This window comes from Dromiciops gliroides, chromosome 3 (genome assembly GCF_019393635.1).
Source record: "Dromiciops gliroides isolate mDroGli1 chromosome 3, mDroGli1.pri, whole genome shotgun sequence".
Classification (NCBI taxonomy): domain Eukaryota; kingdom Metazoa; phylum Chordata; class Mammalia; order Microbiotheria; family Microbiotheriidae; genus Dromiciops; species Dromiciops gliroides.
Genome location: NC_057863.1, coordinates 498,193,024 through 498,337,202, shown reverse-complemented (window position 1 = coordinate 498,337,202; position 144,179 = coordinate 498,193,024). Strand labels below are relative to the sequence as shown.

The window sequence follows — 144,179 nt, the reverse complement described above, 5'->3', positions numbered from 1 at the left end:
AGTGACAATGATAAGTCTCACAAGCATTATCTCATTTTATTCTAACAACAATTTTGAGAGGTAGGTGCTATTATTGATGTGGGATGAATTTGGGGTCAAATTGATCATGAGTCATCCCAAAAGAATTACAACACTCCGTGACTCAGTTTCCCAAGTTTTATTGCAATACTGTGAGTGAACACAGGGAGAGAACCAGAAAAGTAGAAAGGTATCTCTCAAATAAGAAAAGAAAATACAGTTATATTTATAGTATGTATAAATTTATTATCAGTCTCATTATAATAATTTCCACCTTAGGGAGGTACAGGGGAGGGCCTATCCTAATTTGGAGTTCCTGGGGTCCTAAGCCAACTCCCAAGGCAGATACCTTTTTCCATGGAGGTGTGTTTTGGGGGTTTACATATAATAAGGTGAATCTGGGGACAAATTTGGCCTTTTCTGTGCATGTCTCTTTTTGATTCCCATGTTCAGTTTCAAAATATCTTCATTTATCAGTTTGAATTTCTATGCCCTGTCAGTGTATCATTGTTATAGTTAAGTTCTCTATGACCTGCCTCTTTATGTTCTTGTTATGGGTACTGATTAATGTGGGACTTGTATTAATGAAGACTCATGTCTTAAGTTATCCATTAACAGGGGTATGAATCTCTCTTAGAGCTCAGATCTAAATTAGAGCTCATATCTTAGGTTTTTCTGTTAACCCCTTTTTTGCCTCCCACATCATTATTATCCTCGTTTTATAGAAGCAGTAACTGAGGCTGACAGAGGTTGTTAAGTGACTATACAGCTAGGAAAGTGTGGGAGGCTGGATTTGAATTCTCCACTTTCTGACTCCAGGTCTGATTCCTATACTTACTCTTCCTAGGATTCACACTTGGAGGGGTGAAGTGGAATAAGAGAAGTAAAGAAGGAAATTCAATAGGGGAAGATCTGCGGGAGGATTGTTCATTGGGATCTGGGCCACCCTTTTGTAAAAGAGCAGAATTCATCATTAAAATCACTCAAAAACCTACACACATTTGCTCCCACTATTTCACCAAAGCATTGAGCCAAGGTGAGGTGCCAGAAAACCTCCCAAGTCAGAGTCTGTGAAGGGGGCAGGGGTGGTTTGGGAGTGTGGGGGGTGTGGGGGTGGAGGGTCCCTGATAAGAGGTGAGTCACTTTACTTCTCTGCCTCAGGGTCCTCATCTGTAGAATGAGGATAATAATAGCATCTATCTCCTAGGGTTGGTATGAAATTAAAATAAGATAATATTTGCAAAGCATTTTACAAACCTTAAATTGCTGTTTATGTGCTAGTTACTAACATTATTGTTATTATTAGGGCAAAGCTTCAAGGAGGAGGATTACATCAGCTAAACCATCATCTCACCAAACACTTCCTGATTTTAATACAAACTCCCTGGTTCCAAACCCCTACTCTAGCTCCTGACCTCCTACTCTCTTTGCAGGCTCTGGGACAAGGTATGGCATGGAAACCATTTGGACCCACCATCTTTATCCAGGAAATGGTTTCTTTTCCCCAGAGGCCAAGTAATGTCACACCAGCTGGTGTAACTCTTTGGGAAGAGTATTCCCCATCCACCCTATCCACCCCCTCCCACACTTGGACACACCCTCAAGCTATTAATCAATCAACAATTTTTTTTTAATTAACAAATTTTTTTAAGCAATCTAGTCCCAAAAAATTCTCACAAAAATCACCAATAACCTAATTGCCAAATCCAATAAACTTTCACAGTTCTCATCTTCCTTAACCTCTGTGTAGCATTTGACATGACTGGTGTCTCCCTCCTTTTTTATATTCTCTCCTTCCTTGGCTTCCTAACATTTTTGATTCTCCTCTTATCTGTCTAATCCTCCTTCTCTGGCTCCTCACCCTTCCGGTTTCCCAGCCCTTACAGCTGACATTCCCCGAGGTTTTGTCTTTGTTCCTTTTCCCTTCCCTCTCCGTACTCTTCTCCTTAATAATCGGATTTAGGAATCTGGATCTGCTGTGGTGCCTGCTCTTCCAAACTCCAGACCCACATATCTCCAGCTGCTAAATGGATATCCCTACTTGGATGTCCACTAGTGCCTCAAATTCTTCAGGTCCCAGACTGAATTTATTATCATTCCTCCAAAACTTGTTTCTTTTTATTTACTTCCTTATTTCAAGTGACTGTGTTTGAAACACTGACGTCATTCATCCAACTTGTATTTATTAAGCCCTTCCCTAGGGCTGAGCCCAATGGGGAAGGAGGCAGGGTTTTCAAAGACTAGGTAAGACAGGATTTCTGACCTCATCACTCTTCCCTCTCCCTCTCCACTCAAAGCATCTGAAAGTAGCAACTGAAAGGCAAATGAATGCTGGTTGGTACTCTGGGTACACTGAGTGGGGACATACGAGGAGTGGCCAGCATGTGAAAGGGCAACAGGAAACATGAAATCTTCAGGGAGGAAAACTTGGTTTCAGTTCACTTTCCAACCCTGTTTATGCAACCAACATTTGCCTAGTACCTCCTGTGAGAAGAGCAGTATGGTAAGCAGTCATGGTGAAATGTACAGAGGGATGGACTTCCAGTCCAAAAGATCTGAGTTCAAATCCAGCCTCAGATATTTGGTAACTATAACCTTGGGCAAGTCACTTAACATCTGTCTCCCACAGCTTCCCTATTTGTAAAAGGGGGATGACAATATTACCTATCTGCTAGGGTTGTTGTGAGGATAAAATGAGATAATTTTGTAAAGTGCTTTCCAAACCTTAATGTGCTATATAAATGCTAGCTGTTATTATTATTAAATTATATATAAAACAAAGTTTCTGAGCCCCTAAGATCTTATAATTTAGTGAAGGGAAGGGGAATAAATAACAATAACATACCACACTGCCTGAAATGTACATTAGAGAAACAAAAATCAAAGTGCTAAGTGAAATCTATGGGGAACTGCCTTACCAAAACAAAGAGGCTTCATGGAAGAGGATGCTCGCCCCCCCCCCAACTCTACAATTTATTAATGTCCTTCTTAAACTAAGGTAGTTAACCTGAAAATTAATGAAACAATCAATATAGGAGAAATAAGGTCTTTAATGGGGCAGAGGAATTATAGCTCAGAGTATCACAAAGCAAGAAGGCTAGGAATACCCAAAGATGGAGACTGAAAACAGGGTTTTTATGGGGTAACAGAACAAAGGGAACTATAAGACTGCCCTTGAGTTAGGTATAGAAGCTTCTTAACTCAAATTAGAAACTACTTAATGTAAATGAATCCTTTTACATAATAACCTAAAGTCCAGAGAGTAAGGTGGGGAATCTTTGGGAAGGGAAAGTTTGTTTGGGGGATATCTGGAAGACAGTCTAGAGTCTTGAATTTACAAAGATTGTTTATCCCCAGGCCAATGATTTGGGGAGTAGGTGGGGATCAGTCAATTCTCAGTAAATTGCAGTTATCAGTACCAAAAAATTAACACAGTACTCCAAATGTGGTTGGACCATGGCAGAGTGCAAAGGCACTATCACCTCCTTATTCCTGAAATCTATACCTCTTGATGCAACCAAGGTTGCAATAGCTTTCTTGACTCCCAAATCACACTGTTGACTCATGTTGAACTTAGAGTTTACTAAGATCCCCAAATCTTTTTCAGACAAACTGATTTCTAAGCAGTGAAAATTTCTGTAGCCAAAATGTAATAATTTCCATTTATTATTATGGAATGTCATCTTAGATTTAGTCTAGTTATTGAGCCTGTCAAAATTTTTTTGGATCCTATCATCTAATTTGTTAGCTTTCCAGTCCTATTTTGTGGTATCTGCAAATCTGATGTGGGTATAATCAATACCTTTATCCAAGTTATTGACAAAAATGTTAAAGGGACCTCAAATCCCTGGGGCACTCTGTTGGAGAACTCCTACTAAATGTATACCAAGTCCTCAGTAGGAACCATTTAAGTTCAGTCATTCAATCAGTTCCAAATCCATCTAATTGTATTATCCTGAAGTCCATTCCTCTTCACCTTTTCCACAAATATAGGATGAGACATTTTGTCAAGTGCTTAGCTAAATAGAGGTAAACACTCTCTACATATTTTAAAATTTGTCAGTTTAGTATTCCCATCAAAAAAGAACCTGAGAGGTGGAGGCTTGGTAGCGCAGTGGATAAAGCACTGGCCCTGGATTCAGGAGTACCTGAGTTCAAATCCGGCCTCAGACACTTGACAGTTACTAGCTGTGTGACCCTGGGCAAGTCACTTAACCCCCATTGCCCTGCAAAAAAAAAAAAAAAAGAACCTGAGAGATTCCATATGGATTATGATCCTATTTGTGGATGACATTGTGCTAATTGGATCATTCTCTGAAGCATAATGGAGCTTTCTAAGTGAGATCTATTATCATTCAAAAGAGTTAGACCTATCTACACAGGAAAAACCAAGAAGATAAGGATTGCCTTTTTTCTAGACACAGTTGGATGGAGAACCTAAATGGTTTTCTTGGTATAAATGTTCCTTCTCCACTTTGGAAAGTAGTATCAAAGGATTCATAATTATGATTATCTTTTTGTTAGCTCTGAGCTCCCAGAGACATGATTTCTTGCAAAACATTTTAGTGTTAGTTCTATCAGTATCTCTTCTCTTGTAATATTTCCCCTTTAGTTGCTTCTTTCCAACTGTATTCCCAATAACTATTCCTAGATTAGCAAATGCCAGTGAAAAACACTATTTATAAAGATGAAGTAAACATTTAAAACAAAGAAAGATAAATAGACTTTCCCTGTGTTCAGAGTTAAAGGCTTTAGTCTACCATGATGGAATTCAAGAAGGGGGAAGAGAAAAGAGAAAAGAACAAGCATTTAATATGTGCCAGACACTGTGCTAATTGCTTTACAAACATTTTCTCACTTGATTTCCAATTCTTTGCCACCACAAAGAGAGCTGCTAGAAATATTTTCATACATGTAGGTCCTTTTCCCTTTTTTATGATCTCTTTGGGATACAGACCTTGTAGTGATACTACTGGGTCAAAGGGTATGCACAGCCCCATAGTCCTTTGGGCATAGTTCCAAATTGCTCTTCAGAATGGTTGGATCAGTTCATAGATCCACCAACAGTGTATTAGTGTTCCAATTTTTCCACAGCTCCTCCAACATTTATTATTTTACTTTTTTGTCATATTAGCCAATCTGATAGGTGTCAGGTGGTACCTCAGAGTTGTTTTAATTCGCATTTCTCTAATCAATAGTGATTTAGAGCATTTTTTTCATATGGGAATAGATAGCTTTGATTTCTTCATCTGAAAACTGACTGTTCATATCCTTTGACCATTTCTCAATTGGGGAATGACTTGCATTCTTATAAATTTGATTTAGTTCCCTATATATTTTAGAAATGAGGCCTTTATCAGAAGTACTGGCCATAAAAATTGTTTCCCAGCTTTCTGCATCCCTTCTAATTTTGGATGCATTACTTCTGTTCGTACAAAAACTTTTTAAATTTAATGTAATCAAAATCATCCATTTTGTATTTCATAATATTCTCTATCTCTTGTTTGGTCATAAATTCCTCTCCTCTGAATGTAATGGAATACTATTATGCTGTAAGAAATGATGAGCAGGCAGATTTCAGAAAAACCTGGAAAGACTTAAATGGACTGATACTGAGTGAAGAGAGCAGAACCAGGAGAACATTGTACACAGTAACAGCAACATTGTGTGATGATCAGCTGTGATAGACTTGGCTCTTCCCAGCAGTGCAATGATTCAAGATAATTCCAAAGAACTCATGATGGAAAATGTTCTCCACATGCAGAAAAAATAACTGTGGAATCTGGATGCAGATTGAACCATACTGTTTCTACTTTTTTTGGTTTTGGTTTTTTCTTTTTTGAGGTTTTTCCCTTTTGTTCTGTTTCTTCTTTCACAACATGACTAATTTAGAAATATGTTTAATATGATTGAAGATATATAACCTATATCAGATTGCTTTCTTTCTTGGGGAGGGGGGAGAGAAGGAAGGAAGGAAGGAAGTAAAATTTGGAATTAAAAATCTTATGAAAACAAATGTTGAAAACTATCTTTACATGTAACTGGAAAACAATAAAATACTTTTATGATTTAAAAGCAAAAACAAATATTTTCTCACTTAATTCTCACAACAACCCTGTGAGGTAGGTGGTCTCCATTTTAGCTGAGGAAACTAAAACAGACAGACATTAACTGACTTGCCCAAGGTGACACAACTAGTAAATGTCTGAGATCAGATTTTAACTCAGATCTTCTTGACTCAGGTCCAGTGCTCTATCCACTCTTATATCTAGCTAAGAAAGGAGCTACAGGATTTCCATCTTGATATCTGTAGTCTGGAGGCTTCAGCAATACAGACCCTATCCCAATATAACTTGTGCCCAGGCAGTTTTGCTTCCAGAGTCCTGACCCCCTCCTCTTTTTTTTAAATAGGCATCTTTTTTTTGTGTGTGTGAGGCAATTGAGGTTAAGTGACTTGCCCGAGGTCACACAGCTAGTAAGTGTTAAGTGTCTGAGGCTGGATTTGAACTCAGGTGCTCCTGACTCCAGGGCCAGTGCTTTATCCACTGTGCCACCTAGCTACTCCCCTGACCCCTTTCTTTATGGTTTTTACCTGCCTGTGCTTACACTCCAAGCTCCACATATCTGCTTATAGCTTCCCTTTCTCCAGTTTCATGATGTCATCCATTCATCCCATCTATACCTTATACTCAGTGATCTGACTTTTAAGGACCTCTGGAGATGTGGTCCACCATTATTCATCCTAGTACTTTGCTTCATTTCTGATCTACTCAAGAGGTTCATTCACACTTTATAAAGAGATCACCTGGGGCAGCTAGGTGGCACAGTGGATAGAGCACCAGCCCTGGAGTCAGGAATACCTGAATTCAAATCCGACCTCAGGCACTTAACACTTACTAGCTGTGTGACCCTGGGCAAATCACTTAACCCCAATTGCCTCACTAAAAAAAAAGAAAGAAAGAAAAAAAGAAATCACCTGACAGCCTTTTTACAGTTAGTTTAATGCTTTGTTACCTCATCCCTTTTCTGTGATTAGAGCTGTGAAAGAAGAACTATCTAACAGATACAGAGAGACAGAAAACTGAAAAGGAGGTGGGCTGGTCATGTAAAAAGGTTGAAGGATAATTGATACAATAAAACTCACTCATCACAGACGCATCAAAATACAAAAATATAGTTCTTTTTTTTTTTAAGTGAGGCAATTGGGGTTAAGTGACTTGCCCAGGGTCACACAGCTAGTAAGTGTTAAGTGTCTGAGGCTGGATTTTGAACTCAGGTACTCCTGAATCCAGGGCCAGTGCTCTATCCACTGCACCACCTAGCTGCCCCAAAAATATAGTTCTAAGACAAATCTGGCAGGGTAGAATGGGAAGGAATTTGAAGAAAATGGAAGCAAGGAGACTAATTTGGTGACAAGGAGTCAAGGACTGAAGTGATAAAGAAATGATGTCCTGTCAGGTCAGGAGCTTGATATAAGGTTAATGATTTGGACAATACAGACCTCTCAAGATTTTTATAAGGCTCAAGTGAGATAATGCATCTATAATTGGAGATTGGCCAATAAGTCTATTCTCTCTCTCTCTCTCTCTCTCTCTCTCTCTCTCTCTCTCTCTCTCTCTCTCTCTGGGCAATGGGGGTTAAGTGACTTGCCTAGGGTCACACAGCTAGTATGTGTCAAATGTCTGAGGCTAGATTTGAACTCAGGTCCTTCCTGACTCCCCTTAATAGGCCTATTCTTTATAAACCTGCATAATGCTTTGCTGTGGTAATCCCCAATAGAATTTTGGAGCATGCATAGACATTCTGTAACTAGTTCTACCTGCTAATCCCTAGGTGTGAAGGAGCCTCTATGATTGGCTGTGTAGCCAATATTGATGTAGAAGTGTTGGGGAGGAGAGGGGGAACAGGCAAAGATTACTACTTGACTAGATCTCTTCTCTTTGTTAGTTTTCTTTGTGCCTAGATGCATTCTGTTAGTTTTTTTGTTTTGTTTTGTTTTGGGGTAAGTGACTTGCCCAGGGTCACACAGCTAGTAAGTGTTAAGTGGCTGAGGCCGGATTTGAACTCAGGTCCTCCTGAATCCAGGGCCGGTGCTCTATCCACTGTGCCACCTAGCTGCCCCAATACACATGCAGGTCTTTTTTTTTTTGCAGGGCAATGAGGGTTAAGTGACTTGCCCAAAGTCACACAGCTAGTTAAGTGTCAAGTGTCTGAGGCTGGATTTGAACTCGGGTCCTCCTGAATCCAAAGCCAGTGCTTTATCCACTGTACCACCTAGCTGCCTCCGCCTAGATGCATTCTGGAGAGAGCAGAAAGATTGTGCTATAAGGGAAGGAACCCTGAGCCCTCCCTATTCAAAGCCAACTTGTGGTCTGTGAGTATATGCCTTGGTTCTTTGCCTTGCTATTTGTTTGTGATAAGATTATGGGATTTGGCAGATGCCCAGGGGTCCCACCTGAGGATTGATTTAGTATTGTTTGAATTGGGTGAGACTAAGAAACTAAGTACCTACTTAAGAGTAATTGGATGGAGACCACACCTGGCTGGCCCTGAGTGACTAGTTCTCAGAGGCAGTGTACTACTGACATCAGCAAGAGACCACTTTCAACCAATCAGCTGGAAGGACCTCCCCTTTTGAGGAGGGAGAGAGGAACTAGGAAGTGGAGGTTAGCATGCTGCCTCAGCCTCTCTTTTTGTGGAGAAACCGGTATGGCGGCAGACAGGAGAAAAAGGAGGGTACCCCTTGTCGTTTGGGACATCGGCTTGGTGGCAGAATTTCACATGGGCTGCTAGGAAAGGAAACATTTCTGTCTCTCTGGCTATACTGAATAGATCCAAGCTAGGATTTTCCATGCTATAAAGAATCTGTTCTCAATCTCTCTCTCTTTTCACTAATTTATAATATATATATATATATATATATATATATATATATATATATATATATATATTTTTTAGGCAATGGGGGTTAAGTGACTTGCCCATGGTCACACAGCCAGTAAGTGTCAAGTGTCTGAGGCCACACTTGAACTCAGGTACTCCTGAATCCAGGGCCGGTGCCTTAACCACTGCGCCATCTAGCTGCCCCCAATTTATAATATATTTTAATAAATCTTTAAAAGCTTAAACTCTTGCTGAATTTATCAGTGATTTTAGCCAGCTTCCCCCCCAAAACTGGGGGGGGGCAGATTAGAACCCACATTTAGATTTTTGTTTTTGTTTTGTTTTGGGGGGGTGTTGCAGGGCAATGAGGGTTAAGTGACTTAGCCCAGGGTCACACAGCTAGTAAATGTTAAGTGTCTGAAGCTGGATTTGAACTCAGGTTCTCCTGAATCCAGGGCTGGTGTTTTATCCACTGCGCCATCTAGCTGCCCCCCATATTTAGATTTTAAACAACACATGTTCTTTCAATTTAGATGGAGAATGGAGATAAAGAATAGAGATTGTGAGTTTCAAGGGGTCTGGAGAGTAAAGTCTAGGAGCAGATTCCATGCTAGATTGTATAGCCAGTATAGGAATGAGGTTAGAAATTTATTCTTGCCTAACTCTCCCAGAGCTATATCTCCATCCCAATTTGAGTTGGGAGTATCTTTTTCTACTGGTATTGGGTGGCACAGTGGATAAAACACTGGCTCTGGATTCAGGAGGACCTAAGTTCAAATGGGGCCTCAGACACTTGACACTTAATAGCTGTGTGACCCTAGGCAAGTCACTTAATCCTCATTGCCCTACAGAAGAAGAAGAAGAAGAAGAAGAAGAAGAAGAAGAAGAAGAAGAAGAAGAAGAAGAAGAAGAAGAAGAAGAAGAAGAAGAAGAAGAAGAAGAAGAAGAAGAAGAAGAAGAAGAAGAAGAAGAAGAAGAAGAAGAAGAAGAAGAAGAAGAAGAAGAAGAAGAAGAAGAAGAAGAAGAAGAAGAAGAAGAAGAAGAAGAAAGGAATAGTCTTTTGGACTATTTGATTAAACTTATCCAGCAACATTGTTGCATTTGGACATGAACTTTGGGAGACTAATGCTATGGAGAAAGTGATTAAATCTGAGCTCACTCTCCAAGGTGATTTGAAGAGAGCATGCCCCTGAGATACTGGGCAGAATATTTATAGTTCTGTACTTGCTATGTCTTCAAAATAAATGTCCATTTGCAAGAGTTCATGGGGCGGCTAGGTGGCGCAGTGGATAGAGCACCGGCCCTGGAGTCAGGAGTACCTGAGTTCAAATCCGGCCTCAGACACTTAACACTTACTAGCTGTGTGACCCTGGGCAAGTCACTTAACCCCAATTGCCTCACTAAAAAAAAAAAAAAAAAGAGTTCATGTTAATAGGTTAAATGGAACTGAGGCACCAGTCACTGGTGGCTAACAGTGAAGGGAACACACCAGTAGAAAAAGATACTCCCAACTCAAATTTGGATGGAGATATAGCTCTAGGAGAGTTAGGCAAGAATAAATTTCTATACATGTAAAGTGCTTTGCAAAATTTAGAAGTGTTACATAAATGCCAGTTTATAAAGTGCTGTAGCAAGCCAGCAAAGTATAAGCAAGAGAGCTAAACTTAGCAGCAAAAAGACCTGAGTTCAAGTTCGGACTCTGACACTATTTATATGACTGTGGTCAAGTCACTTAACTTTCAGTGCCCCAAGTGAATTCTCTAATACCATTACTTAAATCTAATAATAATAACTGCTAACATTTATATAGTGTTTTTACTATATTCCAGGCACGATGCTAAGTGATTTATAATTATTATCTCATTTGATCCTCACAACAATCCCAGGAGGTTTGTACTATTATTATCCCAACGTTACAAATAAGGAAATTGTGGCAAAGAGAGGTTAAGTGACTTGCCCAGGGTCATACAGCTAGTAAGTAAAATATCTTAGGTCAGATTTAAACACAGGTCCTCCTGACTCCAGGCCCAGCACTCTATTCACTGACTTACCTAGCTAAGAATAAAATAATTGAAGATCTGCATCTCTGGACAGAGTTTCCATATAAAGGATTCCCCATAAGGATTCAATCTCAGGTTCAGGAGAAAAAAATAAAATGTCCGTTATTAATACAGTGGCTCCATTAAGTATCAAAGCAAATAATTCCTCAGCCTGGCACTCACAGACCTGAAGCCTCCACTGGTACCTTTGCAACCTCATTTTCTCCTGGCAGTGCTCTGGCCAAGCCAGTCTCCTTGCTCCTCTCTCATCCACTCGCACATGATTCTTTAATCCCTAGCTTTAGTGGGAAAGCAGCTATTTCATAAATCACCACAGGAGAAATGTTTTTTAAAGTAATGAATAGGGGACAGCTAGATGGCGCAGTGGATAGAGCACCGGCCCTGGAGTCAGGAGTACCTGAGTTCAAATCCGGCCTCAGACACTTAACACGTACTAGCTGTGTGATCCTGGGCAAGTCACTTAACCCCAATTGCCTCACTAAAAAACAAAAACAAAAAACAAAATAAAGTAATGAATACATGATGGCCCAGTTATTCAGCAGCTTTGTAGATATATGCACAATGTTTTTATTATGTGTATATGTGTGCATGTATGAGTGTGTTTTTCCGGTCCAGACCTATGATTTCATTGGCATATGAACTCCCACCACTGATGTGGCTTAGTAGCTCCCCTGTAACTCATACAGAGACTTGTCTGGGGACATTGAGAGGTTAGTGACTTGGTAATAGCCACATAACATAGCTAGTATGTGTCAGAGGCAGAGTAGAAGCCAAGTCTTCCTAATTCTAAGACGCTCTATCCAATGTATGCCTCTCAGACACTACATTACAGATATGTTATAATTGAGGGCTTTGATAAATAGTTCCATTATAATGTTGCCTTGTGTGTTTGAAGTGCCATACATATGACATACAATATGATTCTAAAACTTCTCAGTACACCATTAAAGCAACAGATTTATGGGCCGATCCTGAAAATGCCAAATTTAAGTTTCTCTTGGTAGATTTAACTCAACCACATTCCCCAGAATGTCATTGATTAGACTGTTAAATGTTGACCTTCAGTGCTGTTTGTGAAGTGGAGATAACTTTTTATGTCAGTTGGAAATTTTTCTTTCCTTTTTTCTTTCTTTCCTTTGTCAATGCGGACTGAAAAAAAAAATGACTGAAGCTGACCTGGTCCCCATTCCTAGATCCATGAATTGCCTGAGGCTGACCAGATATTATCTATCACTCCCAGCCTCTATTTTGTAAATGTCCTAAACTCTCCCCCAGGGATTCCCAAGCTTTCTCTATGGTCTTGCAGTAGTTACACAAAACTTACCTTGTGAAACCATAGAATACCCCTCTGTCCAAATACCTTATCAGAACCTGTCCAAGCTCCTCTTTGGACTTCCCAGCTCTTGCTGCTGTGTGGAACCCTACTCGCAACTACTTGCCCCAACTAAAAATCTTATTTTTGGCTATATTTGCTGCCTTCTTGTTAATCCAGGTTGACACTTATTTTCTTTTGTTCCCTTTATTTGTTCCCTTCTTTTTTTTTCTCTTCCTCTCTTCTCTCTTCTTCCTTCCTTCCTTTCCTCCCTCCCTCCCACCTGCTTTATTCCTTCCTTCCTTCCATTATTTTTCTCTCTCTGTTTTTTAAGAAGGCAAAAAAGAAGGAAGTTTCCATCTTAGAATCATATATTTAGAACCAGAAGGTGCCCTTGAGGTAAGTCAGTCTAACCTTTTCATTTTACTGACAAGGAGACCAAGACCCAGAGAGATCAAATGTTCATGGTCGCCATAGGTAGCAAGCAACAGAGATATTATGTTTCTTACTATCTCCTGAGTGATGTTGTAAGTTACTGGAGAGCAGGATACTTCTTTTTTTTTTTTTTTTTTTGTGAGGCAGTTGGGGTTAAGTGACTTGCCTAGGGTCACACAGCTAGTAAGTGTTAAGTGTCTAAGGCCGGATTTGAACTCAGGTACTCCTGACTCCAGGGCCGGTGCTCTATCCACCTAGCTGCCCTTGGGATATTTCTTCAAATCCTTCCCAGTTCCTAGCATTGTCTTGTTTATAAGACAATATGAAACAACAATATTAAACAACATGTCTAGCCAACAGAGGACTGGCTTTGAAGCCAGAAAGACCAGGTTTCAAGTCCTGTTCCCCCTTTCCCCTCCCTCCCCAATACTGGTTATGTGACCATAGGTGAGTTCCTTAATCCCTTAGTTACTCCAAGCAACATTCTACTTGCACTCTTTTTTTTTTCTTTTTCTTTTTTTTTGGTGGGTCAATGAGGGTCAAGTGACTTGCCCAGGGTCACACAGCTAGTGTCAAGTGTTTGAGACTGGATTTGAACTCAGGTCCTCCTGAATCCACTGTGCCACCTAGCTGCCCCCCAAGCAATATTCTAAATCAATAAGTTACTGGTGACTAGCCAAATTGCTTCCGGGGAAGAAATTTACACGGATGAAGGTCCTGGACCAGAGCTTCTTAAAACTTTTTACATGCTTGACCCCTTTTTGCCAGAGAAATTTTTACTGAACCCAAGGTATATAAAATAGGTATACATAATCTTTTGCTGTTGTCAAACTTTTCATGACCCCTACATTCAGTTACTCAACCCACAGTTTAAAAAACTAAGATCTAGGCCAGTTCCCAAATGTGTATGAATGTGTAAATGTTGACCTCTCACCATCATGCCTCAGAGTCATGGCCAAAGAACTGGTCTGGATCTCTGACTGAATCAACCTTGTGCTTTTCCCTTTATATTTATTCTGTAATTATATCGTATTACATGTTTTTGATTCCTTGTTGTCTCTCCCTTTAGAATGTAAACTCCTTGTGGGTAGAGATTGTTTCATTCTCTGTGGCACCTAGCCCAGTTAGTAGAAGCTTGATAAATGTTTGATTGACTGGTTGATTGCACATCTTATTAAAGATTTGACTTCTAGCAAGCCATAGTCCTTGCTTGGCCTTTTCAGCTGGACTGTGTTGTTGCCCTAAGTCTTATACAATCAGTTTGCATACCCTACTGCTTGTATATTGAGCAACCGTCCAAAACAAACCAACGGAAACAATGCAAAGGGCTGTTGCCAGGACTTGCTAACCAATGTGCTTTCAGTCACTGACTACTTGCTGACTCAGAATGGAAGGGAGGGACTGAATAAAATTCCCCTCCCTGTTCTGTAGCATTTGCCAACCTAGTTACTACTATCAAAAGTACATGGCAGGATCATAGATGGTAATGGTAATGAATCCTCTGTATTGTCCAGTTTACTCATTTGCTGTGTCATTCCTTAGGCAGAGGTGAGATTAAATTCAAGCCTCAGAGGGAGAAATTAACAATGCAGTCGTGTACAGCATTTCTAGGGCTAGGTGTCTAGGACCTGGGGGGCAAACAGATAAACCGCCTCACCCTGGAATTTGGCTCCAACCTGTCTGATATCCGAGGTTGGTTATATTTATTCATCACCTGGAATTCCAGGGCAATTGCAAATGTAGTCCCTAAGTGAAAATGACAAATATCTGGTTCCCAACCTTAGATAAGAGAAAAGCTGTGGAAACCCCCTCAGGACTATGTCTGGTTAAAAGTCTTTTTCCTGTTGGAGAGAGAAAAGGAAACTGTAATTTAGGGAAAGTTCAGGAAAGTGTAATGGAAAGATCACTAGATTTGGAGTCAGCTTATAGGGCCCAGGGACAAATGCTGCATGTGCCACTTACAACCTCTGTGACATCAAGCAAGTCATTTCACTTCCCGGGGCCTCAATGTCCTTAGCTGAACAATTGGGAGGTTAGAATAAATGATGCCTAAGGTCCTTTCCTGTTCTACATCCTTTCTTCCCTTGATTTCTCTTCAGAGATTTCATTCCTTCTTCTATAACTGGGTTCCAAAGGTGAAAAGTATCCAGGCATCCAAGACAGTCCTTAATGGCATTCTTCACAAGATGGACATGCTTTCTTTTCTCCTATTCTCATGATACCTCTCCTTTTATTCAGCCTTCTCTTCTCCACGGAATTACTTAACCCATTGTTTGACTGCTGGCCTTATGCTGGACTAAAACCTTGTCAGTGGCCTCCCAAAAGCTTTGCAAGGGGCACCTTGTACAAAATGTGTTTAATTGCTGAAAGCTGAGCCAGAACTTCATTCCTATAACAGGAAATAGCTGCTGGGCTGGGTTGGGCTCTGGTCTGCTCCCTGGCTTTAAGGCTTTCCACTTCTCCAGAATGGGTGCTGAACAGCAGGAAGCATTGTCAACAAGAACCAGTCCCCCCCCACCCCCCTTTCATTGTTAAAGCTTCTGGCTTACTGGGCTGCCCTGTACAAAAGATCCGTTGTAGGGAAGTATAAATATTTAATTTAATCCACTTATGTGTCTGTTCAGTGTTTATTTTTCAACTGTGTGGCTGTGTCTACTGGATGCCAAAACCATCTGTTTGTCGATTCAGTCAATTTAGTTTTTTTTTTAAAGTTAAAACTAATTTTTAGTGTTTTGTGGACACCAAATATTTATTTGATTTTCTTTAGTTTTAATGATTACATTTCCTAGTAAGAACTACACACTTGCAAAACCCTTTAATATTTAGGAAATGCAAAAAAAAAATTAGAAAATGCTTTCTTCCCAACAACTGTGAAGTAGGTAATAAAAGTATTATTATTCCCATTTTACGAACGAGGAAATTGAATTTAAGAGAAGTGACACAACTAGCAAATGTTGGAGCACAGATTTAAAGTCTAAATATGACAACAGGTAAGTCTAAATCTGGTACCAAGTTATACTATTTTTTACATCACTGAAGGCTTTCAAGTGAGGTCTTTAGCATGCAGAGACAGTTACTTTCTAAATTGCTAGCTACAGAGCCATATGCACACCAAAATGACCTTTACTGGAATATATCTTATTGTTGTGGGTATACAGTGGGACCCCAAGAAACCTAAAATCCCAACCCCCAAAGCCGAGGGAAAAACAGCTCTCTCTCCTACCTCAGGTATGAAGTGTGGCAGGACATGACCCCAGTATGCTTTAAGCAATATCAAAGGTCTTCAAGATGATATACAAGATATGGATGGGTGCTGCATATCTTATGCCCCTTTATTCCAAAACCCCCTTCTTGCATTTCCCTCCCAGTTTTTTGTAATGCCCTTCCCTCCCCTTTTGTTGTGTAAAGATACAAAAAACCAGGTCTTCTTTTACTCCAGGGGGACAAGTCACCATGGTGATCTGTTCCCCAGCTATATTTCTCTCTCCTAATAAATCTTTTTATTTTACAAGATTCGTGAGGGGCCTCAAATTCTTTGGGTGAGCTAGCCCTGCCACCCCCCATCCAGGTCAGAAGTCCCCTCCAAACATTTCAGAGTATGTCAATCAATTAAGTAACATTTATTAAGCATCTACTATGTAACAGGTACTGTGCTATGCACTGGGGATACCAAAAAATAAAAAGGCAAAAAATAAACTGTCCCTACTTTCAAGGAACTTATAGCTCAGGAAGTTCTAGTTTAGTATTGGTGAGACAACCTGCAAACAACCAAGTATAAACAAGATATGTGTAGGATAAATTAGAGATAGAGGGCGGGCATTAAGATTAAGGATGACTGGAAAAGGTTTCTTGTAGAAGGTGGAACTTTAACTGATACTTATGAGAAGTGAGGGAAGCTAGGACACAAGTAATGAGGGAGAGTTCCAGACATGAAGGACTGCCAGTGAAAAGACTCAGGGTCAGAAGATGGAGTATTTTGTGAGAGGAACAGCAAGGAGACCACAAAGCATAGGTTGAGCCAAGTGCCTTGGGATGACAAAGTAACATCTTTATTATTTATTTATTTATTTATTTATTTATTTATTTATTTATTTATTTATTTATTTATTATTATTTATTGGTCCCAAGAGGGCAGCAAGGGATGGTTGCATCAAGAAGATACCACTGCTGGGGCAGCTAGGTGGCGCAGTGGATAGAGCACCTGCCCTGGATTCAGGAGGACCTGATTTCAAATCCGGCCTCAGACACTTAACACTTACTAGCTGTGTGACCCTGGGCAAGTCACTTAACCCCAATTGCCTCACCAAAAAAAAAAAAAAAAGATACCACTGCAAACACATGGCAGCTAAAGTCCATGTTCTTTCTGGTTTAGGTGAATTTGTGACTATATCTCAAAAGTTCAAGCTGGTTTTTCTGCATTCTATTTCTTTCTGGAGCAAACATATTTGAACAAAGACCCTGAGACAGATGTGTCCAGCCTTGGAGGCAATCTTGCGAATTGCAAAGGCTGGCTGGGAGCTCTTGGGATCTCTGTTATTGTTGGTTGCAATATAGAAAGAAAACCATGACCATGACAGTTCTTGGAGAAGATGACTACTGAGAGAAGGATGGGCCCATTTCTTGGTCTGGCTTGCCAGAAGACATGGATGGACCTTGAAAGAGTTGTTTAGAGAATACAAATACAGCACAAAGATGAAGGTTAAATGCCAATTCAGTAGTCCCACAAAATATTTTGTTTTGATATTTAAGCATCAACTTCTGTGAGAGTTACTTGTCTGGGTCTCTTGTGTGTTAAATATTTCTTTTTTCTTTCTTTCTTTCTTTTTTTTTTTTTTTTGCAGGGCAATGAGGGTTAAGTGACTTGCCTAGGGTCACACAGCTAGTAAGTGTCAAGTGTCTGAGGCCGGATTTGAACTCAGTTCCTCCTGAATCCAGGGCCAGTGCTTTATCCACTGTATCACCTAGCTTCCCCCTAAGCATTTCTTTTATGTGGAAAAAATAAATAGTTGTCCTACAATCCATTATACACTGAGTACCTTTCTATTCCCCCCTTTTAGGGAGACACTATACATGAGTGAGAGAAATGAAATAAAGTCTCCTACCAGAAATATGCTGTTATCTCAGAAAACGAGACAGGGAGGGAGTCTGGGTAAGAAAGGAGGATTGCAAAAAAGCGACCTCAAAGCTAAAAGCCAGTCTTGCAGGTGCCTCAAAGTAGATATAGAAGAGAACTTCAAGGCTGGTAGTCTAGCTAGTCCAAGTGTGCCAAAGGTTAAAGCTAATTTGTACTGCTTGCTTAATTAGTTTATGCATATTAACTACCAACACTCCAAAAGCAGAGATAGCTGCCATTTTCAAACATGTGATGTATATAATGGAATGGGAGACATATTGAGGGGAAATATGTAGAGGCATTCCAGGAAAATTGTATACCTCTTAGTCCTCAACCAATGAGGTGGAGGGTAGGGACCTTTTTGATGGGATTAGGGATAAAAAAGAGAAAGAGAAATTTGCTGTGGCAAAACATGAGACTTTTCTATAGTGTGTGCCCATTCTTGCAAGAATGGGGTGAAACAGGGATGTCCATTATCACCCCTATTATTTAATATTGTACTAGAAATGTTAGCTTTAGCAATCAGAGAAGAAAAAAGAATTAAAGGAATTAGAATAGGCAAGGAGGAAACAAAACTATCACTCTTTGCAGATGATATGATGGTATACTTAAGGAATCCTCGAGAATCACAACTATTTCAGATTTTTTTCCCTCCCTACCTTCCCTCCCCCCTCCCCTAGACAGCAGGTAATCTGATATAGGTTATGGGGATTACTGAGTGATAGTGGTAGGGTGAGAGTCTGTAACTGGCAATGGTGAGTAAGAAGTATTCTGACTCCCCTATCATAATGAGTGAATGGGGGTGGGGGTTTTTAGTGAAAGTGTTACCAGTGTTAGAAGGGGTGGCCATGGTTTCCATGTTAATAGGAGGGAACTAGGTCTCAATGAGTGCCAGAAGATGGAAGGAATGAGAAAGGAAAAAGTTTTAAGATGAAAGCAAATTTGTCACCTGTGAAGTAGACATTCAAGACAGCATAGTGGAAAGGATGGGTAGATGTTGAGTGAGATTTTGCAGGGAAGAGGTAGGATTGAGTGGGGATGGGATCAAGAGAACAGGAGGTAAGAATTGGGGAGGAGGGTTTGTACAATGGCAGCTAGGGGTTCAGAATCACTGGGATGATTGTGCATTTGATAATCACTGAGGAATGAATTCAGGTGGGTCATCATCATGCCCAGAGGGCCAGGAAACCTGTGGAGGTGGAGCATGTTGGAGGTTGAGCCTTGAAGGGACAATGAGATGGTTGAAAAAGATATATATCAGGGGCAGCTAGGTGGCGCAGTAGATAGAGCACCAGCCCTGGAGTCAGGAGTACCTGAGTTCAAATCCGGCCTTAGACACTTAACACTTATTAGCTGTGTGACCCTGGGCAAGTCACTTAACCCCAATTGCCTCACTAAAAAAGAAAAAAGAAAAAGATATGTACCCTCCTCCTGAGGTGAGGTAACAGGTGGAGTTGAAAGAGGCTGGAGTGTATGGATTCATAGGACAAGGAGAGGACAAGTTCCCCATATCTCTTGGGTCCAACAGCAGAGGTTATTTGGATTGTTACAGCTTCTTAATTAGAATCATTGAACAACAGAATGGAAAGGAAACTTCCTCATTATCTAGGTCATCCCTCAGATTTAAAGCTAGAAAATGGAGATGCACACAGATAAAATGTCTGGCCCAGGGTGATGCAGCCAGATAATGGCAGAGTCAGAACTACAACTCAGATCTCCCTATTCCCTGGTGGTCTTGCTCATACATCAGATATATGTTTGTTATGATGATTTGATTAAAATTCAACTAACATTTATGAAGAGCCTACTATGGACAAGGTAAAGAATACAAAGACAAAAACAACACAGTTCATGCCATCAACTGAAAGAGGAAATCGATTCAAGTGGAGGGAGGGGTACAAGGGAAGTATGGACCAGGGAGGGCTTTACTAGGAGGTAGAGAGAACTGAACAGAGCCCTGGAGAAAGATGAGGATTCTGAGAGGCTGAGATACCAATAATTATGATAGCTGACGCTTACACAGTTTTATATAGATTAAGCCATTTCAGCCTCACAATAACCCAGTGACGTATTGCTATCCCCATTTTATGGATGAGAGAGCTGAGTCTTACAAAGTTAAGTGCCTTGCCCGGGGTCACATAAAGTATCAGAAACAGTCTAACACTATCCACTGTACTACCCTGCCTCTGAGGAAATGGGGGAGTCACTTGTGTAAGAGGATGGAGGGAGGAAATGGAATGCTGAGTTTGGGGAATGGTTAAAAGTCTAATATTTGTCCATAACATGGAATAGATAAAAGGAAACAATATTAAATAAGACTGGAAAAATAGGTTAAATACACGCCATAGAGGCCCTTGAATTCCAGGATGACAAGTTTGTATTTTGCCCTATAGAAAAGAGTGAGTCACAGAACAATTTTGAAGCAAAAAAGTTATTTGTTTGACCTATGCCTAAAAAGACTATTTAGACTGCTCTATGGAGAACTGGACCTGCTGGGTGATAGAGGGTTGACTCAAGAGCCAAGAAGACTCATTTCTTTCCTGAGTTCAAATGTGGTCTTAGACACTTACAAGCTGTGTGACTCTAGGCAAGTCACTTAACCCTATTTGCCTCAGTTCCTCAACTGGAAAATGAGCTGCAAAAAGACATGACAAACCACTCGTATCTTTGCCAAGAAAATCCCAAATGGGGTCACAGAGATGGAGGCAAGACTGAAAAATGACTTAACAACAACTAACACAAAGAATTAACTGAAGAAGGGAGAGATTAGAAACAGGATACCAATCTAGCATCTATTCTGATTAGTTTAGGTGAAATGTGATGAAGACATGGACAAAGATGTTGACCATAAGAGTGGAGAAAAAGAGACAGATGGATTTATTTTGTTTTTTTGGTTTTTTTTTTTAGTGAGGCAATTGGGGTTAAGTGACTTGCCTAGGGTCACACAGCTAGTAAGTGTTAAGTGTCTGAGGCCAGATTTGAACTCAGTCCTCCTGAATCCAGGGCCGGTGCTCTATCCACTGTGCCACCTAGCTGCCCTGACAGATGGATTTAAAAGACATTGTAAAGGTATAATCAACAAGCCTTGGCAACTTATTGAGTGGAGGAAGCGGTGAAAGAGAAAAGTCAAGGATGATTTTGAGGTTGAACTAGGTGATCTGAAATATGGTATTGCCTTCAAGAGAAGGAGAAGTTTGGAGAAGAGAAGGAATCTGCGGAAGGGGGGAAGATAGGATTCATTTTGAACATGTTGAGTTTGAGATTTTTTTTTTTTTGGTAAGGCAGTTGGGGTTAAGTGACTTGCCCAGAGTCACACAGCTAGTAAATGTCAAGTGTCTGAGGTTGGATTTGAACTCAGGTCCTCCTGAATCCAAGGCCGGTGCTTTATCCACTGTGCCACCTAGCTGCCCCTGAGTTTGAGATTTTAACAGGAATCCCAGGTGGAGATATCCAGCAAGTATTTGTCAGTGTCAAACTAGAGCTCAGGAAAGAGGTTAGGGCTACATATAGAAAGGTTTGGGATTCATCCATGTAGGGATAATAATTGAACTAATGGCACTTGATAAAATCAAAAAAGTAGAGTATAGAATAAAAAGAGAAGAAGAACCAGGATAGAGTCTTGAGAATTATTTATGATTAGGAGGCAGGAGAGAGAGATTATAAACCAGCACAGGAAAGTAAAAAAGAGCAATCAGTTAGATAGAAGGTAATCCAGAAGATAATATCCAAGTGGTGGTCAGCAGTGCCAAAAACTACAGAAAAGTGAAGGAGTATAAGTCCTGAGAAAGACTACTGGATTTAGCAGTAAAGCAATTATTGGTGACCTTGGAAAAAAATTTTTCCTTGAGCAGTGGGGTTGAAAGCCATCTTGGAAAGGCTTGAAAATAAAAGGAAGTAGAAGTATTTAGAAAAGATAGCTTTTTCTAGGAGTTTGACAATGAATATAAGAGAGAGTAGCAAAGCTCCATGAAATAGCAGGGTAAAAGGTAGTTTTTCTTTTCTTTTCCTGCATATTAGTTATGTTGTAAAAAACAGACCAAAAAAGAAAACTAACACACACACACACACACACACACACACACACACACACAAAAGTGAAAAATAGTATGCTTTGTGTCATTTGAAAATATATGAGGGTGGGGGCAGCTAGGTGGTGCAGTGGATAAAGCACCAGCCCAGGATTCAGGAGGACCTGAGTTCAAATTCAACCTCAGACACTTGACACTTACTAGCTGTGTGACCTTGGGCAAGTCACTTAACCCTCATAGCCCTACCCCCCCAAATATATATATATGGGGGTGCCTATCTCTGTCCTAAGTTTTAGGGAACTTAGCTGGGATTTCTAATATATTGCTACTTATAAATTAGAGGCTACTGCACCAGTTTTGGGCATTAACTATTTTTGTTTTGTTTTTGTTTCTGAGTTTATTTGTTTTTTTTTTTCAGGGCAATGAGGGTTAAGTGATTTGCCCAGGATCACAAAGCTAGTAAGTGTCAAGTGTCTGAGGCCAGATTTGAACTCTGGTTTTCCTGAATCAAGGGCCGGTGCTCTATCCACTGTGCCACCTAGCTGCCCCCTCATTAACCATTTATTAAAGCATATTAAATGTTTGTAAAGAGAGACAGCACATTGCCCAGAATTAGAATTCAGAAGCCCTGCATACCTAGATAGAAAAGAGAAAGTGTGGGCCACATGGCTGCCTCCTCCAGTGTCCCAGGCCCAGCATAAAATCCCAGGATGGGGAGAGGTACAGTGAAAAGAATAGGGGAAAGAAGAGCACAATGCCCCTCTCCCAAGGATTTTTATCCTCTCTCAGGTAGAAGTGAGTCACTGCACATTGATTCAAGCTAATTGGTCAGTCCATTGATTGACATGACTTGGGGGGGGGGTCACCTAGGTGAGTTAATGTCCTTTAGGTAGTCAGGAAGGTCAATCTACATTTCTTTTGCAATTCTACTGACTCTGGGCTGGCCTTAAAAGAGGTCAGGCAAGGCTCCCTTGAGTGGGGGGTGCTCTGGGTCCCCCAGAACCCCATTATTTTCTCACAGCTTCAATCTGCATTTTGACTCCATCAGTTCTTTATTTGGAGGTGGATAACATTTTTCATCATGAGTTCTTTGGAATAGCTGTCATTCTCAGTTGATTATACAATATTGCTATTTCTGTGTACAATGTTTTCCTGGTTCTGTTCACCTTACTTTGTATCAGTTCATGTTGTCTTTCTAGGTTTTTCTGAAATCATCCTGCTTGTCATTTCTTTTCTTTTCTTTTCTTTTTTTTTTTAGTGAGGCAATTGGGGTTAAGTGACTTGCCCAGAGTCATACAGCTCTTAAGTGTTAAGTGTCTGAGGCTGGATTTGAACTCAGGTACTCCTGACTCCAGGGCAGGTGCTGTATCCGCTGTGGCATTTTTTTTTCTTTTTAAAAATTTCTTTTTTTATACAGTACAATTACATTAAACATATTTCCACATTAATCATGTTGTGAGAGAAAAATCAGAACAAAAGGGAAAATCCACAAGAAAGAAGAAATTTAAAAAAAAACACCACCAACAAAAGTGAAAATAGTATGCTTCAATCTCCATTCAGACTCCATAGTTCTTTTTCTGGTTGTGGAGAGCATTTTCCATCTAGAGTCTTTTGGAATTGTATTGAATCATTGTGTTGCTGAGAAGAGCCAAGTCTATCACAGCTGATCATCTCACAATGTTGTTGTTACTGTGTACAATGTTCTCCTGGTTCTGCTCACTTCACTCAGCATCCACTTAAGTCTTTTCAGATTTTTCTGAAATCTGCCTGCTTGTTATTATAGCACCATAGTATTCCATTACATTCATTCATATACCACAACTTGCTTAGCCATTCCCCAATTGATGGGCATCCCCTCAATTTCTAATTCTTTGCTATCACAAAAAGAGCAGCTATAAATATTTTTGTATACATGGGTCCTTTCCCCTTTTTTATGATCTTTTTGGGATAAAGACCTAAGAGTAGTATTGATAGGCCAAAAGGTATGCACAGTTTTATAGTTCTTTGGGCATAGTCCCAAATTGCTCTCCAGAATAGTTGGATCACAGTTCCACCAACACTTCGATAGTGTTCCACTTTATCTTCTCCAACATTTATCATTTTCCTTTTTTGTCAGATTAGCCAAACTGAGAGTGATAAATTCTTCCCCTTCTACCTCTGACAGGTAAACTATTCCTTCCTATTCTTCTTTGCCTATGATATCATTCTTTATGTTTAAATCATATACCCATTTTTACCTTATTTTAGTATACAATGTAAGGTGTTGGTCTTTACCTAGTTTCTGCCATACTATTTTCCAATTCCCAGCAGTTTTTGTCAAATAGAGTTCTTATCCCAAAAACTGAAGTCTTTGGGTTTATCAAATAGTACATTGCTATAGTTATTTGTTTACTACTGTCTTGTGTGCCTAACTTATTCCACTGATCCACCACTCTATTTCTTAGCCAGTACCAAATAGTTTTGATGGTTACCACTTTATAATATAATTTTAGATCTGGTATGGTTAGGCCACTTTCCTTGGCATTTTTTATTAATTTCCTTGATAGTTTTGACCTTTTGTTTTTCCAGATTAATTTTGTTATTATTTTTATAGAGCTAGAAAAAATAATAACAAAATTCATCTGCTTGTCATTTATTATAGCATAATAGCATTCATTATAATCATATACTTGTTCAGCCATTCCCAATTGATGGACACCACCTCAATTTCCAGTTCTTTGCCAGCACAAAAAGAGCTCCTGAATTCCTTGAGAAAGAATGGAGAGTGACTTGGATCCTGCCATTTTAGTGGAAGAGCTCCATTGAATGATGGATATAGAGGAAAGGTTTGGAAGTGGCAGTGAGGAACAAGAAGAAAGGCTCCCAGTCCAATTGAATTAGCAACATGGGTTCTGTAATGACTGAGCACAGCATGACACAGAGGAGGTGGGGGGGGACAGGGCGGGCTGGGATGTAGCTAGTAGGGGAGGGGCTGAAGGGGAGGGGAGGGTAGTAAGTAGCAGGAAAGATAGAAGTGACATGAAGTTCTAGTCAGGTATCTGGGTTAGTAAAGACCTGATGACCAGTGAATACCATTTCCCTGGGCCGGATTGAACTCACAGTCTGTCAGATATAACAGTTCCCTGAAGATGTCCCTAAGATATACTTAAGAGAGACCCTAAAAGTATAGCAAGCATCTGGCTGCAGACCTGAGCCCTTCAAAGTGGAAGCCTTCTAGAACCTTTGTCCTCACCCTTACAGCTCAGCATCTGGTGAAGGATAAGAATTCCTTCGGGCCCAGTTCCTCTTCTGCCTCTGACTCCCTGAGGCTAGGGATGTCTTATGATTTACTCATTATGATGATTAAGATGATCTATTATTGCTTCTGAGCAATTGTTCAAGGAACATTTCCTCTTTCATTTTCTTCTACTTTTCTTTCAAACTGTACACCATTTGGATACAATTAGGATATAATTAAAGCAGTCATTTTGCTACATTTCAGCAGGACAAGAAACAATTTTCTCTATATCGGACTCTATGGAACCATATCCTAAAAGTAACTATCATAGATCCCATCACCACCATTTTCTTAGACTTTCTAAGTTGCCTCATGATTTCATTTCAGTCATGTCCAATTTGGGGTTTTCTTGGCAAAGATATTGGAGTGGTTTGCCATTTCCTTCACCACATTTTACAGATAAGGAAACTGAGGCATACAGCGTTAAGTGACTTGCCAAAGGGTCAAAGCACTAGTAAGTGCCTTAGGTCAGATTTGAACGAAGGTCTTTCTGACTCCAAGCCCAGAGCTCTATCCACTGTACCACCTAGCTTTCCTTTGTGCCCATATGCCAAGCTCTTAAATTTACCTCTATGCTTAGTCCCCTTCATTTCTCTGTAAAACAAACATTCTGAATGATCTAGGAGTGGTATATTCTGGAGGAGGACAGTTATTCAAGAAGTTTTCTCTCTCTCTCTTTTTTTTTTTGCAAGGCAGTGGGGGTTAAGTGACTTGCCTAGGGTCACACAGCTAGTAAGTGTCAAATGTATGAGGCCGGATTTGAACTCAGATACTCCTGAATCCAGGGCTGGTGCTTCATCCACTGCACCACCTAGCTGCCCCAAGAAGTTCTCTCTTAAAATTCTCTTTCCAAACTTTCCCCACTCTCCTATAAACCGGTGGTCCTGATAAACCATTCAAATGTGATCTGTCTTTATTGTGCTTGTACCTTACACTATGATGCAGTGTAGCAGAAAAAGCCTTGAACTTGAAATTTTAAAAAACAACAACAAAACTTATGTTTGAGTCTCGTGACTCTGCTTAGCTTTGTGATTCTGGGCAATACCCTTAACCTCTTTGAAGCTCATTTTCTTCATCCATAAAATGAGGAAAAATAATGCTGGCATTAATTGTTTCTTAAGGTTATTATGAGAAAAGTTGATTTACAAAGTTTTTTTATAAATTTGAGCTCTTATTATGAGTTCTTCGGGCAAGACTCCTTCCAACCCCCTCCTCCCTGAAACATACACAGTAGAAGTGAATTAACCATTTTGAGAAGTCACAATAGGGATAAAGAAAAACAGCACTATGTTGGTTTGTAGAAGATTGAGTTAGGGTTTGAAGCAGATCTAATGCCTTAGTTTAATAGATAATCCACAATTTCATCCTTAAATAAACTTTTGTTTTGTTTTGTTTTGTTTTTGCTGGGCAAAAGTGACTTGCCCAGGGTCACACAGCTAGTAAGTGTTAAGTGTCTGAAGCTGGATTTGAACTCAGGTACTCCTGAATCCAGGGCCAGCGCTTTAACCACTGCGCCATCTAGCTACCCCCTTAAATAAACTTTTAATCAAAGAATCTACCTTACATCACCTCTTGAAAGGCAGATTAATTGCTTGCTAGTATATGCAGAATTTAGAACAGTGGGCGATTGGCCAATAAGTGTTAAGAGGCTGGTGAGGTCTGTGAGGGCTCATAACTCAGAATAATTTTTCCCATGATCCACAGAACATTCATTCTCCTCTGAAATACACAGGACAACAAGTGTATGGGAAAGCTTAGGTCAGCTAAAAAATATGACATCTACTAATGACTGAAGTAGGGGAGAAGTATTAGGAATTAATGAATAATGTTGAGAGAAACAAATGGATGGTTATACTGACAGGCAAGAGTCCATTTATTAAAAATCCCGTTCATAAAAATACTTTGTAAACTTTCTTCTGAACAAACCTAGTGGAAACATTTGTAACAAACAATCTTGGGCACAGGAAAGAGTTGAAGAACTGGACTTTTCTCCCTTTTCTGAAGAAGTTGGTACTGTGGATGTGGAATGTGGTATATGCTGTCAGATGTTGCTGTGTTCATTCATTTTGCTTTAACTGTTTCTCTGCTACAAGAGAAGGCTCACTGGGAGTAGGGATGTGGGGGGGTTATAAATAATAAAAAGGCATTTCTAAAACTTAAGAATAGAAAAAATCAGTTTATGCAAAACATAAAGAGAAAAATCTTGGGGAAAAGAAAATCATCCCAAAGCCCCAAATAAAAAATTTTTGTATTATCTGCAATAATCTTTTCTTCTATTAGAGTGGACTATCAAAGTTTAAATGCATTTATGTATGCCTAAACCTTGTGTCTGAGGCTTTCCCTTAGAAAGACTCATGTATACTTTAAGAATATCTATACTTTTCTAGTTCATTGTCCTCTCCCAGGTATATGCTCATTAATCCAGGTGGTTTCTGTGATTTCTCTAGTTGCCCAAAGGTAGAGGAATGAGGAGTTGTTGTTTGTCCTTCATTCTTTTTTTTTTTTTTTGCAGGGTAACAAGGGTTAAGTGACTTGCCCAGGGTCACACAGCTAGTAAGTGTTAAGTGTCTAAGGTCGGATTTGAACTCAGGTACTCCTGACTCCAGGGCCAGTGCTCTATCCACTTCGCTATCTAGGTGCCTCCCTGTCCTTCATTCTTGAAGAGGCTCATGACATCAGGATGATGTCAAGACTTTCAGCGAATTGGATTTTAAGTGAGGCAGTGCTGTGCAAAATCACCAACCTCACTCTCTCCTCCAGAGCCACCTGGATACAGTGGCAAGATATCTATATATCTATATCTATATCTATATCTATATCTATATCTATATCTATATCTATATCTATATCTATATCTATATCTATATCTATATCTATATCTATATCTATATCTATACACATACATCAAGACAACTGGAGATGGCCCTGAATTTTTTTTAAGGCAATTGGGGTTAAGTGACTTGCCGAAGATCACACAGCTAGTAAGTGTCTGAGATCAGATTTGAACTAAGGTCTTCCCAACTTCAGGCTCTATCCACTGAGCCACCTAGCTACTCAGAATGAGGAGCAGAGCCAGTTTGGAGTGGCAGAGGCCACTGACCTTTTGAAAGACTTGGGCCTGTATCAAGGGAGAAACAGATCCCTCTCTAGATGTATACATCTCTTGTGGAGAGAGCCAGACATTATATAGTCATGATAGATTTTTCCAAGGTTTTTGAATAAGGATAATGAGAAACAAAACTAATCTTCAGATAAAATCTATGCTTTTATAAAATTGGCAATGGTTAGAGACTGCAGTAGCAATAGGTTTAGAAGGTCTCTGGGATCTGACTTATTTTACTTTTATTTTAAAATTTTCTTTGTCTTTAATCTCCCTTATTTCAGTCTGGCTTTTACTGATATATGGCTATTACAAAATGACTCGGTCCACCATTCAAACCTTAAATCACATATTTCATTAAAACACCTATAAAATATTTATTATTTCAATTTATGAAATTATGCCCTTTGTAATAATTGCCTTGGGGTATGAGCATAAAGTTTAAAAATATTCAGCAAGTTATATGAAACTCTAAAAGCCTTTAGCTCTAAGATAAATGTGTGCTTTAAACATTAAACAATTATTTAAATCATTTTTAAAAGCAACTTGGACAAAATATTCTTTCCTAAGGGGAGGCTAGTTTAAATAAATTAATCTCTTACCAAAGTCTGAAAGACTGCAAGCTGATGTTTTACCTGAACCAGGATGGGTAGGGAGTTACATAAACAAAAGCCTTCCATGGTTAGTCCCCCAGAAGCCTCCAGTTCCTAGTAGATGGAATTTGGGAGTTGTAAGTGGGAGTGCCTAGACTGATCTTAATTGCAGCAATGGTGAACAGGGAGAAAGAAAGGCAATCACCAAGGTAACCAAAGCTCAAACCACTTAAGTCTTCCTAGTCAACACTTAGCATTCTTGGAAGGGAATGGGCCAGTTAGTTCAGGTTCTCCAAGAACCAGTTTAGTTGCATACTTTCAAAGTTCAGTGTTTCAGAGGAGAGGGGAAAAAAACAATTTTAAGTTTTAGCTTGATTTTTCAGACCTCCTTCTAAATTTTGTTTCTGTTCTCAGCAAATATTTGCACCGTGTGCTGGTACCACTGACTTCATTGAAACCACCAGAGGCTAATCATCATTTACTGCTCCTGATCTTTGCCACTTTGCTACAGAGATAATGAGCTCAGGAAGCTTTGAGAAGCCTCTTTGGTTTTAATCAGCCACATAGCGTCATGGATATAATAATCGTGCCTTATTGTTCAAGATATTATTTAGGGGATGGAAAAAAACACAGGTGCTTTAGAAGCAGGTAGAAACAGAAAGTAAGTTTTTAGATTTTTAACCAGTATAAAGGTATATCTGAGATTTGAGATCTGAGAAACAACTTTGCAGAAAAGTCATAGAAATAAAGGAATCTTTAAATGGAGAAAGTATACCCCAAATCGGTAGCTGAGTCTCCAGGAATAGCAACTCCACAATTTGAGTATTTTAGTATTTAATAATGACCTCGACCAAGCAGTTTTTCTTTATGTCTAATTTAAAGTTCTCTTGCAAGGGAACACTGTTGATAGCTTCCTTCAACAAATTCTTTATAATTTTCAAAAACAATTTCTAACTCAGTCTTTTCTACAAGTTAGGGCTGTGTCTGTAAATAGTGGGTGAGCTATACTGAAGCCCAGACAATTCACTCATCTTGGTCATCTTTGCAATAAAATCTATTGATCACAGCTGCATTGATGATGTGCATTTTTTCCATAAATTGTGGAGATATCAGACATGACTAGATTAACTAAACTGCATTGATTCCTTTCACATACATAGGGAAAATTCAAATCACCCCACTTTTTGTTTATAGTGTAATTGGGGGCTAATGAATATGAGCATTATGTTAGGCCAATGTAATTCCTCATATGGAAGAGAGCCTACTTCCAGATATGATGGAAGGGCCCTGCTCCCTAGTTTGGAGAAAGCACAGAAATTCTCTAACTTGGTTCTGGTAGGTTAGTTATAGGATTAAGATACAGATTTTTGATTGCCTACATAGCCAAAACTAGGGTACATTCAAAAGACACTAGAGGATTTTTTTTTTTGCAGGCCAATGAGGGTTAAGTGACTTGTCCAGGGTCACACAGCTAGTAAGTGTCAAGTGTCTTAGGTCATATTTGAATTCAGGTCCTCCTGAATCCAGGGCCAGTGCTTTTTCCACTGTGCCACCTAGCTGCCCGAAAGTAGAGGATTTTTAACCAGTATAAAGGTATGTCTGTCATCATTCCTGTCTTGTTGTGGTCAAGTGAGGAGACAAAAGTAACCCCTTGATGGGGAGAAAGATTTCATACCATTATCTTTCCATTAGGTTCCTGAGAGCATTGCCAAACTATTGCTTCTATCTCTTGTGTCTATTCTTCCTAAAAGTATTAAAAAATGGGTAAAACCTTGTAATTTTTGAAATGTCAGAATGGTGAGCCGTCAGAGGGGAGCCTGAGATTTGCTGGAAGCCAGATAGTGAGAAGTGAAGTCTTTTGATCCCTTTAATCCAGCATAAACTGAGACAGTGAGTGATTCATCCATTGGTGATAGTGAATTTGAAAGTGACCATGACTGAGGGGCAAGGGGTAGGAAATGCTTTGTAAAAACAGTGTTAAGTCTGACCTTCAATTTCCCTAGAGACCAACACAGTTTAGAAGAGAGTGTGCTCCAAGTGTTTGGGACCCCTGTCACTGTCCATCTTGAGTGCCCACACAAGATTTATGTACTAGTGAACTAACTCAGTGGGCTGCCCATCCAACTTCATGTTTTAGTCTGAACAATAGGAAAATAGCAGAAGTAATCAATCAACAAGCATTTATCAAGCAAAAACTATATGCCAGGCACTGTGTTAGGCACTAGGGATAAAAATGTGAAAAATAAAACAAACTTTACCCTCAAGAAGCTTATATTTTAATGGAGAATATGAATATATATGAATATATGAAAAATAAATATGAAGTCCATACATATAGATAAATCCCAAACAGTTAAATATAAGGTAGGTTGGGAGGGATGGCACTAGCAGCTGGGGGTTGTGTGGGGATTGGGAAAGCAGAAACATCTGGATAATTTTACCATCTACGTTATATGGGATCTTTCTCATACATGAACCCTTTATAGAATATCCTCCATGATAAGATTTAATACCTTTGATGAGGATGCGTCCCTATTTTATCTTTTTGTGTGTGTATGAGGCAATTGGGGTTAAGTGACTTGCCCAGGGCCACACAGCTAGTAATTGTTAAGTGTCTGAGGTCAGATTTGAATTCAGGTCCTCCTGAATCCAGGGCCAGTGCTCTATCCACTGCGCCACCCAGCTGCCCCTCCCTATTTTATCTTTCACTGGATATTGATAATTAAAGGATCATTGAACAAAGTTGCTTCTATGGTTGTATTTCTTTAGTCTTGTATGACCGTAACACATTCTGGGGCAATACCTTGATGGATTGTGGCCTTTAAAGTATTGTTCTTTTCTACTAAATGAATTGCTTTTTAATTAGTAAGAAATTACAATAATTTTCTACACTTTTTTAGTTGGTTGCATGACTATGAATTTGTGGATTACTGTGGAAATCCATCCATGAAAGTCGGCCTGCTTCCTTTCCCTATTTTCTTTTCATATCTACTCTTGATATGAGTTTTGATCATTGTCATAAAGATTTTATAGATAGGAGAAAGAAGGCATATAGAGCATAGTTACTGATGTCCTTTAATTGCCTTTTGGAAGTGATAATATTGATGTGTATTTTTCCCCTAGGCATTTGATATTTTCTCTTCTTTCAATTATCTTGAAAATCACTCCCTCAATGATTGCATAGTTGTATCACCCCCACCTAGCATGGATTTTTATCTTTGGTCTGGTTCAGACTCATCTTAGGTGTCATTTTTACTTCCTCATATAACACATTGGATACTGAAGTGTTAGAGTCCAAATATGGTGATTCAGCTCTATTGACAATAAGAATAGATTGCTATAGAAATGCTAGCAAATATGTTCCCTTTTTTGTCTGTTGCCTTCCTTCCAATTTAACTTTAAAATGCTATTGGAATAGGGGGCAGCTAGATGGCACAGTGGTTAAAGCACCGGCCATGGATTCAGGAGTACCTGAGTTCAAATCTGGCCTCAGACACTTGACACTTACTAGCTGTGTGACCCTGGGCAAGTCACTTAACCCCCATTGCCTGCAAAAAAAAAAATGCTATTGGAATGAGCTGGCTTTGTTTTATGGCAAACTTCCTTCCTTCCTTCCTTCCTTCCTTCCTTCCTTCCTTCCTTCCTTCCTTCCTTGCCTGCCTGCCTTCGTTCTTTCTTTTTTTAGTTTTGCTGATGTATTTTGCTTTTGTATCACATTCATTTTGAAATATACTTCTCCCTAGTTCCCTCTACATTGAACCATCTCTTGTAACAAAGATTAAAAAAAAAAAAACAGTTCAGCTAAACCAACCAATTCATTGACTGAATATGAGAGCCTGTCCCATACTAAAACCAAAGGTTCCCACTTTTTCAATGAAAGGTAAGAGGTATATTTTTTTTCTCCTCAGGGTTATTATTATTATATATCATTGGTTATAATGGAGTGCAATTATGCTATAAGAAATGATGAGCAGGAGGATTTCAGAAAAAACTGGAAAGATATATGAACTGATGCAAAATGAATCAAAAACCAAAAGAACATTGAATATAATAACAACAATATTGTATAATGACCATTGTGAATGGTTTAGCTATTCTCAGCAATACAATGATCCAAGACAATTTCAAAGAATTCATGATAAAAATTGTTATCCACCTCCGGAGAAAAAACTGAAGGAGTCTGAATGCAGATCAAAGTATACTATTTTTCACCTTTTTTTTTGATGTTTTCTTTCACAACATGACTAACATGGAAACATATTTTGCATGACTGCACATGTATAATCTATATCAAATTGCTCAGGGAGGGAGAGAGTTTGGAACTCAAAATTTTAAAAAATGAATGTTAAATATTGTTTCTATATATAATTGACAAAATGTATATTTTGCCTTTCAAAAATAATTATATAATATTCAGCTTTGTTTTATTGTTCTTTTCATTTACATTGTTATAATCACTGTATATATTATTTTCCTGACTCTGCTTACTTTACTTTGTATCAGTTCATATAAACTTTCACATGCATAATTCTCTAAATTCTTCATAGCCATTACTTCTTTTGTTTGTTTGTTTTTGCAGGGCAATGAGGGTTAAGTGACTTGCCCAGGGTCACACAGCTAGTTAAGTGTTAAGTGTCTGAGGTCGGATTTGAACTCAGATCCTCCTGAATCCAGGGCTGGTGCTTTATCCACTGCATCACCTCGCTACCCCATCACTTCTTTTGATACAGCAATATTCCATGTAGTTCAGTTTGTTTAGTTATTCTTCAGTTTCGGTACCCACCTTGTTTCTAGTTCTTTGCTACCATAAAAAGTGCTGCTAGAACATTTGGGTATACACAAGGACTTTCTGTCTTTGACTTTCTTGGGGCATAGGTCCAACAGTAGTGTCTCTGAGACAAAGGTAAAGGACATTTTAGTTACTTTTTTTTCTAGATACTTTTTGTGTGTGTGTGTGTGGGGGGGCAATGAGGGTTAAGTGACTTGTCCAGGGTCACACAGCCAGTAAGTGTCAAGTGTCTGATACCGGATTTGAACTCAGGTATTCCTGAATCCAGGGTCAGTGCTTTATCCACTTAGATACTTTAAAAACATAATTCTAAGTATTTCCCAGGAAGGTAGGATCAACTTGCTTATTTCTCAATTCATTCATTCATTTAATCATTTATTCAACGTTTATTATCTGACAAGCAGTATGCTGGGTACTGGGAATACCAAGGCAAAAATGAAACAGTCTATTATCAAGGAACTTACTTTCTATTAACATCACAATAGAGTTTTAAACATATATATGCATACACACATATAATAATAACTATGATGCTAATACAATCTACTTATGATCCCAGATCTTTTGCTGTTTTATTTATGTGAGATATAGTTGGCCTGTGAATAGCTCCCTTTTAGAGAAATTAGAGTAGTTATGGATGGAAGCCAGGCTATAATCTTGAAGATCACATATGGTATTTTCCTGGCCCAGCAGGTTGGAGGCTACTGCTTATAGGTTTAATGACTGCCTGAGGATTGTCAGGCTCCCTGAAGTCTACTAAAAGGTGGTGTACACTATGAATTGTGCTTTAAAAAAGGTCACATGTAACAGGAAGGAAAGGAAAATAGGGAGAAAGGAAGGAACGAAGGAAGGAAAGAAAGAAAGAAAACATCCTTCATTATGCACTGATTCTATCAGCTCTCTATCTGAAGTTGGTAGCATGTTTCATTATGAGTCCTTTGGATTTGTGGTTGGTTATTATGTCAATTAGAGTTTCTAAACCTTAAAAAGTTGTTTATCTTACAATATTGTTATCATATAAATAGTTATAATTTTGCTCACTTCATTTAGCATTAGATCATACATTTTTTCTCTGGTCAAAAACAAAAGATTCATATATCTTAAAATAGACATTGATGATGTCAATAATAATCATAATAGCTTGCTTTTCTATAATGCTTCACAGTTTATGAAGTGCTTATAGAACAATGTTCTGTCATAAAATTGGCTGGTTTTGTTTTGATAATAAACTATCTGCACCCATATTATAATGTGACATAAAATGGCTGCGAGAGAGAATAGTAGAGCCACTAGACTGTAAGATGTATTTGGTTTTAAAATAGCAAATTGGTGTCTAGGAACAGCAAAAAGCTGAGCAGCACATGGTTTCAGGGAGCCACGAAGCTGACCATCTGGTCCAAGGAAAGCCATTTCCAGAAAAAGAGCCTGGGTTGAAATCCTGGCTCTCACTTATGCTAGGAAATCAGATGATACTCTACCTGCACATTTATTTACTGAATTCAAATACATGGATCCCAATATCATAGGCTTTTGGCTACTTTTTGACATTTGAAGTCCTCTATAATCTAACCCCCTCCTACCCTTTTACACCTGACTTCCTGACATGCACTCTTCAATCCAGTAATGCTGACCTCCTGAATGATCTACAAACAATAAACTCCATCTTTTGGCTCCTGGCACTTTCTCTGTCCCTATCCAAGGAATGCTCTCTCTTTTTCAACTCCATCTACTGACTTCCTTGGCTTCCTTTAAGTTATAACTAAAATTCCACCTTCTACAGGAATTCCTCTTAATTATAGTGTCTTCTCTCTCTTAATTTATTTCCTATTTATCTTGTATATGGTTTCATTTTTATATATTTATTTGTATGCTGTCTCCCCTATTAGACTATAAGCTCCCTGAGGGCAGGGACTTAAAAATTTTTTTTTGCTTAGAATATAATCTGGAACATTATAGTGCTTACTAAATGCTTATTGTTTGATTGGATTCTAGCTCAAGAAACCCAATCCTGGCATTTACTCACTATGTGACCTTGGGAAAGTCATACCATATGAAAGCCTTCAGTTTCCTCATCTGTAAAATAGTTTCATAGATTACAACATTTTTTGCTTTCAGCTTCTTTATTTTTAAAATAATCTTATAGTATTAAATTACCTAAGATAATTTTCTAGTTTAATCCCCTCATTTTATAATTTAGGGAACTGAAGCCCCAATAGGTCAAGTAACTTGCCCAGGGTCATGTAGCTAGTTATGGGAAGGGTCAAAGTGTGAACACAAGTCTTCTGACACCAGATCCAGGGCTCTTTCCTTTATAACACCCTGTCTTCTGTGGCATGGTAGAACAAGAAGCTTGTCCAATGATGGTGTCACATTTCAGCATTGTTATTTATTTATACTGATGTGAATGAATCCATCAATTTGGCAAGACTCCATATTTGACCTTTGTAGTTCATGTCTGGAAAAGCTCTTGCTTTCTAATCAATTGGCATACTAAAGGAAAGGAAATTAATTTTGCTTATTAGCCTAAGTGAAATAATCAATCAAGAAATATTCATTAAACATAAGGTTCTGAGGATACAAATGAATTTCATGTAAAACCCCTGCCCTCAACCAGCCTATAGTTTAGTGGGAGAGATAAGCCATATTACAGATGTGAAAAGTTAAATAACTGTGTTAGCTAGATGATAATTAGAAAGATAAATAAATAAGGAAAATAAAACGGGAAAAGATTCAGAATATGAAATAATTAAAGATTTTGGTTTAAAAGGCATTTCCAATGGTTTGGGTTGGGGGTGGGGGGAGGGATGAGGCAAGGCAGAGAGAATCTGTATCCCTATATTACCTCAGATAATAGAGAGTTTACTCACTATATTTCTTTTTCCTTTATCCAAGTGGTCAATCAAGTTCAATTCTGTCCAACTGTCTGGGACCTGCCTTGGCACTTTATCAGGGTCAAGAAGGATGGTGTGGAAAGAGAATTAGCAGCTGCTCGAGTTACAGTAGCATATACACACATGTATATGTACCCATGTATATATATATATATACATATGTGTACATATATCATATGTATGTGATATTATTTATTATAAATATGATCATTAAACACAATGATTAGTTTATTTGCTTAGACAATGGTGGTTTCTTGAAAGAAATAATATCATGCCTGTTGATATCTTCAAGCAGGTAAGGGAGACATAGTTAAGGTTCCAGTTGCAGCCTTTTCTTAATAATAAAAATACTGAAGAGATGCTGTTTGATCTCCAGGATCCAGTGAGCTCCAAGGAAAGAAAGAGCTCTTTTTTCCTGAAAGGCTCAAGGATTAGTTGTGGGGTCAAAGAGGAAACATCCTAAGCAATGATAGGTTCTCCAAAAAGTGTAAATTAAAATACTTTACACATCCACTGTAGGGTTAAGACTTTGGATGTAGGGCTGTTCTTCTCCCTCCTTGCTGTTCCTCAAACAAGATACTTCATCTTTTCCACTGGATGTCTCCATCTTGGGAATTCTCTCCCTCCTTATCTCCACCTCCTGGCTTTAAATCCTGGCTAAAATCCTATCTCCTACAAAAAGCCTTTCCCAATTCCCTGAATAACTAGGGGCCTTCCCTCTCTCATAGTCTTCAATTTATCTTGCCTATAACTTGTTTGAACATAGTTGTTTACAAGTTGCTCTATGATAAGACTGTGACCTCTTTGAGAGCTGGCTCTGTTTCTTTCTTTTTCTAATCCCCAGGGTTTAATACAGTGCCTACCACACAGTAGGATGCTTAATAAATGCTTGTTCATATTACTATTGGAAAAAGCAATGGATTTGGAGTCTAAAGTCAAGGCCTGGGCTCCATCACTTATTAGGAATGTGACTTTGGGCAAGTCATTTCACAGCATTCTGATTCTTTTATTCAACTTCAAAAGTAGATACACATAATATTGTACTGCAACAATCTCACAGTGTTGTCTTGAAGAAGTACTCTGTAAACCATTAAGCCCATAGTATAGAAATGTGCCATTATTATTTTAAATATTATTAACCTTTCCAGAAACTCTTGTGTACTCAGAACATATTTTTAAAAAATAAAATTATATATGTATACAGACACAAACATATATGTGTGTATAGAGATATATGCAGCTATATCTATATCTACATATCAGATTTTCTCTCATGCCTAAATCCAACCCTGAAAAAAATCAACTCAATTGCTGAGGTAGCTCATCTGTGAAAAATGTTGCTTTGAAGTCCTTATTAAACCTGCTTGGTTTAATCAATCTTTGTTTAATGCAAACCAGGTTTTTATTTATAGTTTTTAATGTAGCAGGAGCTGAAAGAAAAGGCCTTTTAATTAAAAACAAATTATTTAATTATCTTCCCCATTTCAAGGAAATTATAATCCACATGCTTGACTTTAGGGTTTGCTTCAGTCTGAAAGGTGATGCTCTCTCTTGATTTTGCAACAGAATAGAACAAGGAAGATTCTGATCAAGTGAGAAAGGGTGAGGAACATGTACAACTTTCCAGTTCTTTCACAGCCAGCTCCATATTCTGATAGTAAATTCTGTGATTGCTCAGAACAATAAGCAAGGCCAGTTAAAAATGTCAGCATAAACATTTCAAAGCCAAATATACTAGCCTTTGCCCCACCCCCATTAGATCCTAATGGGATTGTCTAATCCAGGCTCTACCACCTCTCCATTCATGAGAGGATAATTTATGTGTTTACTGAGTAATCTTCCAGAACAGAAGGGAATCATTTAAATACACCCCTTTTAGTAGGTTCTTAGAATGCCAGGAGACTCTTAATTGTAAAGGGAAAACTCTTTCCATAAAGGGGAAGAAAATAACAGATTCCATTTAGTGCTTTTTACTTTTGACATATGCATTTATAAAGCTAAAACATATTATGCTAAATTCATCAGTCATTGACATGAACATATTTGATGATGAGAAATTGATATTTGAGTTTCATAAGATGAGCTATGTTCTAACAGCCTCACTAAATACAAAAAGGGTAACATTTTAAAGTCAAGAACACTGATGAATAGGGTAATAACACATATCTCAATGGTCCCTCAGTGGGCTCAAAGAGGGAATGTACCTCTTTCTCAACCTAACTAAATGGTTCCCTAGATTTTTAGATGAAACGCCCTTAAATCTATTTCTTATGATTTTCTATTCTCCCTGCCCCCCTCCTTGTTTTCCACAATATCAGAGGACAGCTTTGAATGTGCAGCACCATCCAATTCTATTTGAGTATTTTATTTTACTTCTCAGCATTAATGTTGTTAGTTTATGCACACTTGTGCTCAGTTAGTCAATAAACATTTTGAAAAACCCACATGTGCCAGGCACAGGTTAATTGCTAGGGATCAAATCAAAAGAAAAGCAAAAACGTCTCTGCTCTCAAGGAACTCACAGTTTAATGGTGGATAAGGGGGATAGTAAGCAAACAAATATGTCCAAACAGGCTACTTACAGGAAAAACTCACCATATTAAATAGAGGGAAGGCTAATCTATGTATATACATCCATCACTTTGCACTTGTTGATAGGCTATGTTTTATGTCCATGTTCCTAAATGTGATTTCATGTAATAATAATATCCTGGATTAATGTAGTGCTTTATGTTCAACAAATTCAACTCAGCAAAGTACCCACTATTGACAATCCAGTATGTTAGGAGCTGGGGATGCATAGAAGAAAAAAAAAATCCAACCAAAAAGTCCCTGACCCTGGGGAGCTATATTCTTCAAAGAAACAAAGAAAACATGTATCTCAAGGAATACTGCTCTGAGAGACCTGAGTTTAAACCCTGCTAACTATTTTTTATTATTTTCCTTTATTGTAAGGAAGGATTCCATATGAAGGAGGGGGGAGCCGTGACTGCATGGTGTTATGTAACTGCAACAACAAACAACAGCAACAAATAGCATTTACATAGCTCTTGAGTGTTTGCAAAGTGCTTTGCAAAATTGTCACTTGATCCTCACCACAACCCTCCCCATGAGGTAGGTAATATTATTATTAATATTATTATCAAATATAACAGTAAGAAAACTGAGACTAAAAGAAATAGGAGACCCATTGACCGTAATGTGTACAACATGCTGTTCTTGAAACCTTTCTGCTAAGAGGAAGCATATTTCCTTATTTGTTTCCCAGTACCAGTATTGATTTTTCAGTTACTCAGTCATATTCCTTTCTAGTTATCTTATCATTTATACAGGACCTTACATTTCATGGAAGACTGCAATATGTACACAGGCAAATATATACAAAATAATTTTTTAAAAGGAGAGAGCTGGCAGTATCAGAAAAGCTATCATGTGGGAGGTGGCACCTGAACTGTGTGTGTGTGGAAGAAAACTTGGGATTCCAAAAGGGAAAGGTAAGGAGGAAGTACATACCAGAGAGGGACAATCTGCTTTGCAAAGGTATGGAATTTGGAGATGGAATGTCCTATGGTTTTCAAGGTGCTTTCAAACATACACCATGTTTGGCACACATGAAAAGCTCTCTATGTAGAGCACATAGGTACTATGTACCAGGCACAGTGCTAGTTGCTAAGTATACAGTTTCATGCTTTCTCATTGTATCTTTAGGAAAGCTCTGTGACATATAGATAAGAAAGTATCCAAGGTTTAGTACATTAGCACATAGTAGGTGCTTAATAAGTTAATAGACTATTATATTACAGTGTTCTGTACCCAGTGTGTGCCCAAACCAATATTGTTGGCTGAATAACCATCTTGAAAATAGCCTTTGTGATTCCATGCCAATTGGAAAATGATGCAAGAAAACTTTTTCTGTACAACTGGAATGGAAATGTAAGGGGAGGTAACCTGAGCAACAGTCTCACTACTATTCTTGATTTATATAGTAAAACAGACAAAGGTGACCTATCCTTGAAATACAAGAGTATTTGTCCGGGCAATGGGGAGACTTATGCTCCTTACCATTATCTTAAGTGATGCCTGGATTTGGAAGGGTAGGTTTGAGGCTTGAGGAATCTCTCAGTTCTGCCACCAGCCTGAAAAAATGCCTCAGCATAATCCATATTGGGAGATGGATATTCGTTTTTCGAGAAGCCAGGACCAATACTGGAGCAGTGTTCTTTGATTAGGATAGGGAAGGGATGTGTGCATTTAGGAAAAGGGTCCCAGAAGTGGTAGAGACACTCAAGAAAATTCCTACAGTATTGTATTGACCCTAGTCTTAGAAAGAACGTGACAGGGGCAGTTAGGTGGCGCAGTGGATAAAGCACCGACCCTGGATTCAGGAGGACCTGAGTTCAAATGCGGCCTCAGACACTAGTTGTGTGACTCTGGGCAAGTCACTTAACCCTCATTGCCCCGCAAAAAAAAACAAAAAAGAAAAAGAAAAAAAGAACGTGACAGTTGCAACGTTGTGATAGTGGATGTGCAACAACCTTCAGTGTGCAGATAACACAAGTAATGACCATAAAATGCGAGAGGTAATACATGCGAGGATAAGGTTGACCCCAGAGAGAGGGAGACACCTGTCCTACAGCCTGTTGCGGTTTATCCGCGGTTACCGAGTTCATACTTTAAGCCACAGTTTGGAAATTAAGGTACAAGGCACCCCTCCTCCCCCCAGGTCCCCCCAACAGCATCAGTCCCACAACTACATTAGCGTGGGGTCGGGAAGTTGGCTGGACCACCTCTACGTAAGGGAGGGGAGGGGGCGGGAAAAGCTTGTAGTTGAGGAGGAGTAGGTTCAGGCCTCCCAGTCTTCCAGTTCTCTGATTGGCTTTTCAGGGTAGGAGGGGGGCAGTCTTTGGGCTAACTCTCTCTCTCAAGCATTGGGTACCTGGGATGGGGGTGGGCGTGGTTTTGTGAAGTCAGTTCCGGTTGGTGTAAAACCCCCGGGGCGGCGGCGGACTGGGTTCAGTCGCTTGTGAGTCTCTGAAGCTTAAGTTCCTTCGCTGGCTGTCCTTGTGGTGTGTTTGGTTGAGCCTGGGAGCGAGAGAACCTCGGCGAAGGGATGGCGGCGGCAGTGAGGACGCCCGCCACTATGGGCAGACTCCTGGTTCTGGTGCTGCTCGGGCTCATGGCGCCCTCGGCCGCGCTGGCCGGCTACATCGAGGTAGGTCCTTTTCTCTGCCTTCATGCTCTGGGGCACCGACCCTCCCTCCCTCCCTTCTCCCCTGCCTCCTTCCGCCCGAGGGTGTGGAGAGTGTGTTTGCTTGGAGGTGGGGGGAGGGAGTGGGGGGCACTGCGCGCTCGCCCCCGTGGGGGCTGCCCTCCTTTCCACTCCTGAGGGAGACCTGCGTGTGCGTGGGGGCGGGGACGAGCCCACGCCGATCTCCTCCCCACCCCCCCCAGTGATGGATGGAGTCCCCGTGATGGAGGAGAGGGTCGGGTGCTGCAGAGCGGGGCTAGTCCTCCTCCCCCCGCTCGCCTCCCTCCTCCTCCTTCTCCTTGGCGCAGTGCTTGGTGCTGGAGGTCGGTCGGCTCCTCCGCTGCAGAGGCCAAATGAAAGGCATTGGGGGGGGGGTGCAGAGAGGCGAGGGAGGGGGCGCGCGCATGGGGAAGGACCCCCCCCCTCTTGTCGCAGGTGAGAAGGGTGGGGAGCGGGCGCGCGAGCTCCCTTCCTCCTTTCCTGCACCCATCCATAACTCCCCCTTTGCAACACCCCCCCCCTGCAGCTTTGCCTAATCCCCCCGGGATCCCCCGTGGTGCTCCCTCCCTCTTCCCTCCCTCCCGCAGGAGTATGCGTGCCTCTCCCTGGCGAGTATTTTTGCGGCTTAGCCGTCTTGGCTAAGGCGATTGCTGTTCATCTGGGACTGCAGCTCCCAGACCTTTGTGTGACTGCTCTCTCCCGGGAGGGGGAGGTAAAGTGGGGGACCCTAAGTGAGGTGCCCTTGATGGTTTGGTTCTCCCGCCCCCCTCCTCCCCTATCATGTTACAAATAAAATCTTGGGCAAGGATAACGCTGGAAGAGAGGGTAAGCGCCTTCTTTCCAGGATCCTAAAAATTCCTACAGTCTTCTGTGTATGGCCAGGGTGAGGCAAGGGGATTCCCCACTGGAAAAACGAGGCAGTGGATGGAGCCTCCCGCTTGGCTAGGTGGGCTTCTGATCCGGATTTCCTGGTTTATTGTCCTTTTTTTTTTTTTAAGTAACCTTGATGCCGGGGCGTGAAAGAGACTTGGGGCTGGATTGTAGGAAGGCTGGGGCTGCACACCGGGTGTGCGTGTCAATTTCCTTCTGCTTTCCTGCTTCCTATGGATTTCTGCTTAATTGGGGGAGTCTTCCTTTTTTTTTTTTCCTAATGAAAAGTCACCGCTTCTAGTGGCAGACCTTCCGGAGAAATTTTGATATTGACCCGTTTATCTAAATCTGATAAGCAAGAAAACACCTTAGCTAAATGGAATAAACGTATGTGGTTCCTCCCTCGCTTAGGTGTGTTTGGTGTTTAAACACCTACTCGAGGGAGGACACTGCCAACCCACAGACGGTTTGTCCACTTTAGGGAGATGAGGGACCTATATTGAAGTGGCTCAAAGCCTCAGCTTAGTACTTATTTACGTACCAAAAGTCATTCTGAATCTGAGGTGAGCTGTAAAATCTATCCTTTAAGGTTTTGCCCCGTAACTTTAATTTCATGGCTTATTTAGATATGATTCAAACCATTGGAACATGCAGGGCTTTGGGTTCTTTAAAGAATCAGCAATGTGGTCATGAGTTTGCTAGTTTATGTAAACCTTAGGTTGCCAAGTGAGATGTGGGACTTTAAAAATAATCGGGTTCTTGAAATAGTGTTTGAACTGCTGCACTGGAATGTGTTTTCTTGGGTAGTTGTTGACTTCAGGCTTCTATTCACTACTTTAAAAAATTTGTGTTCCTGGGTTGAATATAAGCTCGTTTTGAATAAGCTTAGCCTTAGCTTACATTTTCCTATGAAAAACTCCCAGTTAAAATATCTTTTTCCAAAAGAGAAAATTTACTTATTTTCACAGTTTAAACAAAATATTGAATTCAGTTGTGTTCCATATTAAAAACTTCTATATCTTTAATAAATATTCATATCGGGAAATAATTTTGTTGGTAAACATCTTTAGGGCATCATATTTTCAAGAAACAAAAAGAGAACTTTTGTGATTTCCCTGAATGGTTTAGCTGGAAAACAAATTTGATTAGGGAAATGACTGAGGTGGGGGATGGGACTGGGAGGAAGGGGAAAAGGAATCCAGCTGAAGTTGGTATTTGGTTTTCAGCATGAATTGACTGGTTGGTAGATAAGAAATTAAGTAAAGAGGGTGTGAATAGACATTGTCTTTCAAACTCTAACCTCTACCCACCCCTATCCCTGGAGAGGAAACCTTTAAATTTGATTTTCAAAAACATTTGACCTCAAAGGAATTTTTTCTATGCTTTTTTGAATTTTAGCATAGATTTATTACACTTTAAGCAAAATGTTGAACTGTCATGAATTTTAAAAGAGAACTAAAGAGAACTAGTAGTGAGAATTATTTGCACTCTTACTAAATTCATCAGTCGTCTAATGATATAAAAGGAGTAGAAGTTCCACAGAGAGAAAAAATACATAATTACATGGTACCTTAGAAAATGCTCTCTCAAATTTTCTTTAAAAGAAATTACATTTTTCCTTGTAAGGATGATGGAATTACATCCTTATTTAAAGATTTTGATTCTTTTATCATCCTCCATATAAGAGAATTTCTGCACCTTGGAACTTAAGGTGAAAGAAAGTTTAATTGAGAAAGTCTATGGAAGTTCTGAACTTAGCAAGAGACCTTGTTAAAACTCTGAAGGGATTCTGGCCAAAGCCCCGATCAGGTTGCTTGGCACAGAATTATTGGTTGGAAAACTTTTAGCGTTGCTTGGTGATGCCTGAATTAATCTCTTACACCTGTTGAAAAACTTCTTCTCTCTGTAGGTCACTTCCTCTTTTACATCCGACACTAGGTAGTTTTCATCTTCCTATTTGGCAATCTGGTTACTACTTTGAAACCGTTTGACCTCAGGCAAGGCTCGATGTGGATTCAGAATGCTAGAGGTGGTTTGCTTTCTCACTTTTGAAAGCAGTTGTTTTGATAAACAACTTTCAGGACATTAAAAGTCAAAATATGAAAACAGTCCTGTGGTAGAGGTCAGCCTGGTTTTGGAATGCCAAAAGACAGTATAAGAGAGTGTCTGTTTAATTATGACTTAGAAATCTACATACTACTTGGGGACAGTGTAGTTAATGACATCAAAGTATACATAAAAAAATTTCAGAATGTAGTATCCTAAATTTACAAATACCCTTCAGCAAAGAGTTATTTCTCTCAAAGCTTTAGAACAACGTCACACTTCTCTCTGTCCTTTTTTTTTTTTTAGTGATGGTAGTTTTCATGGTTTGTATACCTTTTGCATTCTTAGGAACCCCCCCCCCAAAAAAATACAACACACGACCCAAGGCCTAATTAGATATCTAAAACGAAGTTGAGCTAGAAGTTTTCTAATTTTCAACTCTTATTTATTGAACTTTTGGACTATTTTGACTTGGCAAATGAGTTTTTAAATTTAAATTTCAATATTAGATAGTATAGTAGTAATAGAGCACCTTGGTAGCATTTTGAGATATCCAACTACCTCTGCACACATTCATGTTTGATTTAAATTTTAAAAAAACTTCATGACTGTTTAACATTTTGCTTAAAATATATTGTCTGTGCTAAAAATAAGTGTAAAGAAGCACTGAATTTTAATTCATCTGAATCTTAATATTTTCAAAGATCAAACTTAAAGGCTTCTGATGGTGAGGGGAAAAGGAAAAGGTTAGAGTATGAAAGACAATGGCTACTCACACCCCTCTCTTTAATTTCTCATGTACCACCAAGCCATTGTAGGGATGTAGGTAAATAGGGATGCTTATTATCCTTATTATCCTTTATAGAGTAAGAAACTCAAGCTGAAAAAGGTTATAGAATTTAGTGACTAAGCTGGGACCAGGATTTATCTATTCAGTGCTCTTTACTTATACTGCCTCATTACGTTTCTGACTTTGTGTTTTGTCTCTAAGAACTCTAGAAATAAAATAAATTTGGTATCCTGAGCTTTCTGTTAAAAACAACCATAAATCATTAAATACAATTCAGTTGCTATAATACAACAATCTTCACTGAATGCAACTCAGTTTGTGTAGAGGTAGATTTTTAGTGAAATGAATTAGATTACCTTGAAGCTTACATGTGTTTAGTACAGTTATTTCTTGGTTTGTGACCTAGATTCAAAATGTACATTCAGATATATTCAAACATATTGCTTTTATCTAACTTTTGAACTCTACTAATTTGTAGCAAGTACTACAAACTTTTTTTTTTTTTGGTGAGGCAGTTGGGGTGTGCCCAGGGTCACACAATTAGTAAGTGTCAAGTGTCTGAGGCCATATTTGAACTCAGGTCCTCCTGAATCCAGGGTCAGTGCTTTATCCACTGCGCCACCTAGCTGCCCCACAAGTACTACAAACTTTTACCAGATCTCATAAATTCAATTAAACGAATGTATATTGAGCACCTATTAATAAGTTGTTTTCTATTATGCTGTGTGATGTAAGATATTTGCTCTGAAAAGGCTTGCAGTCTAATAGGAAATGAACTAACTAGTCAGTTGATGTTCTTTGAAGAGTAGGCCCATACTTAAAGGCTTTTCAGATTATTGTAGGACCTTTCAGAATATGCATTACATTTATCTGTGTCATTTTATAATAGTCAAGGAGACCTCCAAAATATGGGTGGTTTCCTTTCCTTCCTTCCCTTTCCTTTCCCTCCTTTCTTCCTTCCTTCCTTCTTTCCTCTCCCTCCCCCAACCCCCTTTCTCTTTCCAGGGGCAATGAGGGTTCAGTCACTTACCTAGGGTCCCACAGCTGGTATATGTCAAGTGTTTGAGGCCAGATTTGAACTCAGGTGGTCTTGAATCCAGGGCTGGTGCTTTATTTACTGTGCCACCTAGCTGCCCCCGAGAAATAACTTTTAATGAAGAGCTGTTTGTAAGTTTTCCGGTACTGCATTCTGAAATTAGTTTTATGCTTATTGTAATGCTATTAAAATCACTGTCCTAAATTTATGGGTTTTTCTCCAAGCCTATTTTTGGATGATTTTGACATTTTTGGAGGAAGAGGGAGTGTAAAGCAGGCAGTCTTTTAAAAATATATTTTTATTTATTTTGTTAAACATTTCCAAATTACATTCAAAATAATTTGTAACATTCATTTTTCCATAAAAGTATTTTATTATTTTCCAGTTACATGTAGAGATAGTTTTCAATATTTGTTTTCATAAGATTTCTAATTTCAAATTTTTCTCCCTCTCTCCCTTCCCTCCCCATGACAGCAGGCAATCTGATATAGGTTTTATATATATACAACCACATCAAACATATTTGTGCATTAGTCATGCTGTGAAAGAAGAATCAGAACGAAAAGGAAAAACCTCAAAAAAGAAAAACAAAAAAAATTAGAAATAGTATGGTTCAGTTTGCATCTAGATTCCATAGTTCTTTTTTTCTGGAGAGCGTTTTCCATCATGAGTCCTTTGGAACTATTTTGGACCATTGTATTGCTGAGAAGAGTCAAGTCTATCACAGTTGATCAACAACACACAGTGTTGTTGATACTGTGTACAATGCTCTCCTGGTTCTGCTCATCTCATTCAGCATCATAAATCCGCCTGCTCATGGTTTCTTACAGCACAATAGTATTCCATTACATTCATATTCCACAACTTGTTCAGCCATTTCCCAATTGATAGGCAGCTCCTCAATTTCCAATTCCTTGCCACCACAAAAAGAGCAGCTATAAATATTTTTGTACATGTGGGTCCTTTTTCCTTTTTTGTGATCTCTTTGGGAAAAAGACCTAATAGTGGTAATGCTGGGTCAAAGGGTATGCACAGCTTTATAGCCCTTTGGGCATAGTTCCAAATTGCTGTCCAGAATGATTGGATCAGTTCACAGCTCCACCAACAATGCATTGGTGTAACATGTTTTGGGGGGGGGGAGCAGGGCAATGAGAGTTAAGTGACTTGCCCAAGGTCACATTGCTAGTAAATGTCAAGTGTCTGAGGTCGGATTTGAACTCAGGTCTTCCTGACTCTAGGGCAGGTACTTTATCCACAGCGCCACCTAGCTGCCCCATAACAATCATTTAAAAAAATTTTAAGTTCCAAATTCTCTCCCTCCACTCTCCCAACCCTTTAAGGCAATCGATTAGATATGCTATACATGTGAAGTCATGTAAAACATTTCCATATTAGCCATGTTGCAAAATAAAACACAAAACAAGAAAAATAAAGGTAAAAAAGCAGGCCATGTCAAACCAGCACTTCAGGCTCTTTGTGTCTCCTCCTTAGGTATATTATTTGCCCCTTTTTCAGTGTATTAAGAAGAATGTACATTAGAATTAACTAGTGTTTGAGAAAGAGATACTAGTTTTAGTGTAAATAGATTATAAATAAAAGCCAGCAATTTGGTGATTTTTTTTGTTTGTTTTTGACTAAACAACCTCTGGCCTATTTTCTTCCATCCATTAGCATTTGAACACTTTCTTGGTTTAATAATGATTAACCTTTCAAACTTTATGATCCTAGGACCTAAAATGAATGTATATATATGAAGAAACTAAGAAGGTTTAGTGAATTGGCCAGTATGGATCAAAATCAAAATTTGATTTCAGATAAAATCTTTATACCCTACTTATAAATTTACTCAATTGTAATTGTATATACCTATTTTGTGTGACACTTTTAAACTATTTAAAAAGTTTTTTTCCCCATTTAACCTAGATTCTTTCTTGTCATTACAAAGATGAGTTTTGACGTTGAGCCAATCCTTCCTAAGTATTATTATAGTGTAAAAAACTACCACATAAGCTTATGGATAGTGGTACCTGATGTCACCTAGACTGCTCACCTTACTTAGTATTTGTATTTAATTAAAGTTGATATATATTTCTGCCTTTAGATTTTTTTTTCTAGAGAGATGATAGCAATCAATATTTTCGCCAAGGCTTCAGCCTCTATGAATTTGAATTTCATGGTCACATTAATTAGCATTGGGGTGGAAAGAAGGTAGTGACTTCTAAACTGTTAGATACTAGTGAGATACATGGTTCTTTTTAAGGGAATATGGATGGTTTAAGAGATTGGTGAAGCTGCTATTGTTCAGTCATGTCTGACTCCCTGTGACCCCATTTGGGGTTTTCTTGGCAGGGACATTTCCTTCTCCAGTTTATTTTACAGATGAATAAACTGAGATAAACAGTGTTAAGTGACTTACCCAGGATCACACAGCTATTATGTATCTCAGGCTATTTTTGAATTCAAAAAGATGTCAGTCTTCCTTACTTCAGATTGACACTCTGTCCACTATGCCACCTAGCTGTGCCCCCCATCATTCGCTGTAATAATGGTTGAAACACTACAAAGGTTTGTTGAGGCTACACATTAACTAGCCTGGCCTGGGCTAAGTTCAAAATGGATAATTTGAACTAAGGATAAGAAAAGGTTCTCAGAAAATGAAGTTATATGCCTGGATGATTAATTGGGAGGTAGTTTTATGTGGGTGTTGGTGGATATTTATTAAGCTCTGGATGAGTACCTGGCATTGTGCTAGTTAGTCATTGGGAATATATCCCTTCCCTCAAATAGCTTACAATACAGTGGGGGATACAATATGAACACAAATACATACAAGCAAGACTATGGAATGAATTGGAGATGTTCTGAGGGAAGTAAAGAGTGTAAGAAAGTTGGAAAGGTAGGAAAGGGGCAAGGTTTTGAAAGATTTAAAAAGTCAGTAGAGTAAAATATTGAAATACCCAGAGGTTTTGACTAGCTCTTGAAGATGTAATAAACAGTAGCTAAAAGTGAAGACTATTGGCACAGATATAACCACGTTAACCTTCAGTGATTTCTCTTTTAGTTTAATGGATAAAATACCCTCTCACCCTTCCTTTTAAGTACCTTCTCTGATATGTCTCCAATCTGTTTCCACTCTGATACTGCTTAACTCTCCCACTCCCCCCTCATCCCCCCCCCCCAAGACTTAGGTATTATCTTCTCCTTAGAATCTTTATTTCTCCATTCTTTCTCCCTCAAATTACCTAGTATTTAGTTATTTGTTTTATGCCCAGAACATCAAGCTCTTGACTTATATAAATATAAGTATCTGGTTAAATTGCTCTCCCCCCACCCCCCTTTTGCTTCTTTGGAATCTTCAGAGTTAGGCTAGGTGGTTCCCACCCAGAATTCCTCTGGGAGTCTTAGAACAAAGCTTCTATGTAGATCTCCACAGATTCTGATAAAAAGGGCCTCAATTCTTCTGAAGGCTTTCAGTTACACTCAGTAACAATGCCTGTCAGTACTGGACAGCTTTATTTCACCCCACAGAAGCAGTGCCTAAAAACACAAAGGACTCACGGGAGCCTGTAACAATCCAGACAGTCTTTCCCTCCTGGTGTGTCTCAGTTTCACCCTAAAGACCTTACAGGCCTGTAGCCTGATTCTTACACCTTAAGTGTTTGGCCTCCCCTCTCAGGAGATGTATAAATGAGCCAAACTCTCACATTCAAGAGCCCAATTTTTTACCCCAGGCACTTATCTGTAGACCTTCCTTCATCCTTACAGTTCTACCCTCACTACCCTAAGGGACTGGACTCTCCAGGGAAGGGAAACAGACTTGGGGATTGATAGACAACCCCTTCCGGTCGGACCTACATCTGCACAATCACTGGGAGTGAAAGACAAAGTCCATGTTTTGATTGTAGTTCCAAGCTCTGCAGCTCTTGTTGTTTTTCCAGTGTTGGGGCCAATGTTTGATCCTCTGTACAAGAAATCTTATCAGGACTGCCATCTCTTGGGCTTCTGCGCAGCTGAACTTTTGCCACCCATCCACTGCCCCTGCACCTGTTATTTCTCAGTCTGAGAAGCTCTATTCTTGCTTCTCTGGGGATTCTCTGTTGAGCTATGGAGAAAGATAGGTGTTACTCCCCTAGACATCCAGATTTGTGTTCGAATGTCTCCCATCTTTCTCCTCAACTGAAAGCTGGCAGCTCTACTTGTTCCCTTTCATAGACTTACTGTAAAGGTGTGGTTCAAAGCCACAGTGAAACCCCGATGTCTGTCCTCAGTCATCTCTGTGAGCCCTATTTTGTTACTGGTTTACATTGTTACCCTACAAGTGTACCTTCTATAGCTCCAGATAAAGCATAAACTCTTGGACAAGGGCTTTTTCCTTTTTTTGCGTGTGTACATTGTTTTGTATTAAGGGGAATTGAACACTTGTTTCTGACAAAGATGAAATGACTAGGTTTTTTGAGTTCATAGAAAGCTATACCTGCTTTTAATAAACACACAAATAATAATGGCACAATTGAACAAATGTCTGCTTCCATACAAAGAGCTGTGGAAGAACTTTTTGTAAAAGTCCTATTTCTGGGTTCCAGTAGTATAAAGTAAAAGCTGTTGAAAGCAAGAGCAACTTAAAAACATTTTTTCCCCCAAATTTTTAAAAATGAAAAAAAAAATTTTAAGAGCAACTTTTAAGAGAATCTGTGGGGGCAGCTAGGTGGCGCAGTGGATAGAGCACTGGCCCTGGAGTCAAGAGTACCTGAGTTCAAATCCGGCCTCAGACACTTAACTCTTACTAGCTGTGTGACCCTGGGCAAGTCACTTAACCCCAATTGCCTCACTTAAAAAAAAAAAGAGGAGACTCTATGAGTATCGCCTCTCAGCCACCAATTGCTTTCGTCCATGCTGACAGAATTTTTAGTTTATCATCTTTAGGATTGGTGAAAAACATCTTTTTAAAATATACTTGACTCTAGAAGCTGAAGGGACTGTCCATCACTTAAACATTTTTTCCATATAAATATTTTATTATTTTCCAGTAACATTTAGAGATAGTTTTCAACATTTGCTTTTATAAGATTTCTAGTTTCAAATTTTTCTCCCTCCCTCCCCAAGACAGCAAGTAATCTGATATAGGTTATATATGTACAATCACATTAAACATATTTCTGCATCAGATATGTTATGAGAGAAGAATCAGAGCAAAAAGGAAACCCTCAAAAAAGAAAAACAACAAAAAACCCCAATAGAAATAGTATGGTTCAATCTGCATCCAGATTCAACAGTTGTTTTTTTTTTCTGGATTTGGAGAGCATTTTCTATCATGAGTCCTTTGGAACTATCTTGGACCATTGTATTGCTGAGAAGAATCAAGTCTATCACAGTTGATCAACACACAATGTTGTTGATACTGCATCACTTAAACATTTTGTAGATTAACTCAGTCATTTTTCCACCTAACACATAGTTGAGGTGACAACATAAATACTAGGAGATAAAGAAATGTTGATTTTTTTTTTCCCTTACATTCTGCATTCATGATCCTAAATTTACTCCAGGACCCACCTTTGGCACATAGTTACATTCATGGAATTGCATTATTTTAGTGCTCCTTAGGACTCTGGAGATAATTTTGTCAGACTTCCTGGAAACCAAGTTCCAAAGCAGTTGATAATCATCATAAACATTTATTCAATGTTTGCCTGTGTGTCTCTTTGGTGCTTCTAGCTTCAAGATACCTGAATTGGTGAAAACATTATAGGTTTTTTGCATGGTAGACAAGATTAAAAGGTTTTTCATCTAATTTTTCCTTAGATTATTTCATTCTAAATAGTCTTAGTTCTTTTTTTTCCCCACAGATTTTGATTGAATTTACAAGTAACCCTTCTAATTTCAAGTTATGGTATACAAATCAAACTGTAGGCTAGGGAAAATAATGTAATTCAAATAATTTAAAGCCTTAAAGTCAATTTATCATGAGATTTAGTCTTGTTTATAAAGTCTAAATGAAAATAAAATTTTTCTTTGAATTGAAGCTATTTCAGTGTTCTAGTATATTTTTAAATGCTTTAACCTTCCAGGCTGTATAGTCCTATCAGTTTAAATCTGGTCAGTTCTTTTAATAATTATGTTGCATATTCTAAAATGATAGTAATGAGAACTTAAAAGTACCCATCTGTTGGAATACAGATTTTTCACCCATATAAGATTTCTTTTGGACTGCACTCCTCAGAAAGGGCAAGTTTAAAAAAACAAAAACAAAAACAACAAAAAAACCCAAAAACAAACAAACAAAAAAAATGGGGCAGCTAGGTGGCACAGTGGATAGAGCACTGGCCCTGGAGTCAGGAGTACCAGAGTTCAAATTCGGCCTCAGATGCTTAACACTTACTAGCTGTGTGACCCTGGGCAAGTCACTTAACCCCAATTGCCTCACTAAAAAACAAAGAAAAACAAAACAAAAAAAGAAAGGGCAAGTTTACTTTTACCTCCCATTAAGCATATCCATGTAGATTTAGCTTTGTATTTTTGTATGTTGTGTATATTTATTCTGAAAAGGCTGCATTATTTTTTTTTCCTTTTTCTTTTCTTTCTTTTTTTTTTTAGTGAGGCAATTGGGGTTAAATGACTTGCCCAGGGTCACACAGCTAGTAAGTGTCAAGTGTCTGAGGCCGGATTTGAACTCAGGTACTCCTGACTCCAGGGCCGGTGCACTGCGCCATCTAGCTGCCCCGCATTATTTTCATAAACAGCATTTGTGACCTGCAGTCTTTGAAAAATCACAAAGTGTAAAATAGACCTTAAACAAGGTACCATGATTTTAAATTAAAAAAAAAAATTCCCAATCTCATGTAAAACAAATTTCTTTTTTTTGCAGGGCACTGAGGGTTAAGTGACTTGCCCAGGGTCACACAGCTTGTGTCAAGTATCTGAGGTCAGATTTGAACACAGGTCCTCCTGAATCCAGGGCTGGTGCTTTATCCACTGTGCCACCTGGTTGCCCCATGTAAAACAATTTTTAACATTTTGAGTTCCAAGTTTTCTTTCTCCCTCCTCCCAACAGTAAGCAATTATACATGTGCAATCCTGCAAAACATTTCTATATTAGTCATGTTGTGAAAGAAAACACAGACCAAAAAAACCCGACATAAAATTAAATGAAAAATAGTATGCTTCACTCTGCATTCAAACTCCATCAGCTCTCTCTTTGGAGGTGGATAGCATTATTCATCATGGAATTGTCTTGAATCAGATAGCGAAGTCATTTTTCCCATATAGCCCCTTCTCTCTTCTGACACTGCCACCACCCTAGTGAAGGTTCCCATCACCTCACACCTGTATTATTGTAATAGTCTGCTATTAACATCATCAGGGTCTGCCTGCCAGAAGTCTCTTTCTACTCCATTCCATCCCCTATTCAACCACTAAAGTGATTTTTCTGAAGCACAAGTCTGATCCTCCCCCACCCCCCCTTCAGTAAACTCCAGTGACTTCCTTTTGCCTCCAGGAGCAAATGCAAAATACTTGGTTTGGCATTCGGTGCCCTTCATAAGCTAGTACACTCCTATCTTTCCAGTATTCTTACACTCTACTCCCCAACACATACTGTGACTCTGGCTTCCTGGGTGTTCCACTCATCTTTCTGCTGTGGGCATTTTTTCTGGTTGTTGACCCCATGTGGGAACTTCTCTCTTTCCTCCACTGTGACTGTTCACTTCTGGCTTCCTTTAAGTTCCAACTAAAATTCCACCTTCTGCAAGTAAATGAATGTAATATAACATTACTATGCTGCAGAAATATGAGCATGTGAAATACAGGAATCTGTATTTCTGCAGGAATCTTTCCCCAATCCCTCTTAATTCCAGTGCCTTCCCTCTGTTATTTCCTGTTTATCCTGTACATAGCTTGCTCTCTACATTTATTTGTTTGCATGTTGTTTCCCCCATTCGATTCTGTGTTCCCTGAGAGCAGGAACTGTCTTTTGGCTCTTTCTTCATCCCCAGCACTTAGCACAGTGCTTGGTACATAATAGGTGCAGAACGTTTACTGATTGATTTTTCTTTCTCCAAAAAAAAGATATTCAGTTGATTTGATAAGTATGATAAGTTTCATTTGAAATCTTTGTGTTTTTCGCTACCTAAATATGCACCCCCGCCCCCAAAGGCTTTGAGAAGGCAAGATTACAGAGTAGACACTTTCATCTTAATCGTTTTCTCTTGCCTCATGTGGCATTAAATTTTCTAGAAATTGCTATGTGAATTTTTATAAATTGACGATGATGTTAAAAGAATCACAGTTACACCCACCCAATAAAGTTTTTGATTTATTTTGCTATCAGTTCATTTTTCATGGGATTAGTGTTTGTTGGAGGAAAATAAGTAAATTTTTTTGTTTAAAAATTTTTTTAAGCATTACCCACATTTCTCACTTTATCCTTCCATGCACCCTCTTCCAGGCAGCCATCCTTTCTAGTAAAGGAAAAAAAAAAAAAGAAAAAATTTTCTGGAAAATGAAACCACATATTGGAACAATTTGGCATTATGTGCAGTGGTCCCCATCTCTGCAAGGAAGAGGACATACCTCTTTAGTTTGGGGCAAACTTTAGTTGTTAAAATTTTGTTTGCTACGTCTATATTTTTATTAAAGTTTTTGTATTTTCTTTGTTCTGCTTATTTTGCTGCATGTGCATCAATTCCTATGTCTTTACATGCTTCTCTGTATTTCACATACTCATATTTCTGCAGCATAGTAATGTTATATTACATTCATTTACTATAGTTTGTTTAGCCATTTTCTAATTGATGGACTTGTTCTTTGTTTCCAGTTCTTTTCTACCACAAAAAGTGCTGCTTTGTTTTGGAGAATGTGGGACTTTTAAGAAATTTACTTTCTTGGAATATATATCTAGTAGTGGAATGTCTTGGCATTGAGTTGCTGTATTGTTCCAAAATAACAGTTGGTATTTAAACAAATACAGGGTTTAGGAGAATTTGGATAGCTTCCTGTACTGTACCTCTGTTAATATTCTGAATCTTTCCTTTGAATCTTTAAGAATACTAGAAATAATGAAATAATGAAAGATTGCTTCTGAGGAAAGTTCTGTGCTTTAGAAGTAGATGCATCTTTGGAATGAATACCTTATTGCTTAATTATTGATGTTAGAAGCAAGAGCTTGCTTTTTCTATCCCTGTTAGTTTAAAACCATAGACTTCCTTAGTGGAGATCTTTACTTTTTGTATTGCTCACGCACACCACTAGCATGTCAGTAAAAGGCTGTGGCTATAGCTACTGGAAACATAAGCACACATTAACGGGTCGCAAACCAGCCTAAAGACACTTCTTAGTGAAGTTTTTTTTTTCCTCCCATAACTGATAATCCAGGAATTCTCTTGGCCTTTTAATAGGTATAATAGATTTGAAGTGACTTTTTATATTACTGTTGTTTTCAGGCCTCTTCATTTAATGAATCATGATTAAATTCATTCAGATTTTTAAAAGAGCAATAAAATAATTTCTAAAATGTACATTTCCTTCACCATTCTAAAAACATAATCTGGTTTTTATTTTCAAATTATATGTTTTTTTTTAAAAAAAAAAAACAACGATTGGGTTCTGAACTTGACCTTTCTGAGAACTGAACCCAGAGTCTCACAGGATGAGAAGACGTAGGTGGGTTGGGATTGATACGGATGCGGATACTACTCAGATTAAGGTCAGAGATCCACCAAAATATTAAAGTGCTAGACTGGTATGTTAGAAGATACTACAATTGTAATTTGCTCAGCTGTTAGCAAAAATCAAGATGTAGCTATTTTTAAGGACTAGATGGAGAAATGCATATATCTAGATGATAATTCAATCAGGTGAATTTAGAACTGATTGAATGTAGAGACCGCAAGAGTAGTCATTAATACTTTGTTGTCACTGTGGAAGGAGATCATCTACTGGAATATCCCAGGAATCCTTCTGTGTATGGTCTTGTAGCTGTTGATCAGTTTTTTCGGTGACTGGGAAAAAGGCTTAGAAAGCATGCTTATTAGATTTGTTGATGACACAAAGCTAGGAAGGATAGCTAACATTAGGATATCCAAAATGAACTTAAAAGGTTTTAACAGGCTAGCACAGAGTACCAAATCTAATAAAAACAACTTTAATAATGATAAATGTAAAGCTGGTTGTTTATTTTAAACAACAGAAATCTAGGATGTGGCGGGTGGGGACTAACAGGATAATGAATGACTAGAAAGCAGTTTACTTGCAAAGGATCAGGTAGTTTAAGTGAACTGCAAGCTCAGTAACTCAACAGGCTGATAAAACAGCCAAAACTAATACGGTTTTAGTTTACTTTTATATCTTAAGTCTTTAACTTGAGAGATATTCAAACAGTACCAATCCCCTCAACAAAGCTTCATATGTTATTGTGAGAAAATAATGGGATTTGGCAGATGCCATGGGGCCCCACCTGAAGAATGATTTGGAATTGATTGAATTGCATGAGACTGATTGATAGACTGAGAACCTACTTAATGTTGCTTAAATTGAGACCACACCTGGCCAGCCCTGAGTGGGGTGCTGTTCTCAGAGGCTGTGGACTACGACATCAACAGGGACCATCCTCAACCAATCAGTTTGAAGGACAGCCCCTTCTGGGGGAGGGGGACAGGAAGTAGGAGGTGAGGCTGACTCCATGGGTTGGCCCTTTTCGTTCTGGGACTTCGGGTTGGTGGCAGAGAGACGAGATCTATGTTGTAGATGAAACAAATTTTAAGATGTTCAGTAATAGTCTTAATGTATCAGTTGAAAGGAAAGATGTTACTCAGAGTGGTTGAGGAAAAAGTCATATCTGATGACTGAATAAAGGATATCAAGAGAGCATTAATAATATAACTTGTTACATAGTCCTAGTAATCTAGTACTTTTCTCTATATATACAATTTTATGACAGTCTGTATATAGAGTGAGAGCATGTCCTTGATGAAGGTATTATTAGAACCAACTTTACATTTTATTTTCTTTTTTTTTCCGATCTTAAATACCAAATAAAATGGGCATATAGTGTGGAATAGGATAGGATTGTACATAAAACTCCAGATCTCTATTATGTAGAGCTTGCTATTGTTTAAAGTATATTAAAAAATCTAACACAACTTTTAAAGCTGTGCTTGTTTAGGATTGTTTCTGGTCTTCTACTCAGTCCTCATTTTGAAAGTGAGGAAAATGAAGCAAAACGGTCAAGCAAAGGAAATTGTTTTCATTGGCCATATTCAAAAACGTATTTCTCAACTTAACCACTTGTTCATCATTGAGTATTTGTCAAGAAGGTAGCATGCTTCACCATTGTTGTGGTTGATTACTGCACTGAAGTTTAAGTCTTTCAGAGTTGTCTTTACAGTAATGTTATTGTCTAAGTTGTAGTCCTGGTTCTGCTCACTTCACTCTGTATTAGTTCATGCAAGTTTTGCCAAATTTCTTTGAAACCATCTCTTTCACCATTTAAAAAGTTTAATAATATTTAATTATATCCATATACTTTAATTTGTTTAGCCATTCCTCAATTAGTTTTAGTTCTTTGCCACAACAAAAAGTGTTACTATAAAAATGTTTTACACATAAAGAGTCCTTTTCCTCTTTCAGGTATATGCCTAGTAGTAAATTTGAATCAATTCCTTATTTATCTTGGAAGTCAAGCATGAAGGTTATTATCTGCCTTGCCAATCTGTAAACTCCTGGCTGGAGCTTCCAGTCTGTAAGGAGGATTTTAAAAGATTCCCCAGGTTTGTTAAACCCTGTGTGGGCTAATCTGTAAGGGCCTGCCCCCTCCCCAACTGCTTCTCCTAGACTAACAAGAAACAAGATTAAAAAGTCTCCCTTCAAATAAAAGCAAAAAACAGGGTTTATTGATATGGAACAAATTTAGAAATAAGGACAAAGAAAAGCAAGATATATGACCTGTGAACTTGATACACCAGACTCACTTTCTTTCCCTTTTTCTCATCTCCTCCTCTCCTTGGTTGCTGCTTGCCCTGTAGCCGCCGTCTGCACTTCCTCTCCTCTACTGTCCACTGTCTACAGTTCTCGTCTCCACCCGTCTCTTTCTCTGGTTGCCCTGTAGCTCCCCTCTCTATCCTTTACCTCTCCTTTTTTTTTTTTTTTTTTTTGGTGAGGCAATTGGGATTAAGTGACTTGCCCAGAGTCACACAGCTAGTAAGTGTTAAGTGTCTGAGGCTGGATTTGAACTCAGGTCCTCCTGAATCCAGGGCCGGTGCTCTATCCACTACCTCTCCTTTTAAAAAACCCTTCTCTCTCAGAAACCTCAGCTGACTGCCCACACACCCCAAGCTAATTCATTGGCACCTCTAGGGGCTGCACCCAAGGCTGGCTGGGGCAGGGTGCACCCAGAGCTCCTTTTCCATGCATATCCCCACTGGGCGGAGGAAGGGGGAGTTGTGTGTGATTCACCCCAGGCTTGTGTGGGGGGTGGGGGGTGGACGGTGGAGGGAGCTGCAAGGGTTGTACCTGAGGCTTTCTAATTTTAGCCAAAGATAGGGGTCCCCAAATCAATTCTTACAAGCATCAGAGAAACATTTGCTGCAAAGATGTGTGTCCTCTGTCTCCCCCAGTTAATGGTTTCCCTTCTAATTTTAACTATTTGTTTTGTGCAGTTTTAAAAAAATTAATTAAAATTTTTTTCCAATTGTAAAGATATTTTTTTTTGAGCTCCAGATTGTTCTCCCACCCTTCCAAAGCCAGCAAGCAATCTCTGATATAGGTTATACATTACAATCATGTTAAACATATTTCCATATTTTAGTAATGTTGTAAGAGAAGAATCAGAAGAAAGGAAAAAATGCAAGAAAGAATAAACAGCAATAACAAAAGTGAAAATAGTAAGCTTCAATCTGCACTCAGACTCCATAGTTCTTTTTCTTAATGTGGAGAGCATTTTCCACCATAAATCTTTTGACATTGTCTTGGATCATTGTATTGCTGAAAAGAGTTAAGTCTATCAGAGTTGATCATCATACAGTGTTGTTGATACTGCATACAGTGTTCTCTTGGTTCTGCTCATTTCACTCAGCATCAATTCATGTAAGTTTTTCCAGGTGTTTCTGAAATCCATCTGCTTATCATTTCTTACAGCACAATAGTATTCCATTACATTCTTATACCACAACTTGTTTAGCCATTCCCCAGTTGATGGGCATCCCCATAATTTCCAATTCCTTGCCGCAGTTTTTTTTTTTAATAAGTATTTTATTATTTTCCAGTTACATGTAGAGATAGTTTTCAACATTTGTTTTTATAAGATTTCCAATTTCAAATTCTTCTCCCTCCCCTCCCTCTCCCACTCCCCTAGACAGCAGGTAATCTGATATAGGTTTATATATATATATATATATATATATATATATATATGATAACATTAAACATATTTCTGCATTAATCATGTTATAAGAGGAATAAGAGCAAAAAGGAAAAATTTCAAAAAAGAAAAACAACCTCACCCAAAGCAAAAGAAATAGTATGGTTCAATCAGCATCCATATTCCACAGTTCTTTTTCTTTTTTTCTGAATTTTGAGAGCCTTTTCCATTATGAGTCCTTTGGAACTTTCTTGTATCCTTGTATTGGTGAGAAGAATCTAGTCTATCACAGTTGATCAACACATAATGTTGATGATATGCCACAGGTTTAAAAAACATTTTTATTTAAGTTTTCAACATTTGTTTAGATAAGATTTCCAATTTCAAATTTTTCTCCCTCCCCTTCCCTCCCCTCCCCTCGATATGCCACGGTTTTTACTGAAAGACATAAAGGATATGAGATTCCATTGAATTTATGAGTTATTTACTATTTTTAGAAGCGCTGATGCTGCCTTAAAGATTATTCTCCAATAAACTGATTACCACATAAATATAAAAATTTCACAAGATTTCTTGAAACATAAAACATTGAGAACTTTGACCTTCTATTCATTAGTAGCAGGTGAGGTAAGAAAGGAGGTTTATGTTTGTTAAAGGTGTTAGTCATTGTTCTAGAGGAGATCCAGTATAGAGGTTAAGTTGAGGCATTCCTAATTGAAAAATAGAAGCAACACAAATAATGTCATCTAAGAAATGTATATGTAAAAAGGATGAGCAAGTCAATTAATAAATCAGTCAACAAGTATTTATTATCTATTATGTGACAGGTACTGTGCTAAGTAGTTGGGATAAAAAGGAAGGCAGAAGATAGGCCATGCTCTTCAAAGTCCCCCATAGTCTAACTGGAGAGACAAGAAGCTAATAGCTTTGTACAAACGAGATTATACAGTATAAATGGGACATGATCTCAGAAGGAATACATAAGGTTCAGAAAGATTGGGAAAGGCTCCTTTAAGAAGAGGGGTCTTAAAGTGACACTTGAAGCCAGGAGATACATGAGGAGGGAAAACATTCCAGGCCTGGGAGAGAGAGGTGGCGATGTCAGGTGTAAAAAGACTATAAAGGTAGGAAAGGTGCAGGCAGTGAAGGACTCTGAAAGCCAAATGGGATTTTAGATTTTACTGTGGCACTAATAAGGGAACTACTAGAGTTGACCGATCTGGGGGCCCTCAGTTTTCTTAAATGTAAGATGAAGGTGTCAGGCTATAATGTCTATTATCTTTTTCTCTAGGAATAGAAGTCATTTTTTATAATCTCTTCCTGAGAACAAGACTAGGCAATATTGATTGCAAAAGTTTTTGCTTTCAGTTGGTATCTTGTGACTATAAGATTTTTAGCTCTGTTTTGTTGTCAAGGCAGACCTTTTAAATGTTATTTTATTTTTTAGTTATTTTGATGGTTAAATGAAAAAGCAGGGCAAATAGTTAATTGTCAGGTTGGAATAAGCTAATAAAAGATTGTATAAAATAGTTTTTGTGGTTGGCTTATTGCTACAAAGCACACCATATTGAGAATAAAATAAGAAAATTCTCAGAATACCAGCAATATACATGTCTATATTTTTATTCTAATTATTCTAAGTAATTTGGGGGGGGCTGGGCAATGAGGGTCAAGTGATTTGCCTAGGGTCACACAGCTAGTAAGTGTCAAGTGTCTGAGGCCGGATTTGAACTCAGGTCCTCCTGAATTAAGGGCCGGTGCTTTATCCACTGTGCCACCTAGCTGCCCCCTTTTATTCTAATTATTGAAGGTAACTCTTGATAATAATGTAAATAGACAACAATTAATCTTGTTTAAGTTTAAATTAAACCCACACATATTACAAACATCTAATTTAAGCCAAATTTTTACTAGCCAGATATTTTACTAGAATAATTTAGTGACAAATATGATGTTGATTTTTTACTTCCTACTTACCTTTCTGTGCTATTTAATAAGGAAGTAGTCAAAACATAAGTAGAAAAAGAAGAGTTCACCTGATCTGCAAATTGGTTAAGCCCTGTTTCAATGAATGTCTTCATACAAGGCTACAGGGGGCAGCTAGGTGGCACAGTAGATAGAGCGCCGGCCCTGAATTCAGGAGGACCTGAGTTCAAATCCGGCCTCAGACACTTGACATTTATTAGCTGTGTGACCCTGGGCAAGTCACTTGACCCTCCTGCCCCACCCCACCCCCCCAAAAAAACCCCCAAAACATACAAGGCTGTATACTATGTTGTAGCATTTTTGTCAAATGAGATGTCAAATGTATCCAAATGATGGTATTTGTAAAATGCTTTAGTAGAGTGCCTGGCACATAGACACCAAATAAATGTCAGCTTTACTTAAAATTTTAATAAATATTAAACTAGGAATACAAAAGTATAAATGATAATCTTTTCAAGAAGCAAGTAGATAGTGCAGTGGATAGAACACTGGGCCTAGAGTCAGGAAGACTCGTCTTCATTAGTTCAAATCTGCCTTTAGACACTTACTTGTTTTGTTACCCTGGGCAAGTCAGTCACTTAATCCTGTTTGTCTTGGTTTCTTCCTGTAAAAAAGAGCTGTAGAAGGAATTGGAAAGTTACTCCAGTGTCATTGCCAAGAATACCCCAAATGGGGTCACAAACATTTGAACACAACTGAAGCTACTGAACAACAAAAGGTTGTAGAGGAGAGCTTAATATGAAAAAGCATGAGTGATTGAGAGTTTTCACTTAAAGGGTCTTGGAAGAGAAGACACTGTACTGGGTATTAGCAGAAGAGAAGGATTTCAGCAAGTGGAGATGTAGAGGGAACCCATTTTAAATATAGGGAATGAACTTTGCAGTTATGTAGAGTTAGTATAAGGGATGATGAGATTAGGGGACAAATAACCAATCTCTCAGTTTTTGTGTAAAATAAAAGTTTTGTAATAAATTATCCCTTAAGGTTGCTTCTAGTTATAGCATTTGTTGATTCTTTAATTTCATTAGGACAGACAAGGTGAGAGATAAGGTTGCCAAAATATGTTGTTGTGAGATTATGGAAGGCATTTGTATTTTCCTTTGTAGGGGTGCTGGAGAAGTCCTGGAGGTCCCTGATTAGGCTAGTCTTCAAAGTAAGATTACAGGCATAACTCTTTGTGCTTTGCAGATACTGGCCTTTTAGGAATTGAAAGTTTGCAATAACCCTTCCTTGAACAAGTTTGTTAGTTAGCATATGCTTGTAATGTGTCTCTGTCATATTTTGGTAATTCTTGTAATATTCCAAACTTTCATGTTATTATATTTCTTAGGCTGATCTGTGATCTTTGATGTTACTATTTTAGCATATTGTTTGGGGAGTCACAAAAATGAGCCAATATAAGACAGCAAACTTAAACATTGCATGTTGTGTGTGTTCTGACTATTCCACCAATTTGCCGTCTCCAGTTTCTCTCTCTCTTCTCTCTCTCTGGCCTCCTTATTCCTTGAGACACAACAATATTGATGTTAGGCTAGTTAATGACCCTACGATGGTTTCTAAGTGTTCAAGTGAAACATTTTAAGAAATTGCCACAACCACCCCAACCTTCAGCAGTCCCCACCTGATCAAGTCAGCAGCCGTCACCATCAAGGCAAGACCCTCCGCCAGCAAAAAGATTAGGACTCACCGAAAGCTCAGATGAAAGCATTTTTAAGCAATAAAGTATTTTTTTTTGTTTTTTTGGTTTTTTTGGCGGGGCAACGGGGTTTAAGTGACTTGCCCAGGGTCACACAGCTAGTAAGTGGTCAAGTGTCTGAGGTCACATTTGAACTCAGGTCTTCCTGAATCCAGGGCCAGTGTTTTATCCACTGCACCACCTAGCTGCCCCCTAAGCAATAAAGTATTTTTTAATGAAGGTATGTCCATTTTAAAGTGACATACTGATGTACATTTAATAGACTATAGTATACTGTAAACATAAGATTTATATGCACTAGGAAACCAAAATATTGTGGTGGTCTGGAACTGAACCCAAAATATCTCCAATGTATGCCTGTACTTGAGTTTGGGTTTTAAAGATGGTTTAGAGTGTCAAAAGGAGTAGAAGTCAAGGAGATGAGGCAGAAATAGCAGTTTTAGGCTGTTTGATAGGTTGTCCAGGAATGAGAGAGATGAATCCCTTTTTACAATAACCTAAGAAATAGTTATGCAGATTCAATCTAAGCATCTCCATTGACAGGGATTGTTTTACTTCATGAAACAGTCCATTCTATTTTTTTGGAAACCTCTAAAAGTTAAGACTACATTAATATTTTTATTTAGTAGAAAGTCACTCAGTTACTATTGCTTTAAAATTCATCCAGTATTAAACCTCTTTGGACTTACCTATGCCAGTCTTTTAACAATAGAAATCGAGTTATTGGCTCCATGAGCAAAGCCTTTACATGTGTTAAGACCTGCTAGAACTTAGGCTCTTCCTTGCATAGATTTTTAGATACTAGAGTCAGACCTGAGCTGTGATGAGGCATCAGAGTAGAACTTTGTTGTTGTAAAGTGATTCCTAATTGGATTCAGCTGTAATTTGCCTCTCTGTAATATTTGTATATTAGTCCTAAATTCTTATCTTTGTAATTACACAGAAGTCTGATTCTTCATGGGACAGACATTCAGGTACTGCAGTCATGTTCCCTATCAATCTTTTTTGATACTAACTAAAAATGGCCAGTTTCTTTAATAGTTCCTTGTAAATGTGGTTTTCAGACCTCTCAGATCCCCCAGTAGCCTACTTCTGGAGATATTCCAGTGTGCCAGTGTTTTCCTTAAAGCATGTCTAGAAAAGATTTATTTGAACTGTATAGTGAAGTGAACAGAACTAGGAGAACATTGTACACAGTGACAGCAGTATTGTTCAGTGAAGAATTGTGAACGAACTTAAACTATTGTCAGCAATGCAGTTGATCCAAGATAATCCCAAAAGACTAATGATGAAGCATATGATCCACCTCTAAAGTAAGAACTGATATTGATTGAACAGACTGCTATTTTCCGCTTTCTTTCATTTTGTTCTTTTGAGTTTTTGTTTACAAAATGACTAATATAGGTAATGTTTTACACAATTGCACATGTATAACCTATAACTGATTTCTTACCCCCTCAGTGAGGGGGAGGGGAGGAAAGAAGGGAAGAAATGAGGGATACAATCTGGAACTCAAAACTTTAAATAAAAATGTTTATTATCAAAAAAATACACAGAAGAGAGCAAAAGGAAGTTCAAAACAGGGCAGTGTTGATACTACTGTTAAAATGAATGTATGCTTATTTTAAAGTTGTAATAAAGAATCATGATTTCTTTAAAAAATGTCCAGAATATTGAATATAACATCCCAGATGTGGCCTCACTAGTGCAGAGTATGATTAGAATACCTCCTCCTTTGTTCTGGACAATATACTTCTATTAATGTAGTTTAAAATTGCTTTAGCTATTTTTTTTTTTTTGGCAGTTTAAGTCACACTGCTGGCTTATAGTCAATCTGCAGTCAACTATTTTCTTATGTGGATTGTTGTCTAGTCATGTTTCTCCATCCTGTACTTCTGCTGTTGAAGTTTTGAACCTAAGTACAGGACTTTTATATATTATCCCTATTAAATTTCATGAGGTTAAAATTGGCATACTTTTGCCTGAGGAACTTTTAAAACGTTCTGTTATTTTTAGAATATTATTTTTCACTCATTACATCTAAATAGTTACCAAGTCCTGTCTTTGAAATACTTCCAGGTTTAGCCCTTTCAATTTCCATTGTCTCCTGAACCCTCATTACTTGAATTATTGCAAGGGTTTTTTAGATGATTTCCTCACTTCCCAAAGTTATGTACTCATTAGAGCTGAAAGGACCTTAGGGGATCTGTTTTGTCACATTTTAGATTAGCAAATTGGGTCACAGATGGGTGAAGTTTTGTGTCCAAAATCACACAGTTGTAGGGCTGTGATAAGATTAGTTGATTTCCAGTTAAGTTTTTTTTTCTTCATTTTACTATGGTGCCTTACTTTTATGTTGTTTGCTAAATTAATCGTGTCACTTTGCTAGGGATCTTTTGGATCCTAGACCCGATATTAATTACACTTAAGAGATCTAGAAGTGACCTAACTAGAAATGACCTAAAATATGATGCTTGTTGTATGAGAAGAAAACTTGAGACCTAGACAAGTTGTGGCTGTAAGTGGTCATACAGATTAAGGAGCTCAGTTGGTATTTGGACTTATTTTCTCCTGTTTCTAAATCTGTTTTTTCCACTAAAACACAGAAACTCAAGACCAAACCTCTCAATCATTTAGATCTCTAGTTTAAAGATATTTTTCTTTTTCAACCAATATAAACATTTCCTTATACAAAGAACAGGAAAATAATATTTATACAACATTATGAAAATCTATTACATACAGTTTGGTGTATATTTAACTTGATGGTTCCAACACTGCCTTGCTTTTCATTGTCCTGTTCTTAACTTCTGTTCTTTACTGTGTATTTTTTAAATGGTTGATCTTCCTTATTCGTGTTGTATTTTTCTTCCTGTTGGGTTTTGTTGGTAATATACACAGGCTGATTATTTTTATGGGCTCATTTTATATGCTGCTACTTGACTGAATTATTTTATCAGTTAATTTTTCTTTTAAATTTCTTGAGGGGCAATGGGGGTTAAGTGACTTGCCCAGGGTCACACAGCTAGCAAGTCTTAAGTGTCTGCGGTTCAGATTTGAACTCAGGTCTTTCTGAAGACAAGGCTGGTGCTTTATTCACTGCTACCTAGCTGCTCCCTTATCAGTTAATTTTTTTTTTTTTTAGTGAGGCAATTGAGGTTAAGTGACTTGCCCAGGGTCACACAGTTAGTAAGTGTTAAATGTCTGAGGCCGGATTTGAACTCAGGTACTCCTGACTCCAGGGCCGGTGCTCTATCCACACTGCGCCACCTAGCTGCCCCATCAGTTAATTTTTAAAGTAAATTTTTTAGAATTTTCTAGGGTATTTTGTCTATAGGTGGTAGTATTGAGCATGATTCTTTCCCAGAAAAAAGCACCTTTAACCCTTTTTTCCTTTTAACTGATACATTGTACTTTGACATAGCCCACACAAGTCTTCCCACTATAGTTTAGAAGTTGAAACTTCTATTGATGGTAAATGCAACTTTGTACTTGGGTAATTTACCCTTTGTTAAAGGGAAGGAAGGCTATGTATGTCATTCTGTGGTTAGTATTGGAGACTAAATCTCTTTAGTGTAAAAGATAATCTTTGGGCAGCTAGATGGCGCAGTGGATAAAGCACCGGCCCTAGATTCAGGAGTACCCCAGAGTTCAAATCCAGCCTCAGACACTTGACACTTAATTAGCTGTGTGACCCCGGGCAAATCACTTAACCCTCATTGCCTTGCCCCCCCCCCCCCCCAAAGATAATCTTGGAATGATACTTTATAGGCAGGTATTTTAAAAACCACCAGGTAGAATTATAGAAAAGAAATTAGCAAGCACTACCAGAAGTAATCTTGGTTCAATAAATCCAGATGTAAATTCCCTCTTTCCACTCCTCACTCCCTCATTTAAATAAGCAATAAACATTGCCTTGATTAGATGTAGACTTGGGGGATGTTAAATTTAAGGCTTAAAGATACATTTTTAATTTTGTGAAAAATTGTGCAATGAAAGAATGTGGGGGAAATGGAAGGCACTTCAGAGCAATATTGCTTTGTTTTTAAAAAATTGGAAAGGATAAAATAAGCTATTTTGAAATTGTCGACACACTGACAATTGTCATATGTCCCGTCCCCCCACCCCACCTCCATAGAGTTTAATTTCATCTCTGTAGGATATAAGTGGTGCACATTTAAATCCATACATACTCCCCCAAATCTCCCTATAATAAAGTCAGTACTTATTTTGGGAAAAGTTGGTAGATATGTGGTCTCTATGGCACAACTTAGTGGTCTGTAACTTCCAAGTACTGAATTCTTCTCTTCTACCATACTCCCTTATCTGATGTTGAATCTCTTCTTTTAGGATTATATCCCAGTATAGCACAATGTGATACAGTACATCACAAGGGTCTAATAATAGGTGCTTTTCCCACCTGTTCTTTTATCATTGTTTCACTTTTCTGACAGTATCAATTTTTATTTTTACCTTGTTTAAAATTATTATTGCTGCCTCTTTTTGATTCAACTGAAGCATAATAAAATTTCCCTGAGCTTTTTTTTTTTTTAGGTTGGCAACATTTATTTTTGTAAAATGTCGAGTTCTGAATTTTTCTTCCTTCCTCCTTTCGCTCCACAAGACAGAAGGCAATCTGATACAAGTTATATATGTACAATCACATTAAACATATTTCTGCATTAGTCGTGTTGTGAAAGAAGAATCAGAACAAAAGGGAAAAACCTCAAAATGAAAAACAAAAACCCCAAAATAAGTAGAAACAGTATGGTTCAGTTCTGCATTCAGATTCCAGAGTTCTTTTTTTCTGGATGTGGAGAGCATTTTCCATTGTGGTAAAAAGTTTTTTAACAGTCGGTTAGTGAATACTGAAAGACGCCAGTTTTTAAAGGACCACCCTTTCGGGGAGGAGACCGATGGCCATGCACAGGCTAAGCACGTCAGTCCGACTGCTAAGCACTCCACTTCCGGGGTGCGAGCTCAAAAGGCAAGGAGAGAACAGAAGTGGGATCTCTCGCCTGCTCTCCTGGTCTGATGACTGGCGCGACACACAGACAGACGCTGACTGGAATTGGACGCTGCCCGGCTCGCCATTAGCAGCACGTGCTTGACTTGGTCTCTCTCTCTCTCCCCAAAGGTGACCTTGGGTTTTTGGTGAGTTTTATACGGAATATAGACTAAGTTTAGACTTAAGACTATTTGTTTTGTATTTCTACTTTCCTATCCCTCTAATCAACATCACCTGGTAACTACCACACAATAAAAGCTCTAACTAGAGACCAGAAGTTTCTTCCATTTACTAGTCTGGGAGATAAATTAAGGGAAAGGTTAAAGAGTGGAAATTAATGCTCTAGTATCCAATTTTAATTCTCACACCATCATGAATCCTTTGGAATTATCTTGGATCATTGTATTGCTGAGAAGAGCCAAGTCTATCATAGTCGATCATCACAGAATGTTGCTGCTGCTGTGTACAATGTTCTTTTGGTTCTTGAGCTTTTCATTTTTGATTACAAGATTGCTACTCTTTTTCTATTTTGTGGGATAGCCATAAAATCAATCCTGTTTAAGTTAAAAACAAAAACAAAAACAAAATTTCACTGTTACTTGCAGCTTGTTTTGCTTAAAAGTTTAGCCCTGCTGTACATGTACTATCTTTTTTGGGGGGCAATGGGGGTTAAGTGACTTGCCCAGGGTCACACAGGTAGTAAGTGTCAAGGATCTGAGTATGGATTTGAACTCAGGTCCTTCTGAATCCAGGGCTGGTGCTTTATCCACTGTGCCGTCTTGCTGCTCCCTTACATGTATACTATCTTGATTGTAGCAACCTTGTGTACTACAGTAATTATTCCCATTTTGTTTTATATTTATATCTTTTATTTTTACATTATGTTCATTGCTGAATATCTCCAATTGAGTGAATTTAAAACGGGGGAAAAACAGTAGGTTAGCAGAACCAGCCAACACATTTGACTTGTTTGGTAGTATATTCAATATTTAGTGCCAGTCTCTTCTCTGAAGTATGCAAAAGTTAGGGAGGTGCATATTCTCAATTCTAATAGGCTACCCAAAATGGTCACAATTATGAAGTATTCAGTTTGGGTTTATTTTATTGTTTCATTTTCTATGTTATTTGTAGCCCTTGTATAGATGATTTTCCTTGTTCAGCTTAATTTATTGGGCATAATTTTATGTCTTGTGCTTTTGAGTTCTTCATGTTTGTCATTTCTTCTGTCATAGTGATTCATTGCATTCACTTACCACCATTTCTTTAGCCATTCTCCCACTTGATGGGTATCTACTTTGTTTTTAGTTATTGACTATCACAAACGTACTGATATTTTATCTCCATTTTAAGCACCTACTCTATGCAAAGAGTATATCCTTGGAATTGTATATGAGAAAAGAAACCCTGCTCTCTTTGATGAAGAAATCAAAGCTCTTTCTATATTGTCATATAAAAATGCTCCAAATCATTATTGATTAGAGAAATGAAAACTAAAACAACTTTGAAATAACATCTCACTATTAAGACACTAATATACTGTTGGTAGAACTGTGAACTGAGCCAGTAATTTGGAAGAGCACTCTGGAATTCTTCCCAAAAGAGTTCTAAAACTGTGTATACCTGTTTACTCAGCAGTACCACTATTAGCTCTCTTTCCCAAGGTGATCAGGACAGAAAGAAAAGAACCTATTTGTACTAAATTATTTATAGCAGCTCCCTTTCTAGTGGCAATGAACTAGAAATCAAGGGAATGCCCATTAGTTGGGGAATGGCTAAACAAATTGTGATATATGATTGTGATGGAATACTACTGTGCTGTTAGAAATGTTGAGCCTGGTTGCTTTTAGAAAAATATGTAAAGACCGAATGTGAAATAATGAAAATGAAATGAGCAGAACCAAGAGAAGAACATTGCATACAGTGAGAGCAATATCATCTGGAAAATGCTTCAGTTCAGTTACGAAGGACCTATCAAGGAAGATGCTATCCAATTCCAGAGAGAAAACTGATAAATGGAAGTATGCATGGTTTGGTTTTGCACATACACATATACTTGTGTCACGTGGCGGCCTTATAGTGTGGGTTGGGCAGGGAGGGGGGAAGATTCAAATGTAACATTTAAATTCCCCACTAAATGATATTACCTTTAAAAAAGCATTGGTATCTTTTATCACCTACCTTTCCCACTCATCCTTCCTTTCTCCCCATCCCCTTCTTCTTTTTTTTTTAACTGAGGCAATTGGGGTTAAGTGACCTGCCCAGGGTCACACAGCTAGTAAGTGTTAAGTGTCTGAGGTCGGATTTGAACTCAGGTCCTCCTGACTCCAGGGCCTGTGCTCTATCCACTGCGCCACCTAGCTGCCCCACCCCATCCCCTTCTCAGTGCAGTCCATTACAACAAAGAAAAAAGAGTGAAAAGAGCCCATCAAAACGAACCCTATGAGTAACCATAGTATCCCACTTCTACAAAGAAACTGGGAGAGGTCTCTTCTCATTTCTTAGGGCCAAATTTCATCATAGAGACAACCTAGTTGTCTTATTGGATAGAGTGCTAGACCTGGAATCAGGAAGACCTGAGTTCAAATTCTATATCAGACAACAGTTGTGTAATCCAGAGCAAACCACTTAATTTATGCCTTCTTCTGTTTCCATTTCTGTGAAATGAAGATATCACCTACTTTCCAGAGTTGTTAGAACATTTGTTCAAAAAAATAAAGTTCTTTGCAAACCATAAAACACTATGTAAATCTCTTATTAGATTTTCCCAATATTAATTTTGTTTTAAAAAATTTATTTTGTTATTTGTATGTGTTTTTCCTGCTTCTCCTTATTTTATTTTGCCATCATTTATTGTTTCTCAAAGCACATTCATGTGTATATAACCATTCCCCAATTAATGGGTATCTACTTTGTTTCCACTTCTTTGTTAATATAAAAAGTGCTGCTGTGGTTAATATGGGGGGGCCTTTTTTATATTTCTTGAGCTTTATGCCTTGCACTAGAATCTCTGAGTCAAAAGGCATGGATATTTTTAGTCACTTCACATAATTTCAAATTGATTTTCAGAATGGTTGGACTAGTTCACACCTAGTCAACATGCCTGCTATTCTGCAAATCCTCTAGCATTGACTTTCTGTGGGGGAAATTCAGCACGTGTACAGCTAAGTAAACACAAAAGATAAAACATAGTTATAAAAAATAATTTTAAGAGAGAAAAAGACAACAAACTGGAGGGTAATGTGGATCAGGAAAATATGGTGGGAACACTTGTGCTGTTTTTTAAGGAAGTTAGGAATTCTAAAAAGTCAGTGCATTTATATAGGAACATCAATTTAGACTTTGGAAGGACCTTATTGACCATCTAAGGTGTTGGGGGGGTTTTGTTTTTTTGTCTTTGGACTAAGTTTTTATAGATGAAGAATTGAGGCCCAGGGACAATAGATGATTTTTGCAAGGTCACACAGGTAGTAGAGCAGTGCAAGATGGTGAACAGAAGTACTATTATCACACCAAAGAGGCTCCTCTGGCCTCTGGCAGGGAAGTAGTAGATAGAATATGATAAACAGGGAAGAGCAAGCCAATTTGACTGGAACGTAGAGGAAAAAATATGAAATAAGAATACAAGAAAAAAGATGAAATAAGAATAGTAAGAACCTTATTGTAGAAGATTTAAATGCCAGGCCGAGACAATTTGTACCCATTGAATATGATTGGATAGTTAATGGTCAGATTTATGTTTTAGAAATAATAGTCTCATACATTGGGTTGAGGGTGGATTTGAGAGGAGAAATTGACAGTCTACAGAAACCAATTTAGGAAACTATTGAAGTAATTTAGGAGAGAAGTAAGAGGTTCTTAAACTAAGATGGAGGTTGTATGAATAGAGAGGAGATAGAGACAAGAACTTTTATTAAGGTAAGAATAGTAGGACTAGACATGAAGGGTGAGGGAGAGGCAAGATGACTCTCAGGATGGGTGCCTAGAAGAATTGTGGTATCCTTAATAGAACTGGGGGTCTTGGGAGAAAGGATGGGGTTAGAAGAAAATCTGATTAGTTCTCTATTGGAGGGGCAGCGAGGTATCACAGTGGATAAAGCACTGGCGCTGGATTCAGAAGGACCTGAGTTCAAATCCAGCCTCAGATACTTGACACTTAACTAGCTGTGTGACCCTGGGCAAGTCACTTAACCTTCATTGCCCTGCAAAAAGAAAAAAAAGTTCTCTATTGGATAAGTTAAGTTTAAGATGCTTATGGGATAACCAGGTAGAGATATTCAACAGAAAAGGTATCATTGGAATTCAGAAGAAGGATTGGGACTATATATCTATAGATATAGATATAGATACACACATATAGTGCTAATATGTTTGAATTTTTTTTGGGGGGGGTACGAAGGGGAAGATAGGGAATGAGGATGGAAAATTGCCTCTAAGTAACCTCTTATTTGAAAGGAGAGGAGAGGAGCCAAATTGGGGCCAAATTTCATCATAGAGGCAACCTAGTTGTCTTATTGGATAGAGTGCTAGACCTGGAATCAGGAAGACCTGAGTTCAAATTCTATATCCCTTTTCCTTTCCCTCCCTCCTCTCCCCTCCCTTCCCCTTCCCTCCTCCTCACACTAGTAAGTGTCAAGTGTCTGAGGCCGGATTTGAACTCAGGTCCTCCTGAATCCAGGGCCAGTGCTTTATCCGCTGCACCACCTAGCTGCCCCCACAAAGGCATTTTTAAAGTTAAAAAGGGGAGTGGGGGGAGAAAGTGTAACTGATCAACACATGGGAAAAGTCTGAAAATATTTGCAGAATACACCACTTGTGGACCTCTTAACCTTCAGAGGGTTGGAGTGGGAATGTCTTTCATCTTTATGCACTTTATAATTTTGCAACATTTACTTTTTTTTTTTTTTTTGGTGAGGCAGTTGGGGTTAAGTGACTTGCCCAGGGTCATATAGCCAGGAAGTGTCAAGTGTCTGAGGTCAGATTTGAACTCAGGTCCGCCTGAATCCAGGGTTGGTGCTTTATCCACCGCACCATCTAGCTGTGCCCCACCACAACATTTACCTCTGTGGGTTTTTTGGTGGGTTTTACATTATTGTTGCCTTTATGTCTATTGTTTTCTATTGTTTTCTTGGCTTTGCTCATTTTCCTCTGCATCAGTTCATTTAGATTTTTTTGCATACTTCTGTATTCATAATAATCATTTCCTATAGAACAATCATAATCTATTTCATGCTTGTACCATAGTTTGTTCAGCTATTCCACCAGTTGATGGACAACCACTTTGTTTCCAATTCTTGGCTATTTGCAAAAAGTGCTGCTATAAATATCTTGGTATGGGGACTTCGTATCAGTGCCCTCCTTAGGGGTATAAATAAGCCTAGTAGTAATGAAATCTCTGGGTCAAAGGATATGGGCATTGTAGTTACTCTCTTTGCATAATTCCAAATTGCTTACCAAAAAGTTTATACTGATTTACAGCTTTTTCAACTAGGCCTTTGTGTGACTGTTTTTGCATAACCCCATCACAATTTACTATTCCCATCTTTTGTTATCTTTGCCCAATTGCTGGGTTTGAGGTGAGACCTCAGGGTTGTTTTCATTTGCATTTCTCTTTCATAATAATTTGCTGTTTTCCTTTTGAGAATATATTGTTCCTAACATCATTTTAGCCATGTTAGTCTTAACAGTTTTCCTTTCTTCTCTAAATCCCCTGAGTTGAGGGAGTGATTAAATGGCAAAAATTATGAAATTGCCATCTGTGTCCCAAAGGTTTTCTGTTACTTGTCCAAGACCCCATTAATAAGACTCCATCTTAACAGTGCTTTGTAGATTCTTTCTGGCATAATTGTTTGGGCCCACATGAATAATAAGATGTGGTTAGTTATCCTTTAGATTGACAAGTCTTGGGCAGTTTCTTTGTTGCATCTTAGATATCTGTTCCTGGAATACAGGAACTTCTTTTTGATACCTTCTCTACAAATAGCCATCAAGGAGTCACTAACCACCCCACATTATACATTGTAGAATAGAGAATAAACATTCTTAAAGCCCAGTTCAGGGGGCAGCTAGGTGACGCAGTGGATAAAGCACTGATCCTGAATTCAGGAGTACCTGAGTTCAAGGCTGGCCTCAGACACTTGACACTTATTAGCTGTGTGACCCTTGGCAAGTCACTTACCTCCAATTGCCTCACTAAAAAAAAAAAAAAAGCCCAGTTAACCTTTTTTTCTTAGAACCTGCTCTCCAAGAACATACAGTCACTAAGTAACGAAGATACAAACATTGCACAGTACAAATAAATGTAGGGGCAGCTAGATGGCGCAGTGGTTAAAGCACCGGCCCTGGATTCAGGAGTACCTGAGTTCAAATCCGGCCTCAGACACTTAACACTTACTAGCTGTGTGACCCTGGGCAAGTCACTTAACCCCCATTGCCCCGCAAAAAACAAAACAAAACAAAACAAATAAATGTAAAATGAATATGTTCATCCTTACTGTGAGTGAGATCCTTGCCTTTCTTGCTAGTAGGTATTCTGGAAAAATGTTGTTGCAAAATGCTTGAAGGGTGAGGCAGTGTCTACTCTGGAATTGCAGCTTTGCTACTCACATTGTTAACAGCTTGACAAACCAGCTCTTGCATCCTTTTGCTTGTCTTACCAACTTTTCCTTTGCCATACCAACTTTACCTTTTCTTTTTATTTGGGGAAAAAAACCAATAATATAACTTTTACATCCTAATTACACTTCCTTTTGTAACAGAAAATACAGTCGAGCGTAAAAAATGTATTGGCTGTATGCCTCATTGTGTTTCTTGTTTTTCCTTCATTCTTGAAGAGGACCGTGACATCAGGGTGATGTCATGACTTGCACTGAATTGGATTTAAGTGAAGGAGGCTCACTCAGGCTGTACAAGGTCACCAATCTCACTCTCTCCTCCAGGGCTATTTGGATCCAGTGGCAAGATATATGTCAGGATAACTGGAGATGGCCCTGGATGTTTTAAGGCAATTGGGGTCAAGTGACTTGCCTCAGCTAGTATCTGAGGTGAAATTTGAACTCCGGTCCTTCCAACTTTAGAGCCTAGTGCTCTATCCACTGTGGCACCTAGCTGCCCCTGTATAGTAATAATATATATTAATATAGTCTTTTATTTCTCTGATAAGTTGGTAGCATGCTTCATTTTCAGTCCTCAGTCACAATTGTACACTGTACGATTATCCCTTCCACATTGTGACTTTCCACACCATGGTTTTGATATATCAGTATACAACATTAAATGGGAATTTTGGGGGGAGTTTTGGGAAGCTGCAGATGACACACATAAGGTCAGCAGATGATATGCAAAAAGTTTAGAAACTCAGAAATGAATTATATGTATGTTATTGTGTAATAGCAACATATTTTATCCTTTAATACCATAATAATTCAGACTTCTTTCTCTGGTACAAAGGGAGGATAAAAAATTTTGCATGGAGTTTCCAGAGCTGAGGGGGCTGCACCTCTTCTCTCTTCCCACCTCCCCCCCACCCCCAACAATGTGGAAGGGATAATGTATTAATAATCAGTGTTCTGAAGTCATTCAATGTTATTTTGCTTTACTCCTACTTTTCTTCTTCCTAAGGTGATGAAAATGTTTTATTGCTATGTTTGGAGTGATTGTATCAGGAGCTCTGTGTGTTTAATGTCTTTTCTCTGCCATCTTAGGTAATGAAAATGTTGTGAACCCCCCCCCCCAAATATGAGAGTTAAGTGACTTGCCCAGGGTCACACAGCTAGTAAGTGTCAAGGGTCTGAGGCCGGATTTGAACTCAGGTCCTCCTGAATCCAGGGCCAGTGCTTTATCCACTGTGCCATCTAGCTGCCCCCAAGCGTAGTTTTTAACATTTGTTTTATAGGATTTTTAGTTCCAAATTTTTCTCCCACCCTCTCCTCCCTCTCTCCTCCCCAAGATGGAAAGCAATCTAATATAGGTTATATACGTGCAATCATGTTAAACATATTTCTGCATTTGTCATTTTGAAAGAAGAATCGGAGCACATGGGAAAAACCTCAAGAAAGAAGGAAAATAAATGAGCCCAAAAGTAGAAATAGTACAGTTCAATCTGCATTCATAATCCAGAGTTCTTTTTTTATGGAGTTTGAGAATATTTTCTATCATGTGTTCTTTGAAATTTGGATCATTAAGAGCCAAGTCTATCACCATTGTCCATCACACAGTGCTGCTGTGTACAATGTTCTCCTGGTTCTGCTCCTCTCAGGCAGCATCAGTTCATATAGGTCATTCCAGGTTTCTCTGAACTCATCGTTTCTTACAGCACAATAGTATGCCATTACATTCATATACCACAACTTGTTCAGTCATTCCCCGATTCATGGGCATCCCCTCAATTTCCAGTTCTTTGCCACCACAAAAAGAGCAGCTATAAATATTTTTGTACATGTGGGTCCCTTTCCCTTTTCCATGATCTCTTTGGGATACAAACCTACTAGTGCTATTACTGGGTCAGAAGGTACACACAGTTCCCATAGCCCTTTGAGCATAGTTCCAGATTGCTCTCCAGAATGGTTGGTTCAGTTCACAGCTCCACCAACAATACATTAATGTTTTTTTCCACAGCTTCTCCAATATTTATTATTTTCCCTTTTTGTCATATTAGTCAGTCTGATAGGTGTGAGGGGTTACCTCAGATACAAGTATATTTTTTAAGCAAGTTGCTTATTATGATTACATTTCTTTGAACATTTTGAGGATAATTCAAAGCTTTCCAAAAATGAATAAAAACCAGGTTTTATTGTACTTGTAAGTATTATTTATAATCACTTATAAATATTATTTATAAAGTAATTTGTTACTTACAACTGTGGAAATTTATTTTGATTTGGGGACCCTACCTTTAGACTGAGATTAGAAAGCCTTAGGCCCTCAGGGTCTCTCCCCCTCCTCCTCCGCTTCAGCTGAGCGAAAAAGCCCCATGGGCTATACAAGACCCCCAGGTCAGACAGCTGGGGGAAAAAAAGCCCCCCAGCTAGCTGAAGGATCCCGGATGGCCTGTGCTGAGGCATGAGGCTCGAGAGCACCCCACCCCACCAGCTGCAGCTCTGGCTGGCGGATTAGCTTGGTCTGTGGGGGCGAAGGAAGCCCCGAGATTTGAGTGGAGAGAAGAAAAGGTATATATAGACCTGGGAGTGAGACAGGAGCGTGGGACAGACTAGAGGAGCGAGGACGGACTAGATAGACAAGATTGCAGGAGAGGCTGACTAGAGGGGAGCATGGACAAGGACGGAGGAGAGTTCGATTGGAAAAGGAGAGACAGGCCTGTAATAAGGGCTATGGCCCTTATTGTATTCAAGAAGTTCAAATCGCAGCAGGTGGGAAAGAGACCACAGGAAAGCAGTCAGGTTGTACACTTTATTTCCCTGTATTCCTAATTTGAAATAGTATCTCATAAATAAACTCTGCTTTGATTATTTAATTAAGAGGCTTCTTAATCTTTAGATTATCAAGAGCGGAGCAGTGTGGTGGAACTTTATAAACGGCCCACATTAAATTAATGAAGTCAGATAGCCAAATAGTCAAAAGTCCCCAGATTAGTCCTCCAGTCAGATTAGCCCCCCAAATTAGGCTAGTCAATTTAAAAATATTTCTACACAACTAAGCTTTTTTTCAGTGAACAAAAATCTAATTCTCTACCACCCACGCCTTCCATAGGGCCTTGATAATAAGTATGCTTAGTAAAATAAGTTTCCAGATTGGCAGCGTCCAAATAAGATGTCTCATTTTATTTTCTGAGTCTATCACTTCCTTGTCAAAAGGTTGTTGACATGTTTTTTCATTGGTCCTCTGGAATTGTGGTTGGTCACTCTCATTTCTCTTTCCATTTTTTCCTCTACCTCTCCAACTTTTCCCTCTATTTCTCTTAATTTATCTTCAAAGTCCTTTTTGAGCTTCTTCATGGCCTGAGACAAATTCATATTTTTCTTGGAAGCTTTGGATGTAGGAGCTTTGACTTTGTTATCTTCTTCTGAGGGTGTATTTTGATCTACCTTGTCACCAAAGAAACTTTCGATGGTCTGCTGCTTTTTCTGCCTACTCATCTTGCCTGCCTATTTCTTGGCCTTTAACTCCTTAAAGTGGAGCAGGGGACACTGTCCCAAGCTTCAGGGGCTCACAGGAGGCTCATTCTCAGCCCTCCTAGCCTGTAAGTAACCACAGACCCGCTTGCACTTGCTATTTCTGGAGTATTTTTCAAATGGCTCTTGAGACCTTAAATTTCTTCCTTTGAAAACTGCCTGTTCATATCCTTTAACCATTATCTTTTATTTATCTATTTTTTTATACTTTGCGGTGCAGCTCAGTGAGGGTTATGTTAAGGGCTAAAATTCTAGCTTGTCTGTCTAAAATATCTAATGAGTGGTCGCCAATAAATGATAAGCTTTAGCAAGAGTTAGACTTTTAAGCATTTATTAAGGAGAATAAGAATTTGGTAAAGAGAGAGAAAGGCCTAGATTCCTATCTATTAAAGGGAGAGCACATTTCTAGCTCCCTTCTCCACCAGAGTCCAGAGGAAAGAGAGTGAGACTGAGCACCAGTCTCTTTGTTCCTCCTCCCACTACCTGCGTCACTTCCTCACGCCAAAGAAAAGACTCCTGGTCTTACCCTCAAAGACCTTCGCTTCATGGGTGAAACTCTTCTACAGTAAATCTCCAGCAGGTGGCGTTATTCCAATCGTTACAGTTAAGTGACTTGCCCAGGGTCACACAACTAGTAAGTGTCAAGTGTCTGAGGCCAGATTTGAACTCAGGTCCTCCTGAAACCAGGGCCGGTGCTTTATCCACTGCACCACCTAGCTGCCCTTAACCATTATCTTTTAGGGAATGACTTCTTATGCATTGAAAACAATTCCCTACACAATTCTAAATCTGGAAAATGATATATATTAGCCAAATTTGCTGCAATTTTTCTCTCTCAAGTTATCCATTTCCTTCCTAAATTTAGGTACGTTTATTTTGTTTGTTCAGTTTTATCATCTCTGATCTTCTCTTTCCTCTTCTTTGCTCTTACTTGTTCATGATATAGCCTTTTGTATTTAGGTCATTATTTATTTGGAGTTTATTTTGATTTGTTCTTTGTATTATTGCTTTATACCTACTTTCTGCCAGACTGGTTTCTGGTTTGCTTTAGGTTTATCTAACACGAGGTTGCTAGGTATTTGTATATTGTATAGCTAATCTGTTCCAGTGATTTGGCCTCTGTGTTTGTTAAGCAGTACCAAATAATGATTACTGCTTTGTTGTATAGTTTGAGATCTGATACTGGTAGGCCCTTTTTCCCCTCCTTTTTTAATATTACTTCATTTGAGATTCTTTTTTCTTCATATGATTTTCAATTATGTTTTCTAGCTTTCTAATCCTTTTGTAGTTTTGCATGACATTGAATAACTTAACTTAGGCAGGATTGTCATATTTTCATTATATTAGCTCAAACTACCCATGAACAATTAATATTTATCCAATTTTTGATCTCTAATTCCACCAAGTAAGAGAATTCTTTAAAAACAGGAAGGCAGGGCAGCTAGGTGGCGCAGTGGATAAAGCACTGGCCCTGGATTCAGGAGGACCTGAGTTCAAATTCGGCCTCAGACACTTGACACTTACTAGCTGTGTGACCCTTGGCAAGTCACTTAACCCTCATTGCCTCACCAAAAAAACAAATAAACAAAAAAAGGAAGGCAAAAAAAAATTTATCAGAACCAATCAATAAATTGAAAAAAGGTGACATATATAGTCCTATTCACAGATTCCCCAATCCAGAACACAAAACCCTTCAGCAGAGAATTATACGTAGGGTAGAGGTATTTTCATTTTTGATTTGTATTTACATTGTTTTATTTGTTGTGTTTGTTGTTTTACTGACTGCTTAATCTTGTATCATTTCATGTTGTTCCATGCTTCTGTATTTTCATCTTTTACATTGTTTCTTATAGCACAGTGTTATCTATATTATAAATTTGTGTATTTTAATTTATTTAGGTGTTCCTCAGTTATTGAGTTGGTTATATTTTGAATGGCTGGTAAAACCATAATTCCTAAACTACTGGTGATAATAGAACATATGTTGAACCCTTTCTTGCTTGTGACCTAATACTTCTAGAATTACTGGGAAGAATTTTTTCTGCTTGGTAACTTTTCAATCAAGGTTCTAATAAGTAATCATTAGAGTTATTAGTATTCATACTAAATTTCAAAGTATATAATGATTTTTTTTTCTAAATATGCCAAGGAATCTGTGTAAGAATACTTGGAGGTTTTTCTTAGTTTGACTTTAGACCTATTACTGTACTTGGAGAACTGCATTTTTAAAACGTAAGTGGGTCAGAGCTGTTATATTTTATAAATGAGCATAATTTCCCATTTGTGCCTATTATTTCTGAGTGTGGCCTTTTCCTTTTTCTGTTTCTCCCCTACTCTTTTTGCATTTATTTAGTATCATGGTGGCTTGAACCCAACAAGATTAATTAATGGCTGACACAGCAGACAATAAATCTACAGTTGAGCAGCTCATCCCTAGCTTTATTGCTTTATTTTTTAAAATGGCTGATAATTACAATAATGCACATGGGCATGGGTCCAAGACAGGAAGAATTATTGTCTGCAAGTAGATCTGGTGTGAGCTGATAATACTCCCTTGTATTGCTTTTGAATTTTAATCTCACATAAATCAGGGAAAAGCTGAAGTTTCTATATCCTTTGAACTTAGTAGATGTAGCTATTTCTACAGTCAGTATTGACACCAATAGCTTGGCATTTGTGTTATCTCCCCCCCCCCGTGCCCCCCCTGCTTTTTGTATTGGTAAACACCCTCCTAAAGTTTTTTGGTAAGATGGATATTTGGACATTGCAATTTGCAGTCTTGAATACAGAAGTTTGGCAGACATACTGATTGAGATTTGCATTCTTTGTAAAATAAAATGCACAGTTTGATAAATTTTACTTTTCACAGTTTAAAAACAACTTAGTTAATTCTTGTTTTCCATTGTACATGTTATTTGCTTTGGTTTTAGATTTTTTTCAGCATAAGTGAATACTATAGTCCTATACTAACAAACAGTCTGGTGGAAATCAGCTAGTATATATGGGAAAAGTCCAGTTTTAGTCATTTAGAATTGTTTCAGGTTTTGGGGTATTGCTTAAGACAGCCTAAAGTAAATTTAATTTACTTTTAAGCGCATGGCACATTACTAGTTGGAGTAGGTAGTAGTACTTTAAGGTTTATGATGCAGTCTTTACAATAACTGAGTTGGTAGAAACAGGCTTAACATTACTACCTACCTAGTAGACCTATTTATTGTTTAAAAAAATAGGAATGTGATACATGATTATTCATTTTTGATAGTGTTGGCAGTATAGATATTCTAGGATATAACTTTGTATGGATTAACATGGTAATTGTTAGTAAAAGGTACTTCTTATGCATTTAAGATACTTAAGTTTTCCTATTAAGTATATGTAAATTTTGTTTAAGCTATTTACTTAAAATTGAAAAATTATTTCTAAATAAGCAAACTTAATGGGACTTTTGCCAGGATGGCTGTCTGACCACCCAGATCTCAAGTACTTACTCCAGCAAAACCCTGATGATCTGGCCAGTCTGAAAAATGATAAAGAAATTCATTGAGAAATTGTATTAAGTGAAATTTTTCTACACCAGAGTGGCATAAAAAGTCAAGGAGAAGCTCCCAGGCGATATGAAAGTTGGCCCCTCCAGCCCCTGTTCAGTTGGTGAAGACCTGGAAGCAGTAAGAGTGAAAGGCTTACCGGAGAGAGCCCCAGTGTAGCCCAGGACTTAGTGGCCGGATCGTTTCAAAGTACTGACTTGGACACCTCAGATCCAGGAGTTCTTTGTATTGCTTGGCATATAAATGGTGCTTAATAAATACTTATTGACTGACTGAAACTCTGTCCTGAGACTTAAGAGAATACCCTTTACTCTGAACCTGAAAGATGCAGGGCTTACTCCAGAGAAGTAGAGGTCAGTCCAGTAGTAAGCCAGGGGACCCAGGCTAAGGTTATACAGGGCCCACCACCCCACCCAAAAGTGCAGCAAAGGCCAGTGCTTAGTCTTGGCACTGATCTGTATACAGCTGTATGATGATATATAGTGTTAAGGTTGTAATAGAGAGAAAACTTTTAATCAGGAAGTGATGATGGAAAGATGAATGAGTCAAAATTCCTACCAAGATCAAAGATTGTTGCAAATTTAATTCTATGACAACTGTAAGCAGAGACTGCAGGATGGGGAAAAAGGATTTCCCACACAATACTACCTCACAGTGTTGTTAGAGAGAAGTGTTCTGTAAACTTCAGGCACTATGTAAATGTCAGGTTTTTTATGATGATTATTCTATCATTCTGGAAGCAGTTTTATCACACTACAAGGCACCAGAAGTTGGTGTACTCGGACCAAGGAATGCAAAGGCAAACTATACTTTAAATAGTCTAGATAGAAAGACTGGAATTTATTGGTAGTAAGTTTTCAGATAGCTGCCAAATATGTATGGTTGACTGTCTTGCAGTGCAATTCTTAGTTGTTAAGCTTGCCCTCAAAACTACTCATACTAATGTTACTTTATTGGATGAAAGTGAATGAAAAGAATGCCATTGACACTATGCCAATTACATATTTCTTTTCCCTGTGACTCTGAGCCTTATTTATAGGTTGGTTTCAATGGAGTGACCAAAAACCTTGTAATTTATGGACACTTTACTCTCTCAGTTATATAATGTTTTCCTATTGGAATACAGACTCCTAGTTAGTTGTAATAGGTGAATGATAGAACTAATAGCACAAAGAAAAAAAATCAAGGCTTCTGTTTGCAAAAGTTTTTAAAATTTTGTTTATTCCACAAAGAATGATTTTTTAAAAAGGACCTTAAAAATCATTCAGGGGGCGGCTAGATGGCACAGTGGATAAAGCACCGGCCGTGGATTCAGGAGTTCCTGAGTTCAAATCTGGCCTCAGACACTTAACACTTACTAGCTTTGTGACCCTGGGCAAGTCACTTAACCCCAATTTCCTCACTAAAAAAAAAAATCATTCAGTATAAGCTGTGAGGTTCTAAGAGAGCTGGACTTGGAGTCAGAGATTTGGACTAAAATCCCACCTCAGATTCTTTCCACTTGTTATAACTAATGGTATTTTCATTGACTTGCTAAATAGGAAGTCTAGATAACTTAGACTGTGATATCCACACATTTTAAACTTTTTGTCCTATGAGGGAAATGTTCTGGATATGCCCTCCATTGACCATGGCACTTTGGGACACATTGAGAAGAATTATGGTGATTTTCTGATAGTTGATTTCTTCCAAAAATTTGTCCTGGAAGTTGCATGAATATCAAGTTCGGGGCTCCTTAACCAAATCAGATTTGAATAAAATCTCTTTGTAGTTCTCTCTCTCTCTCTCTCTCTCTCTCTCTCTCTCTCTCTCTCTCTCTCTCTCTCTCTCTCTCTCTCTCTCTCTCTCTCTCTCTTTTTTTAGTGAGGCAATTGGGGTTAAGTGACTTGCCCAGGGTCACACAGCTAGTAAGTGTTAAGTGTCTGAGGCCAGATTTGAACTCAGGAACTCCTGAATCCACGGCCGGTGCTTTATCCACTGCGCCACCTAACTGCCCCCTTCTTTGTAGTTCTCTTGTACTATTTTTCAGTGTATGCATTATGTATAAACATAATTCACATTTATTTTTTCAATAAAATATACATACCAGCAAGAGAGCCTATATTTGAACTAATCAGTGTAAGAAAAAGAATTTGAGCAAACGGTCATCAAAGGGACTGAACATTTCGAACAGCTCTAAATCAATGGTCTTCTGAAATGGAAGTTGGAAGCAGTGAGATTTTACTGTACCACCCCTGTCTTTGTCAGTGGAGGCTGCAGCTACAACTCCTTGTTTCCTGGCCAAGTAGAAACGGAGCCACAACTGAGAATGTCAACTAGTAGTTTATCATTTCTTTAGGACTTGGCCTCCTTATTGCTAGGTACCTCATAGTGAATGGTATTAAAACAAAACACTAGAGTTGAATTAATTAAAATTTTTAAAATATCAGTTGAATTACCTTATTTAAATGAAATGAAATTTGGGGAATTAAACTTGAGATGTTATTCAAACAGCATAGATAGAATATTGCTGTAATACTTGACAAAATGTTATGCCTATTTAATTATATTCTAAATTAGGATGTACATGGGGGGAGAAATCTTAAACCATCCTACAGTTTAAGTTCACAGAACCAAAGGATTAGAGAGTAGGAAGGGGACCTCAGCATTCATTTAATTCAATCCGTAGGTAAAATTAATCCCAATCAAAACATACCTCACAACTTTGGTTGTCCAACATTTCCCTCGAGCCCTTAAAGGGGAAAATTGACCACTTTTCAGAGTTGCTCATTTTACTTTCTGACAGCTCTTATTGTTAGGAGGTTTTTCCTGACAGCAAGTGCAAAATTGCTTCCTTGCAACTTGCTCCTGTTTCTAACCTCTGTCTGGCCAAACAGAAAAGTATAATTCCCTTTCACACGAAATTCCTTCAGATACTAGAAGCTAGCTGTTATGTGTCTGCGGGGTGGGGGTGGGGGGGCGCCCTGCCCCCAAGCATAACCTTGTTCCATCACTTCAGTCAATCTTCATTTGACATGGTCCTTCACTGTGCTGATTTCCCTCCTCTGGACAAATCTCAGTTTCTGTAGTCTTTTTTGAACCCCAAGAATCAAGAACAATACTCCGTTCAGGGTCTGATAAGGGCAGAGTACTCAATGGGATCTTAACCTCCTGAAAGTGATACCCCCCTACTTCCCACCCCCATACAATTCAAGATCAAGTTTAGCTTGTTTAGTTCCCACCTGATAGTCCTGATTCATAGTTTGTAGTCCGCTGGAGCAGGGCTTCTTAAACCTTTTCCACTAACGACACCATTTCACCTGAGAAATTTTTGTGGTATATAGGTATACATAACCATTTACTGTTGCCAAATTTTTCACAATCCCATATGGGATCACAACACACAGTTTAAGAAGCTAGGCACTAGAGTAATAGCTTTTCCCCTTTTTCTGGACTTCAAAACCATTTTCTATCTCCTCTTTAGCTCCCTTTTATATGTATGTTTTTCTTCATTATAATGTCTCCTTGAGCCCTGGGGCTATCTTTTTTCTTTTTTTTTCCCTTCCCTTCCCCATCCCTCCCCTCCTTTCCTTCCTGGCATTGAGGATTAAGTGACTTTCCCAGGGTCACACAGCTAGTAAGCGCCCAGTATCTGAGGTTGGATTTGAACCCAGGTCCTCCTGAATCCAGGGCTGGTGCTTTATCCACTGGGCCACCTAACTGCCCCTCTTTTTTCTTATATATTTGTATCCCCAGCACTTAACAACAGTGCCTGACACTTAGCAAGTACTTAATGCTTCCTTCCTTGTTTCCTAAAACTCCCAGATCTTAATTTGAAATGCTGTCTAGCCATGCCTCTTCCTCATTTTGTACTTGCGAAGTTTTTTTGTTTTGTTTTGGTTTTGGTATCCAAATGAAAGACTTTCCATTTATCTTTATTGAATCTAAATTTAGAGATTCAGCCTGTCAAATCTTTTTGGATCCCAAGTCCCCCATCCACTGTGTTTGCTGTCTCTCCCTACCTTGGGCAATAAAAAAAATTGATAAACACACCTTAAATCCCTTTACTGAAGTCAAGGATAAACTGTTTAGCAGCACAAGGCCAAGAACCACTCAGAGAGGGTGCTCTACTTGAGATACCCTGGCATGTCCATATTTAACCATTAACTTACCTGAGGTCTCCTCATTCAACAAATTCTGAATTCATCTGGTTCTATTATCTAATCCTTAACTCCATTTCCTTAGCAGTACTTTTATCAAGAGGTCAGCCAAAATACAATACAATAAACAAAAAATACAATAACTATATAAACTATATTCATAGTATGCTCCTTTCTACTAGTTTAGTAATTTTGTTACTTCCCCCCCCCCAAAAAAAAAGTATATGAACTTTATCTGTCATTCTTGCTCAATCTGTGCTGGCTATTTGCAATCCCCACTTCGCTTTCCAGATGTTTGCTAGCCATTTCTTTAATGATTTGTTCTAGAATTTTCCTGGGAATTAAAGTCCGGTTCATTGGCTTGTAGTTTTCAGACTTTGCCATTTTGGGGGGAAAAATTGGAACAGTTGCTCTTCTCCATGTTTGTTGGTGCATCTCTTATTTTGCATGATCTTAAAAATAGCATTAACAGTGGCTCAGGAATAAGACCTGTCGTTTCTTTCAGTAGCAGCCAAGGATGTAGTGTAACTGGGGCAGGTGACTTGATTTCATCTAGGTGTTCTTTTACAAGCCTATTTATTTTGAGCATCAAACTCTTGTTTGTTTTATCACTTCTGCTGTAAAGGAGATTCTCTGTTAAGTATTCCTCAGTTCAACTAAACAAACTTTTATCTGTCTTCTTTGTGGACTTCCTGCCAAGATGTTGTCTAAACTTGAGGCAGACTGCCCAGCCCCCAAACACACTCCAGCAAATCCTGAGGTTCTCATTAGTTCAAATCATGACAAGGAAATCTGCTGAAAAAACTACAGTAAGTGACATCTTCCACCCTAAAAGTACAGTGAGCCAGAGACCTAGGAACAATCAGAAATGGGCCCCCTCCAGCAAAAGTGAGTGATGGTGTGGCCAGACAACACATTTTTATTCAGTGAAACGATCTTCGGGGAAGCTAGAGTAGAGGGCTTTGCAAACTTTGGAGGTCTTGGGGAGCAGCACTGCACAGGTATAAGCATGGTGTGCCAACCCTTGTGTGCCAGGGTGCTCAGACCTCAACAACTCAGATACATAAGTAAACCCTGAGGTTCTTAACATTGTCCTCAAACTCCAGGATATAGCAGATAAAAGATCCAGGCTTATAAACAACAGTAATTTACCTGTAAAGTTGAGTATAGGGCAGCTAGATGGCGCAGTGGTTAAAGCACCGGCCCTGGATTCAGGAGTACCTGAGTTCAAATCCGGCCTCAGACACTTGACACTTACTAGCTGTGTGACCATGGGCAAGTCACTTAACCCCCATTGCCTAAAAAAAAGTTGAGTATAATACTATAGGGAACAAATAGACCTTGAATGGAATAGAGGCCTTACAAGTATTTAAGTGAGGCAATTGGGGTTAAGTGACTTGCCCAGGGTCACACAGCTAGGAAGTGTTAAGTGTCTGAGGCCGGATTTGAACCCAGGTACTCCTGACTCCAGGGCTGGTGCTCTATCCACTGCGCCACCTAGCTGCCCCAGGAGTAGGAACTTTTAAAGGAGTTGGAGGGAGAGGGAACAAACATTTAAGCACTTATATGTTCCAGATGCTCCACTGAACAGCTTACAAATATTCTCATTTAATCCTCACAACAACCCTGGGTGTTATTATTGTCCCCATTTTACATTTAAGGAAACTAAGGCAGAGGTTGAGTGATTCATCTGTGGTTGCACAAGTATTAAAGGCAAAGTTGAATTTAGATCTTTCTGACTCCAGGCCCAGCACTCCACTGTGCCATTAATATATTGAAACAAAGTGAAGTGATCAGAACCAAGAGGTCAGTTAATACAAAGGCAACAATATCGTAAAGAAAAACAACTTTGTAACACTTAATCACTTTCTGCAGATTGAGTTGTGTGGTTTTTTCTTTTTTTTCTTTTTTTTTTTTAAAGACATGACCCTTATGGAAATTTGTTTTGCTGGGCATTACATGTCTGTAATGGATTTTGTTTTTCTTGCTTCCTCAATGAGATGTGGAGAAGTGAGAGAAAGAATGTTGACCTGAAAATAAAATAAAATTTAATTATAAAAAAAAAGAACAAGGACTTAAGTACTCCCATCACAGCAGTGTTATTCATCTCCTGGCTGCGGTGATGGACATAGAAGCTACAATGACAAGTTTTTATTTTTATTTTTACGCCATGTGGTGTTATGAAGATTTAAAAAAAACTTTCATTTGGTTAATTTGGTGAAGGTAAAGAGGGTGGAGAAAAGAGGGGGCGGCATTGAGACTTTTAAAAAAATGCACATTAGAGAATGGAAAGAAATTGAGAAGGAAATCTAGACAAGCAAGATAGTTCAAAAAGTACCATGTGGAATTTATTGTAGGCTTAAAAAGCATATTATTCAAAATGGATATTCATAATTTTCTTATAAAATTCTTTTTCTGTTGTGCTGTATGTATGGAAATGTGCTCCTTTTTAGCTGTTTAACTTCAGACTTAAAGAAAAGCAATTTTAAAAATTACTAGGCACTGGGCATACAAAAACAAGGAAGACTAGTCTTTGTCTTCACATAATTACTGTTGTTGCATAAGAGAAGGAAGGGGAAGGTACATCACATAGATAAGAAAATGCAAGATAATTTGAGCCTGGAGACAGCAAGGAAGTCTTTTAGGGAAGCTGTACCTACCTTGAAAGGTTTGTGACTATTTAAATAAATATGACTGCAGCAGCTCTTGGAGACTTGCAGTTAAGTTACAGGGATTGGTGTCTGTGTCTTTGGTGGAAGTCTGTATACAGCACACCGATGAAATTACATATCTATCCTTAAAGTATTAAGAGTACTTCAACCATGGAGCATTTTGGAGCTTGAATTATGTTGATAGTCTCAAAAGCTAGTTCGGGAGATCCAGCAATATAGAATACTCTCAGGATAAAGAAAGGATAATGGAGGATATTAAGCCTATTTTCATATTACAAAAATGCGCTATTAAGGTACAATCCTAGGAGAAAGGTTGAAAATTATTTGGCTTTTAAGCTTTGTATAATATTTTTCAACTTGAGCTGACATCTGTCTGTGATCTAAAGCATTAAGAAATAGAATGTCATAGAGGGCAGAATTTTTTTTAGACTTTCTTCTAATAACTTGCTCTTGAAAGAATCATATTTTCAGACCAGACAGTAAAAGGCAATACTCTTTTCAGTCTTGGTTCTTGGATCCTTCCCAGTGTGATCCAGATGGACAAATTACCATGTTCCTATAAAAAGCTTTGGAGCCCTTACCATTTTTGTTCTTGGAAATGATACTTCATTTATACTTAAATATTTAATGCTCTATTAAAAGCAGAGGTTAATTGTGTAAATTTTAGGGCCATAAATGTAACTAGCAGCTGTTAGAATTCATTGCAGGGCAGCTAGGTGGCACAGTGGATAAAGCACCGGCCCTGGTTTCAGGAGGACCTGAGGTCAAATTTGGCCTCAGACACTTGACACTTACTAGCTGTATGACCCTGGGCAAGTCACTTAACCCTCATTGCCCTACACATACAAAAAAAGAAAAAAATCATTGGGCAAGTCATTCAATCAACCTTTTAAAATTGGAGGTTATTTAGAGACATTTGTAATTAGAATTAGGTTAAAATGTAAGAAAGATTTGAGTATTCTCAAGTTGATATGATGCAAAACTATCAGTCTTGCAGGAAAAATTTTTTTATTAAGAATCCAATGTAGTTTGGAATGTTTCAAACTTGTCTTTTAGGCACTAATTTTTTTTTCCTTTCCTTTCTTTTCTTTTCTTTTTCTTTCTTTCTTTCTTTTTTTTTTTTTTTGGTGAGGCAGTTGGGGTTAAGTGACTTGCCCAGGGTCACAGAGCTAGTAAGTGTCAAGTGTCTGAGGTCGGATTTGAACTCAGGTCCTCCTGACTCCAGGGCTGGTGCTCTATCTACTGAGCCACCTAGCTGCCCCTAGGCATTGACTTTTAATCTTTACTTATCATATGTTAGGGATCTGAAGATATAACTTTAGGCCTTGCCTAAGGGTAGCCAGCATTTTTGAAAGTAGCCAGAATATTTCTTACTAAATCTTTTATCAGAGGTAGTATTCTAAATATTTCATAATGGGAAGAATGATTTCATAGAGTTGCATATAGAATTTTAGTTTAATTAGAACTGCCTTTGAGATTATACTAATAAATTTATTAATTACCCTTCCAGCTTTCCCTAAAGTGGACTTTTGCTCTTTCCTAGCTATAGCATTTCTCGGACTTTGACTATGAAGCACTTTTGCATTTGGATCATATTGAGGAAGCTGATAAATGCTGTTTTGGGGGATCTGGGGGCATGGAATTCTTTGTCCACAGGACAGAGGAATGGCGTCAAAGAAAATTAAACCTCTTGTAACATTTTAATACGTGGTTTTATATCTAATATTCTAGAGGCAAAATATTATCAGCATTGGGAATCCTTTTATAGGTCCTTTTCCCATAGCATGAGACAGCAGGGGTATTCCATGTAGCACAATTGAGAAACCCAGGGCTAAATTCTTTAGATTGATGCTGTGCAAGTCAGTCCGGTTTTAAATCCAAGTACGGAATAGGATATTAGGCCTTAATCTGTGATTCTCTTAAATCTCTTCCTAAAGTAAACAAAAGTCACAGATAAGAGATTTAGGTGTTTTAATAGTATGGTTCACTAGGCTCCATTGATTAGTATAACTGGCAAGAGTGAAGCAGTCAGGATTTCTGTTCCTTCTGGTGGATTAATAGTGTAGCCAGTGTCTTTGAGCATATTTTCTGAGAGAAACAGTAGTAATTTATCTACTAATGTAGAGATGATTCCATTTCATGTTTAACAAAATTAAGCAGCATCCTCAGAAAGTTAACAGCCTATCTTGACTGACTAGTTGATATTATCATGTTTTTAGAGTATCTGGGGCACAGTAGATTTCATTCCCTGATCGCTAGATTTGAGTATTTGACTGGACTACTAAAATCGTTTCCAACTAGTTTTCATATTCCAGTTTATCCCCTCTTCAGTATGTTCCATAAAGCTACAAAAACTGTTTTCCCATAAAACAGATTTGATTGTTATGTTACATAATCACATTTTTCTTTTCTTTCTTTGGGGGGGGGGCAGGGCAATGAGGATTAAGTGACTTGCCCAGGGTCACACAGCTAGTCAGTGTCAAGTGCCTGAGGCCAGATTACATAAACACATTTTTAAACCTCTTTTGTCTATGTCAGAGAAGATTGATGTTCATTTTATATCCACTCCCACTGCATGGCTTCAGGTTTTTTTCTCTTCACACATACCCCAATTATGAGCAAGTTCCACTTCCCTCTTCCTTCTTTCTATGTATGTTCTTATCATTCCTTCTCCCTAAAAACCCTCAAAACAGAACCAATCCAACCCCACATTTTCTCTGTCTCAGGAGTTTGAAAACACTTAGGTTCTGAAGAGACCCCCTCTATTTTCTCTCCCTTTTGGAATGTTAACACTCTATATTACAGTTCTTTCTGGTGTTTTTTGTTTTTTTGGGTAGGGCAATGAGGGTTAAGTGACTTGCCCAAGGTCACACAGCTAGTAAGTGTCAAGTGTCTGAGGCCGGATTTGAACTCAGGTCCTCTTGAATCCAGGATCAGTGCTTTATCCACTGCTTCACCTACCTGCCCCCTACAGTTCTTTCTAATTGCTCAAATAAATTTACTTTTCTTGGTATCTTTGAACTGTTGTTTTTGTATTTCAAAGTTTTTACTAAAGGTGTCCATAAATTGGAGAATGATTAAACAAATTGGTACATGAATAATGGAATATTACTGTAGAAATGATGAATGTGATGAAGACAAAGAAGATAGAAAGCTCTATATGAACTGATGCAGTTTGAAGTAAGCAAAGCCAAAACTAGATAACTATATAATATGATAATGGAAATGGAAATAGATGGAAAGACAGAAAAACCACACAGAAAAATCAGAAGTGAGTGTAGCAAAATTATAAAGATCAGGTATGTCTAGAATAAGGAGATATGAGAGGACTTCCCCATCCCACTCCATGGAGTTGTCAAGTCCACAGATGTTGAACATTGCACATGTTTTGGGATTTTTTTTTCCAATGAATTGATCAGTTTTACTCATTTTTTTTCTTTTTCTTTCCTCTCTTCTTCCTGCCTCCCTTTCCTCTCCTTCCCTTCCCTCATATATATAAACAAATTTGGGGGGTGGGGCGGATGACTCTGGGAAAGGTAGGAGAGATATGGGGAAGATTATAATCATGCAAAAAAACCCCTGACATCAATAAAAACTTAATTAAAAATAAAGATTCTACTAAGCTTTTAATCTTTTCCCCAGAAATTCTTGAAGTTCTCTTCCATTAAAAGTTCATTTTTACTTTTAGGATGATTTTTGCAGGGTAAATTATTTTTGATTATAAGTTATCTTTTCCTTGTGGAACATTATATTCACAGATCTCTTAATAAAACTGCCAAGTTTTATATGATTTTGACTGTATGGTTCCTTGGTAATTGAACTGATTCTTTCTGATGCTTGAATTATTTTTTTCTTTGACAGGAAATCTGGACTTTGGTTCTAGTATTCCTTAGACATTGAGATTCCTTTCAGAGGGTGGTTGGTTGATGGATTTTTTCTATTTTAATTTTTTGTATGTCTCTTACCTCCCCCTTTCCTCCCCATAATGGTATTCAAGGAGTGCAGTGATTCTTCACTCCTTGAAGTTAATAACAGAATGTTATTAACCACTTTCTCATTAGTTGTTTTTTAGTTGGTTATCTTATGTTCTAATTCTGTCTTTCCATTTTGTTCTGTAATGTTTTCTAGAATCAGTAATTTCTGTTTTGTTTGGTTTTCAGGGATTCTGTTTCTTGGATAAGGCTTACCAGTTTCTGTTTTAAGTTATTCTAGTTCTTTTCTCTGCACTATTTAATTTTTCTTTTCAAAATTCTCTTTATTTCTTCCAGGTATTCATGTATTGCTTGTAGAACCCCCCCCCCCCCCGAGTCTTTGCTATTATTAATTGTAGAGTTATTTTTTCCCCGATTTGGACAAATCTTTAGTTTGGCAACAATTTTTGATGCTGACTGATGTTTTTTGTGACTTACTCATCTGTCTAGCTTTCGTTCCTGAATTAGGGCTTTGTGCCAAGGCCAGGCAGTGTTCCACACTGCCTTTTGGGTGGGTTGTTTGCTTGCTTTCCATGTAGATCCCCTGGATTCTTGCGTAGGCTCCCATGAGTCTTCAAGATTTTCATAGCCTTCTATGACACCTCAGAGTGCTTAATACCTTTGACCCTCTAGCCTTGGGCTCATGTTCTTGGTGGCTTCCAAGTCTTACACTTTAATGACTTCTGACCTTCCTGGCCCCTTTGCCAAGGGCTCTTTACCATTGCTGTCTCCAGCCCCAGAACCTTGTATATTAAAAACGTTTCTGGTACATCTCTGTCTTACTGGAGAATGCAATCATGTTTGTCAGTGCTGGTGCCAGTTTTGCTACTGGCACTCTTTTTCTATTGCCCATAAGCTTCTACCTAACTCTTCGTGTAGTTCTTTGATGGAAAAATTCCATTGGGATTCTTGATCATTATTTGGTAATTTCAGATTGTTTGACGGAAGCAATATGTGGGATCTGGGATACCATCATTTCTTCTCCCCCCCCCCCTTTGGGACAATGGGGGTTAAGTGACTTGCCCAGGGTCACACAGCTAGTAAATGTCAAAGTGTCTAAGGCCGGATTTGAACTCAGGTCCTCCTGAATCCAGGGCCGGTGCTCTATCCATTGTGCCACCTAGCTGCCCACCATAATTTTCCAATATGCCCTTCCTCTCCTTACTACCTCCTAGGGAGTTCTATTCCATGTAACAAAAATTTTAAAAGAAAAAAGGGGGGAAAAGTAATTCACAGATCCTTTGTAGTTGAGTATTTATAATATTAACAATAAAGTGGTTCTCCCACCCAACTGGTGGAGTAATCTATTTAATCTGGGCAGTAAATGAGCCTAACACTCATCAGAATTGGCTCAAAGACCTCAGTCTCATCAGAATTGGCTCAAGGAGGGAATAACATACACACTCAATTGGGTGGAGTAATCTCTCTAACCCTGCAGAAAAAAGGAGGGGAAGGGGATAAAGAGAGAAGTGCAAAAGAAGGAAGGGCAGATTGGGGGAGGGGACAGACAGAAGCAAATCTCTTTTGAAGAGGGATAGGGTGAAAGAAGATAGATAATAGAGTAAATATCATGGAGAAGGGAATAGTATGGAAGGGAAACAGTTAACAATAGTAATCATGAAAAAGAGAAAAGGGGGAAAATTGTACAAAAAATGTTTATAGCAACTCTTTGTGGTGGCCAAGAATTGAGAATCAAGGGAATGTCCATCAATTGAGGAATGATAGAAGAAGCCGTGGTATATGATTGTAATGGAATGGTATTATGCTATAGGAAATGACAAACAGGATGATCCCAGAAAAACCTGGAAAGACTCATGAACTGATGTATAGTGAAGTGAGCAGAACTGGGAAGACATTGTGCATAGTGACAGCAGTATTGTTCATTGAGCAACTGTGAATGACTTAACTACTCTGTTATACAATGATCCAAGACAATCCCAAGGGGACTAATGAAGAAGCTTACTATCAGAAAGAACTTGTGGATTGTACATATATAACCTGGTTGCTGTCTTGTGGAGGAAATGGAAGGAGGGAGAAAAATTTGGAACTCTAAATCTTATGAAAATGAATGTTGAAAACTACCCTTACATGTAACTGGAAGAAATAAAATAAATGTTTGTTGTTGGAAGTAAAAAAAAAAATAACATGTTTATTCAGAATTATTCCTTAAACATTCTTACTATTACTGTATGTAACGTTCTCTTGGTTCTGCTTGTTTTACATTTCATTATTTAATGCGAGTCTATGTTTTCCTAAAATAAACCAACTCATCGTTTCTTCTCCCCACCATTTAATAGTATTTTATTTTTTCCAGTTACATATAAAGATAGTTTTCAACATTTATTTTTATAAGATTTTTGAGTTCCAGATTTTTCTTCATCCCTTCTCATTAAGACAGAAAGCAGGGGGCAGCTAGGTGGCGCAGTGGATAGAGCACCGGCCCTGGATTCAGGAGTACCTGAGTTCAAATCCGGCCTCAGACACTTAACACTTACTAGCTGTGTGACCCTGGGCAAGTCACTTAACCCCAATTGCCTTACTTAAAAAAAAAAAAAAACAACAAACCAGAAAGCAATCTGATATAGGTTATATGTGTCCAATCATGTTGAACATATTTCCATATTAGTTGTATTCTCAAAGAAGAATCAAAACAAAAGGGAAAAACCATGAGAAAGAAAAAAAAGAGTGAAAATAATATGCTTTCCTAATCCCCCCGGCAATAGTATTTTCTTTTTTGCAAATTACAAGGATAATTTTCAACATTCATTTTGGAAGATTTTCAGTTCCAAATTTTTTCTCTACCCTCCCCCCCTTCCCCCAAGACAGAAGCAATCTTATATAAAAGTTATACAGTACAGTCAGGTTGGACATATTTCCACATTAGTCATGTTGTGATAGAAAAATCAGAACAAAAGGGAAAAGCCACGAGAAAGAAAAAGATGTGACCATTAAAAATATGAGAGATGTAATTTCTGAGTAATTTAATCATTTTATTAATAGGCCAGTGGGATAATAATAAAAGGTCTCTTGGTTGTCTCTCTCAGACCAAAGACCCCTAAGAGTGGTGGGGCCTCAGAAGGTCCATCACATAGCAATAAAATTTAATTGGTTGACGTGATGGGAGGTGAGCTGTATTAAAATGAAGTCTGAAATGATTCAGGTCACTTGACTCTTGACATCAGAGATGGAATGTGGACCCTTCACCCAAAATAGTTTTCCACCCAGGCACAGTGGAATCATCAGTCCTTCTGCTATCTAGACAAAAGGATCTGTCTTTCACTCAAGATGGTTCTTTTGGGTTGATTTGACCCATGTGAACTAACTAGGCCTTGGAATGGGGGAGGAGAAAGGACTATGAAAGGGGGAGGGGGAGATCACTGAGTCCTCCAAGATAGCGATTTTTAATAATTATTTCTCACAAAAAGGGTAAAAATAATATGCTTTGATCTGTATCCAGACTCTCTAGCTCTTTCTCTGGATATAGGTAGCATTTCCTATCCTGAGTCTTTTGGAATTGTCTTGGATCACGGTATTGCCAAAAAGAGTTAAGTTTTATCAGTCACATAATATTCCTGTTACTGTATACAGTGTTCTGGTTCTGCTCACTTCACTCTGCATCAGTTCATGTAAATCTTTCCAGGTTTTCCTGAAATCTGCCTGCTCATCATTTCGTATACCACAATAGTATTCTCTTACATTCATATACTACAACTTGTTTAGCTAATCCTCAATTGATGGGAGACATCCCCATAATTTCCAATTCTTTGCCTCCATGAAGAGCTGCCGTGAATATTTTAGGATGTATAGGTGCTTTTCCTTATCACCTTGGGAAACAGAGCTAATAGTGATATTGCTGAGTCAAAGGGTATACAGTTTTAGAACTTTGGGGGCATAAATCTAGATTGTTCTCCAAAGTGGTTGGATTAGTTCAGTTTGACCAAAAGTGTATTAATGTTCCAATTTTTCTCCCATTGGTTATCTCAATGTAGATGACTCCCAAATCTATATACCCAGATCTAATGTCTCTTCTAAACTCCTGTCTCACACATTACCATCTTCTTGCTAGACATTTTCACCTACATGTATCATGGATATGTTAAGGGCTAAAATTCTAGCTAGTCTGTCTAAAATATCTAATGAGTGGTCGCCAATAAATTATAAGCTTTAGCAAGAGTTAGACTTTTAAGCATTTATTAAGGAGAATAAGAATTTGGTAAAGAGAGAGAAAAAGGCCTAGATTCCTATCTATTAAAGGGAGAGCACATTTCTAGCTCCGCTCTCCACCAGAGTCCAAAGGAAAGAGCCCGAGACCGAGCTGCCAGTCTCTTCCTTCCTCCTCCCACTAGCCCGCGTCACTTCCTGACTCCTGGTCTTGCCCTCAAAGACCTTCGCTTCATGGGCAGAACTCTTCTACAGTTAGTATCCAGCAGGTGGCGTTATTCCAATCATTACAGTCCCCCCTGTTGTTCCTCAAGAAACAAAATGTTTCCTTGACGGAACAGTAAAAAGAGTATAATAACTATTGCTAACTAATAATATGTGAACAACAATATAGAAAAGGAAGAGAGGAAAGTTTTGTCCAGAGGGGCGATTTTTTTTTTTTTGTCCTCATGAACCGACGCTTTGACATTGGTCTTGCAAAGGGAGGGCCTCTGCAGAGAGTACATATTACAGATGGTGTATATTATAACCGAAAAAGAAAAGAGAAAAAACAAAACAAAACTGTTCATTTAAAGTCTCTGAAAGTCTTTTCTCAGATGTCCTCTAGGTGTAGTCGTGGAATGGAAGTCTTTTCAGGGGTTGATGTGTGGATACTGGTAATCAGCCAGGAAATTTCCTACAAAATTGAGCTTAACACAACTTTAAAATAGCTTTGTCAATAATCAAATCAAACAATGAAAGTTCTCAAAAACATGTCTAAGGGAATTCAGAATCTTAGTTGTTACACATGAAACATATAATAAAACAAAAATTGAAACATTCTTTAAAATTATAATATTACTATTATATATTATATAATATTACTATAGTCCCCCCCCTTATGGAGGGTAATTGAGAAGACAATTGCTGTGATATTAATTTTTCAAAATAATTTTTATCTTTGTTTCATCACTTTTTGCATCATCTGCCTAATCATCCTCATGCCATTATGAGAAATTTAAAAAATCTAATATAATTGGTAACAGGTATCAAGGCCAAATTCAACACTGTATTTATCATGACACCTGAGATAATTATGGGGGTTACCATAAAAGAACAGAGAAATGATGGGATATGAGCATTCCCACACTTGAGCAATATGTACTGCCCATACAGTATGCCAGGCTTAAAATAGGTGGATGGAATATATGTCCATGCCACCGAACATATTGGAGGAAACTGAGTCAGACTTAATCAGATGCATGGGATTGAGATGTCCATGGCATCAGGCATATAGGAGGGAGCATAGAAGCCAGGCGTAGAATAAGATGGGTGGGATGAATACTTCCAGCCATCTGTACAATATTGTGGGGAAAAATAAAATAAAATATTAAACCAAGAGAATCCAACCTCAACATTAGTCAAAAGCCGTTCCCTCGGCCATACCTTGACTTCATGCATGTCTCCCCTCATGTGACAATTCAGTGTCTGCTCTTGCATGTATTCCTCTTGTGATTGGATGGCATCTTGGCCAACTGGCATCTGATAACTCAGAATAAAGGCAATTAATGTCTTAAATGATAAGTTCCCATAATCCAAGTCTCATATGGATTTAAAAATTGAGGATAATAAATGATTGCAAAAAATGTGAATACATCTTGACTCAGAACACAATATATAATTATGCAACAATTTCAAATAATACCCCTTTTTTTTACTTAGTATACAATTACTTTTTTGAAAAATCTGAACATATTTAAATAAAAGTTAAAGCACAACACAATCTCAAAGACAACTTTTACAAATGTTCCCCTCTTTTTTTTTTTTTGGAATATGCTTATCAAAAATAATACTTCTAGAATCAATTTACACTTGCCATGGCAAACAATTTGCCAGGGAAATGCTTTAAAGAGTTTGATCAAATAATCAGTTGAGAAAAAAAATAACAAAAACAAACAACTCAGAATATGGGAGCACAATACTCCTAGAATTAACATTGTATTATGAAATCAAAACCATGTTTCAAAATTAGATAGATGAATGAATAGAAGAAAATACACGTGGAATAATAAAAGACAATGAATTCAAACTAGGGAAATCTAAATGAATATGAACTTAATATTAATAAGAGTATTACAAAATATAAACTTGATCGCATGACTATAAAAAGCTTTTACAAATATTCTCCTTGTTTTAGAAACTAAGTATAAGACACAATCTCAAAAGCATTAAAATCTCTATGAAAATAAACCTATACCATTAATTCCAAAATGTATATGTAATAGCATAGAAATCCTATGTAACCTCTGAACTGACATTAATAATCTGAGTGAATTCAGAACACTCTTGATTCCGATATCTAAAATCCCCAATACTCATATCAGTACCTTGCTGCTTACTTCTACATTTCTGTACAATATATACCCTTCCATGGCAAAAGAAGCGGAGTCTTGAACTATGGTGATGATTGTCATTCTTATTCAGCTTAAGTTTTTCTTCTTTAACCACTCTATATTGTCTGTCAGTCTTTTCACCATACAAATGCTTTATAATATTACTAATTAAAGACAAAAGCAGGTTAGCAAAATTACGAACAAAACGGGCATATGTGGAACTTAAAGGGCTTTCTAAGGTTGTCTCAGAAGCACAGCCAGGCTGGGGAAGGGCTGAGCCTGAAGCTGCAAATGTAGTTAGAGAAAGTTGCGCATGAGCATTAGATTTCTGGACTTCCCAGGCCAGGGAAGCAATGGGCTTGGCCATGGGGGGGAGTAGAGGGTGGGGTCTGGAGAGGAGGGGAGGGACCAGCGCAATTTGAATCAGACTTGATTTTGAACTCAGGCCTGGATTCCTCTTCCCCCACTTTGCCTCCAGGTGCTAGGGGATTAAAGCTTCTAGAGGGTGGGTCATTGCCTCCAGGCATGCAAAATTAGAGCAACAATTAGTGTTGGAACTGGGAAAAGCAGCAGGAATCTCTTCAGGTTTCTCTGAAAAAGCATGGTTGGGAGAGGGAGAGATATTTCCTTGTGTGAGTAAGTTACTGGCTCTTTAACAAAAATAAAAAGAAAAATAGAAAATCCACAAAAACAAAGCATTAACATGATCTTATCTCCCATTGTCTGGTTAAACAGACTAAAATCAAAAATAGGGTAATTAGGGAGTTTAAAAGGTCCATTTGAAAAAATTTAAAGGAAAACACAGCCAGTACACCAGTACTTAGCAATTTAAAGGGTAGGGGAAATTTCTTACCCAACCAGAAGATCAGAAGACTGAGGTTTAGCTTTCCTCTTCGTGGTCAGCCATCTGTTAAGGGCTAAAATTCTAGCTAGTCTGTCTAAAATATCTAATGAGTGGTCGCCAATAAATTATAAGCTTAGCAAGAGTTAGACTTTTAAGCATTTATTAAGGAGAATAAGAATTTGGTAAAGAGAGAGAAAAAGGCCTAGATTCCTATCTATTAAAGGGAGAGCACATTTCTAGCTCCCTTCTCCACCAGAGTCCAAAGGAAAGAGCCCGAGACCGAGCTGCCAGTCTCTTCCTTCCTCCTCCCACTAGCCCGCGTCACTTCCTGACTCCTGGTCTTGCCCTCAAAGACCTTCGCTTCATGGGCAGAACTCTTCTACAGTTAGTATCCAGCAGGTGGCGTTATTCCAATCATTACAGATATCAAGTCAGCATAGCACAGTACCTCCTATGTGCCAAACACTGTGCTGAGTACTTATCTAAAACAGTATTTCCACCCAAACTTAATCTTCTAAATTTCCATATATGTTGAGGGTACCACCACTTTTCCTTCAGCTCTCACATAATCAGTCAGTTGCCAAAATTTGTGGATCCTACCACCACAGCATTTTTCACATAATCCCTTTTATACTATTCATGTGACCTCTATCTCTGTCCAGGTTCCATTTATTTGTTTCTCTCCTAGACTTGGGGAGGGGGGGCAATGAGGGTTAAGTGACTTGCCCAGGGTCACACAGCTAGTAAGTGTTAAGTGTCTGAGGCCAGATTTGAATTCAGGTCCTCCTGAATCCAGGGCCGGTGCTCTATCCACTGCACCACCTAGCTGCCCCGCTTCTGAACTTTTAATACCACAACTACCACTATTACTAATTGGTAAAATTTATATATTACTTTATCATCTTTAAAGCACTTCAGTTATGTTATCTTAGAATCACCCTGTGAGGAAGCTGCTATTATTGCCCCTATATTAGCCATGAGGAAGTTGAAATGAGGAGAGATTGAATGACTTCCCTAGTGTTGCATAGCTATTAAGAGTTTGAGGCAGGATTTGAGCTTGGGTTCTTCCTGACTTCAGGATCTGTGTTCTCTCCATCTATCTGTTTTCTAATTAGGGATAGTTAAGTGGCACAGTGGATAGAGCACTGGCCCTGAAATTGGGACAACCTGAATTCAAATCTTGCCTCAAACACGTACTAGCTGTGTGACCCTGGGGAAGTCACTTAACCCCACTTTACTTAAATATCTGGAACCATCTCCAGTCATCCTGATATCAATTTCCACTGGACCCAGATGGCTCTGAAGGAGGGAGTGAGGTTGGTGACTTTGTACAGCCCTTCACTTAAAATCCAATTCACTGCAAGTTATGACATCATCCTGATGTCATGGTCTTCTTTGAAAATGAAAAACAAACAACAGCTACTCATTCTTCCACCTTTGGGCAACTAGAGAAATCACAGAAACCACCTGGATGAATGTCCAGAGATGGCTCTGGAGGAGAGTGTGACATTGGTGACTTTGCACAGCCCTCTCTCACTTAAATCCAATTCACTGCAAGTCATGACATCCTGATGTCATGCTTCAGCAGCAACAATAACAACTTTCTAATTCCTGGTTTCCCCCTTTTCAGTCCACTCTCTCTCTCTTCACAGTTGTCTAATTAAAAACATCCTGAAATCGAGATCTAACCATGTTACTCCTCTATTGAAAAATCTTCAATAGTTGGTGCCTTTAGGATGAAATATAAACTCTTTAGCCCAAAATTTAAAGCTTTTCACAATTTGGTCTTTCCTTAGTTTTCCAGTCATTTCTTATTTCTTTTTTTCTTGAGTTCTTTTCCTTGATGCATTTCTTTCTTTCTTTCTTTTTTTTTTTTTTTTGGTGGGGCAATGGGGGTTAAGTGACTTGCCCAGGGTCACACAGCTAGTAAGTGTCAAGTATCTGAGGCCGGATTTGAACTTGGGTACTCCTGAATTGAGGGCCAGTGCTTTATCCACTGTGCCACCTAGCCACCCCCAAGAATTTTTTTTTTTGCAGGGCAATGGGGGTTAAATGACTTGCCCAGGGTCACACATCCAGTAAGTGTCAAGTGTCTGAGGCCAAATTTGAACTCAGGAACTCCTGAATCCAGAGCTGGTGCTTTATCCACTGCACCACCTAGCTGCCCCCCCTTGATGCATTTCTTGACCCGTCATTTCTTCATAACCAAGGAAAGCTCTCCCTCTTCAATTCCACCTATAGACTTCCTTTATTCCTTTGTTTCAAGTAAAATCCTACCTACAGGAAGATTTTCTTAACCTTTCTTGCTTGATACCAGTGCCTTCCCTCTCTTATTTCCTATTCAGTCCCTACATAGCTTGCCAAGTTGTCTCCCCATTAGACTGTAAGCTTCTTAAGGACAGGTACTGTTTTTATCTCTTTGTATCTCCAACACAGAGCCTGGTATATAGTAGTGCTTAATAAGTTTTTGATTGATTAATTGTACAGATTTTCTTTTTTTTTCTTTTTTAATTGTATAGATTTTCATTGATTAATTATACAAAACCTTTTATCAACTACTCCCTGCCTCTATACTCCTGCTTGGAACGCACTTTATTTTCACTCACCTCTGACTCAGTGCTTTGCTTCCTTCAAAGCATGTGCTCCCTTTTAATTCAGTCACTACAGTTATTGTTCTTTGGAATTTGAAACTACTTTTGTGTTCTGTTTGGATTCATCTTGAAATCTGACCTTAGAATGTACTCTTTTGGGGTGGAAGTGAGGGTTGGACTGTTTCTTTTTGTATTGGTTTGTATGCCCAGGGCCTAGAAGAGTGTCTGGGGTTTGTTTTTATATTTGGATTGAATTAAGGCTTGAGTGAGATTCAAATCTGAAATTTTTTCTCCTCTTTTCTGCCAATTTAAATCCTAAGTTTTCAAAAGCACATAGTATATGGTTGGATTAGTCTTCTTGGGTAGCTACGGTTGGCTTTCCAAGCCTAATTATAAAACAAGATTTCAAATTTGAGGCCAAATTATTAACTAAAATGGAAGTACTGGACCAGGAAAGCAATTGAGTGCAGTTTGTTTTTAGACCCTTAAAAATGCTGCAGTCTGCATGGATCACAAGAACACCAGCTCAAGTGCCAAAAGTACTAGCATTAATTTTCTTTCCTAGAGGTTTCCAGGTTCATAGGACATAAAAAATGCTGACTTAACACAGAATTAGCATTTGTAACATTTTAGATTAGAGAACAGATTGATTTGTGTGTGGATAAAATGGACTACTTCAATCCATACCTGAGAAAATGAGAACAAATTTAGGGGGGTAAAAGTTGGAGAAAATGGAAACGTTATAGAAAAATTAACTTTTATCTTTCTGTGTAGTCTTAGGAGAGAGTGAGGAAGAGGGGAAGGGAGTGAAGTTTGATGAGTTGATTCCTAGATGTGGCCCATTGAGGCTTTTTATGTTTCAAATGATAACTCCTTGAGAGTCTCTCATGACCACAAGGATTAATCTCTCTGAACTCAGGAGTGAATCACTGTAGTATATTAGCTGTCTGGAATGATTCCAGATATGCTTCTTTTTTTCCCCCTTGGTAATAACTGATGTGAAGATCTGTTTGTTCTTTGCCTGCCTCTTCCTGCCGTCTAACCTCTGGTATTTTAGAATCGTTTTCTGGGAGATAATAACTGACCATCTCGGCACAAAGATCAAATGCACTTACCACTGGTCTATTGACCTTGGTGGTTGACCCATAAACGGAACATTTATACACTTCGAATTCTTGTGGTCTTTTGGTCAACAACCATAATGAGTAAGTAATATGTGAGACAATCTTTTCGGCCGATTCATATCTGCCTCCATTAAATTTGGCCACTTCTAAGGGTCATGGCTCTGAGATACAAGTTAACTAATTGAGATCTTTTATTCCTCTTTCAGAATTAAGCGTTATGTTCACTTCTGTCTTGTATCTTTTTTTTTTTTTTGTCTTGTATCTTTAAAGGATTAAATACTGTACCAGAAGAAGGCTAGTAATGGTAGCTTGCTTTCTTATTTTGTTTTTGTGTAAAATATTGAAGGACCTAGGTGACAATTAAGGCTTTCTTAGTTTTTGTTAAGATTAAGCTGTAGTTTTTTCTTCTAATTTCCTTATTGTTTTCTGATTCACACGTTTGTTACAACTTTCTAGATTCTCTCTCCCCCCCACCCCCCATCCTTTCCTGTGTAGTTATGGAAATAGGAATAGGAATTAGGAATTGAAAAGTCCATTACAGTTAAGAAGCTAAAAATAGGGAAATTTAAGTACAGGTTCTTTATTATCATTCAGAAATGTTTCCTTCTCTCTATCTCTGTTCTCATTCTCTTATTTTCTGATACATTCTGTTTTTTTCTAACCATACTTGGATGATTCTATATTTTTATCAATGTGCATGCTTTTTTATACTGGAACCGTCTTTTTAACCTTTGTGATTAAGAGCATGTTTTTCTTTAAATATGTCCCACATAACTAGGGACCTCCTTCTGCTTCCCTTAATACTGCATGGGGTTCCAGTGGAATACTAATGCTGTCCATTGGTTATACCTTTATAGCCTAGGTTCTTTTTGGGGGGGGGGGGTGAGGCAGTTGGGGTCAAGTGACTTGCCCAAGGTCACACAGCCAGCAAGTGTTAAGTGTCTGAGGCCGGATTTGAATTCAGGTACTCCTGAATCCAGGGCCAGTGCTTTATCCACTGCACCATCTAGCTGCCCCAATAGCCTATGTTCTTGAAAAGACCTCACACAGAAGTCAGTCATCTGTGTTTTCCATTTATCATATTTTCAAGGATACCATCATTAGATGAATAGGTCATTTTTTAAAAATTAAATTAAATTAAATTTTATTTTTTAGTGAGGCAATTGGGGTTAAGTGACTTGCCCAGGGTCACACAGCTAGTAAGTGTTAAGTGTCTGAGGTCGGATTTGAACTCAGGTACTCCTGACTCCAGGGCTGGTGCTCTATCCATTGCGCCATCTAGCTGCCCCAATAGGTCATTTTTGCACAAAATTCTTTTAGATCAGAGAAATAGGTGTATTCATCTCAGTTGACCTATTTGGTGGGGCAGGAATATAGAAGTACCATTTGATCATTTCCATTCTTTTGGAATCTCCCCCTCTTTTAAATAACTTGAAAATGGATTTTGGAGTTCCTAACATATTGTCAATGCCAGCTCATTTTTCAGTATAAGTATAGCTCTTTCTTCATTGTGACTTTATAATTTTTGGTGTCCTTTTTACCTCTTTTTTTTTTTTTTTTTGCAATTGGGCAATTGGGGTTAAGTGACTTGCCCAGGGTCATACAGCTAGTAAGTGTCAAGTGTCTGAGGCCGGATTTGAACTCAGGTACTCCTGAATCCGGGGCCGGTGCTTTATCCACTGTGCCACCTAGCTGCCCCCCTTTTTACCTCTTAAATTGGGTACTGAAGGTGCTGGAGTTCAGATATAGTAATTTCACTGTTATTGAGAAAAGGTAGGAGACTTCAAATATCAATAGATTTTTATTTATGTCTATTTTCCTTCCAATTTGATCTATAAACTCTCTTGGGGAAAGTTGGTTTTAGCTGGATCTAATACTAAACTCCTTGCCAGATCATTTTCACCTCAGCTGTCTGAAGAGGTGATATTGCTTTGCAAAAAAGTTAGCTTAGGCTGCCATGTTTCTCCACTTCCCATGGATATAAAATGTTGATTGATTTAATCTCTTTTGACCTCTTGCAGGTTCTGCATTGCTTAAAATAGTTGCTTAGTTTCAATTTTCAGGTTCAGTAGTATATTTAACTCGCGTCTAACCTTTAATGGCAGCCATGTCTTTTCATCTTTTCCCTTTTTTTCTAATTTGCTACTCAGTGTGACCTTTTGCTCTAAACAGTTTGATCTAGACTACACATAGACAGCTCATTTTGAAGTGATTACTGCTCTGAGAACTAGTTATTTCTTGTCAAGATATAGTTAGTTAAATTATTTTGTGTTGTTGGTGCTTGCATCTTCCACCAGTTAAAGTACTGCTATCCAGGAAAGGCCTTTCAGAATGTTATGTTTACTTTTACATGAAACTTCTTGGTAGTAAAATGAATTTATAACAATTTAGGTTTTTAAAAGTTCTAAGTTGCCTGAGGTCGTTTATAGGCTCCAGATTATGGAGAAAATTACTTTTGCAAAAGTTGTTACGTTATCCCTTGTTTCTCTGCAAAGACTCATCCAATTCTGGCTCAATGTGAAGGTAGAGCTTTATTGGAATTCAACTTTGAATTAATATAGCTGGATATGCTTTGCTTTTATACTTATATGATAAAGCAGATTTGTAATCCCTTTTGTAGATATTCCCTCCATTGAAGTGGGACACAAATCCTGGACATTTCTTTCCTGGTAGGTTGTTTCCAAGATACTAGAGGCCTCCTTTCAGTTGTTCAGTTCTAATCATAGTTTGATTCATTGATCACTGGGCAAAGACTTCATTTAGAGAGCCAGTAGACAGTTTTTCAAATGGTGTAATTCTTACTACCCTCTGCTCTCTTTGCTGCCATTAAATCACCATCATTGTGAAAGCTGAGGAGGTCACACAGTGATTTGTTGCTTTTTTTTTTTTTCTTTCCACGGGTTGCCATGGCCAAATAATTTATCACCTTTGTTGCCAGCATACTGGTGATGAAACTCTCTTTACTAAGCTAAGTTGACTCTCTGGCAGCAGATTTAGTCTTTACCAGAGCCATATTTGAAGACTTTCCAATATGGAAGAATCTGCCAGAGCTTGTACTCTGGTGTGATAGCTTTCAAGTGTCAAGGGTCACCTCTGTGCCACAAAGAGGCAGATGTGTTTAAAAAGACAAAAATAAAAGTAAATTTAACTTTTCTTTTTTTGCAGGCACTTGCAGCAAATACAGGAACGGGGTTTGCTGTAGCTGAGCCTCAGATTGCAATGTTTTGTGGAAAGTTGAACATGCACGTCAACATTCAGACTGGGAAATGGGAACCAGACCCAACAGGAACCAAGACCTGCTTTGGAACAAGAGAAGAAGTTCTTCAGTATTGTCAGGAGGTGAGATGTTGGAATCTTTACTGCAATTTGGAGTTGCATATAAATAGGCATAGAGTTTAAGTACCTCACTATTGGTCACTCAGATCTGACTTTAGCCTTTTAATATTGGGCTTATTATTGAGACTTTATAGAAGCTTTAGGTGTATACTTTAAAAAACTGTATTTTGGGAGTGGCACTTTTGCAATGTTTCCCAGAATGAGGGTGCAGAGGAGCTCACTTTGGCTACATTGGTTTTCACTCCAGGATTATCAAAAAAGGTTTTATAGTCTAAAGATGGCCTGGTTTCCAAAAAGCCCCATATTGTAATAGGTGGTAGTTATTAAAGGTTTCCAAATTCTTGTCTCAATGCTGAAAGTTGAAGTAAAAAATAGCACTTAACCTAGAAAATCTCATGTGTTGTCCTAGAAAAGAATTCAGGGGTGTATGTGTGTACCTGCCTGTGTATGTAATATCTTTTTTTTTTTTTTTAAGTGAGGCAAGTGGGGTTAAGTGACTTGCCCAGGGTCACACAGCTAGTAAGTGTTGTGTCTGAGGCCGGATTTGAACTCAGGTCCTCCTGACTCCAGGGCCAGTGCTCTATCCACTGCGCTACCTAGCTGCCCCTGTATGTAATATCTTAATAGGACTAACATGGGGAAAATATGAAATAAGGAGCTATGCTAGTATGGCTCTAATTTAAAGCCCTTTACTATAGGATATTACATTTCTTCATGTAAAAAAATGCAATGGAATCAAAATCTAAGGGTGTTTTTTGTTTTAGTGCTGGTGATAGTGTATGTGTGGAGTTGGGTTTTTTCCTTTCTTTTTTTTTTTGGTCCAATGCTGATTTTCTTTCACATTTTTATGGATTTTTTTCCCTTTGTGCTCTCCACATATTACCGTGAATGTTGTCTAATGTTGGTTGCTTTGCCAAGAAATAGTCCTTAGTTACTAACCAAATTAGTATCATCTTGCTCTTTCTTAAAGACATATCTCTAGCAGCATTTTCAGTACAAATCCTTTCTTCATCCCTGAAGCTTTGATTACCATCTCTCTGATTACCTTGTATTTATTATTATCTTTATACTTATTCTACAAATGCTTAATTTACATAACTGTTGTTTCCCAAATAGGGTATTTTTCTTTGAGAGTTGGTTTTTCATCATTCTTAGTTTTTGTATCTCTATTACCTTGTAGATGAATGTAACCTGAGGTACAAAACTTAGGGCATATTGAAGAGAGTTGGAAAGGCTCTACTTTTGTAGCAACTTGCTCTAGATTTGCATTCTTTGAATGTACAGTTTCAAAAGTGGGTTGTTGTTTGATGGTTTCCCTTCTTCTCCTTACCTTTGATAGATGTATCCAGAACTTAAGATCACCAATGTGATGGAAGCAAACAAACGGGTTGTCATTGACAACTGGTGCAAGAAAGGCAAGAAGCAGTGCAAGCCTCGGTCTCATATTGTTATTCCCTACAAGTGTATAGGTGAGTTATTTTTTCTACTTATATCCTTTCTTCTTTTTTTGTCCTGTTTTTCCTTTTTTTGACCCAAAAGGGAGATGGGAGTAGGGGAGGGAAAAGGAGAGTAGAACCTTTGTTTCTTGGCAGATTTTGATATCTGGCTTCCCTTTCCAGAGGATTTAATTCTGTCTTCCTCTGCAGTTAAAACAAACATTGCTCCCTTTTCATATAACTTAAGTAACCATTGCCCTTAACAGTCTGGGTATGTTCCCAGATTTGTTTGAGGCTAATATCTTGAAGTATCACAGAAAGATTTTCTGTTTGGGTCAAATCAACATTCTAATATGTGCTTTGGGTAAGGAAAGAGGAGATATCCTTGCCTGAGAACATGAAGGGGTACCGTAACTTTTTCCCTGTGTATCATCCTGTAGGGTTAAGGATTGGCAAGGTATTTGTGACTTTTGCAAACTAGGTAGCAATTTTTTTTACTTTTTAGCAAGGCTGTAATATTTTGTTTATAGGGCAATAGGATTGTTGCTTCAAGTGCTCAATTGATTGTATACCATCCAACCACTCACTTTCCAAAATAACTTCATTGTACTTAGCACATTTATAGACTGATTTGGGGAACTAAATCTTGAAAACTAGAGAAGTAAAAATCATTTGTTCCATAATAGGGAAAAGAGATTCAATAAGCATAAGTACGAATAAGTTTTATTTAATGTTTTTGGGTACGGAAGGCAGAGAAGAACTTTGTGTTTTGATATTTAGATTAAATACAACATTTCTATGGACAAAACTCATTAAAAGGCTTAGGTTGTCTGCTTTCCTGATACACCTCTATCATACTCACTATTGAAGAAGATGTAGACCTGAATTTTCATTAGTTGATAGCAGGTTTCTCTGTATAAGCAGAACAGCATCACTTTTAGAGTTCTAGGATATCTGCAGCTAACAAGCTGCATAAACTGGCACTAGCTAATATTCCAGTAGCATTTGCTAATTTGTGCAAATTTCTAAGTATGTGTGTGGGGGGGAGGGGTTATCTCTGATGATTCTGCATAAAGATAATTCTTGACACCACTATAAATTATATTTGTCTTTTGACATTTGTATCTGCTTTAAACAACATAACAAGATGACTTTTTGTGATGATTATATTAAATACTGGTAACTTTGTACCACCAGTTAGAAAGAGATTTGCATGCTGACTGATGCACACCCCAAAACATTTTGCCATCTCTATCCATTTGCCAAATGCTGTAGCTTGAGATTTTGAAATTGTTAAAACTCCTACTTCACTGAAGTCTTTATCTGGTAGTTTATCCATTGGAGCTGACTCTAAGTTCTTATGGTTATACCAGCCAACTGCAAGTTCTGGCAGATCCTATTTAGATGATAAGGCTTCGGGACAGCTAGGTGATGCAATGGATAGAGTACCGGCCTTGGAGTCAGGCGGATGCGAATTCAAATCCGGTCTCAGACAGTTAACACTCACTAGCTGTGTGACCCTGGGCAAGTCACTTAACCCCAATTGCCTCACCAAAAAAAGAGATAGATGATATGGCTTGGAGTAAGGACCCAGACAGTAAAGAAGATCTTTAGCTAAGGTAGGGGATTCATGGCGAGGCAACCCTAATGAAATATCAGGCAATAGCAACAATTCAAGACCACCTGCTAAGTCAGAGATAGTTTATAGTCTGTTTCAGAAATGACAGCAATAGTTTATAGAGCCTATGCTGTCATTAGTGATGCTGTCAATCAAGAAAATGATTGACAACATGGGTCGCATTGGGATCAAGACCGTGAAGAAGGCAGCATAGGTCATCATCGAAAACTACTACACTCGCTTGGGCAATGACTTCCACACCAACAAGCGTGTGTGCGAGGAGATCACCATCATCCCCAACAAGAAGCTCCACAAGATTGCTGGATATGTTACTCATCTGATGAAGCGCATTCAGAAAGGCCCTGTGAGAGGTATCTCCATCAAATTTCAGGAAGAAGAAAGAGAAAGGAGGGGATAACTATGTCCCTGAGGTCTCTGCTTTAGATCAGGAGATCATTGAAGTGGACCCTGATACCTAAGAAATGTTGAAACTTCTGGACTTTGGCAGTTTGTCCAACCTGCAAGTTACCCAGCCTACGGTTGGGATGAACTTCAAAACACCAAGAGGGAGCTGTTTAATGTTTACTTTTGCCTTCTTTCCAATAAACTTAGTTACATACACACACACACACACACACACACACACACACACCCCTGAAAAAAAAAATGCGCAAAAGACATCTTTGTGTTTTAGAGTTAGGTATTCCAAATCTGTTTGCTTGATGTTCACTGAACAAAGTGCTTGACAGGCTAGCTTCGTTAGACCTGAATATTGTCAGTGGTTAGACCTTTCTCAAAGGTAATGGGATAATTGGAACAATCACTGCAGACCCCAAGAACTTGGATTGGGGAAAGGAGTAGGATGTGTGGTGTTGTTGACTGGTTGGTTGTTTCAGATCACATAGATCACAGCAACTCTAGGGGAGACACTAAGAAAGAATGGGGGAGTACTAAGTGCTTTTATGGCTGGCCTATCCCCTTCTCATTGAAAGCATGGAGGATGGTTGGGTTTTTTTGGTTTTTTTTGTTTTTAGCAAATCAGGACTTGCTGGCAAGAATACCTTTTTCCTCTCTTTATTCATTCATTATGTCTACTCTGTTTGTTCCTTTTACATTTCTCATTCACCTTTCTGTGCCTCTTTGCTCACCTGAAAATGAGGAGAGGGGATAGGAGGACCAATGATTTCTGAAGGTCCCCTCTATCTCTAAGTACTATGATTCCATCCACTATTTCCATTGAGTATCCTTTTTAAAGCAACACTTGTTCCTTGAACCCTGAACTAGAAATGTTAGTAGAGTCATTTTAATGGTGGAACAATGACAACTATGAGATTTCAGAAAACTGATAATTATGAAGGGTTTCTTCAGTAGATCTTCCTAGTGAAGTTTTTGAAATTGCTCCATGAAATCTCAAGTTCCTGAGGAAGGATTATTCCTAACACTATTGGGAAAGGTTTTTCCAGCTAGGCTCAGTATAGTGGTCATTACAACCCAGACATGGATGACAATTCAGGATCCCTGTGCTCTCTACATTAATGACTTCTAACCAGCAGCCTTATTTGTATTCTTTAGAAAGATAAGAAAATATTATTCAATGGAAACTAAGCAGGAATAGTACCGACTGACTTTTCTAATCAGAAAATATATATATCTCTGTCATGAGCCATCAAAGGCTATTAGGATCAGTTTTTTCTAATCCTTTTTCTCATTCAAACCTTTTAATGATATTTCACACTGTACTTTGTATTATTTATTTCTGAATTTGTCTATCCCATTTGTGAATTATAAGTTCATTGAAAGCAGTGACAGAGTCTTTTATTCATTTTTATATTCCATTCTTGGTATAATGCTTTATGTGTATGCCTTGTGTGATTCTCAGTAAAAGTTTCTTTTGGATCAGAAGGAATTTACCCTTGGTGTACAAAGTGTTTTTGGACTATCCTGTCTGGGCTAGCAATGACTATGATTGTTCCTGAAAAACCTAAAGATATCGATAGTGGAAAGAAAGAGGTAGAAGAATAGAGGGGAAAAGGTTGAGGAAGATGGCGATTGAGAAGTATACTTGATAGGCAGAGTGCCTTTAATGGTCAGTTTGGGTGCCACACATTGTTTACTTCAGCTTTGGAGTATTGGTTCTGTTAGGTTTAGACCTCTTGAAATAGCGCCTTGATTACCAAACTTGAAAGTGGTTTGAGTACATGGATAATGGATATTACTGAAATATAATAATCTAAGTGTTGTATTGTAGACAGTTTTTCCTCTTCTCTAATCATGAAGTTTTTTTCCCCATGATCCCTGAAGGAATGCTAAAATACTCTTTAGTTAAACTGTTTGCAATTGCTTCTCAAGTTACTATGTTTCAGGTAGAAGTTTTAATTATTAATAGCCAGTAGTTATCTCCTGTTGAATTATATTAGTAGAAAAATAATAGAATGATGGAAGTGGGGATAGTTGATCAGAAACATGAAAAGGTAAAAATTTATTTACTGAAAAGGTAATGCTTTCTAAGCATTGAATCAATGGTTAGGAAAGTGGGATTGAATGTATGTGTAGTTTCTGAATTGGTTTGTATGTTTCTTGCAAAAAAGCCCAGCTGCATCTGTCTTTTGGGATTATTAAATTTTTTTTTTGTGTGTGAGGCAATTGGGGTTAAGTGACTTGCCCAGGGTCACACAGCTAGTACGTGTTAAGTGTCTGAGGCCGGATTTGAACTCAGGTACTCCTGACTCCAGGGCCGGTGCTCTATCCACGGGATTATTAATTTTAAAGCCCATCCAAACTGATCCTGGAAGCAATGAAGTACCAATTGTCAACGCTGCAATTTGATGTCTTTAGGACAGCTGATCTATAAATTAAAGATTTCCTTCTTACTGGAGTTTTATTGAGCCATTTAAAAATGTTCTTTGAAACTTAAATTTATCATACCATAGAAAACCTAACCCTTGAGACCTATTTGATTTTTATAAAAAGTAAATATTTATTGGTGAGAATTACTTATGAAATGCAGGCTATTTCAAAGCTTCTCCCAGGAAAGATAGAAAGCTAGTCTATTCCTTTGGGGAGCTGGGCTGATCTTTACAAAAATGGATACTTTGAAGCTGATAGCCAGGAATAAGACTTCTTATTTCCACCTTCTTGGGATTTAGTGTCAGAGGAGAAATGGGAAATATTGGGGTAGGAAACAGTCTTTTGTAATTAAAAAAGTTCTAGCACCCAAATAAAAGAGAAACTCCAGATCCCAATTAGCCACTACTATACATTATAGAGGTTGACAATACAAAGGAGGAAGAGGTAAAAACGGGATATAAGCTAATTAAAATCCTATAGACATTTATGCCACATTTTCATGTGGTTTCACTTTGTTAGGCTGGTGAAATGCAAATAAGTGTTAGCTTTATAATGTCCTATGAATTAATGAGCCTTTTGCAGATTTTATCCTGTGACTTTTCACTTTTTAGGTCATAACTCTTTGCCAATTAGAACAGGGTTGTGTGGCTAATTTGTATATAAATTTTGTGGCCTACTAATTCTAAATTCATCCAATAGCATTAAACCTTCCACAAAACTTAAAACAGAACTCTTCTGACTGGTGAGTCTTAAACAACCTCTTTTTTCATAGTAAGTATTCAACAAAGGTGACCAGAAATTTGATAACAGAGACCTGTACAGAATCAACATTGATTGTGAAAATGAATTTCCTTTAGTAAATTTTCAAAGTTTTTCTAATCATGTCATTTAAATATCTTGCACAAATCAGCTGTAATTGGTTCAGTAAATTATTATAAGTTGATTGCTATTTAAGCTTACAATTGCTGTAGGTTTGAATCTTTGATTTTTACTATATTATTAATGAGACACAGCAAAACAGTTTTAAAAACATCGCACATTTACCTGTAAATCTATTTTCAACATGTGCCTTATTTATTAATTATACGCATGCACAACTATAATAATAATTGTGTATTGTGTAAAAACTATTCAAAATTATTTAAAATTATTTAAAATTAAATAAGAATTGGGGCAGCTAGATGGAGCAGTGGTTAAACACCGGTCCTGGATTCAGGAGTACCTGAGTTCAAATCCGGCCTCAGACACTTGACACTTACTAGCTGTGTGACCCTGGGCAAGTCACTTAACCCCCGTTGCCTGAAAAAACAAAAAATTTAAATAAGAATGAAAAATATTTGCTATTTAGAGTAAATTTGGTTAGGGAAACCTAATTGGAGTTTCTTGAGTAAGGAAGGGACATCTTTGGACTCACATTTTAGAAAAATCACTTTGGGAGCTCTTTGGAGGATCAGTGGAGGTGGGATAGTGACTTGTGGCAAGGAGAACAATTTGGGGCAATAGTTTGGGCGTTCTCTGCATTATTAGAGGTGTGGAATTGTAAAAATGGTAGGGTTTGAAAACTGATTGGCTAGGTAGGGTGAATGAGTCAAGGATGATGCCATACTTGAGAATTGGATGATAGAAAGGATGGGTGGCACCATTAACAGAAATAGAAATGTTCAGAAGAGGGATGGGTTCTATAGAAAATATCTAGTTTTAAATGTACAATAGCCAGTTCTGTGATATGGGGTTGGACAAATGGGAACTGTTAAAGGGATTAAGACTAGATATATAGATCTGAGAGTCATCTGCATAGAGAAGAAAATTAAATCCATGGGCACTGATGAAATTGCAACGTGAGAGTGCACAGACAGAAGAGGAGCAAGAAGAGAAAGCCTTGGGGCTCATCCTTAGGGGCCATGTTGTGTAGGCAATTATCAGCTAGGGAAATGAGACAGAGTTATCAGGGTTGGAGAACCAGGAGAGAATGTGGGGGAAAACAAAGGAGACAGCATGCAGGAGAAAAACATGAAGAACGGTGTAAAAAAAACAGAGTAAAAAAAAGACCATCAAATTTGTTAAACAAAAAGATCACTGGTAACTTTGAAGGAGGCAGCTGCATTTTACTGTGGGATTAGAGATTAGGAGGGGAGGAAGTTAAGAATTGTAATGTCTTCCAAGGAAATAGCAAAGTTTGTGGATAAAGTTAATGTAATGGAAACCCATCTGTACCTATTTATCTTGTACTAGTCACTGAAAAAGGAAAATCATGAACAAATTTTAATTAAAGGAATAATTTACTTTTCAGAACTGTGGATAGAAGTGTTTATAAAATGTAATTTTGATTACATTATGAAACTTTGATTAAATTATGAAACTTTTGCTAAAACAAAACCAGTATATTTAAGGTTAGAAGGGAAAAGATTAACTGTGGAAAATTATCATGGCAGATTTTGTTGCTAAGGGAGGAGGGTGATAATCTTTTATCTAACCCCTACTATTTTCCAGGTGCTGTCAGTGCTAAGCATTTTACAAATATTAACTTACTTGATGCTCACAAATCCAGTAGATGTTGTTATTCTCCCTATTTGACAGTAGAGGTGTTAGAAATGAAGCTAACCATTCATAGTGTTGCACAGCTCTAGTGTTGGCAGCCCTAGTGTTGCTAGCAAGTCGCTGTTCAAAAATTCCAAGCAGGCAGCAGTTGGTGAGTGAAGGCTTTATTAATCTTCACGAAGATGGGTACCCTACTGAATGTGCTGGAGAGTGCACTGAAGTGAGGTCCCTCACCTCTATTTATACCCCTCAAGGGGTCACCTCCAACTAATCACATTATACCCCTCATTTACAGACTCCCCATCAACATACAGCATAACAACAACCAATCAGATTGTACCAAATGGACCGATCAGATTTTACAGGCCTAAACCTATTCTGGGCAAGAGTGTCTGCTTCCCCTCAGAACAATACTGTGTTCATAACTCTTCAAGAAAGAAAACCGGTCTTGGGGTTTGACCAATCAGATTGCTCTGTTTACCAACCAATCATATTGTGGCTTTAGGCCCCAACCCTATGCTGGAGTAAGAGTCCCCATTCCTCACTAAACAAGTGCTTGTGTAAACATAACTTTTCAAAACAAAACTCAAGCCAGGGCTTGAACTCCGAGTCACGTGGGGATCACCTCCAGCGCCTCAAGGTGAACTCCCAGCCCAACCCGGCTCCCACAAAACCCCCAGGCCTTTCTTCAGGCCCTGCTGGGGCCTAAGGCCCAGGAGCCTCCACTCGAGGCCTCCTGTGCTGAGCGGCCCCTTGCTGGGAGGTTTGGGGTGGGGGGTGTGGGGGGGTGACACAAAGCTGTTGGGCCTGAAACCAGACTCACTCTCTGCCTTTAGGGCTCTGAGAAGAGTCCAAATATAGTCTTTTCTCTTGGAGCAAACTGAGGCAAACACGGGTTTATTGACTAGCAAGGTCTATCACTTTATCCACCAATAGCGCCAAATTACCTCATAAAAAACTAATTTTTAAGATTACAATTCTGGAGATAAATGAGAACTGTTTCAAATGTATAAGAATAAGAGCCAGGGCGGCTAGATGGCACAGTGGATAAAGCACCGGCCCTGGATTCAGAAGTTCCTGAGTTCAAATCCGGCCTCAGACACTTGACACTTACTAGCTGTGTGACCTTGGGCAAGTCACTTAACCCCCATTGCCCCGCAAAAAAAAAAGAATAAGAGCCAGTTCCCAAATGAAAAAGGGCTAAAGTATGTGAAAAGGCAATTCTCAAGGGAAGAAATCCAAACTCTCTGATTATAAGAAAAAACTTTCCAAATCACTTAGAGAAATGCAAATTAAAGCAACTCTAGGTTCTACCTCACACCCATCAGATTGACAAAGTTGACAGAAGATGGTAATGGCAAATGTTTAGAAGGGTTATGGGAAGATAATGCTCTGGTGGAGTTGTGAATTGGTCAGGCATATCTGCCAAGCAATTTGGAAAAAGTTACTAAAATGTTCATACCCTTTGGCTAAGGAATACCATTCTTATACATATACCCAAAGGGATCAAAAAGGGAAAAGGATCCATCTATGTAAAAGGTTTTTGTATTGGCAAAAATAAAATAAAAATTTTTTAAAATGAAGGGACTGCCCATCCACTGGGGAGTGTCTGAACAAATATAATTTTAATAAGATATTACTGTGCCCTAAGAAATGATGAAACTTTCTTAGACAATTTCAGGGAAACTTCAGAGCACTTATGAATTTAGAGTGAGGTGAACAGAACCAGGAGAACCATTTATGTAACAATCATAGCATTTAAAAAATTTTCCTAAAATAATGTCTGTGTGTAGTGATGCCAAAAAAATTCCTACAGTCGTCTTGCTGCACACCCCCCCCCATCCCCCCCCCACCCTGGGCCGATAGGGCTGGGGCTCAGGTGCGTAATGTCCCCATACCCAGATGAAAACTAGTCCTGAAGAAAGCCATTGGCAGCTCCAGGGTGAAAGAGAGACTTGATTTAAAGGAGACTTACTTACCGGGGGATCAGTGTGTCCCTGGCAGCAGGCCGGCATCCTGACCTTCTTTAAATTCCCCTCCGATATTTTGACATATAGGTTACATAGGGCCAGGAGCCTTCTTTCTTCTAACTAGCATTATTCATTGGCTGCAGTGCTCGTGAAGAAAGGGCTGATTGGTTTAAGTGGTGACTATATGTACTTTAAGTGCAGCACATATGGCTTTTCCTTTACATGAGAATGGGGTTAAGTCACTTAACCCCAATTGCCTCACTAAAAAAAAAATTTTTTTTTTAAAGTAAAAAAAAAAGAATTGGTGGTTGTTCATTGTGTTGATCAGTCACTATGTCTTGGGGTGGGGCAGGGTAGTTGGGGTTAAGTGACTTGCCCAGGGTCACACAGCTAGTAAGTGATAAATGTCTGGGGTCAAATTTGAACTTAGGTCCTCCTGAATCTAGGGCTGGTGCTCTGTCCACTGTGCCCCTCCTAGCTGCCCCCTAGTCACTTTGTCTTTCAAAGTTGACTATCTTTACAATATTGTTGGTATAAATTGTTCTGCTTAGTTGACTTTGCATCAGTTGCATTCTTCCTACATTTTTCTGAAGCTGTCTTCCTTTTTATTTTATTTATTATTTTATTTATTTTTTATTTTTGCAGCGCAGTGAGGGTTAAGTGACTTGCCCAGGGTCACACAGCTAGTAAGTGTCAAGTGTCTGAGACCACATTTGAACTCAGGTCCTCCTGAATCCAGGGCCTGTGCTTTATCCACTGCTCCACCTAGCTGCCCTTTACTTTTCATTTTTATAAGATTTTTGAGTTCCAAATTATTTTACTTCCCAAGATGCCAAGCAATCTGATATAGGTTATATATGTACAATCACATTAAACATATTTCCCCATCAAATTGTTTTTGTTTAAAGTGTTGGTGCTAATTTTAAATGTTGTTCTGACTTGGCCTCCTCTGTACCATTTAACCTAGTTTTCCCAGGTTTTTCTAATCTATTCCATGTCATTTTAATACTATTGAAATCATGTAACAAGATTTGTTGAGCACTTCCCCAGTTGGTAGGCCCAGCCTTAGTTTCCAGTTGTTTATTAGGGGAAAAGTGCTGTCATGAATATTTTTGTACATAATAATCCTTTGCTTTTTTTTCTTTGATGTTTCTGGGGTATGTGCCTAGTGGTGATATTGCTAAGTCAAAGAGTAGTCATGGTTCAGTGAATTTATTGAGTATAGTTCTAGACTTTTTTTTTTCCTGTACCATTTCACAGCTCTACCAAGAGTAACAAAGTGTGCCTTTCCTTTTACATCTTCTCCAGCATTTGTCATTTTCCTTTTTTGTCATCTTTGGCAGTCTGATGGTTATGATGTAGAACCTCATAGTGGTTGTAATTTGCATTTTTCTTGTTTAATCATTTGGTGTATTTTTCACATGGTTGTTGATAGCTTCCTTCTTTTGAGAAGTACCTATTCATAACCTTTGACCATTTATTTATTTATTGTAGAGTAGCTCAGGTCCATATACGTATCTTTGGTACCGGTCCTTTAGCAGAGTAAATTGGTGCAAAGCTTTTCTTCTGCATTTCCCCATTTTCATTTTGATTCGAGGTGTAGTAATTTTGTTTGTGCAAAGGCTATTAGCTTTCCCATAATCAAGATTGTCCAGTTTGTCCACTTTTATCCTCTGCTGTGTTCACCCAAGAAATTTCTCTTTCTGAAGTATCTTTCTTGCCCCTCTAATAGTTTATGATGTGGTCTTTTATATTTGGTTCCTATATCCATTTGGAGCATATCATGGTATGTGGTGTGAGATGTTGTTTGGAACTGAAATTTTGCTAGGCCAGCAAAGTCATTTGAAACCAGTTTATTTTGGGGATGGTTATAGAGTGTAATTTTTGAGTAAATTAGTAATAGAGGTATCATTATTCTTATAATAGCTTTGAGTGTTTATGCTTGGTTGGTAGATTGTTTTGAAGAGAAAATTTGCCTGTGATTAATCCTTTTTCTTTTTTCAGCGGGTGAATTTGTGAGTGATGTTTTGCTGGTCCCAGAGAGGTGTCAGTTTTTCCATAAGGAGAAAACGGATGTGTGCGAGTATCACCAGCATTGGCACGCTGTAACAAAAGAGGTAAAAGAAGATATAAAGCTAGGTGTCATTGGGAAGTATGAGTACTTAAGATCAAGATCTTAGCTTGTCCTGCAGTTGATTATTATTGCATCTTCTTGTCATCATATGAATATTCTAAAGAAAATGAAAATGGAAAATTAGTAATCCTTATGAACAAAGTTGGTCAGTGGTGGCATGCCTGGCATTCACTAGACCTGTGATTGAACGGTAGTTGAAATTCAAAGGTAACTTTTCAGTGCCTGGCAACTATTAGGTCATTAATAAATGCATGTTAGTTGACTGACAAATGATAGCCACTAACAGCAAGTGTGGTAGAGCATTTTGTAGAGGTAGCCATGGAATGTTTTCTTTTTCCTTTTTTTGCTAAAGTAAATGAAAACACTTGATTCTGGATTGTTACCTCATAGTAAACTATAACAAGGTTTGTGAATATCCCTGTGCATGGCTTTATTTTTTTATTTTTTATTTTTTTAGTAAGGCAATTGGGGTTAAGTGACTTGCCCATGGTCACACAGCTAGTGAGTGTTAAGTATCTGAGGCCGAATTTGAACTCAGGTCCTCCTGACTCCAGGGCTGGTGCTCTATCCACTGTGCCACCTAGCTGCCCCACAGCTTTATTTTTTGATAACAGGAAGAGAGCTTTGAGTGTGGGTCCTGGATATATATTCAATATTAACCTGTTCAGAATAACAAATTATTGTATATTTCTGGAAATTAATAGAAGCAGGTACAGTAGAAAGAATCTTGGACTTGGAGGATTTCAGTTTAAATTATGGCTCTGCCCCTAAATTGTTTTGTAACCTAAGGAAAGTCCATTCTGCCTCTCCAGGCCTCAGTTTTTAAATTTGCTTAAAAACCAGAATCAAAAAACAGGTTGGACCTCGATGGTCTGTCTACAGGCTTTCTCTGGCTCTTTAGAATTTTAGATATGAATATAGTTTGATTGTTTCATAAGAAGACATTTTTCTGTAGTGAAATGCCAGGAAAAGGGAACTATTTGAACTAAATTCACTATAATGTGTCTTCAACTATGTTGATAGTCTCTTTTTCTCTTCTAGGCCTGTATGTCTCAGGGAATGACTTTGTACAGTTATGGCATGCTGCTACCCTGTGGGCTGGACCAGTTTCATGGCACTGAATATGTGTGCTGTCCCCAAACAAAAGTAGTTGAATCCATTTCCTCAAAAGAGGAAGATGAGGATGAGGATGAGGAAGATGATGATGAAGAAGATGAAGACTATGACATTTATAAAAGGTAATGTCTGAGTTTAGAAAAATGGTTTTTTGGGTTTTTTTTTAGTACGCATACATGGCTGCATATCACTTTTATTTATTTTATTTATTTTATTTTGTGGGGCAGTGAGGGTTAAGTGACTTGCCCAGGGTCACACAGCTAGTACATGTCAAGTGTCTACGGCTGGATTTGAACTCAGGTCTTCCTGAATCCAGGGCCAGTGCTTTATCCACTGCACCACCTACCTGCCCCTGCATATCACTTTTAGAAGGGTAGCACTTCTAGAAGAAAAATGTAGAGGCAACATTGCTCTCATCCTGAAGCATCCTGAAGCATCTAATTGTAATAAACTCAGAGCCAGTCATAGAGAACCTTAGTAACTATTAATATTTATATTGTTCCTAGCCACATCACCATGTTTTATATGAATGCTTATCCATGGTCATCCATGACTGGCAGAAACCTACTATATGAACGCTTAAGAATGCTAAGAGTCATTGGTTAGGTGCATTGGAATTTGTATGTGAGGGATTAAAATTAGCTCTCATTTCCAATTTTGGTCTTCCAGTGAATTTCCTACTGAGGCAGATATAGAAGACTTCACAGAAGCAGCTGTGGAAGATGATGAGGAAGAAGGGGATGAAGAAGAAGAAGAAGAAGAGGAGGAGGAAGAAGTGGTAGAAGATCGTGATTATTACTATGATAACAACTACAAAGTCGATGGCTACATTGAAGAGACTCCAACTGAACCTAGCAGTGATGGGACTCTCTCTGAGAAGGAAATAACCCATGACGTTAAAGGTAATTTTTGACTTGTCTATGGATAGGGCCATGGCTTTAAAATTCATGTATAATTGGATCCTATTGCTATTAATACTTCAACTTTAATCACTGTGTGTAAATCAGAAATTAAAGCATAGTGCTTGTATGCACTGAAGGTGAAATGAACTGTCAGGAGCATTGGTAGTCCCATTTTGACAGTTGGTAGGCAGTTTTCTTGGCATGGTGCCCCTAGCAGCTGACACATCTAGTGAGAGAGATGCTAGATTGAAGCACAAGCAATTTTCTTATTTGCTGTGTAATTATAGAACAGGATATAGACATATTTAAAGCCTTACCACCTGTTGGAATAATTAGCGTTTTGTTTTTGTGGGGTGTTTTTAGACTTCTTGCTCCCTTTTATAAGAAAATGAGAGGTAAGGTAGTCTGCTTTAATGAATATATTAAGCATATGTTAACATGCTAATGCCATCTTCCACATTTGACCTAAATGAAAAGTCCCTTTATCCATCCTCCATACTATTGTGTATGTATATGTATCCACACACACACATACTCAGAGATATCTGTTTATATCTACCTGTATTATGTCTATGTATACATGTAATAAGGTCCCTTTCCCCTGTTTTTTCCAACATGTAGATTGCTGTCAGTGTCCATAGCAACATTTTCATAGTTGGAAATGGTGATTACAAAATTAGTTTACCTACACACACATTACAGAATCAGGACAGAATTTTTAAATCTCAGGTAAAAATGATCTGACAGGTTTAATAGCATACTGAAGATAAAGTGATTTCCTGCAACTGGAGAAGGTCGTGTGTTAGGGTCTGCTGGAGAGCTGAAAAATAAAGACAGGTATACTTGGAGAATAACTGGGAAATGGTCACGTGTCTATTCTTTTGACGTAGAGTTGCAGAAGACTCCAGGCCTCCAGCTGTACATTGAATATTCAGCTAGCTGTCTATTCATGATGTTGTCATAGGCATCAGACAGTCCAAATGACTTTTGAACTTGCAATTCCTTGCTGGTTGCTTACCTTATTAAATTAGGAACCCTTTGAGGTTGTGAACAGTCAGGTATTGCCACTGTTTCTCCAGTTTGGGTACTCCCTGGACGTTGCGTAATCATACAACATTAACCTTACCTAAGGGCTGCTGGTCTGTAGCATGTTAAAAGCATTTGAAGCTGCTTCCTCTTCCCTGCTGACATTCTAACCCATCTCCACACAGCTGTCTGCTCCCAGGAAGCGATGACAGGGCCCTGCCGGGCCGTGATGCCCCGCTGGTACTTCGACCTCTCCAAGGGAAAATGCGTGCGCTTTATATATGGCGGCTGCGGAGGCAACAGGAACAATTTTGAGTCTGAGGACTATTGTATGGCTGTGTGTAAAACGATGAGTAAGTCCTGCCTCAAGCTGGCTCTATGCAGCAAGCCACTGTCCTGTCCAGCGTTTTGTCTCTTCTCTGGCCAGTCCCTGTGATCACATCTGTGTAGCGTGCCCGGCTGACTCTGATGTGTGCAGTTGTCTTTTGTTTTTGTTTTCTTCATCTCTGTGCTTCCTAGATTTTAGGCTTCACTTTCCTTTTGACAGTTTCAAGAACCAGTTTCTCTATGTGTCCATTCTTATTTTGTTCACTGGTGGTGGTGACGGTATATGGCATATTCCCTGGTTTGGCTCTAGCCTTTTGGAGATTGGTTTTTAGCATTTGGTTTGCAGACCGAGCACTGGGTTGTGTTGGTTCCCTTGTTTGTTGGAATGTGCCTGGAAACAGATTACTAGCTTGGAAAACCATGAAACCAGGATATGCCAGTGTTTGAGGCATCACTGTTCATGTTTCTGTTTTAGATGTTGATGTTACTAGGTTCCTGTGGTTCTTGGCATATACAATAGAAAGAATCCCCTGTACAGCTAAGAAGTTCATGTAATGACAGCTTGACGGTATTTAGGATGATGAGCTGGGCCTTTTCTAGGCAGAGGAAAGAAGACGGCCTTCCTTTCCCATGGGTGTCTAAGTCACGTGTCCTTTTATTAGAGTTCCCCTTTTCTAATTTTTGTTAATACTCAGAACATATTCAGGGCCATTCTGATCTGCACTCTGGAATTCATTATAATGACTAGCTGCTACTTGATCTTGGAATTTGCTCTCAAGAATTTAATTCTAGCTTCTGTTAGCTTTTAATCAAATGTAACATTCTTCTACCTCATTCTCTTGGTAGTTTTTTGGGTTTTTTTCCCCCCTGGTAGCTTTATTTATTTATTTATTTTTGGCACAGTTCAATAAGGGTTAAATGACTTGCCCAGGGTCACACAGCTAGTAAGTGCCAAGGGTCTGAGGCTGGATTTGAACTTAGGTCCTCCTGAATCCGGGGCCTATCCTGTATCCACTGTGCCACCTAGCTGCCCCCAGATGTGATTTATTTTTTTAGTTGGAACAATAGTTGGCAAGTATGGAATAGACCTGGTAGCTTTGAGGAATTTTATGTTGTTAATTCTTGCTGAGACTTGGATTTGACATGGCGACTATACTGCAGTGTAAACCAGTCCAGAAGTAGGCTCAGGCTTAGACATAGAGATGCAAGATTCAGGAGATGTAGTACAATCCATTTATATCACTAATGCTATTTCCCTTTTGCGAGGCAGTTGGGGTTAAGTGACTTGCCCAGGGTCACACAGCTAGTAAGTGTCAAATGTCTGAGGCCAGATTTGAAATCAGGTCCTCCTGAATCCAGGGCTGGTACTCTATGCACTGTACCACCTAGCTGCTCCCCCTCCCCCCATGTCTTTTTTTTTGGGGGGGGGTGAGGCAATTGGGGTTAAGTGACTTGCCCAGGGTCACACAGCTAGTAAGTGTTAGGTGTCTGAAGCCGGATTTGAACTCAGGTACTCCTGACTCCAGGGCTGGTGCTCTAGCCACTGCACCACCTAGCTGCCCCCCCTTGTCTTTTAAAAATGACCAGTTATTTTGTAAACATTGATTATGCAAATGTACAAAAACCTGCCTTTAGTATCTGTTTAGACTGTCAAGCAATTTAAGGTAGGGAGAACCCACTAAAATATATCTTTTGGAAAATCGACATAGTGATGCCTGTCCAGGACACCCATGTGGAACAATAAGGTAACATTGGGTTCATTTGTTCAAGACTATGACAGTTATTCAGTCCATAAAATTACTATTCCCATAGGGATGTCTGTGAGTGGGTGTGATTGTGTGCATGTAACTTCTAGATGGAAAAGAGATATTTTCAACAGATCATCTCTGGATGGGACAGAAGTAGAATTAACAGTAACCCAACAGTACTTGATGATCACATAGTGCTTTTATGGAGAGGGAAAGGCATTCTGGTAGGTGAGCATTGCACTTGGGACCAAGAGAAGGGTTCTTCTGGGTTTAAACCCTTTTGGCCATCTGTGTGAACATGGCCAAGTCACCTTTGAATCTTTACACAATTGTGAGGAAAATGCTTTATAGACTATAAAACATCATATGAATATTATCCTTTAAGTCTTTAGTGCTAGTGTTATCTCCGTTTTTCAGCTTAGGAAAATGAGGCTCAGAATTGTTACTTGTTAAGTGTTACATAAGTAATCCAAGTCAGATTTATAAACCAAATTTGGGTCTCCTTTCTCCCCTGATACCAGCTGTAAGCCTTTGCAACCAAACTAGGGAATAGTTGGTGCCAGCAACAGCCTACGTGTTTCTTTACTGTTACTGAACTAAATAAGTGGTACTTTGGTGGGGAGTCACTTAAACTCCCCAGGTTCCCTCAAGTTTCCTCATCTGTAAAATGAAGGTTTGGACTAGAATGCCTCTGTGAGGTACCTTCCAGTACTTTCATCTATTAAACATAAATTTTTCAGCTTTATGCTTAGATTCCTGATTTAGACTTCAGTAAGAAGAATAGAAAGATTTTGTACATCATATTTCCAGTTAAATTGATATGTATTGTGTGATGCCATATTCTGTTCTATAGTACTTGTTCTTAGAAGAATAATGTTCCAGATTGCTTATTCTTATCTGAAAGTTTATGAGTGTTTTTTAGCATTTGAATCAGATAATCTTCAATATAAGATTATAGTGAAAGTAAAAAAGATTATTTAAAAAGGTTTGGCCTAGGGGCAGCTAGGTGGCTCAGTGGATAGAGCACCGGCCCTGGATTCAGGAGTACCTGAGTTCAAATCTGGCCTCAGACACTTAACACTTACTAGCTGTGTGACCTTGGGCAAGTCACTTAACCCCAATTGCCTCACTAAAAAAAAAAAAAGAAAAGAAAAATTAAAAAGGTTTGGCCTGACAAGATTTAAAAAAAACAAAACAAAATCCACAAACCAAACCTTTTGCAGTAGTCTGAATTTGTGTGAGTTTGAAATAAGTGCTAATCACTCAATTGCTTTAATCCTATAATGGCCTGATATAGTAAATAGTTGCAGGGGTTTTGTGAATACATCATTATATAGGGTTTTGGCATTTGTCTTCTGTTTAGGTTTATGTGCATTACGCAGTCTTTTTTAAAACTATGCTGGCGAATCAAGAACTATTCTGCCTAACCTGTGAAATCTCCTAAGAAAAGGGTTTGACAAGAGTTTCTATAAATGATGTGTCTTGAGCGGTTGCACAAATGCATTTATTTCATTGATTCTTTTTCTTAGTGTCAGAATCAGGTGTGCAAGATATCTACTATCTTGGGGCTGATAACAGTTTATGTAGTGAAGAATGTTTTCATTTTAAAATATATTTTGTTTCCTACTTGATGGCCAGGGAACACTAATCAGTTCATCTAACTCAGCCAATGGTTCCTGTCTTTGTACGATATAACAATTTAGTTTTCCACGTTCCTGTTAAGCACTTGGTATAACATGGGTGCCTCTCAACAACATACAAAACTTACTTTTTAGTTAGTTGCTTTGGCTTCTGTCCTCACAGAACCTTTAAACCAAAAGCACAGTTTGGCCTCTGTACATTTAAGTCTTGTTTTTACCTTGTGTGTCCTATAAAGGAGGTGATGAATTGAGAAAATGATATGTGAAGGTGAAGAACAGAAGGAGAAACAAAGCCAGAACATTGTCTTGAATCATTTAAAATCAAATTGATGTTCATTTGGCCAAATTGGTTTTCATAAGTTTACAGCTTTACCCTCTAGATCCATCTTGGTTCAGATTGTACTAGTGGTGGAGAAGAGAGGGTTTTGAAATAGTGGTTTACAGTTGATTATAAGAAACTCTGGAAAACAATAGAGTAATAAATCCTTTCTCCCACACTCATGAGCTGGAGCCTTGCTGTTGCTGAAGATAATCTAGATGCTTGATATACCACTAAATTTCTTTACTCACTTGAACTGACATAGTTGATTAACATTTCCGTGTAGAGGATTGCTGCTTGCAATACAATAAAGTGAAGTCTTGGCAGACAACAGAAACTCTGTACTCCTTAGCATAACTTAAGACAACTTAAGTCAATTTTGCAGGTCCTAAGCTTCTATTTCTCCCAATAGCAGAAGAGCGGACAGTTTTAACACTAGTTCTTGATTCTAGAACCTTCCTTCTAATTTTGTTTCAGTTCCTCCAACTCCTCTGCCAACCAATGACGTTGATGTGTATTTTGAGACCTCCGCAGATGACAATGAGCATGCTCGATTCCAGAAAGCTAAAGAACAGCTAGAAATTCGTCATCGTAATCGCATGGAAAGAGTAAGCAAAAACTCTGACACTATCATCACACCAATTTGATACTCTGCTAATAAGAGTTTCCATAATCAAAAATAAAACCTGGTACACTTATCCTTAGAGGCCAGCTGAACTCCCCTGTCCCCTCCACCTTTGCATTTTTAAAAAAGAGGAAACTGAGACCCAGAGGCCTCAGTACCATAAACAGAATTTTTGGTTTCCATTGCCTTTATCATATTCCAAATACCTTGCCTTATCACCATTGGAAAAAGTTTTTTAAAAAACAACTTAGGATTATACTTTTCAATAGGTAACACCTTTTTGTTTCTACAAGCACAGTAAACCATCATTGATGAACTCAGAACTATAAATAAAAAATTTTTTTTAAACCTCACTGATGATCTTATTGATTGATCATCTGACACAGTTTACTTGAGTGTAGTTTTTTCCGTAGAAGAAAGTCATCCCTCAAAGTATTTTTAGGAGATAAAGGCACAGAATTTAAGAAGGCCAATAAAGCTAGAACTTTTGAAGTTGGACACCAGCCTTTGTGTAACTTTTACTCCAACATTTTTCAGATTCAGAAAGCAATGTGGGTAGTTCAATATGAAAATGGTCAACTGAGTTTACAGGACTTTGATGAGGGAAACTAGTGTGGGTTAGATTGTGAATATACAGAAATACTCTAAAAATGAACTCTTTTCTAAGAATTTGAATATATGTGTCAAGAGCCTCAAGCCTGTGAGGAAACAATATTGTATTGCTTTCTTTACAGAAATAAAATTATATCGATGTATTTTTTTAAATGAACACTTTTCTGGATCAGTCCTAATAAAATTATGCCCATACAGTGTTAACTTTGGAAAGAGTTTTAGAGATAATCTAGTCCAACAGCTTCATTTTACTGTTGGGAAATTATAACCAGTAGAAAATATGGTGGGAGCCTTTGCCCATTGGTGTTTCATCATCCTCATGGAATTCTCCATGTGCTAAGCCCCCCCCCAAAAAAAATACTCAGTAGGGGAAGGGGAGAGAAAGCAGAAGTCATACCCTGATTCTCTATCTTGTAGGTAAAGAAAGAATGGGAAGAAGCTGAGCATCAAGCTAAGAACCTTCCCAAGGCAGAAAGACAGACCCTGATTCAGGTATGAGATACTATCTTTCTTAGAATTAACTTGTTGGTTTTTTTTTTTTTTTTGTGGGGCAATGGGGTTAAGTGACTTCCCCAGGGTCACACAGCTAGTAAGTGTCAAGTGTCTGAGGCCGGATTTGAACTCAGGTCCTCCTGAATCCAGGGCCAGTGCTTTATCCACTGCACCACCTAGCCGCCCCCAACTTGTTGTTCTTTTGCTTGAGAATATGTTCATAGCCAAACCCATGGGGAATGATGAATTCTGATACCTCTTAGTTGGAGAACTTATATTAGAAAGAAATTTAATGTGCTTAGTATAATTTTATGTTTTCATCTCTTTGGTGACCCATGGCTAGTTCACCTCAGGCGGGAAGAACCTAAACTCTCCATCAGACCATCTTCTGGCTAAGATGATACGTCTTTGGGCTTCTTCCATTGTTTTGCTTTTCTGGAAGATGTCTTAGAGTATAGCTTTTCCTAACAGAACTGAGTCTTATTTTTTGCATATCTATTGGAAAGACAGAAAATAATGATTTTTGATTAACCTTGATGTCTAGCTTTCTAAGAATGTGGCATTATAGTGCTGGTAGTACAGTGTGTTCTCTCTCTTTGAGACCAAAAGAATAACTAAAGGGGAAGTTATTTTCTACACTATATTTATTTAGGATTTCATATGGGTTGATTGAAATAATTGTCTTAATTGACTGACATCTTAAGCAGAATTATTTTATTACTTAAGAACTTTATTGTAGATGTTTAGCAATTCAACTATGTCTTCACTTCTAGTGTATGAATCTGGGTCAGTCATTTAAAGCATGATACTTATGAGTGCCAAGTCAGAGATTTTACTTCTTGTGTACACCAATCAATTTTCATTAGAGAAATTATTTAGTACCTCGTACTGCATCCTAAACCTGGCCAGCTATAGGTTCTTTTTTTTTTTTTTTTTGGCAGGGCAATGAGAGTTAAGTGACTTGCCCAGGGCCACACAGCTAGTGAGCATCAAAGTGTCTGAGGCTGGATTTGAACTCAGGTCCTCCTGAATCCAGGGCTCTATCCACTGTGCTGCCTAGCTGCCCCCCAGCTATAGATTCTTGCCAATAATCCTACAACTGAATAGGGATGATTCAGCATTACTCTTTATCCTTATTGGTAAATGATTTATACTATTTGTTTTAAGCAGGCAAAATATACAATGAAAAAACTAAGCTTTTTCTTTCCCCTAAATGTTCTAGAATTAGCATCAACCTTCACATAGGCACTCAAGTCAAAGAATCTCATACCTCTTACTTAGTTTGGGAGTTCAGGTGTCTATTGTGTACTTCCATATATCTTCCCCTAACTTGAATGCAACCTTTTGGTTTCTAGTAAATTGTGACTTTTTTCTGCTTTTCTTGATTTAGCACTTCCAGGCAACGGTTAAATCTCTAGAGAAGGAAGCAGCCAGTGAGAAGCAGCAGCTGGTGGAGACTCACTTGGCTCGGGTGGAGGCCATGCTGAATGATCGTCGTCGAATGGCTCTGGAGAATTACCTGGCTGCCTTGCAGTCTGACCCGCCAAGGGTGAGATGTGTTCAGAGTTAATTCTTCTTCTTCTTCTTTTTTTTTGATGGGGCAATGGGGGTTAAGTGACTTGCCCAGGGTCACACAGCTAGTAAGTGTCAAGTGTCTGAGGTTAGATTTGAACTCAGATCCTCCTGAATCCAGGGCCAGTGCTAAAGACATTACCTTCTTTGGAGACCAATTTGTGCCTGTGATTTTGGTCAGTATGGAGAAACAGGTCAAACTAAGTTGTGATACAGTGCATCATTAAAAGTGTCCTCTTGGTAGCTTTTGTTCAGATTGAGGCATAAGGAGAAGAATGATAGAATAGCCTTTCTTAGTTGAATCAAACATTTAGTGTCCTAATGTCTTCCCCTACCATTCCACATAAGACAAATGGGGCAAAGATGATAAGTATTTGGCCTTTAAGTTAACTATGAAAGGCTAGTGTCTGACTTAAAGTGAGAGGTATTCACTTCCATGGTCTCAAATTTCTTCCATTCCATTATTCTACCCTCGTTACCTTTTGGACATGTCTGTGCTCTTAAATCATGAGAATTGTGACCATTATTTCTTAACTTTTATACTTCTATTTAAAAGATCAAGAGTTGAATAAAGGACTGACTGGTATAAGTGGGGGAGCAGTCAAAGGGCAAGAAAAGTAGACTAAAAGTGATGGGTTGGGGCGGCTAGGTGGCGCAGTGGATAAAAGCACCGGCCCTGGATTCAGGAGTACCTGAGTTCAAATCCGGCCTCAGACACTTGACACTTACTAGCTGTGTGACCCTGGGGAAGTCACTTAACCCCATTGCCCCACAAAAAAAAAAAAAAAGTGATGGGCTGAAAGCACAAGTTGGACTAATTAAGGAGAAGAATTGGTTATGTTCCCAATAAAAAGCTGGATTGAACTTTTACTGTCAGTGAATAAAAAACTAAAATTCTTATGGCATCAGAGTAAAACATATAGAAGTTGAAACACAACACTTAGTCTTTTTGTTATTTTCTATTTCTGGTACTTTAATCACTGGATTTTTGCATCCTTCCCCCTTGCAGCCCCATCGAATCCTCCAGGCCTTAAGGCGTTACGTTCGTGCTGAGAACAAGGATCGTCTGCATACCATCCGCCATTACCAGCATGTATTGGCAGTTGATCCAGAAAAGGCTGCCCAGATGAAATCGCAGGTATAATAGACACAATACTGTTATTAATAATATTGTATAACTATTGTATATTTATATGGAATAGGAAGTTGTACATAATTGATTTGCAGTTTCATATGCAATCATCTTTTTTTATTATGCTATGATATGGAAATGCTTATTTTATTCCATAGAAATGAAATACAAATTTTAAAAAATATATTAAGACAAATGTTGAGCTGAGACTGATTTTTAGTGAAAGTCATTTGAGATCCCTGTTTAGCACAGTAGTTTTGACATGTTAATCCTTGGATAATGAGATTTGATATATGTATTGCTTAGAATGTTAGAATGGAATGGCTTTTAGTTTTTGTATACTAACCACCCATGATGATGAAAGGTTTAGGTATGTGTGATTTTGTCTGAAAGAAACATTTTCCCAAGTTGATTCGAAAGATTTTCAGCATGGTTAGCTTCTGCTGATTTTAGATATTGCCTGGATTGCCAATCATCTTATAGTTTGTTCACTTACATCTGGGGACATAAACTACATTATGTCAATAAACTTCTAAACTTGGAAATTCAGTGACATCTGTACCATCTAGTAATCCATCCTGGTCAGTGCTTGCTGAAGTATTTTAATGGAGGACAGGCCCTGCAGCTAAATCACTTTTCCTCGGTTAATTTTTCGTGTAGCTAACAAACATAAAATGCACATAGGAAAATGAGTACATTTCAATTTCCAAGAACCAGGTACCTTCTTTAAAAAGGAGAGGAAGTCATTCAACAGGACTAAACAATCAGCTGAGGACAAGCTAGAATTAATTTTATGAAGTACAAAACTCTGAAATAATTATTTTTAGCTGATATTGACCATTTAAAAAACTGTTCATTCAGTGATTTAATAATACTAGGTACCTGGAGAAGAAGGGGGGACCGTGGGACTAGGCAAGAAATATATTCATTTCATAGGCTAGCTATAATTGTGTCAGACCTGTGTCTATTTTCTTAAATTTACTATTTATAGAAAATATTATTTAAATACTTAAATGATTTGTGACCTCCCTGGTACTTCACTACTTAGCATAGATCACAATTGCCCTTTTTGTTCATATCTTCCTTTGATAGCAGGTCTGTCCAAAGCAGAACTCACCCTTTCTTTACTCTTAGCATTTTGAAGGTACTGGCAAGCATATTTACCAAGTAAATGGATAGACATCTTCTTTGTAGATCTTTTGCTATTAGATAGATTTTAAATGAATAGAACAATATTTTGACTCTGGCTCTATGCTGGTAGTTAGAATTGTGAAGTTACACAGGCTGAGGAAGGTATTCAAGGAGAATTGTACTGGATCCTTGCTCTATTCTTGGTAAGGACAGGCTGTTCGTTGTTGGGCCGTATTATTTCTATCAGTATTTTAAATTTTATTTTAAATTTTGATGGATGTGGATTTTCATGTGATCACGGTGCTCTAGAATAGAACCCAGGGTGTTCCTGACTCTGAGGCCCATTTTCTATTAGCAATGCCATGCTGCCTCCGTGTGTTAAATTTAAAATTAATTTTTCTAAGATGAGTCACCAGACTGCAGTATAGAATTGTATTACCAAGCACTGTGGAGGAAGGAGTCTCCTCCCAAGTGCGTGAATAGCTTGTCAGAGGAGCAGTCATATGCTCAGCGAGCCTTCATTTCTCGTGACCTCACAGATCCTTGATGGGCCCCAAGTGCATTAAACACTCTGTCATTCCTGGTTTATAACCTCCATGTTGTCATTCCATGGTCATTCATTTTGATCTCTGTAGGATCCTGGAGGTAATAGACTTGGCCTTCATAGCCTTGTAACCTACTGCCAGGTTGATGTGGGAAGAAACTCAATTGTTAGCTTTTGTCTCTTGCACTGTTCTTGCTGATGTGTTCTCTGTAATAGCCCTCTGATTGATTTGGGAAAGTAACAGCATCAACAAACGTCTGGCAAGATGGGGTGTTTAAGTTCCATTTCAGTTTGCATTATTTCTCCTCACCATTTTTCTTTTCCGTCAATTAATTTGATTGACAGAGCAGCAAATCTAAAATTAAATTGCTTTCATCCTTACTTTCAAAGGTCAGAGACACTTTAATCTATAAAAGCAGTTCCATTTAACTTAATTTTCCAGTTCAGACATTTGGGATTCTTGACCTGGAGCACCCCCTGTAGGGAAAAATTTGTTAATACACATTCAATCAACTCATAGGCTCCCTAGGTAGGAGCTGTGGCTTCTGAAATACAGTGCTTTCTTTTGGTGGTGGTGGTGGTGGTTGTTTTCGTAGTTTTCTGTGCTGACTTAAAATGTTAAAATGGCTTTCTCATGTTATCAAGGTGGATGTTTAAGCATCTTTGTACTTGATCCCCCCAAATTAGTAGTGTAACTAGCTGTCAGTGGTTTTGTAATATGTTACCTTTTTATAGATTTTAATACTTGAATACTTTTCATTTGGAAGAGAGAGTTGGGCTTTGGGATGACAATCAGAAAATCTACTTTTAGCAAGAGTTTCATCCTTTTCCCCTTTGACTTGATCAGATCTAGTATTTTGTATCAGATATTATAAAATAGTTTTGTGTTCACCTTTGTCTCTTTTGTTAGACCCTGGTGATGATAAACATTAACACCCAGTTCTAGGCAGAGAAAAGTAAGGGAGTAAAGGAGTTGGGATAATCCATGATTTGGATATTTTGACCCCATATAATTACAATTGAAGATCAGTGTATTTTAGGTGAAGAGTTGGCTACACTCACCTTTTTCCCCAACCATGTGAATTATTTAGTTCATATGTTAGGTTTAAAATTAAAAGCAATAGCCAGAATTAAGAATGAAGTTTATATCTAATAATAATTTGGTTAAGTTCCTAATCTCTTCTGCACATGGATTTTATATTTTACTGTTAAGGTGTTAATCTAGTGATTAGTGGTGAGGGGTTATTGGTATGTCCTGAGAGTCAGCTTGAGATTTTGGAGAATCTGGAAATATTTGTGTCTTCTGTCTTCCAGGGAGACAGAATTTTGGGCTTGGTATTGAAAAATGAAAGCTACCAGCTAAACTATGTTTGTACCCGGTTAGGTAATGACACATCTCCATGTGATTGAAGAGAGAAGAAATCAGAGCCTGTCTCTATTATACAAAGTACCTTATGTGGCCCAGGAAATCCAGGAAGAAATTGGTAGGTAGCAACTAATGGTGTTTTTGGTTTTGTTTTTGTTTTTTTCCTGTCTAGGATTAGTTTTAACTGTGGTGGGAAGAAGCTAGAGAGGATGGGAACAACTGAAGGTGATGAAACTGAAAACTGTTATACCAGTACTTTAAACTTTAAAGATGGGGCAGCTAGGTGGTGCAGTGGATAGAGCACTGGCCCTGGAGTCAGGAGGACCTGAGTTCAAATCCAACCTCAGACACTTGACACTTACTAGCTGTGTGACCCTGGGCAAGTCACTTAACCCCAATTGCCTCGCCCCCCTAAAAACAAAAAAAACAAAAACCTTTGAAGATTAAAAAATAATGTTTTCTTTCTAGGATCTACATTCCAAGCTTAGGAAAATGGGATAGGAATTGCTGTAATGACTGATCCACAAATGCCTTCTGTTTCACTGACATTGTAATCATTTGAGTACAAGGTGAAAATCTAGGATGTGAAATAAGGAGAGTTCAGGAAGTAGCCTGTTAACATTTTTTTTCTTCACAACTGTTATTTCTTGGTTGGTTTTTCCCCATTCCCTTACCCTCTACTAAACCAAGAACATCTATCCCTCTAAAATCATATTCATTTGTACCTTACAGTTGCCTTTTTGAAAATCTTTGAAAACTAGTCGCTTATGAAGAGAATTTTTATTTTGTTTTGCTCTTGGCCTATTTTTAGATGAACTTCTTCAGGAACAGCGTGCCGATATGGATCAATTTACCTCATCCATCTCAGAGTCTCCAGTAGATGTCCGAGTTAGCTCTGAAGAAAGTGATGAGGTTCCACCTTTCCACTCATTCCATCCTTTCCCATCCTTACCTGAGAATGAAGGTATGTATGGCTGAAAGTGTGAGCCCCCTTGGAGAGCGAGGACACTTAGTTCACTTACTTGGAACAATGGGATGAGTTTGATGGGAAGCAGAGAGAATTGTGTGTCTCCACAAAGGACTTGAAAAGCTTTGAATGTGCACTGAAAGCAAACAAGCTCCTAGGCCTAATGCCCACTGAGAAGTATTGTCAGCAGGTTACTTATGGGCACGTGGTCACATGTCGCAGTCATTGCATTAAATCCTTCTTTCTGTTAGCAGAAAGAAGGGAGATGATGGGATGTGTAGAAAGAGCTGCTGGGAATGGGCTTTGCCTCCAGGTCAATAGGTATTCCCTTTGTCCTGATTTCCTTGGGGTACAAAGATATTTGATTAAACAACATTTAAAGGTGCCCTGTTTCACTGCTTTATTCTTGACGCTGTCTCCCCCACCATATACCCCCATAACCCACCCAAAATATATACCCTTCTAGTTGGCCACAGGTCTTTGATATTTTGAGGGCACATCATTTTGGTTGTACATCTAACTGGGTACCTAAAAGTGACAATATTACTTTGTCAGCATATCACAGATAATTCTAATTTAGACTCCCCCCTCCCCCTAAGGAATTCTACCCTGCAGGCTGAGTTTCATCTTTGAGGGGCACGTTATCCTGTAGTCACTGTCAAGGACCCAAGAAATACCAGACTCTCCCTTTTTATCCATGAGAATATTCTCTAATAAATATTTGGATCTTAATATTAGGAGGTTTCCGGAATTAATTTTAGGGGAAAATGGAGGTTTTGTCTTGTTTTTTTTTTTTTTTTAAGATGAAGCCCCTTTTTCTTAAATAAAAGTAGCCAAAACTCTAAAACAAGAATCTTGAAGAGAGCCATTTTCTTTTTCTTAATCTCCTCTTTTTTGCTATTTTGTGTTTGTTGTTTTCCCTTCTGCTAGACACCCAGCCGGATTTGTACCACCCAATGAAAAAAGGTTGGTTTGTAAAAGCTGCTCCCTATAAACCTTCCATCACTTTCCACTTCCTCAGTGTGTTGGTAGTTTCATTTTATGTTTCATACCATCACCTGATTTTTGTTTTCCCCACCTCATTTTTCAGTTGTGGCACTGAGGGCAGCCAAAGGGGTTCCCACTTCATAGTGTCCAGGAATTGGTGTAGCCTTCTTATAGTATATCTGATATAGTAGCTGATGGACTTATGTGTGTCTCTGGACTTAGTTTTGAATTATGAGGGATGTTTTTGTCAGCAAGAAATATTAATCTTAGCCACTGATCTCTTATTCAGAAATAATTCAGAATCTTTATCATCTGTTAGCCTCCTTTTTAGAAGTCCTTCATCTTCACAAGGCTTTTCTTTCTGGCTTGTAGTATTCCTTAAATCATTAGAAATTGTAATGGAAGAAATGGCTTAATTGGGAAATAATCTGAAATTTAATGACTTCCAGCATTAAGCACCTTTGACAAGCAGCATGGTTGTAATGGGTGGAAGCTCTCTGTGACTTGGCTTGGAGTCAGGAAGACCTGGGTCCAAGTCCTGCCTTTAACAAAAAATATCTATGTGACCAGGAACAAGTCTCTTAAATTCTGTCACAGGTAACTCAAAGATTATAAATTATGGTTTGGTTACCAATTTGCGCCCACAGAGAAGGTTTCCATAACAAGATTTGCCCACACCAGGACAGTCTTGTGTCATCATCCCTCTGAAAACATTCTACATTTATGTGCCCCTTCTTGGTTTACAGAGCACTTTTAGGTAAAGTGTGGTAGCCTTTTTTTTACTGTTGAAGAAACTAATTATGAGAAATGGGAACTTGTTAAGTCATGCAACTATTAAGTGTACTTCCTCAGTGCAAAGAAATTAATTTGCCATTTCCTGCAAAATTTCAGTTCTCTGGACTCCTGTGTCAGGCTCTCTTTCCACTGTACCATGCTCCTTCTCAATGCTTGGAACAACACCTTGTTTACAAGTTGGTTGAGTGTAGGATCCTTTGTGTTTCTTTTCACATCCTTTGGTAGCACCAAGCTCCTTCTGTAATTCCATTGGTGACATCAGTTGTCTCTGGAGAGTTCACTAATGTTCTCTTGATTGGCATCCTTATGTAAACAAACGGGATATGGCCAAGAGCATCACATGAGTATTCTGTGGTGGTTAGAAGACAAAGTATGTATAGTATAAAGTATGTAAAGTATGGTAGAGCACATTTAGGTGTGTCTGGATAGTACATTCATGTGGGTTCATCCTCATCCACCTTAATGTGAATTTCCTATTAAAGATCAGTGTCCTAATTTAATTGAGTGGTCTGAGTAGAACACTAAGATTTTTAGTGTCTGTTTCTTGGGGATTTGTCTGCAACTATGTGTCATTTGGACTGTTAGTAAAGTTAAGTTGTCTCCAGAATTTTTTGAGACATTCTAGTCACTATGGTCCTCTAGTTTGCACTTCCTCAGTGCAAAGAAATTAATTTGCCATTTCCTGCATTATCTCTTTAGCTAAATTGTTAACTTTTTTTTTTTTTTTTTTTGGTGCGGGGCTGTGAGGGTTAAGTGACTTGCCCAGGATCACACAGCTGGTGTCAAGTATCTGAGGCCAAATTTGAACTCTGGTCTTCCTGAATCCAAGGCCAGTGCTTTATCCACTGTGCCACCTAGCTGCCCTGTTGACTTCTTCTAAGGTATTATCTACCTCTTGCTCCCTAGAAATTACTTGTTTGACTCTTTAGGCCATAAAATTAAAATGAATTGCTGCTATTTTAAAGAAACAACCAAGTTGCAGCACAAAAATAATTAAGCCAGTCTCAATTGCTGGTTGGGATTTTTTTAATCTCATTTAACTTAATGCTGCCATTTATTTTTCTAAGGCTCTAGCTTCATAAAATGGGAGCTTTTAAAATTAGAATTCATTAAGAGTGAACATCCTGATTGAGGCAATAAATTTCCAGGTTCTTCTTTCTCAAATAGTTGGAACATAGCATTGCTGTATCCTTGGCATTTTTGAGACAATAAAACCTGTCCTTATTTAACTTAACCAATAGCCAAGTCTGCAGTTCTTCCTTAAAAGGGAGGCTTGAGAAAAATTGTGCCTGCTTTGGCTTCAGTATAATGAGTTAATGTGTCATGCATTTAGCAAAGCTGCAAACTCAGCAACTCTGGTAGCTCTGTTATTAATTGCTGAATGTTAAGTACTGTTTTAGTTTGTGAGCTGAAAAGCTTTGCTTCCCTGACTTAAAGCTGCATTGTCTCCTTCTCTAGGAAGGACTATACCTTTCCACATGCACTATTTGAGTTTGAACTTCTTTGTATATACAATTACACTGGCAGGCCCATTGGTTTAGAACTCTTATTTTCCTTTCTTTCCTTTGTACTGTCATCTCCTTTTCTTCCCCCTCTCTTCTTCCCTTCCCATGTTTCCCCCATCATCTTCTCCCTTTCCCCTTCTTTGCTCCTTTTCCTTCCCTCATTGCAATCAGCCTCTGTACTATAAACCTAAAAATAATCGAGAATTTGCTCTCTTCCTGGGTTTTGTTTTTGGGTTTGTTCACACTATGATACTTAGTGTGTCATAGCACCATAAATGTGTGATGTTGGATCATGATATTCCATGCTTGAAAGGATATCCTCAGCATCACCTTTATGTTAGAAATATTCCCATCTCTGGGTCAGTGGCTTGATTCATCACTGATTGAATCTCATTACTGGTTATTCTGAAGGGCATCTGCATGCCACCGCAGGAGCAGTGAGGGGATGATAGAAGGTGATCAGCATGATGAAAGATTGTGTCACATAGACTAGTCATTCATTATACCCTGGCAGTCTCTCAGAACATGAGTTTCCATCTTTCTGGGTCAGTGCTGTCTTTCTTCCTTCCATCATAACCATATCAGCCTTCCAAAAAGCACCAGTGTCACTCTTCATTAGAGTTCATAGACCATCTCCTAAAATGTAAGGGGAAAAAAGCAATATCCTAGCAGTTGTGTGTCATAGGCTCACTCATTGCTTTGGTGGTCTTTGACATCATGAGGTTTGTATGAGACTAGCAAATTCTTGGTACCTTCATTAGCAATCTTTTTGTGCATAGGGTCTGGTGTGGCAGAGCTAGATGGACTGATTGGTGCTGAAGAGAAAGTGATTAACAGCAAGAATAAAGTGAATGAGAATGTGGTGAGCCTTCTTTCTTTTCTCCTTACATTTTCATTTTGAGAGTGCCATTGAAGTGAGTAGCATTGTTTCTGATGCTTTACAGATGAATAATCATGTGTGCCTTATCCTTATGGTGCCAGAAGATTTAGTAGGTCTGGGCTGAAGCTGCTCACAGACTTACTATGTTAATTCACATCTAGGTTTGAAGAGGGAGTAGAGAACCTCTATTACAGCAGTAGCAGAGCTTGTCATTGCCTATTACTTTTTGAACTACTGGGGGCGGGGGTGGATTTCATAGCAGAAAACTGAAGGAGATATGCTAGATAGAGGCCACTTTCAAGTGAATGGAGGGTTGGTAACTTGACTGAGGGGCAAAAGTTAGCTTTGGATCCCAGACTGCCTGGAAGTTTGTCTTGTTTTCTTGGCCCTATTCCCTAAAGCTTTACTTTCTGGGCTATGTTTATTGAAGTTTGATACTTAAGCCAAATCTCTGGGCATTGTGGATCTCAATACTGTACTATACCAATGTGTGGTTATTTTTTTTATATAACCTTAATTCAGTATCATGATAATGGAAAATTTTCATGACAGACTGAAGAGCCAGCACTACAAAACCACTCGGACAGCTGCAGCATAGTCTTGCCTACATACTCGTCCCTTAATTTGGGGGATGGAGCATGGGCAATGCTAGTGGCTGATGTCCAGAGGGATATATTTGACTTCCTCTGCCACATTCCTATTGGTACAGAGGATAAACAACATCTCCCAAGTGTTCCATCCTAAATCTCCCCTTCTGCACAGTCACTGATCCCTTCATGACTGTTTTAGGTCATTGACGAAACCCTGGATGTTAAAGAAATGATTTTCAATGCTGAGAGAGTTGGAGGACTTGTGGACGAGCCGGTACGTATGTGTAGTCCCAGGGCATAGTGCCATTTCTTGCTGAGGCTTCTCTATTCCCCCTTCCTTCATTTGAGCTGGAAAGGAGACTTATGTGGAACCTACTTTTAACGTACCTTCAGCACTTTGTTAGATCCTGATTTTTTTCAGACCTTTGGGAGATAAGATTAAAACCTTTGTAAGGGCTTACACTTGGGCACATATTTGGAATTTTGTACCAAATTTGGAATTTGTGTCTAATATATGTTCATTTGATTTAGTCATGAGATATGTATGTGTTGGTGTTGCATTGTATTTGAGGGCTAGATGGAATAGTTTGTTATGGGCAAACATTACTTGAGTGCCCTCAGTGAGGCACTAGCTCCTAGGGAGATTTTTAATTATGTACAGAAGGTAACCTGAGGGTTATTGCTGGTTTTTTCCCTTCTTGGTGGGTTGTTATTTCAGGAGTCTGAAGGATCGCTACGAGATGACTTCAGCCTGAGCAGTAGTGCTCTCATTGGCCTGCTGGTCATTGCAGTAGCCATTGCCACTGTCATCGTCATCAGCCTGGTGATGCTGAGGAAAAGGCAGTATGGCACCATCAGCCATGGGATTGTGGAGGTAAGGAGCCACACATTCTGTTACCTAGGTTGGATGTTGGGCTTCCAGACCCTTAGAACAGGTACTTCCTGGAAGTTTATCATCTTAACTTTTTAGATATTGGGCACATTAAGTTTTCAGTTGTATTACTCATTAAATTATTAGATCTCACTCCCACAGCTGAGTTCCATGTACAAAACTGAGTTGTTTATTATCCCTAAGAACCTACTTTCCCCTGTATGACTCTGCTGCCCAATTATCTTGATGAATATCTCTAATCATGCATTTCATATTCTCAAGATGTACTAGTAGAAGTTCAAGTACAATTTCACTTCTCCAGCCTTATCTTTCTTGTTACTTCTCTTTCATTCATGGGTGGCTAAGCAAGACTACTTACTTACCTGTGTCCTGTACGTGGAGCCATGAGGCACCTTAGTGGTGACCAAATATAACTTGCTAGTTCTATAGATGTGGATGGAAACCAATCCAGAGAGATTGTGAGTTGCCCTCAGGGTCACACAGCTAGTAAGTATGACCCTTTAAACTATTATTCTGAGTCAGGATTTGATCCTAGGTCTTCTAGACTATATACAAATCCAGTGCTCTCTTCATTATACTTTGATGCCACTTTCCATCTTGATCCCATCTCATGTTGCTCCCTATGCTTGGAATATTCTCCCCTTGCTTACTGAATTTCCTCCTTATCCTTTAAATCCCAAATGGAAGACTAACTCTTCCAAGAAATCTTTAATTTCCCCCTTCTCTGTGACCCTCTGATGCAATTACTGTAAACTCTACATTCATAATTGGATCATCTTTCCACTGCTTCTTAGTGAAAATAGTAACTGAGTGTTTTTAGTCTACAGATATTATTGACTCGGGTTTGGGATCCCGAATTCAGCTGCTTGTATTGCATCTCCTAGAGGAAAGGAAGTTCAGACTCACACCTGTTTGGTGGTGGGTTTGTACTGTTAGACTCTTGGTGGTCCAATTATTTTAGACTATGTAGCCTTGACTCTTGTTATTCAACATTTTTCCAGGTTGACCCAATGCTCACTCCTGAGGAGCGCCACCTGAACAAGATGCAGAACCATGGCTATGAGAATCCAACTTACAAATACCTGGAGCAGATGCAGATTTAAATGATGTGAAAATGCAACACTCCTGGTGGGAAAGGAGGTGGTAAAAGGTGGGCCAAAAGGGGGCCAGTGTTTTGGATCAACTACTGACCAACTGTTGCTTCAAGAGGATTTCATCTTACATTCAGAACTCCTGGATCATTAAGACTATAAGTACTACTGTAGAGTTGCAATTTCCATTCTTTTAAATGGGTGAAAAATGATAATATAACTATATGATATATAAATCTTCTTAAATGAAATGAAAATTGATCTATTGCAGATATATGACTGTAGTTTTTTCTTTTTTTTTTTAAATTAATCTGAAAATCCAGTTCTATTGTATTGTCTCACACAAGCTCTCTATATAAATGGAAGATGTTGATTTTTATTTCTGATAGACTGTATATGAAGGTCGTTTGTACGAACTGCATTGTATAAATGAACTTGTAGCTCATTTATCCTTCTGGCTTTTATATCTAAAAGCAGTATTCCTTTAAATGAACTTGTGGAGAGTTGCAAACTGATCAAATGAAAGGTAGAGATGTGGTGCTGGACCACTGCAGCACATCGTATGGCATCTCTTAAACATTACTTTTTAAAGAAATAGTTTCTTAGAGATCTGGTGCTTCCACTGCTGGGATTACTTGGTGTTTGCATGCACCAAGGCATTTGAAGAACCTTAGGTTGTGTTTTGAGGTCTTTCGCCAGCATGACGTACACAGATAGGGCGGTAACCATAACTACTTTCCTCCTTTGGTCTGTTTTCCTTTAAGTCTGTGCAGTTGTGCTTAATGCTCTGCCATCCCTCCCTAGCCTGATTTATAACTTTCTTTCCCTTCCTCCAAACAAATCAAGTTATTTTGGCTTTTCTCCTTTGAACAAAGCTTTGAATTTTTGCCTTCATTGGCGTTTGCCCTTTTTAAACATGTTTTCATCTCACTACCTCTCCCTTACCCTTGTCACCAGGTTATTTGGTGTCCACCTGAAAAATATGTAAAATCATGGGGGAAAGGGGCTAGGCTGTTTATGACATTCCCCCTGGACATCCCCCACACTCCACTCCCACCCACGGTCATTGGGGTGGGGGGCAACTTGAATGTTTGCTTTCATTTGGAAAAAGGATACTGCAACTTTTATAGAAAACTGGATCTATAGACACCGTGGAGAGCAGTGACGATTTTTGTTGCATTCACCATCATGTCTTTGTAATGCTTGTATAGTTGGTGTTGATGCTCACAGCTTTTTTTAAATTTGGAGGTTCTGGTAACCTGTGGTGTATTTTTTCTATTTTCCTGTGACTTTGGGTTTTCCCCCTTTTCCCCTTTCCCATCCATGTCTCTCCCACTATGCACAGATAAACTTAACCTGCAAACTCCTTAGTGTGGTCTGTGGGGAATGTACAAAGTTGAAACACATCAATAAACACTTTAACTTCCACAAAGAATCCTTGTGTATTCATTGGCATTTATTTCTATCTCTGAATATAATTTTATCTTTTCATGAAAAATGATTGTTTCAGCCCATAGGTTCTTAGCCAAGATTCTTGCTGTAGGAGACGTTTTTCATGCAGAATACACAGGATTCGGGCAACATTGGGAACTAACTCCCTTCAGTAATGAAGATTTACACCCAGCTTTTGAATTATTAGGTAAATCCCTGAGGCACAGAGGATTTTAGTGACATAGCTTCATATGGCTATGAAGTGTCAGAGATAAATATTAATCCCTGCTGAATACTGCCTCTCAAACGGTTTTTAAAATAAAAACTGGGAAATATGCTTCATGAATATTCATCCCGAAATAGTTCCTTGGACCTCTGAGGCCTACATGATTCCTGAAAGAATAAACAAGGCTTGGTAGCATTCTCTTAAGTAGTTAGTGAATTTTTCTGTAGCTTTCTGCCACTAGGGGGCCCCAAACTCTTGTTCAAAGTCATAAAGAAGATGCTAGTGTTTGTTTATTTGACCTTCCACAA

The 144,179-nt window shown here is 38.4% G+C and overlaps 1 protein-coding gene and 1 pseudogene across 6 annotated transcripts; both read left to right on the top strand.

Annotated features, from left to right (window-relative positions):
• The first annotated feature begins 41,465 nt into the window (after positions 1-41,465).
• On the top strand, positions 41,466-143,649 carry APLP2 (amyloid beta precursor like protein 2). Of its 6 annotated transcripts, XM_043991931.1 has the most exons (18): positions 41,467-41,711; positions 107,242-107,415; positions 108,752-108,881; positions 119,826-119,938; positions 120,997-121,193; positions 121,741-121,973; positions 123,185-123,352; positions 127,511-127,641; positions 128,688-128,762; positions 130,153-130,311; positions 131,344-131,472; positions 134,526-134,625; positions 135,319-135,471; positions 136,405-136,440; positions 139,541-139,623; positions 140,431-140,505; positions 140,950-141,105; positions 142,125-143,649. In XM_043991931.1, the coding sequence occupies exons 1-18, from the start codon at positions 41,610-41,612 to the stop codon at positions 142,224-142,226; spliced, it is 2,316 nt and encodes a 771-aa protein (XP_043847866.1). In that variant the 5' UTR covers positions 41,467-41,609; the 3' UTR covers positions 142,227-143,649. The 6 variants fall into 6 exon arrangements, with proteins under 6 accessions (XP_043847870.1, XP_043847871.1, XP_043847869.1 ...); XM_043991935.1 differs by lacking the exon at positions 123,185-123,352 and having other exon boundaries at positions 41,466-41,711; XM_043991932.1 differs by lacking the exon at positions 136,405-136,440.
• LOC122746171 lies at positions 110,639-116,560 on the top strand (annotated as a pseudogene).
• Positions 143,650-144,179: the final 530 nt, after the last annotated feature.

Excerpts from the sequence above, each read along its gene's own strand:
- APLP2 (XM_043991931.1), top strand. The coding sequence starts at position 41,610 with ATGGCGGCGGCAGTGAGGACGCCCGCCACTATGGGCAGACTCCTGGTT. Across the intron at positions 127,642-128,687 it reads ATCGTAATCGCATGGAAAGA|GTAAAGAAAGAATGGGAAGA; the intron begins GTAAGCAAAAAC and ends TCTATCTTGTAG. Across the intron at positions 139,624-140,430 it reads ATAAAGTGAATGAGAATGTG|GTCATTGACGAAACCCTGGA; the intron begins GTGAGCCTTCTT and ends TGACTGTTTTAG.